This window comes from Dendropsophus ebraccatus, chromosome 14 (assembly GCF_027789765.1).
Source record: "Dendropsophus ebraccatus isolate aDenEbr1 chromosome 14, aDenEbr1.pat, whole genome shotgun sequence".
In the NCBI taxonomy this organism is placed as follows: domain Eukaryota; kingdom Metazoa; phylum Chordata; class Amphibia; order Anura; family Hylidae; genus Dendropsophus; species Dendropsophus ebraccatus.
The window spans coordinates 3163288-3307466 of NC_091467.1; positions in this window are offsets into that span (position 1 = coordinate 3163288).

Sequence of the window (144179 nt, forward strand, 5' to 3'; positions counted from 1 at the left end):
AGAGTGGGATACGGGGAAGAGAGTGGGATACGGGGAAGAGAGTGGGATACGGGGAAGAGAGTGGGATACGGGGCAGAGAATCGGATACAGGGCAGAGAGTGGGATACGGGGCAAAGAGTGGGATACGGGGAAGAGAGTGGGATACGGGGAAGAGAGTGGGATACGGGGAAGAGAGTGGGATACGGGGCAGAGAATCGGATACAGGGCAGAGAATCAGATACAGGGCAGAGAGTGGGATACGGGGAAGAGAGTGGGATACGGGGCAGAGAGTGGGATACGGGGCAGAGAGTGGGATACAGGGCAGAGAGTGGGATACAGGGCAGAGAGTGGGATACGGGGCAGAGAGTGGGATACGGGGCAGAGAGTGGGATACGGGGCAGAGAGTGGGATACGGGGCAGAGAGTGGAATACGGGGCAGAGAGTGGGATACGGGGAAGAGAGTGGGATACGGGGAAGAGAGTGGGATACGGGGCAGAGAGTGGGATACGGGGAAGAGAGTGGGATACGGGGAAGAAAATCGGATACGGGGAAGAGAGTGGGATACGGGGCAGAGAGTGGGATACGGGGAAGAGAGTGGGATACGGGGCAGAGAGTGGGATACGGGGCAGAGAGTGGGATACGGGGCAGAGAGTGGGATACGGGGAAGAGAGTGGGATCTGGGGCAGAGAATCGGATACAGGGCAGAGAGTGGGATACGGGGAAGAGAGTGGGATACAGGGCAGAGAATCGGATACAGGGCAGAGAATCAGATACGGGGCAGAGAGTGGGATACGGGGCACAGAGTGGGATACGGGGAAGAAAATCGGATACGGGGAAGAGAGTGGGATACGGGGCAGAGAGTGGGATACGGGGAAGAAAATCGGATACGGGGATGAGAGTGGGATACCGGGCAGAGAGTGGGATACGGGGCAGAGAGTAAGATACGGGGAAGAGAGTGGGATACGGGGCAGAGAGTAAGATACGGGGAAGAGAGTGGGATACGGGGCAGAGAGTGGGATACGGGGCAGAGAGTGGGATACGGGGCAGAGAGTGGGATACGGGGAAGAGAGTGGGATACGGGGCAGAGAGTGGGATACGGGGCAGAGAGTGGGATACGGGGCAGAGAGTGGGATACGGAGCAGAGAGTGGGATACGGGGCAGAGAGTGGGATACGGGGCAGAGAGTGGGATACGGGGCAGAGAGTGGGATACGGGGCAGAGAGTGGGATACGGGGCAGAGAGTGGGATACGGGGAAGAGAGTGGGATCTGGGGCAGAGAGTGGGATACGGAGCAGAGAATCAGATACGGGGCAGAGAGTGGGATACAGGGCAGAGAGTGGGATACGGGGCAGAGAGTGGGATACGGGGAAGAAAATCGGATACGGGGCAGAGAGTGGGATACGGGGAAGAAAATCGGATACGGGGAAGAGAGTGGGATACGGGGCAGAGAGTGGGATACGGGGAAGAAAATCGGATACGGGGAAGAAAATCGGATACGGGGCAGAAAGTGGGATACAGGGCAGAGAGTGGGATACGGGGAAGAGAGTGGGATACAGGGCAGAGAGTGGGATACGGGGAAGAGAGTGGGATACGGGGCAGAGAGTGGGATACGGGGCAGAGAATCGGATACAGGGCAGAGAGTGGGATACGGAGCAGAGAGTGGGATACGGGGCAGAGAGTGGGATACGGGGCAGAGAGTGGGATACGGGGCAGAGAATCGGATACGGGGCAGAGAGTGGGATACGGGGCAGAGAATCGGATACGGGGCAGAGAGTGGGATACGGGGCAGAGAATCGGATACGGGGAAGAGAGTGGGATACAGGGCAGCAGCGTAACCATAACCACAGTTGTTACATGTTACAGGAGGAAGAAGGGAAAGGGAGCACATGATGGAAACCTTTATATATGTTACAGGAGGAAGAATGGAAAGGGAGGACATGATGGAAGCCTTTATATATGTTACAGGAGGAAGAAGGGAAAGGGAGCACATGATGGAAACCTTTATATATGTTACAGGAGGAAGAAGGGAAAGGGAGGACATGATGGAAACCTTTATATATGCTACAGGAGGAAGAAGGGAAAGGAGGGACATGATGGAAACCTTTATATATGTTACAGGAGGAAGAAGGGAAAGGGGCGACATGATGGAAACCTTTATATATGTTACAGGAGGAAGAAGGGAAAGGGGGGACATGATGGAAACCTTTATATATGTTACAGGAGGAAGAAGGGAAAGGGGCGACATGATGGAAACCTTTATATATGCTACAGGAGGAAGAAGGGAAAGGGAGGACATGATGGAAACCTTTATATATGCTACAGGAGGAAGAAGGGAAAGGAGGGACATGATGGAAACCTTTATATATGTTACAGGAGGAAGAAGGGAAAGGGGCGACATGATGGAAACCTTTATATATGTTACAGGAGGAAGAAGGGAAAGGGGGGACATGATGGAAACCTTTATATATGTTACAGGAGGAAGAAGGGAAGGGGGGACATGATGGAAACCGATATATGTGTTACAGGAGGAAGAAGGGAAAGGGAGGACATGATGGAAACTTTTATATATGTTCCAGGAGGAAGAAGGGAAAGGGGGGACATGATGGAAACCTTTATATATGTTACTGGAGGAAGAAGGAAAAGGGGCGACATGATGGAAACCTTTATATATGTTACAGGAGGAAGAAGGGAAAGGGAGGGACATGATGGAAACCTTTATATATGTTACAGGAGGAAGAAGGGAAAGGGGCGACATGATGGAAACCTTTATATATGTTACAGGAGGAAGAAGGGAAAGGGGGGACATGATGGAAACCTTTATATATGTTACAGGAGGGAAGAAGGGAAAGGGGGGACATGATGGAAACCTTTATATATGTTACAGGAGTAAGAAGGGAAAGGGAGGACATGATGGAAACCTTTATATATGTTACAGGAGGAAGAAGGGAAAGGGAGGACATGATGGAAACCTTTATATATGTTACAGGAGGAAGAAGGGAAAGGGAGGACATGATAGAAACCGTTATATATGTTACAGGAGGAAGAAGGGAAAGGAGGACACGATAGAAACCTTTATATATGTTACAGGAGGAAGAAGGGAAAGGGAGGACATGATGGAAACCTTTATATATGTTACAGGAGGGAAGAAGGGAAAGAGAGGACATGATGGAAACCTTTATATATGTTACAGGAGTAAGAAGGGAAAGGGAGCACATGATGGAAACCTTTATATATGTTACAGGAGGGAAGAAGGGAAAGGGAGGACATGATGGAAACCTTTATATATGTTACAGGAGGAAGAAGGGAAAGGCGGGACATGATGGAAACCTTTATATATGTTACAGGAGGAAGAAGGGAAAGGGGCGACATGATGGAAACCTTTATATATGTTACAGGAGGAAGAAGGGAAAGGGGGGACATGATGGAAACCGATATATATGTTACAGGAGGAAGAAGGGAAAGGGAGGACATGATGGAAACTTTTATATATGTTCCAGGAGGAAGAAGGGAAAGGGAGGACATGATGGAAACCTTTATATATGTTACTGGAGGAAGAAGGAAAAGGGGCGACATGATGGAAACCTTTATATATGTTACAGGAGGAAGAAGGGAAAGGGAGGGACATGATGGAAACCTTTATATATGTTACAGGAGGAAGAAGGGAAAGGGGCGACATGATGGAAACCTTTATATATGTTACAGGAGGAAGAAGGGAAAGGGGGGACATGATGGAAACCTTTATATATGTTACAGGAGGGAAGAAGGGAAAGGGGGGACATGATGGAAACCTTTATATATGTTACAGGAGTAAGAAGGGAAAGGGAGGACATGATGGAAACCTTTATATATGTTACAGGAGGAAGAAGGGAAAGGGAGGACATGATGGAAACCTTTATATATGTTACAGGAGGAAGAAGGGAAAGGGAGGACATGATAGAAACCGTTATATATGTTACAGGAGGAAGAAGGGAAAGGAGGACACGATAGAAACCTTTATATATGTTACAGGAGGAAGAAGGGAAAGGGAGGACATGATGGAAACCTTTATATATGTTACAGGAGGGAAGAAGGGAAAGAGAGGACATGATGGAAACCTTTATATATGTTACAGGAGTAAGAAGGGAAAGGAGGGACATGATGGAAACTTTTATATATGTTACAGGAGGAAGAAGGGAAAGGGAGGACATGATGGAAACCTTTATATATGTTACAGGAGGAAGAAGGGAAAGGGAGCACATGATGGAAACCTTTATATATGTTACAGGAGGGAAGAAGGGAAAGGGAGGACATGATGGAAACCTTTATATATGTTACAGGAGGAAGAAGGGAAAGGAGGGACATGATGGAAACCTTTATATATGTTACAGGAGGAAGAAGGGAAAGGGAGGACATGATGGAAACCTTTATATATGTTACAGGAGGGAAGAAGGGAAAGGGAGGACATGATGGAAACCTTTATATATGTTACAGGAGGGAAGAAGGGCTGCCCATTGAAGTCAGCCAACGCACTGCCAACCATCTCTGATTTTTCAACATGGCGGCAGACCAGGATCAGTCGGCATTGTACATGTTGGCTGATCGTTGCCTTTCAACATGCGCTAGTTCACTGAATGATTATCGTCCTGAACAGTCGGCTGTCAGCCATGTTAGGCTGCATTCACACGCTCCGTGAAATTGTCCGCGGTTGCCAGTTTGCGACCATGGACAACTTTAGAGGCCGTTGCATCCTATCAGTCTATTGAGATGATTTGAGCTGCGATCCGTCGGACACGTCATAACTCAGACGTCATCACAGCACAGATTCACCCATAGAAGTCTACAGGATCCGTGTTTTTCACAATCGACACGGATATCATTGGTTAAACGACACCTGACAATAATCCTACAAAATTCAAATTTGTTCAAGTGTACCGAAAAGAAGCCAATGCTGGTCACATGACAGATTGATCGGATTTAGACTTACGGTATCTTCTGGTCGGCCTTTTTTTTCCTAAAGATATTGTAACCTGCACTTACCTCCCCGGCTCCAGCGCTGGGGTCCGCTGTGCTCCGCTCCTGTTTCTGGTGCCCTGGCCGCTTCCTGATCTGAGTAAAGACCTGGGTGTGACGGGTTGGGCCTCCGCTATGGCCGCTGACAGGCTGAGCGGGGCTAACACATCACAACCCAGTTCTCCGCTTCAACCAGGACCCCAGCGCTGGAGCCAGGGAGGTAAGTGCAGGTTGTGATGGTCAGCCACCTCCTCCCAGGCTCTTTTGAAAAATGACCCCAGAGTTCTCCTTTAACAGTTCTACTTGTGAACGCTTCTCGCTCCACATCACTGTGTATAGCAGCTAGAGCAGCCAACCTGCCCTGAGTGAAGGACAGCCTATGTACGGCCTATGGAGGGTTGTCCGGTGCGATCGGTAAGACTCTTTGTGATACGAGGGATAGCAGACACCGCATGGCGGGGACAGGCGCAGGCCGAGTTACTATTCAGGCAGGTTTTTGGGCATGTTCACTTTGTTTGGGCGCCATGTCATCTCTTCAGCTGCTAAAACCGGAGCCTATAATGAGGATCGGCACGGGGGGAAAGCTTGGCATTCAGATTCCTCAGTATATCCTAAAGTGAAATCCTAGAGGGGGGCGCGCCATTCCTGGGGAATCACCAGCGCTCCAGGTAAACAGCTAATGAGCGAGCTGCCAGACTCATTCTTATCAAGAGACCTCAGAGACTCTTCCAGCCCTTCCATAAAATATGCAGATGATTGTGGAAGGAGGATGGCAGCGGCTTTGAAAGTGATTCACACAACCTGAAAATGATGTTGAAAAGGATGGAATTAAATATTCACAAAGTGAGAGAAATTACGGCTTGTTAGCTGCCGGGCTGTGGTGATGTGCCGAGCTGATGGCCAGGAAGGATAACGGGGGCGCATGGAGGCATGGACACGGCCGCGCAGGATCACAGCCGCTGCCAGGGAGTCGCTGTTCTGATTACCCCCGGCCCGCACCCAGCTGGAGAGGTGAACGCAGGTTTCATTACTAATGTTACACCAAGCAGCTGAAGCTTCAGAAAATGGAGGGTAATTCCTGGGTGCAGGCGGCAGCGGCGAGGAGGCAGCGATTACCCGGAGCCGTCCCTTATACTCATCTGTCTGGGATGAAGAAGAATCGGCAGAACTGTTGTCCGGAACCATCTAACCCATTGTGGACAATCCTGAAATCGTTCACCAATTTACACGGAAGGATAATCGTTACTTATGATCGTTCTTGCAGTCGTCTTGTAGTCGCTATTGGGTTCGTAGCTACTGCCAACGACATCTTATTCCATGCGGACGATTTGCAATGATAAAAATAGGTCCAGGTCTTATTAAGCAATCAACAATTTCTCGTTCTTCGTTTAATTATTAACTGCTATTCAACCGAACGATTATCACTTCAATCCAAACGATTTAACGATGATCGTCTTGTGGAATAGGGCCCTAATTATGTGACCGTCTATACAGACCGCAACTACAGGTCACCAGGGGGCCACACAGTACAGAGATAATACACCACACAGTGCTGAGATAATACACCACACAGTGCTGAGATAATACCGCCAAACACAGTGCTGAGATAATACACCACACAGTGCTGAGATAATACCGCCACACAGTACAGAGATAATACCGCCACACAGTGCTGAGATACCACCACACAGTGCTGAGATAATACCGCCACACAGTACAGAGATAATACCGCCACACAGTGCTGAGATACCACCACACAGTGCTGAGATAATACACCACACAGTACAGAAATAATACTGCCATACAGTGCTGAGATAATACACCACACAGTACTGAGATAATACCGCCAAACACAGTGCTGAGATAATACACCACACAGTGCTGAGATAATACCGCCACACAGTACAGAAATAATACTGCCACACACTGCTGATATACCACCACACAGTGCTGAGATAATACAGCACACAGTACAGAGATAATACCGCCACACAGTGCTGAGATACCACCACACAGTGCTGAGATAATACACCACACAGTACAGAGATAATACCGCCACACAGTGCGGGAGAAAGCCAGGCCAACATCCAGGAATGGGATTAAGAGCCAGTTCACACGGAGTAAAACTGGCCGGATTCCGAGCGGAGAGAGGAGGCACGGGAGCCTCCCATAGACTACCAGTATGCCACGGAGGCTGGCTGGATTCTGCTGTGGAAAGTTCCACTGCGCGATTTCGCCAGTTTTACTCCGTATGAACTGGTGCTAAGGGTAAGAACCTAGAGAGTACAATATAGGCTTAAATAAACATATGGGTCTCATACCAACATATAGGTGTCAGGCTGGGGAGACACGGACATGACAGTGAGCCCTGAACTTGCCCCAACCAATGACCTTGCCTACTTGCCACGGACGACCCTAAACGGTCGCGGACAACCACGGAGTTGGTCCCTACACTGAGTAGGTGAACACACAAACGTAGACAGACAAACAAAACACAATGGAGGATAGTCAGCTAACCGAGTCAAAACCAATCGGACAACGCAGTACAAAATCAGAAAGAGAGCGGATAGTCAGATGTCAAGCAAGAGGTCAGAACACGGGCAGAGCAATAGCAAGGGTATAAGGACAGGGAACGCTGGGAAAGGAGCAGGGGAGCTGGGACTAGTAACAACTAATAGCCGGCAGGGAACTGAGGAGCTGGCTGCTTTTTATCCAGGATCAGAGACTAGGTCCAGCAGCTGATTGGACCAGCTCTGATCCCAGCACCAAGCTCAGCTGAACAGTAACCCCTGCACCGCCAAAGTCTGACAGGCAAGGCAGGTGTGGCTGGAAGGTAAGACACAATTCAGACAATATTAGTCCAAACAACAGACAAACTCAGCGCTTCCTCGGCTGCCCGGCACGAACCAAGGAGCGCAAAGTCATATTCCTAACAGTACCCCCCCTCTTATGAGGGGCCTCAGGACCCTTACCCAAAAGACTTGGCTTAGAGGGATTGCGAGCATGGAACTGGCGTATGAGACGAGGAGCGTGAATATCTTTGCTCGCCACCCAAGTTCGCTCCTCTGGGCCGAACCCCTTCCAATGGATGAGGTATTGGACAGAGTTCTGCACCCGGCGAGAATCCAGAATTTTTTCTACCTCAAACTCAAGATCCCCCTGAACGACCAGAGGAGCAGGGGGAGTAGATGGCAACACCGGACTAACGTACCCCTTCAATAGGGATTTGTCAAACACATTGTGAATGCGCATGGTTCTTGGCAGTTGTAACCTGAAAGAAACAGGGTTAATGGTCTCAGTGATGAAATATGGACCAATATATTTAGGTGCTAGCTTTCCGGACAGAACCCTAAGCTTCAAGTTTTTGGTGGAAAGCCGCACCTTGTCACCCACACAATACTCTGGGCCAGATATGCGTCTTTTGTTGGCTTGTTTTTTGGAAGATTCTGGGCTTTAGCCAAGCTCTCAAGAGCTCGAGCCCAGACTGTGCACAGTCTACTATAGGTATTTTCAGCTGACGGGTTAACAGATTCAGACGCATGCGCAGATGAATACCTTGGATGAAAACCATAGTTACAAAAAAAGGTGACATTTTGATAGATTGATTTTCCCTTTTATTGAGGGCGAATTCTGCCAAGGACAAATATTCTTTCCATTTGTCCTGGGCACTAGAAACGAAGCATCTAAGGAATTGCTCCAATGACTGGTTCACTCTTTCAGTCTGCCCATTGCTCTGAGGATGAAAGGCAGATGAAAATGATAATGAAGTTCCCAATCGACCACAGAACTCCCTCCAGAACTTAGACACAAACTGCACCCCTCTGTCAGACACAATGTTTTCAGGCACCCCATGTAGCCGTAGAATAGGATTAATAAACAAAGACGCTAAAGTACGTGCATTAGGGAGTTTCTTGAGGGGAATGAGATGGCACATTTTGGAGAACCTATCAACAACAACCCAGATGGCAGTTTTTCCTTTTGATGGGGGCAAGTCAGTAATGAAGTCCATTGATATATGGGTCGAGGGACCTTGGACCTGGCACAAACTTCACAGGCTTCAACAAATAATTTTACATCTCGGGCCCAAGACGACCACCAATAGTGACGTGAAAGCAGGTATTTTGTGCCAGCAATGCCTGGATGACCTGCTAAAACAGTGCAATGGGTCTCTTCAAGCACCCTGAGTTGAAGATTAGGAGGTACGAAGAGTTTCCCTTCTGGGGTGTTTCTGGGTGCTAAGGACTGAGAATCTACCACCTGAGCCGCAAGGTCAGGTTGGATAGTGGCTACGACCACTCCAGGGGCTATAATTTCCTCAGGTTCATCTCTGGGGGCACTGCTGGCATCAAAACTGTGAGATAGGGCATCTGCCTTAACATTCTTAGAGCCGGGACGGAAGGTAATTTCAAAATTAAACCTGGTAAAGAATAATGCCCACCTGGCTTGTCGAGGAGTAAGGCGCTTAGCACTATCGAGGTACAGCAGATTTTTATGATCCGTTAACACCTTGACCTTATGCTTTGCCTCCATTCATCAAAGGCCCACTTGTGGCCAACAGTTCTCTATTACCAATATCATAATTACACTCAGTACAAGAAAACTTCCTGGAAAAGTAGGCTACCGGTCTGAGATTTGTGAGAGTCTCGGACCCTTGAGAAAGAACTGCTCCAACTCCAACCTCAGAAGCATCAACCTCAATGACAAATGGCTGTTCAGTATCAGGTTGAATAAGTACGGGAGCCTCAGAAAAACACCTCTTCAACTGTTCAAATGCCTGTATAGCTTCGGGACTCCAATTAGTCATATCAGCCCCCTTTCTGGTCATATCGGTTTGGCAATGAGGGAGAACCCCTTAATGAATTTTCTGTAATAATTGGCAAACCCTAAGAATCTTTGTAAGGCTTTGAGATTAGCAGGGCGCTCCCATTTCTCAATAGCGGCCACCGTAAGGGGATCCATACAGAAAGAATTTGGGGTGATAATGTATCCCAGAAAGGAGACTTTCTGGATCCCGAACTGGCACTTGGACAGTTTTGTATACAGATGATTGTGTCGGAGCAGTTCCATCACCTTACGGACATGATATATGTGAGAGGACCAATCGGGGGGAAAGATCAAAATATCATCACGGTATACCACTAAAAACCGTCCAAGATATTCACGAAACACATCATTAACAAAATGCTGAAAAACCGCAGGTGCATTACTTAATCCAAATGGCATAACTAAATACTCAAAGTGTCCTTCTGGTGTATTGAAAGCGGTTTTCCATTCATCTCCTTCCCTTATTCTTATCAGGTTGTATGCCCCATGTAGGTCAATTTTAGAAAACCATTGGGCTCCCACAATCTGATTGAATAAGTCAGGGATAAGAGGAAGAGGATGTTGATTCTTTATGGTAATCTTATTTAATTCACGGTAATCGATACAGGGTCCGAGACCACCATCCTTCTTCCCCACGAAAAAGAATCCAGCACCTAGGGGAGAACATTTAATGCAATACAGTGAGAAGAACACTTAGGACTCCATTTAATCAACTCCCTAGTGGACCAATCGAACACAGGATTATGTTGTTCCAACCAGGGCAAACCCAAAATTATGTCAGAAGACAAGTTATCCATGACCAGAAAATCAAGAATCTCCTTGTGTACTGACCCAACCTGCGTCTCCATAGAAGGAGTAATGTACTTGACTTTACCCTGGGCCAGAGGTGTAAAATCAGCACCAGTAATAGTCAACGGACATCTAAGCTGAAGCGGGCATATTCCCAGAGCTGACCAGAATGCAGAGTTAATGAAGTTGGCCGAGGCCCCCAAATCCACATGAGCATAACCGGAAAGACATTTGTCTCCCAAAAACAAAGAAACAGGCAACATTAATTTGTTTTTCTTTTCAAGAGGTACCTGGGCACCTGAGTGACCCCCTCGATAGTCACTCAGGCGCTGGAGTTTTTCCGGGGGTTGTTCTGGTCTGGAGGTACATTCCCTTACCCGGTGCCTGGCCTGTCCACAGTACAAGCAGAGATTATGTTGTAGGCAGTAGGCCCGTCTAATCTTGGTATCCGCAGACCCAAGTTGCATGGGTTCATCTTGCAATAGAGGAACAGAAGGACTTAACTTAGAAGTAGAAACAGCAGAGGACAGGGTTTTAGAAGATTCAGGGGTGTCTTTCTCTCTGTGTCTGTCTCTGAGTCGTCTGTCCACCCGTATGGCTAATGTCATGGTCTCCTCTTAAGTATCAGGGGTAGGGTACACTACCAATAGATCTTTAAGCTGATCCGACAACCCCATCCGGAACTGGCACCGCAGAGCTGGATCGTTCCAGCCGGATGGTACACACCACTGCCGGAACTTTATTCTTCTACAGGTCTCTTACCCTGTCTCAGAGAAGTAAGCTGATGCTCTGCTACTGCTGCCTGGTCAGGGTCATCATATAATAGCCCTAGGGCAGCAAAAAATTGATTCACGGAGGTCAACTCCATGGATCCAGGGGACAATGAAAAAGCCCACTCCTGAGGAGGACCCTGCAAGAGGGACATAATAATGCCCACCTTTTGGTCCTCGCCTCCAGAGGAGCGGGGGCGCAAACGAAAAAACAACTTGCACCCCTCTCTAAATGTTCGGAAACTCTTCCTGTCTCCCTTAAACTTTTCAGGGAGCTGCACAGGAGGTTCTGGAGGTAGAGGGGTGGTCATGGTCACCTGTCGGGGTGCAGTCTCTTGCTCCTGGACGCACTCAGCAAGGTTCTGAACCAGAGTGTTCAGACCTTGCATCTGGTTTACCAGAGCCTTCATGGCGTCCATGATGCAAGGTGATGGCAAAATTTTTATTTATTTATTTTTTTTTCTAGGCTGGCTATTCTGTCAGGCTGGGGAGACACGGACAAGACAGTAAGCCCTGAACTTGCCCCAACCAATGTCCTTGCCTACTTGCCACGGACGACCCTAAACAGTCACGGACAACCACGGAGTCGGTCACTACACTGAGTAGGTGAACACACAAACGTAGACAGACAAACAAAACACAATGGAGGATAGTCAGCTAACAGAGTCAAAACCAATCGGACAACGCAGTACAAAATCAGAAAGAGAGCGGATAGTCAGATGTCAAGCAAGAGGTCAGAACACGGGCAGAGCAATAGCAAGGGGATTAGGACAGGGAACGCTGGGAAAGGAGCAGGGGAGCTGGGACTAGTAACAACTAATAGCCAGCAGGGAACTGAGGAGCTGGCTGCTTTTTAACCAGAATCAGAGACTAGGTCCAGCAGCTGTGTGGAGCAGCCCTGATCCTAGCACCAAGCTCAGCTGAACAGATCTAGCAGTGCAGTAACCCCTAAAGTCTGACAGGCAAGGCAGGTGTGGCTGGAAGGTAAGACACAATTCAGACAATATTACTGCAAACAACAGACAAACTCAGCGCTTCCTCGGCTGTCCGGCACGAACCGAGAAGCGCAAAGTCATATTCCTAACAATAGGGCTCATATTATACCAACATATAGGGCTCATATTATACCAACCTATACAGCTCATATTATACCAACATATAGGACTCATACCAACATTTACCGCTCATATAATACCAACATATAGAGCTCAGATTATACCAACATATAGGACTCATATTATACCAACATATACCGCTCATATAATTCCAACATGTACGGCTCATATTATACCAACATATGCCGCTCATATTATACCAACATTTAGGGCTTATATTATACCAACATATACCGCTCATGTAATACCAATATATAGGGCTCATGTTATACCAACATATAGAGCTTATATTATACCAACATATACCGCTCATATTATACCAACATATACGGCTCATGTTATACCAACATATAGGGCTTATATTATACCAACATACACCGCTTATATTATACCAATATATACCGCTCATATAATACCAATATATAGGGCTCATGTTATACCAACATATAGGGCTCATATTATACCAACCTATACCGATCATATTATACCAACATATACCGCTCATGTAATACCAATATATAGGGCTCATGTTATACCAACCTATACCGATCATATTATACCAACATATACCGCTCATGTAATACCAATATATAGGGCTCATGTTATACCAACATATAGGGCTCATATTATACCAAACTATACCGTTCATATTATACCAACATATACCGCTCATATTATACCAACATATACCGCTCATATTATACCAACATATATAGGACTCATATTATACCAACATATAGGGCTCATATTATACCAACATATACCGCTCATATTATACCAACATATACCGCTCATATAATACCAACATGTAGGACTCATATTATACCAACATATATAGGGCTCATATTATACCAACATATAGGGCTCATATTATACCAACATATAGGGCTCATATTATACCAACATATAGGGCAGCAAGTCTGAAAAGAGTGAAAGAGACATAATATAGGAGGTGAGGGGCAGAACATGATCGGCCTGACCCTCGCTGTAACACCTGATATGACCTCCTGCCAGTCACTCCTTTTAATTGCAGCCCAGCTGGCAGGGGGTGAGCCCCCCCCGCCGGTGACCTACGGCCCCCCAGGTATCCATGACGTCACCCGTTCGGGACAGCAGAACAGGACAGCCGGTGTCGCTCCTGCAGTGCGGTTATTGTGTGTGGACACGGCTGGAGCACGGCCAGGTAAGTATCTGACACTGATCACACAATATCAGCATTGCATTGGTGTTACCCAACCAAGAGGAGGTGCCGACCAACACAGCACGCAGGACAGCCGCAGACATGGGGGGGCTGCAGGGTCTGGATGAGGAGACCGCCCTGTGCTGAGAAGGTTATTAGGGGCCTGTCAGACAAAGCGATTCTTAATGACTAACGATAAACAGTCACAAACGAGATCATTTATCGTTAACGTGAAATCGTTCCCTATATTAGGCCGGGTTCACACTACGGTTTTTATCTGCATCCATTTTGATCGGTTTTTCCATTGACTTCCATAATAAAAAAGAAACGGCCCAAAATGCATTTTTGTGTACAGTAATAAAGAACAGCGAGCAATTTCATCCTCTTTTTAATAATGGAAGTCAGTGGAAAAAGAGATAGAAAACGATCAAAAAAACGTAGTGTGAAGTTGGCCGTACGCAGAGCGATAGTCGTTAGTTACTGAGATGGTTTCCTCCATCTGATCCCAACAAATGGTGGAACGATGCGGAATTACAGCGAACAAGTGATTGCGGTACCAGGGGCAAAGAGTTTGTATGTTCCCTCCGTGTTTGCCTGGGTTTCCTCTGGGTACTGCGCTTTCCTCCCACACCCAAAGACATACAGATAGGGGAATTTAGATTGTGAGCCCTAATGGGGACAGGGAGCAATAATTGGAAAAACCTATGTAACGTGCTGCGGAATCTGTGTGCGCTATGTAACGTGCTGCGGAATCTGTGTGCGCTATGTAACGTGCTGCGCAATCTGTGTGCGCTATGTAACGTGCTGCGGAATCTGTGTGTGCGCTATGTAACGCGCTGCGGAATCTGTGTGCGCTATGTAACGCGCTGCGCAATCTGTGTGCGCTATGTAACGTGCTGCGGAATATGTGTGCGCTATGTAACGTGCTGCGGAATATGTGTGCGCTATGTAACATGCTGCGGAATCTGTGTGTGCGCTATCTAACGTGCTGCGGAATCTGTGTGCGCTATGTAACGTGCTGCGGAATCTGTGTGCGCTATGTATTGTGCTGCGGAATCTGTGTGCGCTATGTATTGTGCTGCGGAATCTGTGTGCGCTATGTATTGTGCTGCGGAATCTGTGTGCGCTATGGAACGTGCTGCGCAATCTGTGTGCACTATGTAACGTGCTGCGCAATCTGTGTGTGCGCTATGTAACGTGCTGCGGAATCTGTGTGTGCGCTATGTATTGTGCTGCGGAATCTGTGTGCGCTATGTAACGTGCTGCGGAATCTGTGTGCTGCGGAATCTGTGTGCGCTATGTATTGTGCTGCGGAATCTGTGTGCGCTATGTAACGTGCTGCGGAATCTGTGTGCGCTATGCAACGTGCTGCGGAATCTGTGTGCGCTATGTAACGTGCTGCGGAATCTGTGTGCGCTATGTAACGTGCTGCGCAATCTGTGTGCGCTATGTAACGTGCTGCGGAATCTGTGTGCGCTATGTAACGTGCTGCGGAATATGTGTGCGCTATGTAACGTGCTGCGGAATCTGTGTGCGCTATGTAACGTGCTGCGGAATATGTGTGCGCTATGTAACGTGCTGCGGAATCTGTGTGCGCTATGTAACGTGCTGCGGAATCTGTGTGCGCTATGTAACGTGCTGCGGAATCTGTGTGCGCTATGTAACGTGCTGCGGAATATGTGTGCGCTATGTAACCTGCTGCGGAATCTGTGTGCGCTATGTAACGTGCTGCGGAATCTGTGTGCGCTATGTAACGTGCTGCGGAATCTGTGTGCGCTATGTGACGTGCTGCGCAATCTGTGTGCGCTATCTAACGTGCTGCGGAATCTGTGTGCGCTATGTAACGTGCTGCGGAATCTGTGTGCGCTATGTGACGTGCTGCGCAATCTGTGTGCGCTATGTAACGTGCTGCGGAATCTGTGTGCGCTATGTAACGTGCTGCGGAATATGTGTGCGCTATGTAACGTGCTGCGGAATCTGTGTGCGCTATGTAACGTGCTGCGGAATATGTGTGCGCTATGTAACGTGCTGCGGAATCTGTGTGCGCTATGTAACGTGCTGCGGAATATGTGTGCGCTATGTAACCTGCTGCGGAATCTGTGTGCGCTATGTAACGTGCTGCGGAATCTGTGTGCGCTATGTAACGTGCTGCGGAATCTGTGTGCGCTATGTGACGTGCTGCGCAATCTGTGTGCGCTATGTAACGTGCTGCGGAATCTGTGCGCACTATGTAACGTGCTGCGGAATCTGTGCGCGCTATGTAACGTGCTGCGGAATCTGTGCGCGCTATGTAACGTGCTGCGGAATCTGTGCGCGCTATGTAACGTGCTGCAGAATCTGTGTGCGCTATGTAACGTGCTGCGGAATATGTGTGCGCTATGTAACGTGCTGCGCAATCTGTGTGCGCTATCTAACGTGCTGCGGAATCTGTGTGCGCTATGTAACGTGCTGCGGAATCTGTGTGCGCTATGTGACGTGCTGCGCAATCTGTGTGCGCTATGTAACGTGCTGCGGAATATGTGTGCGCTATGTAACGTGCTGCGGTATCTGTGTGCGCTATGTAACGTGCTGCGGAATATGTGTGCGCTATGTAACGTGCTGCGGTATCTGTGTGCGCTATGTAACGTGCTGTGCAATCTGTGTGCGCTATGTAACGTGCTGCAGAATCTGTGTGCGCTATGTAACGTGCTGCGCAATCTGTGTGCGCTATACAAATAATAGCATTATTATTATCTGCACCAGACAGACAATGGAGGATTTCTTGCTGGTCGTTTAATCGTTGCTGCACAAAACGATTATCATACAATATAATTCATACAATAATCGACTCGTGTAAAAAGGTCCTTTACCCCCCTGAGATCAGCAGACATGTGAGGGGGATCCCCTGTGATCAGCAGACATGTGAGGGGGATCCCCTGTGATCAGCAGACATGTGAGGGAGACCCCCTGAGATCAGCAGACATGTGAGGGGGGATCCCCTGTGATGAGCAGACATGTGAGGGGGATCCCCTGTGATCAGCGGACATGTGCGGGGGATCCCCTGTGGTCAGCAGACATATGAGGGGGATCCCCTGTGATCAGCAGAGATGTGTGTGGGATATCCCCTGTGATCAGCAGACATGTGAGGGGGATCCCCTGTGATCAGCAGACATGTGCGGGGGATCCCCTGTGATCAGCAGACATGTGAGGGGGATCCCCTGTGATCAGCAGAGATGTGTGTGTGGGGGATCCCCTGACAACAGTAGACATGTGAGGGGGATCCCCTGAGATCAGCAGACATGTGAGGGGGGATCCCCTGTAATCAGCAGACATGTGAGGGGGATCCCCTGTGATCAGCAGACATGTGAGCGGGGATCCCCTGTGATCAGCAGACATGTGAGGGGGGATCCCCTGTGATCAGCAGACATGTGAGTGGGATCGCCTGTGATCAGCAGACATGTGAGGGGGGATCCCCTGTGATCAGCAGACATGTGAGGGGGGATCCCCTGTGATCAGCAGACATGTGAGTGGGATCCCCTGTGATCAGCAGACGTGTGAGTGGGATCCCCTGTGATCAGCAGACATGTGAGGGGGAATCCCCTGTGATCAGCAGACATGTGAGGGGGATCCCCTGTGATCAGTAGACATGTGAGGGGAGGATCCCCTGTGATCAGCAGAGATGTGGGGGGGGGGGATCCCCTGTGATCAGCAGAGATGTGAGGGGGGATCCCGTCATTGGAAGGTGCGCACATGTCTCCCTATCCCCAGCGGTTGCCACATTCCCCCATCGTCAGCGGCTTTGTGACCTGGTGTTAATCTGAGCTGTTACTAACAGGCTAACATGTTCCTATCCCGGCAGCAGCTCTAATCCCCGGATAGATTACTACATTGTAGGGATGAGACAGAAAGCCAAATCCAGCCTGAAATGACATGCAATTATTGTGCGCTCGGTAATTACAGAAGTGAATGGTAGATGCCGGCACTGGGCTCACATCATTGGGAAATGGCATAAATTATAAGAGCAGAATTAATCTTCTCTCGTCTCTACCAGGCAGCTAAATGGAGTCGTCTGATTGAGCTCCAGTCTGACAAAGTCATCAGGCCGGGAAGGAAAGTGGTCTCTGCAAGATTGCAGGCGGTGTCGGAGATGAAAGCAGGTAGAGAGGTGGGATGGTTCCATGGACCTTGTCTTTCAATGGGTGGGAAAAGTCATAAAGAAGAGGGAGGAGAAACACAGTCCTTAGGATATGTAGGGACTTCTAGAAAGGTCCCAACACTGATGAAATAATGCAACATAGTTGTAACAACTAAAGTCATGGATACACTGTACCACCACTAGCGATGACTATACCGCGCCTGGAGCGGAATCCTAGGGGCCTGAGTGCCCACCGCAAGGTGGGATGGTCTTGCTGCAGCAGGTGACCCCAGGTCGCTAACCCTGGCCTGGCTTGCTAGCGGCATTGATCAAGGTGCAGCTGGAGACAGGTAGGCAGGCTGGAACTCAGCAGAACTCACAGCTAAAACGGGGATTGCAGTCACAGACTGGAACCAGAGGCAGCAGAAACCAGGAACAGCAGACACAGGGCAGGAACCACGCAAAAATCACGGGAAAACTAGGACCACACACTTATGGGAAGCATGCAAAGGCTCCAACACTAGGGCCAGGATGTAGCAGGACTTAAGAAGGGAGGTGTTCTGGTGCATTACCAATTAGAGGCACACTAAATCCCAGGGGGGGAGAGTGCGAGCCGACAGCAGGGACGCCAAGGACAGCGAGCAGGTGTCCTGCAGGGCTGAAGAAGTAGCGGTGTTGAGCTCTTGCACATGGGGTCCAGCACCTGCCGGGGAATTGGCAGCGGCAACAGCCACGAGCACAGACCGCAGCCGCAACAGTACCCCCCTTTGACCTCCCGCTCCTTCTTGCCTGTAAGAACTTCTTGATAAGTTCTTGATCCAGGATGTTGGCCTCTGGCTCCCAGGACTTCTCCTCAGGATAAAAAACTTTCCAGTCCACCAGGGGGTACCGTCTCCCTCTAACCGTCTATACGGCCAGGACGTCTTTGACGGCATAGATGTCTGAAGAGACTGTTTGTGGGAGAGGAGAGATGGACTTCCTTGAGAAAACGTTGAGGACATGTAAGGAAGAAGTGTAAGGAGTTTGGGATTCACATAGTTGGAGGCAGATGGAGTTTATAAGCGACTGGGTTAATGCACATTAGTACAAGGAATGGCCCAACTTGTAGCAGGCCTCCTCTTCTTGTCCGCCTGGGAGTTTCCAAATGTCCTTGAAGTCTCTGACCAATTCGTCCATGGCTGGAACCTCGGAGGATGTAGACAGAGGCAGCGAAGGAAGAGGATGCCGCCTGTAGACTACAAAGAATTGAGATGTGCCATTGAGACTTGAGTCCAGATAATTATAGAAAAACTCTGCCTACAGAAGCAGCTTCACCAGTCATCCTGACGAGCAGAGACAAAGTGCCAAAGATAGTTTCCCAGGATCTGAATAACTCTCTCAAATAGCTGTTGGTTTCAGGGTGATAGACGGTGGAAGGTTGGTGACAAAGTCGATGGCATTATGGGTCCCAGGGTAGTCTGGAAAGGGCAGCGCCTTAAGCACACTGGCCGGTGTCAGAGGGTAGGCCTTGTTCTGGATACAGATGATGCAAGAAGCCACATAGTCCTTGATATCTTTGGATAGGCTTAGTCACCAATAGTGACAGGAGATCTGCTGCCCAGTCTTACGGACTCCTGGATGACCGGGGACCATGGAAGAATGACTCTACTTCAGTACCCTCCTATGAAGCACAGGACATACATAATTCATGCCAGGAGGGACACACTGCAGTATAGAGGAGGCCACAGCAACCAGGTGCTCAGGTTGAATGATGTGACAAGGTGCGTTTTCTTTCCCCAAGACATCAGATACCCGTGAGAGGGCGTCGGCTTTTATATTCTTAGATTTAGATCAGTGCTGCACACCTCTCGCTGGTTGGTGCTCAGTGGGTTGTGGTTCTTCAACCATGGCTTTTATATTCTTGTCTGAGGGACAGAAATAAATGACTAAGTTCAACCTGAAGAAGAGCGAACACCTGGTTTGTCTGGGATGGAGGCGTTGCGCTGTCTGGACGCGAAGAAGGTTTGTGTAGATGGTAACCGGATGATTAGCCCCTTCCAAGATATGGCGCCATTCTTCTAGAGCCAAGTTTATGGCTAAAAGCTCTCGATCCCCAATGATGTAGTTATGCTCTGCAGGGAAGAAAGTCTTGTAAAAGAAGCCACAGGTTCTAGTCTTCCCTGAGAAATCCTTCTCGGTGAGCACAGCCCCAGCGCCTACCGAGGAAGCGTCCACCTCTAAAAGAATGGCTTGCCACGATGTCTGAATTTCAAACTGGAAAAAGCTTGCTCAGCTTCGGGTGGCCATCAATTGGGGTCTGCGTTCTTCCTAGAAAGAGCCACAAGTGGCACCTCCAGAATGGAAAATTGGGGAATGAATTGCCAATAGTAGTTGGCAAACCCCAAGAACCACCAAATAGCTCAGACTCCAGTGGGACGTGGCCACTGAAGAACCGCAGAGAGCTTTGCTGGATCCATCTGCAAACGTCAGTCTGAGACAATGTAAAAGGGAAGGCTAGACTGGTGGAACACGCATTTCTCTAACTTGGGATACAGGCAACATTCAACTGATGCAGTACTTGCCGAACATGTCTCAGATGGGTCTGCAAGTCCAGAGAATAGATCAGGATGTCGTCCAGGTACACGATGACACAGGTGTAAAGAAGGTCCCTGAAGATGGCATTGACAAATTCTTGGAAGACTGCCAGGGCGTTGCATAACCAAAAGGGCATGTCTAGGTACTTGAAATGCCCATCCCTGATATTAAAGGTGGTCTTCCATTCATCGCCTTCACGAAACCTGATCAAATTGTACGTGCTGAGGTTGAGGTTGAACTTCGTGAAGATCCAGGCTCCTCGAAGACGATCAAAGAGCTCCGAGATCAAGGGCAGAGGATACCAGTTCTTTACTGTGACCTTGTTAAGGCCCCGGTAATCGATGCAGGGATGGAGAGACCTTTCTTTCTTCTGAAAAAAAAAAAAAAAAAAAGAAGCCAGCGCCGGCAGATTAAGAGGACTTTTGGAATGAAGCCCTTCTGAAGATTTTCCTTGATGTAGGCGGACATGGGTTCAGTTTCTTGTACCGAAAGTGGATACACCCTACCACGAGGGGGCATAGCCCCAGGCAGAAGGTCTATGGGGCAACCATATGGCCGATGAGTGTCAGGCTCCTTCTCAGAAAACACATCTGCCAGATTTTGGTATTCAGGCAGGAGACCAGGCACCAGCTTGGAGGGGTCTGTTGGTGGCAAAGTCCTAACCAGCAAGGACTGCAAACAGCGATGGAAGCAATCAGGTCTCCAATGTAAGATCTCTCTGGTCTTCCAAACAAGGTTGGGGGCGTGGAGCAGCAGCCAAGGAAGACCCAACAGTATAGCTGAGGAGGGACAGGTCAAGATGTAGAAGGCAAACTTCTCAATATGTAGCGCCCCCACCTGAAGGATCACCAGATCAGTCTGCAACTGAGTTGGTCAACGGTTTGGCTAGCCAGAACATAGGGAGCTGCCACTTCTGGACCAGGGATGCCGTGATGAAATCAGAGTCCAGGAAGGCAAAGGACTGGAAATTCTGTCCAGAAGGAGTTGAGACCGTGACCAGGGACAAATGTGAAGAGGTCACATTCACACCTAGGGCAGGGCAATTTAGGCAAAAGGGATCTAGGCTGGCACATTAGAGGCATATATTTTTTTCTCCCGATGGCGAGTTCTCTCCTCAGACGTTAGGCAAACTCTCTCCACCTTCCTGGGCTCCTCAGATGTTGGCAGAGACAGCCAGAACATGCAACGAGGATGGTACAGTTTGCATTCTTGTTGGACTTCATCCTTTCTCTCGAAGAGCCGGTTATCAATTCAAGTGGCCAAATGGATCAGGTAATTTAGGGAGGTTCGGGAGGTCTCGGCTGGAAAGCATGTCCTTCATGCAACTGGTAAGGCCCTTCTGGTGACTAGGGCAGCATTATTCCAGTCTAGTTTGTCAGCCAGCGTGTGGAACTTGGACTGCTCTGTGGTGAATTGATTGGCCATGAGCTCAATGTGCAAGAAGGACTGAGTTACAAACCCCTGCACATTTTCAGGTCACCACCATACTTAGACGGTAACGCCAGGCGAAGCTGTGGCTCAAGAGGAGATGTTACTAGCACCGACATGCTGGAACATGGCGGACAAGTGCTGGAGCTGCTGGGACTGCTGGGTGATCTGTTGAGTTTGCTGGGCAACCACTCTGGTGATCTCACAGACTTCTGGCACCTTGCTGGGATCCATGGTCAGAGCCTATTTTAACGACTGGAGCAGGACTCACGGCTGGAACCGAGATAGCAGTCACAGGCTGGAACCACAGGCAGCAGGAACCAAGAACAACAGACACAGGGCAGGATACACGGGCAGGAACCACTGGCAGGAATCGTGGGAGAGCTGGGACCACACACTTACGGGAAGCCAGCAGAGGCTCCAACAATAGGGTCAGGGCGAAGCAGAATTTATAGGAAGGTGTTCTGGTGCATCAACCAATTAGAGGCGCCCTGACCCTTTACAACGCAGAAGTGCGGACATGTGAGACGCCCTGCAGGGCTCCTGCATGTGGGGTCTGGCGTCCGCCCTTGACTGAGAGCGGGGGGAGAGCCAGCGACAGTGACCGGGATCCTGACCCCTGTATCCTGATCCCTACAGGTATATACTATATTATATATGATGGGAATCCCCCTCTATCCTGATCCCTACAGGTATATACTATATTACATATGATGGGATTACCCCTGTATCCTGATCCCTACAGGTATATACTATATTATATATGATGGGGTTACCCCTGTATCCTGATCCCTACAGGTATACTATGGCTGGGTTCACACTACGTATATTTCAGTCAGTATTGTGGTCCTCATATTGCAACCAAAACCAGGAGTGGATTAAAAACACAGAAAGGCTCTGTCCACACAATGGTGAAATTGAGTGGATGGCCGCCATATAACAGTAAATAACTGCTATTATTTTAATATAACAGCCGTTGTTTTAAAATAACAGCAAATATTTGCCATTAAATGGCGGCCATCCACTTAATTTCAACATTGTGTGAACAGATCCTTTCTGTGTTTTCAATCCACTCCTGGTTTTGGTTGCAATATGAGGACCACAATACTGACTGAAATATACGTAGTGTGAACCCAGCCATATACTATATTATATATGATGGGGTTACCCCTGTATCCTGATCCCTACAGGTATATACTATATTATATATGATGGGAATCCCCCTCTATCCTGATCCCTACAGGTATATACTATATTAAATATGATGGGATTACCCCTGTATCCTGATCCCTACAGGTATATACTATATTATATATGATGGGAATCACCCTGTATCCTGATCCCTACAGTTATATACTCTATTATATATGATGGGGTTACCCCTGTATCCTGAGCCCTACAGGTATATAATATATTATACAATGCTGTATAACTCCATAATACTGTTACTAGTGGCCTCTGGTCACCTGTAGCGCCCCCTTCAGCAGAAGAAGCTGATGAACACCATGAAATAACAAGTCAGAAACAGGGCTGTAAAATAAACCTGTCCACGCTAGGCGGTAAGTCACCACAGACCTTTCATGCATCACATAACACGTCGCTGATTATACATATCTGGACTATATGACAAACCCTGAAGCAGTGGACTCTATAAAACCCAAGGACCCAAGTTCCACCCACTTAAACTGAGCAACTAAGTGACTTAAAAATGCTACAAAAACAAAGCCACGTCAAAAAAGATGTAAAAACAACAGGAAAAGCGAATACATTAATAAATTATATCCAATACGCCCACACATGGTTATTACGGGGTTAACGACTGGTTAGATTTATGACTAGGAACATAAAAGAAGGGAACATCAAAGATATCGCTTAGATTTATATAGGGGGGAAGCGGCATTGGAGGAGACGTTTTCAGAAGCTTCGGAGTCCGGATGTATCTGAGCGCCACCCCATTAGCCGCCATGTCACATGTCACTGTGTACAATCCTTTCATTGTAGGATCTACCCATACTGCAAATAGTCAAGTGTCCCTTTGTTTTATTGAAGGAGTCATCATATCATACAACGGACATGACAGAGATTTCAGCAGAACATTGTCCATCACACTGCCCCCATCATCCTATCCTCTTCCTATAGTCCATCCTGGTGCCATCTCTTCCCCAGGTAACCCGGCCAACCACGTGATAGAAAACGGGACCCATCACATCAGAAGCCTTCTTCTATTGCTCCATGTTTCCCTTTTGATGCTTGCATCCCCATTGTAGACTCTTTCATTGGTGGACACCGGTCACATGGGCACTCTGAATGATCTGTGGGGCTCCCTACATGTCCTGTGTGATTGGACTTCTTTCTTTTGTAGTCAGTGAGACGCTTTCCATCAGCTTTGGGTCCCATGAAGCTGTTCCTGGTCACCAGTTGTCCTTCCTTGGCCCCCATAACCCCCAGTTGTCCTTCCTTGGCCCCCATAATCCCCCAGTTGTGCTTCCTTGGCCCCCATAACCCCCAAATGTCCTTCCTTGGCCCCCTAACCCCCAGATGTCCTTCCTTGGCCCGCATAACCCCCAGATGTCCTTCCATAACCCCCAGTTGTCCTTCCTTGGCCCCCATAATCCCCCAGTTGTCCTTCCTTGGCCCCCATAATCCCCCAGTTGTGCTTCCTTGGCCCCCATAACCCCCAGATGTCCTTCCATAACCCCCAGATGTCCTTCCTTGGCCCCCATAACCCCCAGATGTCTTTCCTTGGCCCCCATAACCCCCAGATGTCCTTCCTTGGCCCCCATAACCCCCAGATGTCCTTCCTTGGCCCCCATAACCCCCAGTTGTCCTTCCTTGGCCCCCATAACCCCTAGATGTCCTTCCTTGGCCCCCATAACCCCCAGATGTCCTTCCTTGGCCCCCATAATCCCCCAGTTGTGCTTCCTTTCTATTGCCGTCACCTAGTTTCTAGAGATGGAGCTGTGGGGGGGGGGGGGGTAAACCAGGACGCTGGATTCCACGCCGTCTCTCCCAGAAAAGAAAGTCTCGACATAATCTGTAGGAGCGATTCTGCTCACTCTGCAGTTCTGCGCGGCGCCGGCGTACGTTTACTTCTATATGAACCTCTTCTTTTTTTTTTTTTTTGCTCGCAGACATAAACTCTCAACATTTCCCATTTTTTTTCAGAACATTTTTTTTAAAAGCGCAGCAGAAGCTATTATAAGAGCCATGCAAATAGGTGTAATCTCCACTTTCCTAAACAATCTATCAGGAGGCCATGGTCTCGGAGGAATGATGCTGCTCGCCCAGATTCCCCGGAACAGATGCTCGCCGGGGTCTGATTCGTATTAACAAGGCGCAGACTGGATGTTCGGACCAATTTCAGGCACAGCTTTATCATACTGGGAGAGGCTGAGTCGGCCCAATTCTACATTGTCATCTCCTCAGAACAGTCTGGAACAATCTGTATTTCCAATGTCTCCTCTGTTCTTTGTCTCAGGTCGATGAATGCGGCAGATCTGCCGGTCTCAGCCATTTCATGAGATCATATAAGGAGATGGCCCAACGCAAAGCTCCCTGGCCTCCCTGCACCATCTGTAATACGGCCAACACCGACCACCTGCCATGTCCTATACTACTGGTTAATATGGGATTTAAGGAGTCTTAAACTGAACAAACACTTAAGATTCTCTACATGTTGGCAGAAAGGCTGCACAGGCCAATCATCTAATATGTATGGCGGCCTCCACTTATTGGATTTAGATTTTTATCCCCAAGGAGACAGGTTGCCATCAGAGGATTCTGGGGGAGGGCAGAGGATTCTAGGTGAGGGAACAGAGGAGTCCCGATAGGGGCCCGATAATACCTGTAAACGAGCGCCGATCTGCTAGATCAGCGCTCGTTTACTGGGCCTATTACACGGCCCGATAACCGTTTAACAAGGGCTGCAGGGACATTGTTACCAATGTCCTTGCAGCCCTTGTTTAAACTGTATACATTACCTATACAGGCTGCAGGGCTCTTCCTCCTCTGTGCTTCACAGTGGCCTGTCTCAGCTGACAGGCCGCTCAGCCAATCGCTGGCCGCAGTTGTCCCGGCCTGTGATTGGCCGAGCGGGCTGCCAGCTGAGACAGGCCACTGTGAAGCTGGAGCACGCGAGACCCGGGAAGAAGAAGACTGCAAGAGGAGCCCTGCAGCCTGGATAGGTAATGTATTCTTCTTTGCATATCATCAGCGCCGGCAGCCTATGCGCGGTCGGCGCCCGACGATTATAGGCCAGAACCTATATCAACGATCAGCCGATGACAACGATCATTGGCTGATTGTTGTCTTTATTATACAGAACGATAATCGGCCGGATAGGGCTGATTCGGCCGATTATCGTTCCGTGTAATAGTACCCTTAGTCTAGAGGGGAGAAAAGGGTCTGGATGAGGGGACAGAAGAGTTTGGCCACCCTGGGCAGTTTTAAACACTAAAATATTTTTCCAGCTTAAAGGGACAGTGTCATCAGACAATGACTTATTGTATAAATAATGTTTTTATGTTAAACATATTTTTTAAACAATTTTTGGTGACGTTTTTTCTAATTTTTTCTATTTATATTATAAAATATTCCTGATATCTTGCAGTTCTCATTCTCACCACTGGGGGTATTACTAAGCTGAGACTTCCTGTTGTGTCTGTGGGTATAAGGAGGAGGCTGCTGTAAAGTGATCTGTACAGCATTGCAGCATCATGTGACCCCAGTAGATAGAGGAAACAATAGCAGCTCCCTGTGGAATGACCTCTTCGCAGGTCACAGAGCGCGCTCAGTAATGTCCCACATTCATCTCAAGGGGACAGTCTGTCTATTGTCATCTATGTCCATGAGTCTGGCTGTAAAGCATGTCACTAAATGCTGTTAAAAACAGCTCAGGCAGAAAACAGATTAGAATAAAAGAACAAGTTTTTGTATCTGATTCTCTCTAACTTTTCCTGCAGAGAGCCGTTCTTCTTTAACATTATGATATTTGCACTAGCATGAAAGCCATTATGGTATCTCAGTGGTCATCACTACACGGCCCGACATTACACTGTAAGCGAGCGCTGATCTGCTAGAACAGCACGTGCTCACCGAGGATATTACACAGCTTAGTTATTATTGTGCAGCCATTATTGGCAAAGTCTGTGCAGTCCTTACCTGTCCAGGCTCCCCCTGTGTCCTCCAGCCTTGTCTCTGTGTTTTCTGCTCACTGCAGCCCCCCTCAAAGACTTCTGATCCCGTCTCTAAAGTGACAGGCCACTCAGCCAATCGCTGTCCAAGATGGGACAGCACTACGGGCAGTGATTGGCTTATCGGCCTGTCATTTCACAGATGGGATCAGAAGAACCAGAGACCGCTGCTGTGATTGGGGAACACAGGAATAAGGCCCTGGGGGAGCCGGGACAGGTAAGTATCATCTTTATTTTTTCTTTACCCTAGCATAAGCTGCACATTACTATTGAATGTAGTAATGCAGGGCCGGGGGCCAATGATTTTTAAACATAGTAACAGACAACAATCTTTTTTTTCCCTGATCATTGTTTTTATTCCATAAAGCGATAATATGCCAAATCAGTCTGATTCGGCTGATTATTGTTCCTTGTAATAAGGTTCTAGGTCCCACTGAGTGTCTGAGGAAAACTTGACTTTGAGACATTGAGGACCAGGACTAATGGGCGGCATTCTACCTTCTAAGCTATGTTACGGCCTGCGCGCTGCTCTCAGGGCTATCTTTAACGCCCTACATTGCAACGTTCCTGACCTTTTAATCGGAGCCTGATGGTTTAATTGGTGGCACCGCCGCCTGGTCACCACCACCAGTCACGTTCTACCACAGAAACCCTATAAACTCCTTCAAGGAGCACAAAGCGGCTGATAAGACTCAGGACAGTCACTCGTCTCCCACATATCTGTTCTATACAAAAAAAACAACAAATCAATGGTGGCGAGTCCTGGCACCTGAATGCAGAGCGACGGCTGATGTACCAGAGATTGTCTTCATTAAACTCATTAATATTCATGGCGAGTAGCAGATCTGACACCAGCGAGGACTCACTAACCTTTTCTCATATTAGATTTTTACTTCTTAACACAATTACAGTCCGGCAATGACTTAATTAATGCTGCTTTTCGTCAGCTGCTTTAAAGAGCTGTCAATTTGGTCGTGCCGAGGCTGTCATTGAAAGAGAAAGACAGTCATCCGGGCCGAGGAAGGAACAGGAAGGAATTCAAACACTTAATAAGATTCAAAGTGCCATGAAACCACATATCAGCTCGCATTATCCGCCCCTCCCCCGCCCGCCGCCTCCTCTTCTTCATACACACAATCCTGCAGGGATACAAATGTTTACTACACCGGCAGCCGAAACTATCATTAGGTATTTAGCGGGGTCCAAAAATCATCCCTGGGGGGGATCCATCATGGTAGATCAGACAGATTGGGCTAATCTTGGTTACGTGGCATCGATGGGATCTGGAAGAGGGAAAAAGGCTTGACACTAATATGAAGGTTCTGGCCCCAGTGCCATGTCCATGGTGTGACCGTCCTCCATCCTTCTGTCAGGGATCACTACCATTCACACTTGCTGGTTTTTTAAATTATGGAAACAATAATTTAGCCCTGGATCAATCACATCAGTAAATGATATCATTATATGTTGGATTCTGTTAAGGATCATGGCGGCACTGTGATTAGCGGTTCTGTACACCACTAGTATCCATGCAGATGTCAGGGCGAAGGGACAGCAAGGCACTGGATGGTGGAAAGGTAAGTTCTAGAAGCTTTCTATAAGACATAGGTCATCCATTTGGCTATTGGCACCCTCGAGACCCTTCAGCCCATATGGACGGGTGCGATAGGATAAACCAGCTGGGGGTACATGTTTGGTCCATGCTTTCCCTGTGCATATAGGGCGATGGACGCTGCAGGCATAGGACCCATCCACTCCTTGTCTCATCTTCCCGACGTGTTTTTATAAAACCTTCTCCCCAGTCCCTAACAATAGCCGGAGGTGTAATGTCTTTACTGGAGGGGTGTAAAAAACAAGACAGGATAAAAAGAGACGCCGGAAAAAGAGAGAAGAGAGGGGAAAAAATGACACTGGGTCAAAAAGTGAGCGAGTAAGGAGGGGGGGGGGCGCGGAGCCCGGAGACGATCCGGACAATGAGCTCCTGACTGGTGAACAATAAAAAAAAGAGATTGTGACAAGTTTATAATGTGAACCTGGGAAGCGTGTGACGCCAGCGCCGCCGCCGCCGCCGCACAATTGTCATCCTCTCCTGAGCTTCTATTTTTCCATTAAAAGCAAATGTTCATCAGTCTACTAAACAAAATCAATGCGGGAAAACAGGCCGCCAGCAAACGCCGGTGTTTTATGTGGCTTGGATGGAGTTACACAATTAAAGTCAACTTGCCTCATTAAGGTGAAGGGAACAAATCCTTCTAATCTCAGCACTGCGACCGAGAGAAGACATTCCACCGGCGGCCATTTTTACTTCTCTGGAAACTTTGTAAACAGCTGCAAAATATGGCGCTTTCTGTGCAGATATGTACCGGCAGCTCCAGCCTGTTATACCCCGGCAACAGTGGAAACTTCTGGGGGCCCCGCTGCCCCCCCCCTCCCGCACTATATAGCTCTCATACGTGATGGCTTATTGTAGATGGGGCGCCAATCGTGTAATGCCATCATATAGGTGTCGCCTGTTCAGGGGAAATGACATCATGGTTTTGTCTGTATGCCGCAGGTATACGCCTGGATCCTAGTAAGTTTTTCTGTCTGTATACTGTAAACGTATAGCAGCATAAAGCAGAGACTGACAGGCACAAGTAGACTACACCAGGGCTGGTAATGGCTACCGTCAGGACTTTGTATTGGTAGGAATATGGCATATAGGTAAATTGTGATGGTAATGCCACCTTAGATGATGGGCACAAGGAAAACATTTACACAAGGACTTGTGCTTACAAATACAAGTGTAAGGGTTCTATCACATGGGCCGATGGCCGCCTGATCAATACTGTAAATGAGTGCTGATCTGCTAGATCGCCACTCGTTTACTGGGCCTATTACACTGCTCAATGGTCGTTTATCAAAGGCTGCATGGACATTGTTAGCGATGTCCGTGCGGTCTTTGCCTAAACAGTTTTTACATTTGCTGTCCACGCTCTCGGTCTTCTCCTGTGCTCGCTTCCTTCCCGTTCCCGCATGCTGCAGCTTCAGAGCGGTCCCTCAGAGCTGACAGGCCGCTCAGCCAATCACTGGCTGGGACCACCACGGTCAGTGATTGGCTGAGTGGCCCGTCAGCCGAGACAGGGCACTTTGATGGTGCAGCACGCGGTACTAGGGAGGAAGAATGCAGAGCGCAGGGCCGATTATCGCTCTGTGTAATAGGGTCCTAACACTAACCTACAAGCTTAATACTAAGACAGTAAAATACTAATCAATCCAGGGTTTAATGAGGAACTGTATTGGGGTGGTAAGCAGGGCCATACAGGTATAGATGTGACTGTGCCTGTATAACACCCCCTTCACACTTCCGGGCTGTCTTTATAATTAGGGAGCCATTCAGGAGGCTCCATGAAACCATAAGTGATTATAAAAATGGAAAAAAAACATACTTACCTGTTGCAGCGGTGGCCTCCTCTGTCTTCTCCCTCTGTCTTTGAGATTTCCAGAAGTGATGTCACTTAAACAGCGCAGTGCTGGTGGGGAAAGAGCGGCCTCTTGTGGCCGGAGGCATAATGCCGCTTCTGGCCAGGAGAGTGATTGACAAGGTTGGAATCCAATGGCTCCTGGCCCTGGCAAACACATTGCTGCATTTAACTGTAGGCATTCCTGATTAGGGCCATGTGCACACACTGTAAGAGACCGACCGTTCCGTGACCCGGCCAGTGTCTGAAAAGATCATCCTGGCTGATGATCTTTAGCCCCGCAGGATGATCTTTAGCCCCGCAGAGTTCTGATGCGGGAGCATCCCTGCACACCCGCATCAGAACTCTCCACTGCACGCATAGTGTGCACTGACAACTGACATCTCAGTTGTTTGCGCCACCGTGAGAAATCCCGGCCGGAGCGCATACTATGTGTATACGCTCCAGACGGGATCCCATACACGGCAAGATAACGGCCGTGGTTTTACGAAAAGATACGTTGTCTGAACATAGACTAGGAGTGTCTACAGTTAAAGGGCCAGTGTCAGCACCTGATGGTACTTGCTCGGGTCCTGGCCCAGGCTGGCCAGGAAAGCATTTGGAATTTCAGACAGTTTCCGGATGGCCATCCAGAGCTGTGCTTTATTCCAGAATTTCGGACAATTCTAGGCCAGGCCTATTTTCCTCCATGGACAGGAAATGGGTCAGGAAATCTATTCGAATGATCAACATGGAGCAAACCCTCTATCATAGACAGATGATCTATCCCAAGGTCATTGATTATGTGTTCACATTGTAGTCAAAGGTTTTGTTAGGATCCGCCAAAACAAATTCACCTGAAAACCTCTGAAAATAGTGCAGCCCACTGTTATGTCGGCTAATATGGCGGTCATCATGACGGAAACATGGCGGACCCCATTAAAGCCGATACGAACCATTGGGCGCCCTTAGTGTCTAGCGGATCCAGTGCTGCTTATTTTTTTTTTATTGTTTTCTGAGACAGTACACAATACGCAACATATTCTGCATCAGATTCATCGATGGAAAGATACATAATGGAAATGTGGCCGGACACAGAGGGAAGTATTAGCCCTTGGATTGATGTGAAAAGTATAAGCGCCGTTACCTACCCATAACCCCCTAGTGAAGCCTGGTAGCTCCCTAGCATCTCTAAATCCAGACTCTTCTCCAATAAAGCAGATTCGGTGTCTAAAGAAGGAAGCCGGGAGATTTCCCCCCATCACACGGGCGGAGGGCTCGGATGGTAAAATGATGGCGGGACCGTAGACAAAGGAGCCGCCATAAGGAGAATTAGCCTCCTATAGACGGGACTCATATTTATTTACCTAATAACGTCGCGGAAGGAGCAGCAATTAGTAAATAAATACACTTGTCGCTGCTCTCATCAATTAATTTCCCCCATCGGTCGGGAAGTGGTGAATTACGCTCCAGATGTTAATGAGTCCCCGCCGAGGCGATAAGTCACACTCCCGTTTTGTGGTGGGATTTTGGCTGTTCACTTTTGTGTGTGTTAAACCATATTTATTAGCTGAAACCCATTATTATTTTGAACAAGGTATAATTCAGTTGTCAAGCTCCAGCAATGGAAAGACGAGATTTAATCAGCGAGTGCGACTTTGCTGCTGAGCATAAAACAATGCCGGTTTCATGAAGCAATCACGCCAGGCCGGAAAAAATGGGATTAATTAGTATTGTACAGGAACAGGCGGCACGCTCATTATAAGCCTGCGAGTCGCCTCCTGATAAACGGCTGCTTGACGGGGCCGCATTAATGTGACAGGCCCGGGGCTCCACGCCCCAGCTCTCCCCACAGCTTCAGTAACAGGGCTGACCCTCTCGGGCTTCCGTCTGTGCACTGGGCCAGAAATGATGTGTTCTCAGCTCAGGAGTCGTTAAGTCGGTTGCTATTTCAGGCCTCTGGAACAGGATAATAGATATTCCAGAATCAGTCATCGCTGATGACGAGTACAAATGGTTCAGTCCATGGATACTCTTCAGTGTTGTTGATCCAGAAGTAGCCCCTCCCTCACTGCATGATCCAATCTGCTGCTCACAATACACTGGGAACATTAAACCTATTTTCATCTATCTAATAAATTAACTTTTACTGCCTTTCTGTGGTCTTCGCGCTTTTCTTCTGCTTCTGATCTTGTCTGCTCTGTTGTCTTTAGTAGCCCAACTTCCTGTTTAGTGTAACACACTTCCTGTTCCTGCTGCTCACTCAAGCTAGGGATTTACCCAGCTCTCTTTATCTCCTTCCTACTAAACATAGCCAATCCCCACTGAATTCCCAGCTAGAGTGTCCAGAAGGAACAGGAAGTCTGTTACCACCAGTGAGGAAGTAGGGCCTATGAAGACAACAGAGCAGTCAGTGTGCATCTACTACAGGCTGCAATAGACAATGCAACAAATTGATGGTCAAGCCACCAAGATGGGGGTCTAACCTCTGGGTACACAACCGATTATCACACTGATGCTGCTCAATCCATATAATTGATCAGACTCAACCTATGTCTACGCCATTGTAAAAGTATTGTACAAGATGTACCTGGAGTTTCAGTAGTATTGTCAAGAAGAATAGTAAGAAAGGTGCGGTGTGTGACACTATACTTGCTGCAAAAGCCCTGGAACCTGGAGGAAGGTAATGGTGGATGTATCAGGATTGGGGTTAATCATACTTATAAAGAGTAGCTATGATGCTAATGTGGATTCGGCCTTAGTCTACCCCCCCCCCCCAGCAGTCAATTAAGGCAGTGCTATCCCAGACGAGGATGGAGAGAAGTAGTTAACATTGTCAGTAAGTGTAACAAGTGTCGGGGCCAAGCCGCTTCCAGTCAGCCTCATGTATTCTCCATAATAAAAGCTCTTCCCTTATCCCTCTGCCCTTCATCTTTAAACCATGAGCGTTACGTCTTGACTTCTGCCGTATGATTCTCTATTATTTTGATGGTGCAAGTTAACACCAGAGCTCAGATGGCCTCGGAATGGGCCTCGGCAGCCGCCTCGGATGGCTCGCTCCGGCGCAGTCATTTATGGAGAAATCAATAGCTGCAAATGAAATTACTCCAAAGGTGGTGGATTTGCATATGTTCCCGGCAGTCGGGTGAGCAGCTTCTGATTTGACAATTGGCAGAAACATTTGAGAATGCCACTAAACACTTTCCTTCTGAGTTTGTTTACTGAATGTTTCCATATGTTTTCTATGTAGATGTGAAAATCTTGAAACGCTCTCCTACCTCTGAATATTCATTTAGGTGTGGGAATTGGGAGGTAATGCGTACGGCAGAACTCCATCCAATTGCTTCCTCGATGTGGGACCGCTGGGAGTCGGGGGCCTGAGATGTGTCCTCAGATGTATGAGGGGGCCCGAGATGTGTCCTCAGATGTATGAGGGGGCCCGAGATGTGTCCTCAGATGTATGAGGGTGTATGAGATGTGTCCTCAGATGTATGAGGGGGCCTGAGATGTGTCCTCAGATGTATGAGGGTGTATGAGATGTGTCCTCAGATGTATAAGGGTGTATGAGATGTGTCCTCAGATGTATGAGGGTGTATGAGATGTGTCCTCAGATGTATGAGGGTGCTGGAGATGTGTCCTCAGATGTATGAGGGTGTATGAGATGTGTCCTCAGATGTATGAGGGTGTATGAGATGTGTCCTCAGATGTATGAGGGGGCCCGAGATGTGTCCTCAGATGTATGAGGGGGCCCGAGATGTGTCCTCAGATGTATGAGGGTGTATGAGATGTGTCCTCAGATGTATGAGGGGGCCTGAGATGTGTCCTCAGATGTATGAGGGTACTGGAGATGTGTCCTCAGATGTATGAGGGTGTATGAGATGTGTCCTCAGATGTATGAGGGTGTATGAGATGTGTCCTCAGATGTATGAGGGGGCCTGAGATGTGTCCTCAGATGTATGAGGGTGCTGGAGATGTGTCCTCAGATGTATGAGGGTGTATGAGATGTGTCCTCAGATGTATGAGGGTGTATGAGATGTGTCCTCAGATGTATGAGGGTGTATGAGATGTGTCCACAGATGTATGAGGGTGTATGAGATGTGTCCTCAGATGTATGAGGGGACCTGAGATGTGTCCTCAGATGTATGAGGGGGCCTGAGATGTGTCCTCAGATGTATGAGGGTGTATGAGATGTGTCCTCAGATGTATGAGGGGACCTGAGATGTGTCCTCAGATGTATGAGGGGGCCTGAGATGTGTCCTCAGATGTATGAGGGTGCTGGAGATGTGTCCTCAGATGTATGAGGGGGCCTGAGATGTGTCCTCAGATGTATGAGGGGGCCTGAGATGTGTCCTGAGATGTATGAGGGGGCCTGAAATGTGTCCTCAGATGTATGAGGGGGCCTGAGATGTGTCCTCAGATGTATGAGGGTGCTGGAGATGTGTCCTCAGATGTATAAGGGGGCCTGAGATGTGTCCTCAGATGTATGAGGGTGTATGAGATGTGTCCTCAGATGTATGAGGGGACCTGAGATGTGTCCTCAGATGTATGAGGGTGCTGGAGATGTGTCCTCAGATGTATGAGGGGGCCTGAGATGTGTCCTCAGATGTATGAGGGTGCTGGAGATGTGTCCTCAGATGTATAAGGGGGCCTGAGATGTGTCCTCAGATGTATGAGGGTGTATGAGATGTGTCCTCAGATGTATAAGGGGGCCTGAGATGTGTCCTCAGATGTATAAGGGGGCCTGAGATGTGTCCTCAGATGTATGAGGGTACTGGAGATGTGTCCTCAGATGTATGAGGGTGCCTGAGATGTGTCCTCAGATGTATGAGGGGGACTGAGATGTGTCCTCAGATGTATGAGGGGGCCTGAGATGTGTCCTCAGATGTATGAGGGGGCCCGAGATGTGTCCTCAGATGTATGAGGGGGCCCGAGATGTGTCCTCAGATGTATGAGGGTGTATGAGATGTGTCCTCAGATGTATGAGGGGGCCTGAGATGTGTCCTCAGATGTATGAGGGTGTATGAGATGTGTCCTCAGATGTATGAGGGTGTATGAGATGTGTCCTCAGATGTATGAGGGTGTATGAGATGTGTCCTCAGATGTATGAGGGTGCTGGAGATGTGTCCTCAGATGTATGAGGGGGCCTGAGATGTGTCCTCAGATGTATGAGGGTGCTGGAGATGTGTCCTCAGATGTATGAGGGTGTATGAGATGTGTCCTCAGATGTATCAGGGTGTATGAGATGTGTCCTCAGATGTATGAGGGGGCCTGAGATGTGTCCTCAGATGTATGAGGGTGCTGGAGATGTGTCCTCAGATGTATGAGGGTGTATGAGATGTGTCCTCAGATGTATGAGGGTGTATGAGATGTGTCCTCAGATGTATGAGGGTGTATGAGATGTGTCCACAGATGTATGAGGGTGTATGAGATGTGTCCTCAGATGTATGAGGGGACCTGAGATGTGTCCTCAGATGTATGAGGGGGCCTGAGATGTGTCCTCAGATGTATGAGGGTGTATGAGATGTGTCCTCAGATGTATGAGGGGACCTGAGATGTGTCCTCAGATGTATGAGGGGGCCTGAGATGTGTCCTCAGATGTATGAGGGTGCTGGAGATGTGTCCTCAGATGTATGAGGGGGCCTGAGATGTGTCCTGAGATGTATGAGGGGGCCTGAGATGTGTCCTGAGATGTATGAGGGGGCCTGAAATGTGTCCTCAGATGTATGAGGGGGCCTGAGATGTGTCCTCAGATGTATGAGGGTGCTGGAGATGTGTCCTCAGATGTATAAGGGGGCCTGAGATGTGTCCTCAGATGTATGAGGGTGTATGAGATGTGTCCTCAGATGTATGAGGGGACCTGAGATGTGTCCTCAGATGTATGAGGGTGCTGGAGATGTGTCCTCAGATGTATGAGGGGGCCTGAGATGTGTCCTCAGATGTATGAGGGTGCTGGAGATGTGTCCTCAGATGTATAAGGGGGCCTGAGATGTGTCCTCAGATGTATGAGGGTGTATGAGATGTGTCCTCAGATGTATGAGGGGGCCTGAGATGTGTCCTCAGATGTATGAGGGGGCCTGAGATGTGTCCTCAGATGTATGAGGGTGTATGAGATGTGTCCTCAGATGTATGAGGGTACTGGAGATGTGTCCTCAGATGTATGAGGGTGCCTGAGATGTGTCCTCAGATGTATGAGGGGGACTGAGATGTGTCCTCAGATGTATGAGGGGGCCTGAGATGTGTCCTCAGATGTATGAGGGGGTATGAGATGTGTCCTCAGATGTATGAGGGGGTATGAGATGTGTCCTCAGATGTATGAGGGTGCTTGAGATGTGTCCTCAGATGTATGAGGGGGCCCGAGATGTGTCCTCAGATGTATGAGGGGGCCTGAGATGTGTCCTGAGATGTATGAGGGTGTATGAGATGTGTCCTCAGATGTATGAGGGTGTATGAGATGTGTCCTCAGATGTATGAGGGTGTATGAGATGTGTCCTCAGATGTATGAGGGGGCCCGAGATGTGTCCTCAGATGTATGAGGGGGCCTGAGATGTGTCCTCAGATGTATGAGGGGACCTGAGATGTGTCCTCAGATGTATGAGGGTGGTGGAGATGTGTCCTCAGATGTATGAGGGTGTACGAGATGTGTCCTCAGATGTATGAGGGTGTATGAGATGTGTCCTGAGATGTATGAGGGTGTATGAGATGTGTCCTCAGATGTATGAGGGTGCTGGAGATGTGTCCTCAGATGTATGAGGGGGCCTGAGATGTGTCCTCAGATGTATGAGGGTGCTGGAGATGTGTCCTCAGATGTATGAGGGTGCTGGAGATGTGTCCTCAGATGTATGAGGGGGCCTGAGATGTGTCCTCAGATGTATGAGGGGGCCCGAGATGTGTCCTCAGATGTATGAGGGGGCCTGACTTTTTCCCAACAGCAAATGTGTGAAAAGAGATAGATTAGCCTGGTTTGATTTCAGCTTTTTGTTCTTTGGGAGATAAGTTGTTGTCCAGGTTTGGCCGCAGTTTTCTTCCCTCTTCTTCTTTAGGATACAGCCAGGCCGGTTGTTCATGTGGGTATCAGAGAGATAGCGGTCAGCCATGATAGATCCCTCACATCCTGGACTCCTCATGTCTGATCTCATTTACATTACTGTGAAGAAGGTGATGGAGAAAGTTTAATAACTTCACCTTATATGTAAACTTATTATTATACTTATATGTAGACTATTATACTTATATGTAGGCTTATTATTATACTTATATGTAGGCTTATTATTATACTTATATGTAAGCTTATTATTATACTTATATGTAAGCTTATTATTATACTTATATGTAGGCTTATTATTATACTTATATGTAGGCTTATTATTATACTTATATGTAGGCTTATTATTATACTTATATGTAAACTTATTATTATACTTATATGTAGACTTATTATTATACTTATATGTAGACTATTATACTTATATGTAGGCTTATTATTATACTTATATGTAGGCTTATTATACTTATATGTAGGCTTATTATTATACTTATATGTAGGCTTATTATTATACTTATATGTAGGCTTATTATACTTATATGTAGGCTTATTATTATACTTATATGTAGGCTTATTATACTTATATGTAGGCTTATTATTATACTTATATGTAGGCTTATTATTATACTTATATGTAGGCTTATTATTATACTTATATGTAGGCTTATTATTATACTTATATGTAGGCTTATTATACTTATATGTAGGCTTATTATTATACTTATATGTAGGCTTATTATTATACTTATATGTAGGCTTATTATTATACTTATATGTAGGCTTATTATACTTATATGTAGACTTATTATTATACTTATATGTAGGCTTATTATACTTATATGTAGGCTTATTATTATACTTATATGTATATGTAGGCTTATTATTATACTTATATGTAGGCTTATTATTATACTTATATGTAGGCTTATTATTATACTTATATGTAGACTATTATACTTATATGTAGGCTTATTATTATACTTATATGTAGGCTTATTATTATACTTATATGTAGGCTTATTATTATACTTATATGTAGGCTTATTATTATACTTATATGTAGGCTTATTATTATACTTATATGTAGACTTATTATTATACTTATATGTAGGCTTATTATACTTATATGTAGGCTTATTATTATACTTATATGTAGGCTTATTATTATACTTATATGTAGGCTTATTATTATACTTATATGTAGGCTTATTATTATACTTATATGTAGGCTTATTATTATACTTATATGTATATGTAGGCTTATTATTATACTTATATGTAGGCTTATTATACTTATATGTAGACTTATTATTATACTTATATGTAGGCTTATTATACTTATATGTAGACTTATTATTATACTTATATGTAGGCTTATTATACTTATATGTAGACTTATTATTATACTTATATGTAGGCTTATTATACTTATATGTAGACTTATTATTATACTTATATGTAGGCTTATTATTATACTTATATGTAAGCTTATTATTATACTTATATGTAGGCTTATTATTATACTTATATGTAGGCTTATTATTATACTTATATGTAGACTTATTATTATACTTATATGTAGGCTTATTATACTTATATGTAGGCTTATTATTATACTTATATGTATATGTAGGCTTATTATTATACCTATATGTAGGCTTATTATTATACTTATATGTAGGCTTATTATTATACTTATATGTATATGTAGGCTTATTATTATACTTATATGTAGGCTTATTATACTTATATGTAGGCTTATTATTATACTTATATGTAGGCTTATTATTATACTTATATGTAGGCTTATTATTATACTTATATGTAGGCTTATTATTATACTTATATGTAGGCTTATTATTATACTTATATGTATATGTAGGCTTATTATTATACCTATATGTAGGCTTATTATTATACTTATATGTAGGCTTATTATACTTATATGTAGGCTTATTATTATACTTATATGTAGGCTTATTATTATACTTATATGTAAGCTTATTATACTTATATGTAGGCTTATTATTATACTTATATGTAGGCTTATTATACTTATATGTAGACTTATTATTATACTTATATGTAGGCTATTATACTTATATGTAGACTTATTATTATACTTATATGTAGACTTATTATTATACTTATATGTAGGCTATTATACTTATATGTAGGCTTATTATTATACTTATATGTATATGTAGGCTTATTATTATACCTATATGTAGGCTTATTATTATACTTATATGTAGGCTTATTATACTTATATGTAGGCTTATTATTATACTTATATGTAGGCTTATTATTATACTTATATGTAAGCTTATTATACTTATATGTAGGCTTATTATTATACTTATATGTAGGCTTATTATACTTATATGTAGACTTATTATTATACTTATATGTAGGCTATTATACTTATATGTAGACTTATTATTATACTTATATGTAGACTTATTATTATACTTATATGTAGGCTATTATACTTATATGTAGGCTTATTATTATACCTATATGTAGGCTTATTATTATACTTATATGTAGGCTTATTATACTTATATGTAGGCTTATTATTATACTTATATGTAGGCTTATTATTAGACTTATATATAGGCTTATTATTATACTTATATGTAGACTATTATACTTATATGTAGACTATTATACTTATATGAAGACTGTTGGGGAGCCATATGTGGACTGACTAATGTTCACTTTCAAATCTGTGACATGAAGTAGAAATCAGATGAAAATCCTCCAAAAATATTTCCATACTCTTCATACCAGTATGAAGAGTATGGAGCCACAATATGCACTACAAGATTTTCCTGGTTCCTTAAAGGGGTACTCCGGCAAATAAATTTTTTTTTTTTTTCAAATCAACTGGTGTCAGAAAGTTATAAAAAAATTTGTAATTTATAAACAAAAACTCCAGCCTTCCAGTACTTATCAGCTGCTGTATGTCCTGCAGGAAGTGGTGTATTCTCTTCAGTCTTCATGTACTTATCAGCTGCTGTATGTCCTGCAGGAAGGGGTGCATTCTCTCCAGTCTTCATGTACTTATCAGCTGCTGTATATCCTACATAAAAGGAATTTTTTTTGCTGGAATTGTCCTTTAAATCTAATCCACTTACTGCACCTACGTACCTGTGCAAAATGTAGGTAAAATCAGCATCTTGTATGTTCCATGTGAACTCACCCTCAAAGTCTGAGATTCTGCACCTCCTTATAAGCAAACGTGGCGGCTTGCAGAGAGCGGCTGCTCGGCGCTCCCCGGTGGGATGATAAATCTCCGGCAATGAAAATCTCCTGCTGTGACTTTCTGGCGGATAACCTCCTGTACTCGGCTTGGTATTGATTGCCACAGAAGCACTCAAGGGCAGAAAAATATTAGTGCGATAAATACTTTTCTATCCAGATGTAATGTCAGCTGTAACGCTGCAGATCCACCCCCCGCGTTCTCTGCCACACGGCCGCCGTCCGCACGCTTCCTGACGCTTCCTGACAGTATTCAGGAATCTCCCTCCCTCCATCTTAGACGGAGGAGACAGTAAATAAGCGGGGGGTGGCGGGGCGGGGGGGGGGGGGGGGGGGGTGTCTGGGCTCGTCCCCGTCCTGGAGCTCGATGTGTCCGTGTAGATGGAGCTCACCGCTCGGCAGGGGCACTGGGCTCCTCTCCTCGATGTGTCCGTGTAGATGGAGCTCACCGCTCGGCAAGGGCACTGGGCTCCTCTCCTCGATGTGTCCGTGTAGATGGAGCTCACCGCTCGGCAAGGGCACTGGGCTCCTCTCCTCGATGTGTCCGTGTAGATGGAGCTCACCGCTCGGCAGGGGCACTGGGCTCCTCTCCTCGATGTGTCCGTGTAGATGGAGCTTACCGCTCGGCAGGGGCACTGGGCTCCTCTCCTCGATGTGTCCGTGTAGATGGAGCTCACCGCTCGGCAGGGGCACTGGGCTCCTCTCCTCGATGTGTCCGTGTAGATGGAGCCCACCGCTCGGCAGGGGCACTGGGCTCCTCTCCTCGATGTGTCCGTGTAGATGGAGCTCACCGCTCGGCAAGGGCACTGGGCTCCTCTCCTCGATGTGTCCGTGTAGATGGAGCTCATCGCTCGGCAGGGGCACTGGGCTCCTCTCCTCGATGTGTCCGTGTAGATGGAGCCCACCGCTCGGCAGGGGCACTGGGCTCCTCTCCTCGATGTGTCCGTGTAGATGAAGCTCACCGCTCGGCAGGGGCACTGGGCTCCTCTCCTCGATGTGTCCGTGTAGATGGAGCTCACCGCTCGGCAGGGGCACTGGGCTCCTCTCCTCGATGTGTCCGTGTAGATGGAGCTCACCGCTCGTCAGGGGCACTGGGCTCCTCTCCTCGATGTGTCCGTGTAGATGGAGCTCACCGCTCGGCAGGGGCACTGGGCTCCTCTCCTCGATGTGTCCGTGTAGATGGAGCTCACCGCTCGGCAGGGGCACTGGGCTCCTCTCCTCGATGTGTCCGTGTAGATGGAGCTCACCGCTCGGCAGGTGCACTGGGCTCCTCTCCTCGATGTGTCCGTGTAGATGGAGCTTACCGCTCGGCAGGGGCACTGGGCTCCTCTCCTCGATGTGTCCGTGTAGATGAAGCTCACCGCTCGGCAGGGGCACTGGGCTCCTCTCCTCGATGTGTCCGTGTAGATGGAGCTCACCGCTCGGCAGGGGCACTGGGCTCCTCTCCTCGATGTGTCCGTGTAGATGGAGCTCATCGCTCGGCAGGGGCACTGGGCTCCTCTCCTCAATGTGTCCGTGTAGATGAAGCTCACCGCTCGGCAGGGGCACTGGGCTCCTCTCCTCGATGTGTCCGTGTAGATGGAGCTCACCGCTCGGCAGGGGCACTGGGCTCCTCTCCTCGATGTGTCCGTGTAGATGGAGCTCACCGCTCGTCACGAGGCGTTAGTCACACCTCACAGATCTGTTGCAGAATCCACAAGAAACATTTTCAATGATACAATGTGAGCGAATTACCGTATTTTTCGCTTTATAGGACGCGCCTTTTGATAAGACGCACCCCTGATTTTAGGGGAGAAAAATAGAAAAAAAAAAGCCAATGTAGCCAATGCCCCATATAGTAGCTAATGCCCCCATACAGTGCCCCCATATAGTAGCCAATGCCCCATACAGTAGCCAATGCCCCCATACAATGCCCCCATATAGTAGCCAATGCCCCCATACAGTGCCCCCATACAGTGCCCCCATATAGTAGCCAATGCCCCCATACAATGCCCCCCATGGTAGCCAATGCCCCCATGCAATGCCTCCATGGTAGCCAATCATCCCTGTGACCAGAAAAACAACAAACAGGTTACTCACCTGTCCGCCGGCCCCAGCAGCTCCTCTCCCGACACTCCGGTCTCCCATCATCCTCCGGCACAGGCAGCGGGGGACAGAGAGACTGCCGCTGCAGAACACTTCCGGGACACAGGCAGCGTCTCTGTACCCCGCTGCCTGTGTCGGAGGATGGCTGGAGACCCGAGTGTCGGGAGAAGAGCTGCTGGGGCCGGCGGACAGGTGAGTAGGACAGCGATCAACTCCGCCCGCCCCCTCCATCGCCGCTTAGCCTATCAGGAGCCCAGGAAAGTGCTGCTCATTGCACTTTCCCGGACTTCTGATCGGTTTAGCTGAGCGGCGATAGAAGGGGCGGGCTCGGCGGGCGCAGGGGCATATGCATAGTGAGCGGCAATACAGGGAGCGGACAGGACGGCTTCCATGCGAGGCTCAGCACTGCTTGGGAGCCGTCTTCGCTTTATAGGACGCACTTGGTTTTTCCTCCCACTTTGGGAGGAAAAAAAGTGCGTCTTATAAAGCGAAAAATACGGTATTGGTGAAAATCTTTCTCTTTCAAATCACCCGATGTCAGAAAGTTATAGAGATTTGTAATTTACTTCTGTTCAAAAATCTCAATTTTTTTGCACCAAAGTAAACACCGGGATATTTGGGCTCGGGGTCATGGGGTCACCTTTATGCTGTGAATCGGCCTAAACCGGACCAAAAGCTTGTACAGTTTCTTCTGCCATGTATAAATATATATAGTACAAGGTATATATACTACCACAGAGGAGAGGAGGGTGATCAGTGACCAGTAGGTGAGTGGCAGCTGGAGGCACATTATAGCGGTATATTAAAGAGGTATATTATAGCGGTATATTATAGCGGTATATTATAGAGGTATGGTTCAGGGAAGAAACAGAGTGCTGCACCTCACACCTATGGCTGATACTAGTACCTCTCGGCTGCATAAAAAACATCAGAATTCTGTATGTGAATTGATCAAGCCACACTGCCCCATGTACCACGTGCAGGTATCTGATACACATGGGTCCCTACACTAAGTCCACACTGTGCCAGTCAGCGACCACCACCCCCGCAGGCGTGCACAGTCAGGGAAGGGAGGCCATGGAACGGCCCTGCAACCCCCATGCCACAGGACCAGAGAGGTATAGAGGTATATTATAGCGGTATATTATAGAGGCACATTATAGCGGTATATTATAGAGGTACATTATAGCGGTATATTATAGAGGCACATTATATCGGTATATTATAGCGGTATATTATAGCGGTATATTATAGAGGCACATTATAGTGGTATATTATAGTGGTATATTATAGCGGTATATTAAAGCGGTATATTATAGCGGTATATTATAGTGGTATATTTTAGAGGTATATTATAGAGGCACATTATAGCGGTATATTATAGAGGTATATTATAGAGGCACATTATAGCGGTATATTATAGAGGCAAATTATAGCGGTATATTATAGAGGCACATTATAGCGGTATATTATAGAGGCATATTATAGAGGTATATTATAGAGGCACATTATAGCGGTATATTATAGCTGTATATTATAGAGGCATATTATAGAGGCATATTATAGAGGCATATTATAGAGGTATATTATAGCGGTATATTATAGCGGTATATTATAGAGGTATATTATAGCGGTATATTATAGAGGCATATTATAGAGGTATATTATAGCGGTATATTATAGCAGTATATTATAGCAGTATATTATAGAGGTATATTATAGAGGTATATTATAGCTGTAAATTATAGAGGTATATTATGGAGATATATTATAGCAGTATATTATAGAGGTATTTTAAAGCGGTATATTATAGAGGTATATTATAGAGGCCTATTATAGCGGTATATTATAGAGGTATAATATAGCGGTATATTATAGCGGTATATTATAGAGGCACATTATAGTGGTATATAATAGAGGTATGACATGGAGAGAAATGAACGGCTGCACATCCCATCTATGGCTGATACTAATGCCGCTAGGCCTATTATAAAATTCAACACCAGGGTGTCTGTATATAATTTGATCAAACCATAATAGCCCAGTGTACCACGTGCAGGTCTCCTGGTTCACACGGGTCCCTACGCTGACTCCACACCGTGTCGGTCAGTGACCGCCAACCCCGCAAAGCGTGCACATGCAGGGAAGGGAGGCCATGGAACGGCCCTGCAACCCCAATGTCACAGGACCAGACCCAAAATGCCCCACCAGAACCCGGCCAGCACCACCGGAGTGAGGTGCAGTCCTTCTTTCTCTCCTGGACCATATAATAGAGGTATATTATAGCGGTATATTATAGCAGTATATTATAGAGGTATATTATAGAGTTATATTATAGAGGTATATTATAGAGGCACATTATAGCTGGAATTTGGGCAGTATATGAGAGTATATTGTGGCTATAGGACCGTACAGTGACTGCAAATCTCAGGTGACCGCAGGTGATAGAAAACAAAAAAATATGGTGACAGTATATGACGCCACTACAGTACAGCAGGGGTGTCACGGCTGCCGCCCTCCGGCTGTTGGAAAACTACAGTTCCCACTGAAATGGCTGCAGCTAAGGAGAGCTGCGAGAGAGCTGTCACCCTGTGTAATGGCTGGAGTACTGGATCCACTGGACCGTCACTAGCCATGGTGTATGCAAAAGGACGCTGGTTGACCTCAGGGATGGTGTCTCTGCGGTGCTTTGGTTGATCTCCCTGAGGTCAACCAGCGTCCTTTTGCATGCACTTACTAGTCATTGCTCCCACTAGCCAGAAACCTACTCCACACTGATGAGGGGCAAAAACCCCAAAACAGCTGTCTGTGGATGGATACCTTGCTGAGGTGGTTTCCTTGACTGGAGAACGCTTTGGCTTGGTTGTTCCTTCCCGGAGGGAAGGTCTGGCTAGTTCACTGACGTCGAGACATGTGATGGTGTCTCTGCAGTGTTCTTTTGCATATTTGATTTCCCAAGGGGCAATGTTCTAGAATACACTGACGTTGAGACATGTGATGGTGTCTTTGCAGTGTTATTTTGCATACTAGCCATGGTGTAAGCCGCACCAGGGATCTGAGTCTAAGGGGCTGCTGGTCCTTACCAGAGCCCGCCGCAAGGCGGGATGGACTTGCTGCGGCAGACGACCCCCAGGTCGCTACCCCTGGATTGGCTTGCTACTGACGGGGGACGAGGTGTAGCAGGAACAGAGAGGCAACAGGCAGGCAGCGGCACACACGGACACAGTCATGAGCAGGAACCGCAAGTGGCAGGAACAACGGGCAGGAACAATGGACAGGAACAACAGAGGAGGATGGATGCCTTGGGGCACAGAGGAGGACGGAGGCCCGGGGGACACAGAGGAGGATGGAGGCCCGGGGGGCACAGAGGAGGATGGAGGCCCAGGGGGCACAGAGGAGGATGGAGGCCCGGGGGACACAGAGAATGGATGCCTTGGGGCACAGAGGAGGATGGAGGCCCAGGGGACACAGAGGAGGATGGAGGCCGGGGGGACACAGAGGAGGATGGAGGCCCGGGGGACACAGAGGAGGATGGAGGCCCGGGGGACACAGAGGAGGATGGATGCCTTGGGACACAGAAGAGGATGGAGGCCCGGGGGACACAGAGGAGGATGGAGGCCCGGGGGACACAGAGGAGGATGGATGTCGGGGGGACAAAGAGGAGGATGGAGGCCCGGGGGACACAGAGGAGGATGGAGGCCCGGGGACACAGAGGAGGATGGATGCCTTGGGGCACATAGGAGGATGGAGGCCCGGGGGACACAGAGGAGGATGGAGGCCCGGGGGACACAGAGGAGGATGGCGGCCCGGGGGACACAGAGGAGGATGGAGGCCCGGGGGGCACAGAGGTGAAAAAAGGTTAGAGGAAACAACTGAGGGAAAGGGACAGATTACAAATTTTTCCCTTTTCCAAGAAGAAAAAAATGTTGGAAAATCTCTTAAAGGATTACAGTTCACAAAAATAATGTACAAAAAATAATGCTACACATGGCTCCAATAATACTGTTATACTGTGCCAAATAATATTGCTATACAGTGCTCACATAATACTGCTATACTGTGCATAAATACTGCTCCACAGCGCTCACATAATACTGTGCCAAATAATACTGCTATACAGTGTTCACATAAAACTGTTATTCTGTGCCAAGTAATACAATGATTTATATAAAACAATGTATAGTTTACATAAATCACGGCCGTTGTGTCAATTTGCGTGATTTATGCAAAACATGTCGCATTTGAATGAATGGAATCCCGGCCAGAGCGTATTCACATAGTATAGAGGCCGCTGTCCGGTGATGGGACGTGTCGCTGTGGAGGGGGCCGCTGTCCGGTGATGGGGATGTGTCGCTGTGGAGGGGGCCGCTGTCCGGTGATTGGACGTGCCGCTGTGAAGGGGGGCGCTGTCCGGTGATGGGACGTGTCGCTGTGGAGGGGGCCGCTGTCCGGTGATTGGACGTGTCGCTGTGGAGGGGGCCGCTGTCTGGTGATTGGACGTGTCGCTGTGGAGGGGGCCGCTGTCCGGTGATTGGATGTGTTACTGTTGAGGGGGCCGCTGTCCGGTGATTGGATGTGTCGCTGTGGAGATGGCCGCTGTCCGGTGATTGGACGTGTCGCTGTGGAGGGGGCCGCTGTCCGGTGATGAGATGTGTCGCTGTGGAGGGGGCCGCTGTCCGGTGATGGGAGGTGTCGCTGTGGAGGGGGGCGCTGTCCGGTGATGGGACGTGTCGCTGTGGAGGGGGCCGCTGTCCGGTGATGGGACGTGTCGCTGTGGAGGGGGCCGCTGTCCGGTGATGGGATGTGTCGCTGTGGAGGGGGGCGCTGTCCGGTGATGGGATGTGTTACTGTTAAGGGGGCCGCTGTCCGGTGATGGGACGTGTCGCTGTGGAGGGGGCCGCTGTCCGGTGATGGGATGTGTCGCTGTGGAGGGGGGCACTGTCCGGTGATGGGATGTGTCACTGTGGAGGGGGGCGCTGTCCGGTGATGGGAGGTGTCACTGTGGAGGGGGCCGCTGTCCGGTGATGGGATGTGTCGCTGTGGAGGGGGCCGCTGTCCGGTGATGGGACGTGTCTTTGTGGAGGGGACCGCTGTCCGGTGATGGGATGTGTCGCTGTGGAGGGGGGCACTGTCCGGTGATGGGATGTGTCACTGTGGAGGGGGGCGCTGTCCGGTGATTGGACGTGTCACTGTGGAGGGGGCCGCTGTCCGATGATTGGACGTGTCGCTGTGGAGGGGGCCGCTGTCCGGTGATTGGACGTGTCGCTGTGGAGGGGGCCGCTGTCCGCTGATGGGATGTGTCGCTGTGGAGGGGGCCGCTGTCCGGTGATGGGACGTGTCGCTGTGGAGGGGGCCGCTGTCCGGTGATGGGACGTGTCGCTGTGGAGGGGGGCACTGTCCGGTGATGGGATGTGTCACTGTGGAGGGGGGCGCTGTCCGGTGATGGGAGGTGTCACTGTGGAGGGGGCCGCTGTCCGGTGATGGGATGTGTCGCTGTGGAGGGGGGCACTGTGTGGTGATTGGACGTGTCGCTGTTGAGGGGGGCGCTGTCCGGTGATGGGATGTGTCGCTGTGGAGGGGGGCGCTGTCCGGTGATGGGACGTGTCACTGTGGAGGGGCCGCTGTCCGGTGATGGGATGTGTCACTGTGGAGGGGCCGCTGTCCGGTGATGGGATGTGTCACTGTGGAGGGGGCCGCTGTCCGGTGCACTCCATCGTGGCGCAGTCCTAATATTTGCGGCCTGGTCATTTGCTGCAGTCCTGATAGGGACCGGTGTCCCCGGCCAGTGATTGCGGTGATCCCCTACATATTCCCAGGGATTGGCCGTTTCCATGCAGCTTTATGGGCCGTCGTCTGGAAACTTCCTTAAATCTCTCAGTAAATGGGGCTGAGTTTGTTCTATTGATTTGCCATCTGGGTGAGGCCTCTAATGTCTGAATACAGATGATGCTGCTACAAGGAGGCCGATAAAACAGCCCAGCGTACAGCACGGCGCCATAAAGCAGAACAATCTGCAGAGACGGAGGAAAGCTTCAGCACACAATGCAAATCAAAGGGTTTATATGGTAATCGTCATGGTGCCTCCTCGCTGAATTATAGATGTGTTATAGGACTGGCAGAGAGCGAGCCCCCGGGCCCAGAGGATGGCCTGACTAACACTGGGGAGACAGGCGGGGGGCACTCAAGGGCACTGCCAGCTCAGCTGCCATCTCCTCTCTAGTGTATCTATAAACAGTATGTATGTATAATGTACTAACACCCCGAGCAGCATCTATATACAGTATATATAATGTACTGACACCCCGGAGCGGCATCTATATATGTATGTATAATGTACCGACACCCCGGAGCAGCATCTATATACAGTATGTATAATGTACTGACACCCCGGGGCGGCATCTATATATAATGTACTGACACCCCGGAGCGGTATCTATATGTGTATATATAATGTACTTGTGGTGAGGAGCAGGGAGTGTTTGTTTTGGATGAACCCCGTGTGGGTCAGCTGGTACGGTGGTGTGGTAGCTGAGTGGGTCTAGGGTCACTTGAACACTTGTCACGGGAGCCTGGAGTGGTGTAGAACCCACCCCGGATAGTCTTGGCACCTTCCCAGCACTCAAAAGAGAATTAACTTAAGTTTAGTGATGTGTGCGCGGGTGCAGAAGTACTCTGCCTGAACAGTAGAAGTGTGTAGTAGAGGAGAATAAATGAAACACTGGGATACGTAGACGTTTTGCACCTTTGTTCCACTGGGGTCAGTTCCTATTGGTTGTTAAGGTAACTGCCCTGCATGGTTTAGAGAGGTTGACGGTTTAGGGCAAGATGATCCCTGTTAGGCTTCTCTCCCCTTGTGAATGCTTAGCACTGCACAGCCGTCCTAGTGCTCATAGAAGAAAAACGCTAACTATTGCGTCCCTGTTAGCGGACTGGCCACCTGTCTTTTGGTAGGTTTTCTGGAAATCATTGCTTGTGCTTGCTTGCTAGTCTTGCTTTCAGGCAGATGCTGGGGGTGTGGCTTGGCTATAGTAAAGATTTTTTTCAATAAATATTTACAACTTAAAAAAAATATATATTTTGCACAAACTCAATAGATCGACAAACAAAGGGTAAAAAACGGAATTAGGGGCAACAATGGATACACTTACAGATCACGACCAAACAACGTCTCTTTTTCTTTTTTTTTTACACCCAAATAATGCCTTTTAGTTAAAAACAATGTCCGTTATTCCACCAATAACAGTTGTTATTTGGGTTGCGAAATGACCGCCCCCCCAAAAAGTTGTGATAAATGTGATGATAAACGCTCCTTGATGCTATATTTCCTCTAGGACTAGTTTACGCCTGTATGGTTTATTAACATGGAAACGCGCCAATTTCTGCATCTCCCATTTATCTCAATAGCAGAACTGGTGAAAAATGAAAACCACGCAGAAAAACCCACACGGTGGATTCTACCGATTTTCACGATGGTTTGAGCAGTTGATAGAACTTTATTAGAAATAATTTACAACAGTATGAATAATTATTGTATCAGATCCTGGACCCAGAATTCACCGCTGCCGCGGCCCTTGTCCGTAGAGCCCACAGATGTCTGTACAATGGCGCAGAAGAAGCGCGAGCCTCCCGGCGTGTACTCAGAAGTGATGGAACAAGATGATCTCTCCCATTCCGCCTACAACAGATCTTCTATTTCTCTTCCCTGTAATTCTATTTTGTTTGCTCTTTGTAAAAATTATATTTAGCTGCTGACAAATTACAGGCATTTTCGTGCACCAAAAACACAGCGCACACAATATACACCCTGAAATATCAGTAAGGCAACACTTTACTTGTAACAACACCATCATCTTTTCAAAGACTTTTCCTGAGGCATGTAATTGCTGTTTTCTGCTTCTTACAATAATGTTCCGCGGCTCCCAAGGGTGATATTGTATATACCAACCTGCAGCACGTACGTTATATACATCTCATGAATACAGAGTACCGGCAAATTGTTCTATTATGCTTCCTGCTCAATAGGAAAAAAATACAAGAGAAAACTTTCGGTGAAGTGCGGGTGACAGGATGTGGCGGGTGATAGGAGGACATGATATGCGGGATTATAATCCTGTAGCCATGTTTATTTGTCTCTCGGTTCCATTGACTGAATCCTGGGGGTAACAGAGTGCGGAGGATGGTGCAGAGCAAGTTACTAAGTGCTGTAATAACATGTGGTATATTGGCAAAAAGTGTGAGAGGAGATGGCTGGATCAGACTACAGAGGGTGTGCTTGTAGTCTGTAACCATGGTGACACATAACACAGGAGATGTAAACACAAATATATAGACTGATTGCACTGTACATTATAAAGCTCTGAAATGTTCTAGACATCGGAGGAGATTTATCAAACCTTGTGGAGACAAGCAGCGAAGCCGTCATTTATAGCAACCAATCAGATCGCAGCTGTTTTGGTATTTAGCGATAAAATCTGATTGGTTGCAATGGAGGGCGGCGTCACTGCTCATCTGCACAAGGTTTGAGAAATCTCCAGATTTTTTTGTGACCTTTTTCAAGATGTTAGAAAAGGGATCAAAGACGATAATGAAAATCTCCCTGTATCTGCCATAAATCTCTCTCTATAATTCTACAAAAACATCAGAAAAATACTTTAAAACATGTTGGGAAACAATGATCAGCTGATCGGCTCCTCATTGTCTTTATTGTACGGAACCATCCAGAGTGGAGCTGATTGGTCAGATGATCGCTCCGTGTAATAGGGTCCTTACACATCAGATGATCTTCGTATCTTACTGTAATCGTCAGGTTTAGGTTACACATCTAACGTTACTAGATGGCAATGAATTAACGCAACGTCCCTGGCTCCCATGGCCGTTTATATTTCCTGTGGCAGAGGAGCCTTTGAGGCCACTTGAAGGTCCATGTGCCCCCCTATAGTTCGGCTTCTGTGTTCACCTATGATTACATCACTTCAGTTGGATATGACATGGGGGGGGCAGTATATAACCCCCCCCCCCCAACCACACTGGCTGCAACTTTCCCGACCCCTCTGCCGGACGTGACTGGGTCTTTGTCTCCTCATACGTGGCAGTGACGGGGGTGGGGTGCGTCCGCCTGCAGCTTTGTCTCTCCTGTATTTTCCCCTCTCCGCGTTCATACTACTGGTGCGGACCGGAATAAATTAAATCTATTTTTTTCCCTGATTGCTTTGTCTTTTTTCCTCGCTCTCCTCGCGCTTTGTATTCCTTTCTGTTCAATACTTTTCAAAGTCCTGAGACTTTAAAGAGGTCCAATAAATCGCGGCTCAGCTTTAATGACGGTGGTAAGCCTGCTTGTAATATGTCAGTAAGCTGAGCCTAGAAGCCAACCGGGAATTGGCCATTTCTGCCTTAGTAATTGCCTCCACCGAAAGATTTATAATGTCATTATCCCGATCTCCGAGAAATAACTCACACCAGAAAGACCCGAAACCCCCCGTCTTACCCGGCTGGTACGGCCCCGCCACTCACAGCGCCCCACCAAGCTTCACATATCACAATGGGAAACATCTGAGTGGAACGGCGCTCTTAAAGGGGGAAATAATCACGCCATTCCTTCTCAATGTGAGAACAGATAATGGAGCCGATGCTGAGTACACAAAACGAGGCCGGCAGATAGAGAGAGGAAACCTTAGCCGAGCGTGACCTCAGCGCTCATGAGTCACTCACACCTAGGTGTCTGGCCTCCTCACAATGGCTAGTCACATTATTACGCTCTGTGATAAACTCGTATAACCCTGTGGGGGAGGGGGATCCAGCTCTTACTCCACTTCTCAAGCTGGCACCAAGATAAAACTCGACAAACTTACCATATTATTGCAGGACGTCTGATGAATTGTTTTTCTGGTGGATTTCTGCACCGCCCACTGAGAAAAAACGGAAAAATATTGGAACCGTTGAGAAAATTCCTGTATTTTTTGCTCATACATTGCTTTATATTACATTGTGGTATAATAACATTACTAAATAAATGTATTGTTTTTTATGCACATATTATGCACTTCTGTTGGCTGGTAGAAGTAGGGGGCGACATGACCCCTGCCCTCTGCTGCCACCACTGTTTATGTCGGGGACTGCAGGGCTCTACAGACCGGTCTCCTGCTTCCTCCCTGTATGATATATTCTTATATATTCTTATAGTCAGACAGTGTCGGACTGGGGCACCTCGGGCCCACCAGGGAATTTGATTCTAGGACCCCCCCTACATACACCTGATATAACCAGCACCTTTCCCATTACTATAGTGACTTTGCACTTGTTAGTCAATCTATGCAAACAGCTCAGCTGCCAATTAAGTTTAAAGGAGAAGTCCCATGAAACTGACAAATCGCAGGCAGGCGGGGTGCGGGGATATAATAAAGAAAGAATACTTACCAGTCCCTGTGCCCCTGTAGCTCTTCCTTAATGATATCTGACAGCCACCGGCCTCCTCCAGCTACAACGTCACGGACCGGCTGATTGGACCCCGCTGCAGTCACTGACTGGCTGATGTACCGCGCTGCAGTCACTGACTGGCTGATGGACACCCCTGCAGTCACTGACTGGCTGATGGACACCCCTGCAGTCACTGACTGGCTGATGGACACCCCTGCAGTCACTGACTGGCTGATGGACACCCCTGCAGTCACTGACTGGCTGATGGACACCCCTGCAGTCACTGACTGGCTGATGGACACCCCTGCAGTCACTGACTGGCTGATGGACACCCCTGCAGTCACTGACTGGCTGATGGACACCCCTGCAGTCACTGACTGGCTGATGGACCCCGCTGCAGTCACTGACTGGCTGATGCACACCCCTGCAGTCACTGACTGGCTGATGGACACCCCTGCAGTCACTGACTGGCTGATGGACCCCGCTGCAGTCACTGACTGGCTGATGCACACCCCTGCAGTCACTGACTGGCTGATGGACACCCCTGCAGTCACTGACTGGCTGATGGACAACCCTGCAGTCACTGACTGGCTGATGGACACCCCTGCAGTCACTGACTGGCTGATGGACACCCCTGCAGTCACTGACTGGCTGATGGACACCCCTGCAGTCACTGACTGGCTGATGGACACCGCTGCAGTTACTGACTGGCCCAGCAGGCGATCCATCAGCCGCTCTGTGACATTGCAGCTGGAGGAGCCGGGGCCGTCACATACATGAAACCCAGTTGAAAATGACTTCCAGCAGCTGTGGGAGAGACCTGAGAGTGGAGCTACAGGGACAGGTAAGTATACTTTCTTTATTATCTTCCCGCACTTCCGGCTGCCTAAGATTTGTTCGTTTCATGAGACTTCTCCTTTAAAAGGGAATATGTCAGCTGTAATTCATCTTCCAAACTGCTGAGACTGTTAGAGGCTGTTAGGTTAAGAAGACACATGATGCCTGTCATATATCTGTCTGTGCTTCCATAGCATAGAAAATGCTCCAGAGTACCCCTTAAAATAATTAATAAATAAATTTAAAAAACTTTGTATCGGTGGACCGATCATCCTTTGACTTTAATTGACAAGTCTGTTGAATTTAATAGTAAGGACGGTGGAAAAAAAACCTGTGCGTGACAAATGAAAAAGTGTCCAAAAATAATTATGATCGTTATTTCACGTCCACCTCAAAAGACGTCCATCATTTAATACACTGTGTGCAAATGACGTCCATTATTCTATAGACTTCAATACAATACATTGAAGTCAATTAAAATGATGCAACAAACAAAACAACGGACTTATTTTTAAAAACTAAAAGCGGCCGGCTTTTCCTTTTTTTTACTTGGTGTGAACATGGTCTTGGCGTTATTCAAATAGAATTCTCTGACTCCGGATAACCCCTTCAAGGTGAAGATTAGTAGAATGTAGAAGGAATAAAGGGGGATTCCTATGAATAGCATTGCAGATGGTCAGCGTCTGATCAGTGGGGTCCATGTTATAACAGGATAGGAGGGTCCCGTATCCGCCATCTGCCAGTCAGTAATGTGCTTGGCTGCTTATATATATTCTTGGCTTGTACAGCAGTCCCGTAGAGGCAGCACACATAGAGCAGTACCGAGGGCCGCATCCTCATACAGCTACATTATTATAACTAGTCTGTATATCAGGCCTCCATTGCTATATCTCCGGCTGGGACTCTCACCCACACAAGTCTTCTGGATGGATCTTGGTCATATGTATGGTAGCGTTGGTGTTAACATTAAACAACCTTGGGGGCTTCCGGTTCCGGCGCCATGGTGTGAGGCAGCACAGGAGAGCAGCTCCGTGCCCCTCTGGTGTAAACCTTCCCTAACCACCCGCAATATCATACCGGTGGTGGCCCGATCCACACAGCAGCAACCCCGTCGGTGTATGGACCGGTTTGTGCAAAAGATGGGGGTAAAATCCAACAAGAAAACGCCCGGCAAGCAGGCAAAGACCGGACCGCACAGATCCAAGATGGCGGGCGCAAACGGCTCACAGGACACAGGGCTGTCTGAAAGGAAGCATCAGAGCTGGAGGATGAGCAGCCCCTCACCCAGGTGGACTATAAGCAGATTGCCAGAGAGGTAGCCCGACAGATTGAGACGCTGGCTAAGACCGTTGCCACTACTCTGCAGCAGCTACAGGCTGATGTGGCTAAGCATGGTGAGCGGCTGGAGGAAGCTGAGTCCCGGCTGCAGACCGTGGAGGACGCCATGGAGAACAATGATTCTCAAATAGCCACTCTGGTGAGTGACAATAAGAGACTGTGGGAGAAACTGCAAGATTTGGAAGACCGTTCCCGCAGGAACGATTTGAGGGTGCTAGGGGTGCCTGAAAGTGTGGCTGCAAAAGACCTGCTGCGCCTATGTGAAATAGACATCCGCGGCTACTATATTTGCCTCATGATTGCCGTGCTGAGCGGCCACATCGCCTAGGCCCAGATATGAGACCGGCATCAGCTGCAGGAACTGCCCCAGGATTGGCTCATAGAGACAGGCCCCGCCAGGTCATAGTGCGTTATCTAAACTATGCTGACAAGATGGCGGTGTTACAAGCTTTTAGGCGCCGTAAAGAGGACCTCCGTCTGCAGGGACATAAGCTACTCATATTTAATGACTTCTCAGCGGAGACTACCCGTAAAAGGAGGTCCTTCTCCAATATATGTTCTGACCTTCATAATCGTCAGATGAAGTTTGCCCTTATGTACCCAAGCTACATTGAGGGTATTTCATGACGATGGATCATTCTCCACCTTCCGGTCTCCGGAGGAAGCCGTGGACAAACTGACTCCCCTGTTTCATACCTGCCCTCCAAGACGCCAGGAGCTCATGCCGCCACCCCGACGACATTCATCTAGTTTAAGTCCTAGAGGCTCGCAAGGGCTGGAATGGGGGCCAGTGGAATCTAGACGCCCGTTTCCAGGACGAAGCCCTCCTAAAGAACAAAGACGTCGCCGGTCCTCCTTGCCATCGACATGAAGCTTCGGGATTGTTGACGCATTTCTACAGTGACAAACTGTGGGCGCTATCATACCTGAGCTGGAGATAATGGTTGTGGGCCACCGGGCAACCACTGCGAAGAAAGTTTGTTTCTATCCTTGAATAGGGATTGGATTAGTTGATTGCTATTGCTTGTTTAGTTTAACTCTTTACCACCAGGGGGCGGACGGTCTGCCTAGAGGGGGTGCATGTGATGGTGGCAGGGATGTTGGTTTATCTGTTGGTTCACATTTCTGCTTGGTCCTTACAACATGGGAAGAAGGGAGTCTTGAGGCGATGTCTCTCCCCCCTGTGGTGGCAACAGGGTTTTTTGTACAGGGAGAGTGCCTTCTCTATACGTTCTTGCTTTATGTCTGTATCGTGTGTCAACCTGTTAGTCTTGTTTGTCTTGGGTAGGGGGAGGGATCCAGGGAGGGGTGGGAGGGAAGTAATCCTGCGAGAGGGACCCTTGAGAACCGCCAGATTATGTCTTTTTCATCCTGTCAAACTATGCGATTAATATCATGGAATGTAAAGGGGTTGCGTTCGCCCCATAAACGAATGTTGGTGCTAAAACACCTTAAGAAATTGCGCCCTGATGTGGCCCTTCTACAGGAGACCCATTTGGACACGGACGATTTTGACAGGATGAGGAAGATGTGGGTGGGAAAGGTGCTAGGGTCACCGGCGGTGAACCGGAAGGCGGGGGTACTTGTGTTAGTCCATATGCATTATGAGGGGGATGTGCAACTGATCTCACATGACAATGAAGGGAGACGCTGCTCAGTCCTGTCTACTTACATGTCTGATCAGATCGCAATTCATAATATATATGGGCCTAATGATAATAATAAGCAGTTTTTCCAAACCCTCTCTTCTTTTCTTATGACCAGTTCTCATCGACTACAACTGATTGCTGGAGATTTCTACTCTGTGCCACGGGCACGGGAAGACAGGAAGAGAAAGGGCGTGGAGAGGGAACATCCTACAGCCAATGACACTGTTTATGGTAATTTCCTCACAAATACACAACTGATAGATACGTGGCGACATCTACACCCGGATGACAGGGGTTATTCACACTACTCACACGTCCACGACTCGTGGTCCCGAATAGATGGTGTCTTGGCCTCGGGATCCCTACTGTCCAGAGTCCTATGTAATGAAATAGGGGATATGGTCATCTCCGATCACTCACCCTTATGTGTGACCTTATCGGATTTGATTGTCAGAGGCACAGACTTTCAATGGAAGTTCCCCATGTATCTGGCGAATAGTGAATCCTTCAGGGATATTATGCGAGGGTGGTGGCTAGAATATAAAACAACAAACGCGGAACATGTCAATTGTCCACAGTTATTTTGGGATGCGGGGAAAGCTGTCCTTAGGGGACGTATTATGACCTATGCCTCGTCCCAGAAGAAATTGATCCATAAGAAAATACTGCAGTTTAGCCAATCCTTGCGTGAAGCATATACCAATTTTATTTCCGACCCTTCTGCCTCTAATAAGCGGGGGTGGGTCGAGGCTAAAAGGGAATACGATACATGGCTAGAGAGGAAGGAACAGATACATCGTTCCTACTATGATGCTCGTCTCTTTCGCCATGGAAACAAGGCGGGGAGACTCTTGGCACGGTTTGCCAGGGGCGCGCGTCCCCCGGTGCATATTTCTAATCTTAAAGACAGCAACGGAGCGTCTCAGACGCACACGGCAGCTATCAATAAGGTACTGGCAGATTACTACTCGACCCTATACTTGGCCGCCCCCCCTCCCCCTCAGGGGTCCCTGGACTGGCTAAATCTCCTACCATCCTTAACAGAAGAGGAGGTGGCTATGCTTAATGCACCTGTTTCCTTGGAGGAGCTGACCGGGGTTATGTCACACCTTAAATCATCAAAGGCCCCGGGTCCAGATGGTTTCCCAGGGGAATTCTATAAGCTTCTGGTGGAGGATCTGGCCCCGGTGCTACTTCCTTTATACAATTCTTACCTGTCCGGTGAGGTAGTGCCCTCCCAGAGCAATACATCCCATATCATTGTGCTCCCCAAGCCGGGGAAAGGCCTGTCACTGCCGGGCTCATACCGCCCAATTTCACTAATTAACGTGGATCTCAAAATCATTGCAAAACTCATGGCAGATAGGTTGGCGGTGTGTCTCCCCCGTTTGGTCTCTCCGGTACAGGTGGGGTTCGTGAGGGGGAGGGCCGCTGTGGCTAATATTAGGAAAGTTCTGGCAGTACTGGATGAAATTCAAATGAGACCAGACGCGCATCCATCCCCAGCCATGTTGTCCTTGGATGCTGAAAAAGCTTTTGACAACGTGAGCTGGGGATGGTTGTATCAGGTGCTGGGGGCTATGCGGTTACCTGACGCATTTTGCAATCTGATTAGGGCCATGTACTCTCATCCGAAAGCACGGGTAACTACTCCGGGGTTTCTGTCAGCCCCTTTCCCACTAGATAAGGGCACCCGTCAAGGCTGCCTGTTGTCGCCATTGTTATTTAATTTGGCTATAGAACCCCTTTCCCGATTTCTAGTATCTACAGCGACTATCAGGGGGCTTACTGTGGGAGGGGGAGAGGTCAAAGTAGGCCTTTTTGCTGATGACCTTTTATTATTTTTAGAACATCCGGAGCAGGATTTGCCAGCAGTGTTTCAAGTATTGGAGACCTTTGGTAAACACTCCGGATATAAGGTCAATGTTTCCAAGAGCGTTCTACTTGACTTGTCCCCCCACAAGACCCTTTCTACAGCGTGTCTATCTGTACCGGTACCAGTCACGCACTCATCTATACGATACTTAGGGATTAGCATAGGGAGGTCACCCTACTCCATATATTCCCTAAACTTCCCACCACTAATTCAAAAAGTGATTGGCGAACTACATCATTGGTCTCATTTACCCTTACCTCTCTTAGCGAGATGCCATTTACTCAAAATGATGTCCTTCGCCAAGATGTTATATCCCCTGCAAACAATCCCGTTATTACTCTAACATTTAGATGTCTTTAAACTGCAAAAAGTGTTCTCAGACTTTATATGGGCGGGCAAGAGGCTACGTATAGCTTACAGAAAATTAGTTTTAGCAAAGGACCAAGGGGGGCTCAATATGCCGGATATTTGGCTATACAACTTGGCATGCTTAATGCGACATGGGATTGACTGGCTTAGGGGGTCAGAGGGGTTTTCTAATGTAGCTATTGAGAGCAATTTGGCCTATCCGTGGTCTGTAAACTCACTATTACACACTACTTTCTCAGCTCTCCCTAGTTATATAAAAAAGAGTGTTCTGTTTAGAGACACAGTGGCAGCTTGGAAAACAGTTAGGACTAAAATGATGCTACCCCACAAAGTGAGCAAGTTTTTGACCCTGTGGAACCATATAGAATTCCCAGCAGGCAGGGACAACAAACTATTTCGAGTATGGCGATCTAAGGGGATTCAGAGGATTAGGGACATAATACACAATAATGACCCAAGGTTACTTACCTGGGATGAGCTCTTAGCCGACAAAGGGCTCCCACTAGGCCATTTCTTAGCATACATACAGGTTATGTCCTTTCTATCCTCAAGATTGCGAGACTGGTCGAGGGAATGTGAGAGAGGGGTCTTGGATGGCTATGTGGACTGTGAAAGTACAGGCCACTCATTATCTCTCCTTTATAGCGACTTGAAAGACATGGACATGGTGTCAATATCCCGCTCAGTATTCCAATACTGGGAGGGGAAGTTGGGAAAATCCGACCTATTAAAGCCTATTCTGTCTGGGTGGGAGGCGGTGAGAAAGTCAGTAATTAATGAAAGATGGCGTGAAACACAGTTTAAAATCATGCATCATGCTACTTATGGATTTTCCTTGCCTAAAACGCCTGCTCACCCAGACAGAATTACGGCCTGCCCGAATTGCTCCTCCCCAGGCACGGACCTGAAACATGGTCTGTTAGACTGCCCTGGAGAGTTCCAATACTGGAGTAACCTAGCCGATCTCCTGCACCGCAAACTAAACATAACCTTGACCCTTGATCCTCTACCTTTGCTCTTACATATCTCTCCTGAGAATCAGCCGATGTCTAATTTAACGCATATCTTTATCTTAGTGGCTAAAAGATGTTTATTAGCAAAATGGTTGACACCCGAACTGCCCGCCATGTCTGAAGTCATAGCTCAGGTCAAACATTACTTGAGAATGGACCAACTGGAAACTGAACAGCGTAAAGAAAAACTGACAAAATCTTTCTTTAAAAAATGGAAAACTTTATTTGTGCCTTTCTCACATCTCAGGAAATGAAACAAGTGGTCTCTCCATTTAAGTTGACAGAGTGGTATCTAAAGGCGGCATTGGCGGGCTCTCTGGGAAGGCTGCAGATATAACTTAGAAAGTCACTCTTTGATATAGTGTTTGTATGACATGACTGTGTGCTGGGTCAGGGGTTTCTCTCGCAGGATATGGGGGGGGGGAGTTTTGGAAGTTGGGGAGGGAGGGTATATGTTGTTTAAGGTTATGGGTTTATCAGAACATGAGATGAGATGCAATAGAAGAAGAATGGACGCTCGTCCTGGTTATCCATTGGGGGTATTTTTACTTACCAATAACTGTATCTCGTGGAACTCTCAGGGTATCTCATCTCTTATGTGACACAACGATGATGTTTAATGGCAGCATGTAACTGCGCTTTATGTCTCTTGTGATGTTATATAAAATTTGTGTTGGAAAAACAATAAAAATATATTTAAAAAAAACAAAACATTAAACAACCTTAGTGTTTTTGACCTTGTTTTGGTGATAATTGTGAAAGTTACAGGCAAGGTTTCTCATGACCTATATGGACCATCACAGAAGAGAATACGGAAGGAGAGCCGGACGTCTGATCCTGGCGGCTTCTGGGAAGGAGATGGTTAAGGCAGAATTATACAGAGCCGCATTAGCAGCAGAGGAGGAAAATAAACCTGACTCGCTCTTTGTTTAAATCTAATTTTATGTTTCCAAAAATAAAAAGCGTTTGCATATTAAGACTCCGTCTTACCCGGTGCCAAAGGAAGCTCCTTCAATTTGTGATGCTGTGATAATTACAGCTCCCGAGTCTCCTGATGAGAATCCTCAAGACGCAGCAACCTTCCACAAAGAACTAATAAAAACACAATTAGTGGCTGCCGCATTTCACCGGTGCTGACGTGAGACGCAGGAAGTGCGTTGGTGGCAGTGTGCGCTCACACACAGATCAGGCCGCTGGGCACATCCACTAAGCAGCGCTCCAGCCAGGGACACCTCTCCACCGGGTGCCCGGAATCAGGGAGGGTGCTGCAGCCGACCCCCCCATCCATCACATCATAGAAACAGAGAGGAAGACCCCCTGCTCCATCACATCATAGACAGAAAGAGGAAGACCCCCTGCTCCATCACATCATAGATACAGAGAGGAAGACCCCCTGCTCCATCACATCATAGATACAGAGAGGAAGACCCCCTGCTCCATCACATCATAGATACAGAGAGGAAGACCCCCTGCTCCATCACATCATAGACAGAGAGAGGAAGACCCCCTGCTCCATCACATCATAGACAGAGAGGAAGACCCCCTGCTCCATCACATCATAGACAGAGAGGAAGACCCCCTGCTCCATCACATCATAGACAGAAAGAGGAAGACCCCCTGCTCCATCACATCATAGATACAGAGAGGACCCCCTGCTCCATCACATCATAGATACAGAGAGGAAGACCCCCTGCTCCATCACATCATAGACAGAGAGGAAGACCCCCTGCTCCATCACATCATAGACAGAGAGGAAGACCCCCTGCTCCATCACATCATAGACAGAGAGGAAGACCCCCTGCTCCATCACATCATAGATACAGAGAGGAAGACCCCCTGCTCCATCACATCATAGATACAGAGAGGAAGACCCCTGCTCCATCACATCATAGACAGAGAGGAAGACCCCCTGCTCCATCACATCATAGATACAGAGAGGAAGACCCCCTGCTCCATCACATCATAGACAGAGAGGAAGACCCCCTGCTCCATCACATCATAGATACAGAGAGGAAGACCCCCTGCTCCATCACATCATAGACAGAGAGGAAGACCCCCTGCTCCATCACATCATAGATACAGAGAGGAAGACCCCCTGCTCCATCACATCATAGATACAGAGAGGAAGACCCCTGCTCCATCACATCATAGATACAGAGAGGAAGACCCCCTGCTCCATCACATCATAGATACAGAGAGGAAGACCCCCTGCTCCATCCAGTCTGCCCCTATATAAGCAGCATCACGGATCATATTGATTACTGACATTACAGCTTAGCTGAGCTCCTCTACTGTAGTGTACAGACACTGAACAAACAGGGAATGACGGCAGATGGGAGCTCTAAGGGCTAGAGAAGAGTGAGTGCAGCTCTGGAGTATAACACAAGATGTAACTCAGGATCGGTAATGTAATGTACACAGTGACCCCACCGGCAGAATAGTGAGTGCAGCTCTGCAGTATAATACAGGATGTAACTCAGGATCAGTAATGTAATGTATGTACACAGTGACCCCACCAGCAGAATAGTGAGTGCAGCTCTGGGGTATAATACAGGATGTAACTCAGGATCAGTAATGTAATGTATGTACACAGTGACCCCACCAGCAGAATAGTGAGTGCAGCTCTGCAGTATATAACTCAGGATCAGTAATGTAATGTAATGTATGTACACAGTGACCTCACCAGCAGCAGAATAGTGAGTGCAGCTCTGGGGTATAATACAGGGATTCAACCATTTTTGGAGAATCTATGTAAATTTGGCTTCAGGGATCAATATAAAACCTGTAGTAATTTGCTGTGTGTGTAGTCACCAATAATATCCCATCAGGTTGTGCAGGGAATATTTGCCCACGTCCCTCATCCCCTGCGTCCCTGATCTGCAGGTCTCTCACTAGGATTTGCACTTGGTTCCTGTAAATCAGTGTAATTCTATGGTAAAACTTTCTGATGCACCAGATAAGACGGCGGCGGCTGCGGTGGCGTCTCTAATTACCAGGTAGGCTGCCGGCTGATACGTATGCAGATTTCTTCATTATATCTTTTCATTATTTACAGAAATATTTCATAAAACAAAATTGCAGAAATCATTGACAATAGTAATTATGTCAGATCGTCTGACAGGTTGAGTGGAGAACACACACACAGCTCCACGCAGGATCCGCAGAGACATTCAGGTGCTTGCTGAGGAACACAAACTACTCGGGGAAAACAATTGTCTCTGATGAATGCCTCTCCTGCTGCCAGCGCCGACTCAAGAGGCAAACACTTCCCCAACCGCTCGGCTCACTTACACACGCAGAATACAGCCATGACAATACGCAGAGAAACCTGGCTGGTTGCTATGGGCAGCTCACCCCTATATCCCTCCTATCGGTTACTACACGGGTAAGGAAATCACACAGACACCAGCAGAGCCAAAAGCACTAACACTGCAAAACACAAGTATACATGACATGAGGACTAAAGGATAACCGGGCACCCCTGCGTCATGCTGCACCCCCTCCATCCAAACCTTCTGTCCAGAAAACTTCTTATATAATATAGGAGAAAAGTATTAAAGTGCTGGGCAGAGAATTAAAGGGGTTATGCAGTGTTTAAAGCGAATGTGTCATCAGATACATGGCTTTAAGTCTATTCATATAAAAAACGTAAAGCGCGCTGTACCTTTGTAGTGTCCCAGCACAGGTGTGCCACTAAGTCTTATTGCACCTGGGTAAAGTAACTCTCTCAGGAGGGGATGAAGGAGAGTGTATTGTGTGTTTTCCCCACTAGATGTCGCTGTATTTATGTGTATATTGTACAGAGCACAGCTGAAGGAAGGAATGGGTTAAACTGTTGTTGTCACATGTTTTGTTTTATCCACTTACAGGCGCAGGCTCTTTTCCCTCACTTCTCTTGCTATCTAATTTATTCTCTAATGCTGGGTTTACACGGAGCGATAATTCGCCCAATCGAACAATTAACGATTTCTAAGTAACGATTTTTCTTTTATAACGATCAGCATTTAGATGGAACGATATATCGTACAGAAAATTCATTTTCCGATCGTTTTGCAATCGCTTAATCCTATCTCGCACGTAGGTAAAATCAGTGAACGACTGTTTACACGGAACGATCGGCAAATTTTTTGCGAAAGACGAACGACGATTTAAGAACAAGTTAAAAGATCAAAATAAACGATTTCTCGCTCGTCGTGCGATCGTTCGCTGTGTTTACACGTACGATTATCATTCGAATTCTATCGTTATCGTGCAAATTCGCACGATAATCGTTCTGTGTAAACCCAGCATTACCCACAGACAGCCCCACCAATCACACACTAGCTAAGTTGCCCCTATAAAAAAGGAGCTAGTTCCTGGTGAGAGAACTTTTTGGTTTCAGCAGCCGTGGGGGAAACACAGAGAGCACAGTTCCTGCTGCAGTGAAGCCAGGGCCTGGCTTAGGCCAGGACCCTTGTCAGGGACCAAAAGAGGCCTATTTTTTTCTTTATGTTGGAGACTACAGCCATGATGCAGTGTTAGAAAAGCTTAGGAGGAAGTGACATCCTCTGAGGAAACCTTGTCCACATCAGGGATCGCTTCTACGAGACACAGGGCAGTAACCACAGCTAGGTACTGACCAAAGTAGGACAAATAGCATTAAGGAAGCTGACATTACCTACTGAAATGCACAGCTATTCTGAGAAGTTTGGGAAAGTCTGCTCAACCCGAGGCAGGGACCTGGGACCTCGTACTACCCTACCAGGACGGGTAACCAGACACTATAGGGCAAAAGGCAGTCAGATTAGAGCATCTATATTTGAGTATGAGTATCTTTTTCTCCTTATGTTCTCCACTATGGTATCCCGGCAGAGTACACTGCTACATTGGACAGGGTCCCTTAAGACTTTCCTCTACGCTACCCTGCCGGCTGTTAAAACTCTTACTACTACCTCTAACCTACACCTGCAGTTACCAAAGTGTACCCAACGTGTATTGCACTGTTATTACCAGTAAACCAAGTTATCCTGGTTAAGCTATTGGACTCTGGTCTCTTAAGGCCCTATTCCACGGAACGATTATCAGCCGTATCCGGCCAATATCGGCCAAGGCAACGATCAGCCGTTGTCGTTCAATATGTTGAAAGACAAATGACTTAAATAGCAACAATCTGCTGCCGTCGCTTCGTGTAATAGGAGCGCAGACCGCCGCTATACCCTATGGGCTGCCCGGACGATCAGCGATCACCTGGGCAGCCTCCCTGCGCCCCCTCCCCCACCCCAGCCACACTCGCTCGCTGCTGCCGCTAATAGCGCTCGTTTGCTCCTCACTGTCGGACCGTGTAATACTTTACTGTTGCACCTGCACCTACACACCTGTTCACACTTGGGTTATCCTAAATCTCGAGCTCAGTGCCCTTTTGTCCAGGGGTGCCCAAGTGACCCTACACCCACGAAGCAGCCACAATACCGCACAGCTACCCTGGCATACGGCACTGGAACACTGGAGATTTTTAAATAGAAGTTAATTACGGATCTATATAACTTTCTGACCCCGATGGATCTGAAAGAAGAAACAAATCACCGGATTCCTCTGTCATGCATTTATACCCTGAATAGCACAGCTGTGGTAAAATAGCAACATTTTTTAGATTTTAGTTTAGTATCATAAATTAATATATCATAAGTTTTAGTCTATGGTCTGAGTTGCTAAAGTAGCCACGCCCCTCGCACAGGCCACACCCCCCACACTGGCCATCACTTATTGTAGCTGTGTGATGTTCCCGGTTAGCTGTTGCTGCAGCAATGACTGTAAGGACGGGATTGAATCCTGACTCTTTAGTCTTGATGTAATTGCACACATCAAAGTAAATTTACTAGTTTCTTGACTGTCGGCCCATAATACCCGAGAGGGCCTCATGTGACTGAACCACCAAACTCTACAAGGACCCCCCCTCCCCCTTTACTGTAAGGTTCTGGGGAGCGGAAGAAGCAAATAACGTAAAGAATGATCCATCCGAGCAGGAAATGCAGGATGCAATGCGACCAAGGCTGGCTCCCAGCCCGGGAGAGATGATTTATTAATTGCTAGGGAGGGAAATGTATGCACTGATTCATGGACAGGATTATTTTAACAATTCTTGGCTAACCTGATCTCTGGTTAGTAACATGGGAGAGTGCGCTTAGTAGAGTCTATCCAGAGAACAAGCCAAGTTGTTCAACATCTAAAAACTCCAAAGGCCCCCAAGTCTCTCATGATCCCGAACACTTAGTAAGAACTCGACCTTCCCCCACCGTCTTATGGGTTAAGATAGTCCGAAGCGTCTTGAAGTGGCAGCACTTGGTTCTTTAAGGGTTACTGAGCTGTCGTTCACCGAGAGGAGGAATTTTATATTGTTTACAGCTGGGGAAACTTTGATGATGTGTGAAGAGGTCAGGATAAATCTTGGTTTGCCATCAGCTCGCTCCAGGGTGGAAATAGAAAACTGAGAGGAAGGTTTGGCAGCGGGGAATACGCAGGGCGAAGTGGATGATGTTATCTGATGAGTTTAGCACATGGACACTTTTCGGCTCTTGGAGCTGGGAATATCCATCAGTTATTGCAGTTAACTCACCCAAGGGTCCGAAATGTGAATCCTCCCATTACACCTTTCTTCCCAGTGATGGACTCTACGTGGTGACAGGCCAGATGGGCCGCCAATGGAGACTATAGGGCAGCAAGAATTAGTAGCTGTCGGCACAGGTGAGAAGTCCTCCTATTACACCGGAGGGCCAGAGGTTATCCTGTCAGAGCTCCGTATACTACACAACCGACCCCATCAACACCCGCGCACAATCCTGAAATCACCAGAGTCAAAACTGTCGTCCAACATTCCTCATACCTTGTGTCAATCGCATTGACATTGTTACATGTATATTACCACAATTAATGGTGGTTTTACACGGAACGATTTATCATTCGAATTTGCACGATAACGATTGAATTTGAACTATAATTGTACGTGTAAACGTGTTGAACAATCAAGAGACAAGCGAGAAATCGTTTATTTTGATCTTTCAACATGTTCTCAAATCGTCGTTGATCGTTTGCAAAAAATTTGCAGATCGTTCCGTGTAAACATTCTTTCAATGATTTCACCTATGTGTGAGATAGGCTTAAGCGATAGCATAACGATTTTTCCGTACGATGTATCGTTCCGTCTAAACGCTGATAGTTATAAAAAAAAAACATTGTTCATTCAAAATCGTTAATCGTGTGATCGGGAGAATTATCGCTCCGTGTAAAACCACCATAATCTTTACAGGTTACTTAGAGACAATGACAAACACTTGGGTCGTAAGTCCACCACTCTCACAAATAGAAATTAAGTCTACACTAACTGGCCCCTTTATCGGAGCCTGCAGACCCCTCATTATTGGATGTCCCCCGTAATCCAGGGATCAGTTTTCTGTAGATCAATCTCAGGGTGGATCACCTACATTAGAAAAGAAAATCTAGTAAATGAGTGACCTGGGGTGACACCTGATCATAGGTGATAGATGAGTTGCTGCCAACCTTGTGGAGTTTTCTCATTTAACAATGAGGAGTGTATACCGGGAATGGTGTGACTAAGAAAAACAAGGGATTTAAAGGGAAAAAAGGGATTTTGCAAGGATGGGCTATTATAACAGACAACCAGCTCCATTACCATTGTTTCTAAGGGAAACAGAGATATAAGTTTCAAAAAAGAGCAAATATTGTATCACTGAGCATCCAATAATATGGCCGGTCAGATGGATCCAGATCTCTGTGGAGAAACATGGCCCAGTCAGGTGGATCCAGATCTCTGTGAAGATTCATAGCTAGTCAGATGGATCCAGATGTCTGTGGAGAAACATGGCGGCTCAGATGGATCCAGATCTCTGTGGAGAAACATGGCCGGTCAGATGGATCCAGATCTCTGTGGGGAAATATAGCCATTTAGATGGATCCAGATCTCTGTGGGAAAACATGGCCCAGTCAGGTGGATCCAGATCTCTGTGAAGATTCATAGCTAGTCAGATGGATCCAGATGTCTGTGGAGAAACATGGCGGCTCAGATGGATCCAGATCTCTGTGGAGAAACATGGCCGGTCAGATGGATCCAGATCTCTGTGGGGAAATATAGCCATTTAGATGGATCCAGATCTCTGTGGGAAAACATGGCCCAGTCAGGTGGATCCAGATCTCTGTGAAGATTCATAGCTAGTCAGATGGATCCAGATGTCTGTGGAGAAACATGGCGGCTCAGATGGATCCAGATCTCTGTGGAGAAACATGGCCGGTCAGATGGATCCAGATCTCGGTGGAGAAACATGGCCGGTCAGATGGATCCAGATCTCTGTGGAGAAACATGGCCGGTCAGATGGATCCAGATCTCTGTGGGGAAATATAGCCATTTAGATGGATCCAGATCTCTGTGGGAAAACATGGCTCAGTCAGGTGGATCCAGATCTCTGTGAAGATTCATAGCTAGTCAGATGGATCCAGATGTCTGTGGAGAAACATGGCGGCTCAGATGGATCCAGATCTCTGTGGAGAAACATGGCCGGTCAGATGGATCCAGATCTCTGTGGAGAAACATGGCGGCTCAGATGGATCCAGATCTCTGTGGAGAAACATGGCCGGTCAGATGGATCCAGATCTCTGTGGAGAAACATGGCGGCTCAGATGGATCCAGATCTCTGTGGGAAAACATGGCCCAGTCAGGTGGATCCAGATCTCTGTGAAGATTCATAGCTAGTCAGATGGATCCAGATGTCTGTGGAGAAACATGGCGGCTCAGATGGATCCAGATCTCTGTGGAGAAACATGGCCGGTCAGATGGACCTAGATCTCTTTGGAGAAATATGGCCGGTCAGATGGATCCAGATCTCTGAGGAGAAACATGGCCCGGTCAGATGGATCCAGATCTCTGAGGAGAAATATGGCAGGTCAGATGGATCCAGATGTCTGTGAAGAAACATGGCGGCTCAGATGGATCCAGATCTCGGTGGAGAAACATGGCCGGTCAGATGGATCCAGATCTCGGTGGAGAAACATGGACGGTCAGATGGATGCAGATCTCTGAGGAGAAATATGGCAGGTCAGATGGATCCAGATGTCTGTGAAGAAACATGGCGGCTCAGATGGATCCAGATCTCGGTGGAGAAACATGGCCGGTCAGATGGATCCAGATCTCGGTGGAGAAACATGGCCAGTCAGATGGATCCAGATCTCTGTGGAGAAACATGGCCGGTCAGATGGACCTAGATCTCTTTGGAGAAATATGGCCGGTCAGATGGATCCAGATCTCTGAGGAGAAACATGGCCGGTCAGATGGATCCAGATCTCTGAGGAGAAATATGGCAGGTCAGATGGATCCAGATGTCTCTGAAGAAACATGGCGGCTCAGATGGATCCAGATCTCGGTGGAGAAACATGGCCGGTCAGATGGATCCAGATCTCGATGGAGAAACATGGCCGGTCAGATGGATGCAGAAACTACAGAAGAGCCGCAGGTTGGAAATGGGCTTCCTAGAAGATGCTCCCTTTATGAAAATGGAATTTAGTGCATTCGCATGTATATCTCTTCATGGCAACCAGAACAGATTTATGTCTCATCATTAGGGTTTCATGAGACATAATTTTGCGACCTCGGTAAAGCGTTTGTCCTTCGCTTTGCCATCATTTTAAAGGGGAAGGAATGTTCCTAGCAGAGTAGATACGCCTGGTTTGATACAAGGTCAGAAAGAGTCCAATCAATAAGCAAACTGTACAGTAAAGAAAATTACAGCCAGCAATCAGCGCGAACGGGAGGATAAGCGGCCTGCGGCTACTCCGAGTACGCAATATTCACTGACGAGTGGCGTTTCCTGACATCATGATCCCGAGGCTGCGAGGACACAGGAACGTACAGATTACAGGACACAGAGGGGCACAGAAAGACGAAACAGATCACAATGATCCATGATTAACTTTCCTAATGTGATACAAGCCTCGCATGTAACGTCTACTGAAAACGGACAGGCAGCAAAACTTCAGACTGCATGGAACAACCACAAAACCCAATACTGATCCGGTAACACATGGAGCGTCATCAAGTATAATGTGCAAACCTTCGCATCATCCTCCCATTTGTGGACAATCCTCTCTGAGGTGAATACATCAGCAGCTCAGGTCACTTTCTTCCGTGACACTTATTGTGCATCTATCACTAACCTTGGCCAATGGACGTTTTTAGCACTGTGCCTGCAAAAGAACTCTAAATTTCTTCTTCTGTCCGATGAATATTCATTAGGCGCCATTGGTGGGAAGTGAAAGGTTGAACTGGGGGCGCTTGGCCGCATTTAGTGCGCCAGACATAAATATAAATTCAGGCAAATCTCAGGAACAGAGCGGCGGATTTGAAAAAAAGAACAGTTAGATTAAGCGTGGAAGTACAGAATACTAAGAAACATTGCCCAAGGTTAGTAATAGATTGACTTTTATTCATTGTGGGCCTCTGGCTGGAGTTAGTGCCTTCCTTGTCGCCTCTTTCTTTAGCGTACACCATACACAAGGGGATCGCGTGGCAGCTAACCGGGAGTAAAGTCTTTTGAAATATCCATAACGCAGAAGACAGTGACCTAACTGGACTGCATATATCTCTACTAACAACACTAAGGCAGTATATAGGTATCTCTACTAGTAACACTAAGACAGTATGTAGGTATCTCTACTAACAACACTAAGACTGTATGTAGGTATCTCTACTAGTAACACTAAGACTGTATGTAGGTATCTCTACTAGTAACACTAAGACTGTATATAGTTATCTCTACTAGTAACACTAAGACTGTATGTAGGTATCTCTACTAGTAACACTAAGACTGTATGTAGGTATCTCCACTAGTAACACTAAGACTGTAAGTAGGTATCTCTACTAGTAACACTAAGACTGTATGTAGGTATCTCCACTAGTAACACTAAGACAGTATGTAGGTATCTCTACTAGTAACACTAAGACAGTATGTAGGTATCTCTACTAGTAACACTAAGACTGTATATAGGTATCTCTACTAGTAACACTAAGACTGTATATAGGTATCTCTACTAGTAACACTAAGACTGTATGTAGGTATCTCTACTAGTAACACTATGACTGTATGTAGGTATCTCTACTAGTAACACTAAGACTGTATGTAGGTATCTCTACTAGTAACACTAAGACTGTATGTAGGTATCTCCACTAGTAACACTAAGGCTAGGTTCACACTACGTATATTTCAGTCAGTATTGTGGTCCTCATATTTCAACCAAAACCAGGAGTGGATTGAAAACACAGAAAGGCTCTGTTCACACAATGGTGTAATTGAGTGGATGGCCGCCATATAACAGTAAATAACGGCCATTATTACAATATAACAGCCGTTGTTTTAAAATAACAGCAAATATTTGCCATTAAATTGCGGCCATCCACTCAAATTCAACATTGTGTGAACAGAGCCTTTCTGTGTTTTCAATCCACTCCTGGTTTTGGTTGAAATATGAGGACTACAATACTGACTGAAATATACGTAGTGTGAACCTAGCCTAAGACTGTATGTAGGTATCTCTACTAACAACGCTAAGACTGTATATAGGTATCTCTACTAGTTACACTAAGACAGTATGTAGGTATCTCTACTAGTAACACTAAGACAGTATGTAGGTATCTCTACTAGTAACACTAAGACAGTATGTAGGTATCTCTACTAGTAACACTAAGACTGTATGTAGGTATCTCTACTAGTAACGCTAAGACTGTATGTAGGTATCTCTACTAGTAACACTAACACAGTATGTAGGTATCTCTACTAGTAACACTAACACAGTATGTAGGTATCTCTACTAGTAACACTAAGACTGTATGTAGGTATCTCTACTAGTAACACTAAGACTGTATATAGGTATCTCCACTAGTAACACTAAGACAGTATGTAGGTATCTCTACTAGTAACACTAAGACAGTATGTAGGTATCTCTACTAGTAACACTAAGACTGTATGTAGGTATCTCCACTAGTAACACTAAGACAGTATGTAGGTATCTCCACTAGTAACACTAAGACTGTATGTAGGTATCTCTACTAGTAACACTAAGACAGTATGTAGGTATCTCTACTAGTAACGCTAAGACAGTATGTAGGTATCTCCACTAGTAACACTAAGACTGTATATAGGTATCTCTACTAGTAACACTAAGACAGTATGTAGGTATCTCTACTAGTAACACTAAGACTGTATGTAGGTATCTCTACTAGTAACACTAAGACAGTATGTAGGTATCTCTACTAGTAACACTAAGACAGTATGTAGGTATCTCTACTAGTAACACTAAGACAGTATGTAGGTATCTCTACTAGTAACACTAAGACAGTATGTAGGTATCTCTACTAGTAACACTAAGACTGTATGTAGGTATCTCTACTAGTAACACTAAGACAGTATGTAGGTATCTCTACTAGTAACACTAAGACTGTATGTAGGTATCTCTACTAGTAACACTAAGACTGAATGTAGGTATCTCTACTAACAACGCTAAGACAGTATGTAGGTATCTCTACTAGTAACACTAAGACTGTATATAGGTATCTCTACTAGTAACACTAAGACAGTATGTAGGTATCTCTACTAACAACGCTAAGACTGTATATAGGTATCTCTACTAGTAACGCTAAGACTGTATATAGGTATCTCTACTAGTAACACTAAGACTGTATGTAGGTATCTCCACTAGTAACACTAAGACTGTATGTAGGTATCTCTACTAGTAACACTAAGACTGTATGTAGGTATCTCCACTAGTAACACTAAGACTGTATGTAGGTATCTCTACTAGTAACACTAAGACTGTATGTAGGTATCTCTACTAGTAACACTAAGACAGTATGTAGGTATCTCTACTAGTAACACTAAGACTGTATGTAGGTATCTCTACTAGTAACACTAAGACTGTATGTAGGTATCTCTACTAGTAACACTATGACAGTATGTAGGTATCTCTACTAGTAACACTAAGACAGTATGTAGGTATCTCTACTAGTAACACTAAGACTGTATATAGGTATCTCTACTAGTAACACTATGACTGTATGTAGGTATCTCTACTAGTAACACTAAAGTGTGCAGAAGCTTATTCAGAGACTTTGGTGCTGAGGAGGATGGCATGTTTCTTACCTTCCTCCTCGGCGCTGTTCCTGTGCTGTTAGCTGTGTTATCCTTGGTCCGCTCTACTGATTATCATTAGAAGGCAGCGCGATGCAGGAGAGGCAGTGCTCCTAATGGGGCCACGGATTCAATCACTGACTGCACAGGAACGGCGCCAAAGAGGAAGGTAAGAGACATCCCCTCATCCTCAGTGTCAGGTGCGCATTAGGGGGCTATCAGCAGGTTGAACCTGTACCTTTCTAACCCCTAAAGGACGGCGCCAATGGTCACTTTTGCGGTTTCGTTTTTTCCTCCTCGCCTTCTAAGACCCATAACTCTTTCATCTTTCCATCTACAGGGCCATGTGAGGGCTCGTTTTTTTCAGGAGCAGGTGTACTTTGTAATGGCGTCTTTCAATGCCATAAAATGACTGACGGAATCAACAAAATATCATTTATGGGGTGAACTTGGGTCAAAAAATGCAATTTCACAAATTGTTGGGGGAGTTTCCATGTTTGCCCCTTCCAGTAAAACTGGCATATTTCCTTTATTCTATAGGTCAGTCTGAAAATAGCGATATGCAGGTTTCCTAACGTTTTACCATCTTATTAGCAGTAAAACTTTTTTTTGCTAATAGGTATATTTAAAATGGCCGCATTGTGACTCCTAAAGCGCATTTATTTTTTCACCTACGGGATCGTATGAGGCGTCATTTTTTGCATCATGATCTCTGCGTTTTTTACCACTTTTTGTTCACGCCGTTCACTGTGCGGCAATAGTATTGTTTTATTTTAATAGATCGGACGATTACGCAAACTAGGGTATGTTATATGTTGATTAACTTTAATATTTTTATGTGTTTTATGTATAAAATGGGAAGGGGGTGATTTTCACTTTTATTGGGGGAGGGGCTTTGGGGCATTTTTTTAAATTTTTATAATTTTCTTTTTATTTTTACACTTTTTAAGTCTCCATAGGGGACTTTTACATTATTACATTAGATTACATACACTGATCTCTGCTATGTCATAGCAGTCAGGCCATGCAATTGGGACCCCCGCAGATACGCTGCGGGGGTCCCGATCGCTAAGTGACCAGAGATGCTCCGGTCACATATACTTAAACGCCAGAGAGAATGAGGGCCTGGGTGCAGATAGCAGCCGGTCCTCACCCGCTACGGGGCGAGCTCAGCTCGTAAGCCCACTCCATAGTCTGGGACCCCGACAGGGCGTACATTTATGCCCTCCTGTGTTAAAGGAGAAGTCCAGTGAAAATTGTTATTAAAGTGTCACTGTCGTGAATTTTTTTTTTTGCAGAAATCAATAGTCCAGGCGATTTTAAGAAACTTTGTAATTAGGATTATTATCCGAAAAATGCATTTTTATCATGAAAAAGCAGTTTGAAGCTCTCCCCCCTGTCTTCATTGTTCTCCTATGGAGAGAGCTAAAGAAAAGACCAAAACAGGACAACAAAGAGTTAATCTACAAATCCCTCATGGGATATCTCTTGTGACAGTCACCAGTGACCTGTCTGAGCTGGGATTACAGCTGTCACCCAGCTCCGTGCCTGTAATCCTCTGTTATCTGCTTTCTGCTGCCGGCTAACTCCCTCCTTCCTCCTCCCCCCTCCCCTCTCCCTAGAGCAGACAGGGGACGTCTCCTGCAACAAGTCACAATTTTCAGATTTTTCAGAGTGGATGAAAAAGAGGAAGGAGGGGGGGGACCTGGGAAAAGGCTTTTTACATGCAGATAATGGCAGATTTGGCTAATAAACCCAATTACAAAGTTTCTTAAAATCGCCTGGACTATTGATTTCTGCAAAAAAAAAAAATACGACAGTGACTCTTTAAAGTATTGTATTACCCCCCAAAAGTTATATGTGAGGAGTGGGGGGGGGGAGGGGTTACTACCAGGAGACAATGGCTATATGTGTGTGGGGGAGGGGGGGTTACTACCAGGAGACAATGGCTATATGTGTGTGGGGGAGGGGGGGTTACTACCAGGAGACAATGGCTATATGTGAGGGGGGGGTGTTAATACCAGGAGACAATGGCTATATATGTGTGTGTGTGTGTGGGGGGGGGGGGGGTTACTACCAGGAGACAATGGCTATATGTGTGTGCGGGGGGGGGGGGGGGGGGGGGGGGGGGGGGGGGGGGGGGGGGGGTACTACCAGGAGACAATGGCTATATGTGAGGGGGGGGGGGTTACTGCTAGGAGACAATGGCTATATGTGTGTGGGGGAGGGGGGGGGGTACTACCAGGAGACAATGGCTATATGTGGGGGGGTTACTACCAGGAGACAATGGCTATATGTGAGGAGGGGGTACTACCAGGAGACAATGGCTATATGTGAGGGGGGGGGGGGGTGTTACTACCAGGAGACAATGGCTATATGTGAGGGGGGGGGGGGGTTACTGCTAGGAGACAATGGCTATATGTGAGGGGGGGAGGGGGGGGTTACTACCAGGAGACAATGGCTATATGTGAGGGGGGGGGGGGGGTTACTGCTAGGAGACAATGGCTATATGTGAGGGGGGGGGGGGGTTACTGCTAGGAGACAATGGCTATATGTGAGGGGGGGTACTACCAGGAGACAATGGCTATATGTGAGGGGGAGGGGGTACTACCAGGAGACAATGGCTATATGTGAGGAGGGGGTACTACCAGGAGACAATGGCTATATGTGAGGGGGGGGGGGGGGGGTGTTACTACCAGGAGACAATGGCTATATGTGAGGGGGGGGGGGGGGGGTTACTGCTAGGAGACAATGGCTGCTAGGAGACAATGGCTATATGTGAGGGGGGGGGGGGGGTTACTGCTAGGAGACAATGGCTATATGTGAGGGGGGGGGTATTACTGCTAGGAGACAATGGCTATATGTGAGGGGGGGGGTTACTGCTAGGAGACAATGGCTATATGTGAGGGGGGGGGGTTACTACCAGGAGACAATGGCTATATGTGAGGGGGGGGGTTACTGCTAGGAGACAATGGCTATATGTGAGGGGGGGGGGGGGTTACTGCTAGGAGACAATGGCTATATGTGTGTGGGGGAGGGGTTACTACCAGGAGACAATGGCTATATGTGAGGGGGGGGGGGGTTACTACCAGGAGACAATGGCTATATGTGAGGGGGGGGTTACTACCAGGAGACAATGGCTATATGTGAGGGGGGGGGTTACTACCAGGAGACAATGGCTATATGTGAGGGGGGGGTTACTACCAGGAGACAATGGCTATATGTGAGGGGGGGGGGGTTACTACCAGGAGACAATGGCTATATGTGAGGGGGGGGGGGGTTACTACCAGGAGACAATGGCTATATGTGTGTGTGTGGGGGGGGGGTTACTACCAGGAGACAATGGCTATATGTGTGTGTGGGGGGGGGGGGTTACTACCAGGAGACAATGGCTATATGTGTGTGTGTGTGTGTGGGGGGGTTACTACCAGGAGACAATGGCTATATGTGAGGGGGGGGGGGGGGGTACTACCAGGAGACAATGGCTATATGTGAGGGGGGGGGGGGGGTACTACCAGGAGACAATGGCTATATGTGAGGGGGGGGGGTTACTACCAGGAGACAATGGCTATATGTGAGGGGGGGAGGGGGGGTTACTACCAGGAGACAATGGCTATATGTGAGGGGGGGAGGGGGGGTTACTACCAGGAGACAATGGCTATATGTGAGGGGGGAGGGGGGGTTACTACCAGGAGACAATGGCTATATGTGAGGGGGGGGGGGGGGTACTACCAGGAGACAATGGCTATATGTGAGGGGGGGGGGGGGTTACTACCAGGAGACAATGGCTATATGTGAGGGGGAGGGGTTACTACCAGGAGACAATGGCTATATGTGAGGGGGAGGGGGTACTACCAGGAGACAATGGCTATATGTGAGGGGGGGTACTACCAGGAGATAATGGCTATATGTGAGGGGGGGGTTACTACCAGGAGACAATGGCTATATGTGAGGGGGGGGTTACTACCAGGAGACAATGGCTATATGTGAGGGGGGGGGTACTACCAGGAGACAATGGCTATATGTGAGGGGGGGAGGGGGGGTTACTACCAGGAGACAATGGCTATATGTGAGGGGGAGGGGTTACTACCAGGAGACAATGGCTATATGTGAGGGGGAGGGGGGTACTACCAGGAGACAATGGCTATATGTGAGGGGGGGTACTACCAGGAGACAATGGCTATATGTGAGGGGGGGGTTACTACCAGGAGACAATGGCTATATGTGAGGGGGGGGTTACTACCAGGAGACAATGGCTATATGTGAGGGGGGGGGGGTACTACCAGGAGACAATGGCTATATGTGAGGGGGGGGGGGGTTACTACCAGGAGACAATGGCTATATGTGAGGGGGGGGGTACTACCAGGAGACAATGGCTATATGTGAGGGGGGGGGGGGGTACTACTAGGAGACAATGGCTATATGTGAGGGGGGGGGGGGTACTACCAGGAGACAATGGCTATATGTGAGGGGGGGGGGGGTACTACCAGGAGACAATGGCTATATGTGGGGGGGGGGGGTGTTACTACCAGGAGACAATGGCTATATGTGAGGGGGGGGGGGGTACTACCAGGAGACAATGGCTATATGTGAGGGGGGGGGGGGGTACTACCAGGAGACAATGGCTATATGTGTGTGTGTGTGGGGGGGGGTTACTACCAGGAGACAATGGCTATATGTGTGTGTGTGTGGGGGGGGGGGGGTTACTACCAGGAGACAATGGCTATATGTGAGGGGGGGGGGGCAGCCTCCAGCCATATCTATAGGCCCTGTCAGGCTGTTATATCCCCTAATATGTCTGGGGGTGAATATTACAGACCTGCAGCAATGTAATCAGTCTGCAGTTATACTGATCACCATTATATATGTATGTATACGCTCTAGCTGTAAGACTGTCTCTGCTGCACATAGCAACCAATCAGAGCTCAGCTTTCATTTCATATAGGACACTGAAAAAATAAAAGCTGAGCTCTGATTGGTTGCTATGTGCAGCAGAGACAGTCGTACTGCTAGAGCGTATACACACATAACAATTAGAATAAAAAGTCATGTAAATGAGGCTGTTATTACAGTATGGGACCAATACAAAGACGGCGCAACACAGACTGGCTTCTTATTGAGCAAACGGAACACACAGGGCCCGGGCCCCGGATGGATTAGTACCCTAGCAACGGCCCTGACCCTTAGATACATACCGGTATCACACATGACTCACATACAGAGGCTGAGGGGGTAATACACATAACAGGCTTAGATACATGACCTCAGCAATCAGTATCACACACAGCACAGTTGTGGCTCAGTTACACATCTCAGCTGCTTTGCATGACTTTGGTATTGCAGAGTACGGCCTCCATACACCACAATACCAAATTCAATACCCTTTAGTTTCCAACCCTCCGTCCCCCTCCCCCAAAAAATTGACACCACCACCGTTTGGCTAATAATGGCCACAGCAGCCAATGTTTATTGACATAACTCAAAACATAGAAAACAATGATAATGCAAAAAACATAATTAACTCACTACTGAATGCTATACTAGCATAACCCTCGAGGGTGGTCCTTGTAGCTACATAGGTCTGACGCCCACACAAACCAACGGTTAACTTTACTTTGCCCCCAGCCGCCTGCCCGACTCAGGAACACCAAGCCAAATATGGCTCCCATGCCAACCACCAACTCTCCGGTGATACACCTTCCTTGAGAGTCCAACTGCGCCAGACCGCCCTTTTATTAAACTTCAGAAATGAGGAGGAGGGTCATACCCAGGCTGATCCCCCCATCCCCCCACCAATTTACCTCCAACTACAAGGACCCCCCCCGCCACAGCGAGCAGGCCTTGACCCCCTCAAGCATGCGAGTTACCCCAAACCCCCAAGGCCCTCTCCACACCTTCTTGCAAAGCCAACGCCCACAGATCCATACCCACTGCATTGAGATGCACACCATCACGTATCCAATACTCCTCACCTCTCGCCTCCAGATCAACATGCCGCACAGCCACCCCCCCGTTCCGGATAACAAAACCAGACACCGCCCTGTTCACCTTTATCCTGCCCTTATTAAGCCTCTCCACCGATCTCGCTGTGCGCCACGTTGACCGAGGTACAATATCGGACCAGACTGTGATCAGGCCCGGGTATTGGGTCCAGATCCTAAAAAGGTCATTCTTAATATCAATATCACGAACCAACTCTCGCATAGGCCGCACTCCCAGATCATTGCCCCCAACGTGGAGCACCAACACATTGGGAACTCTATCTAACCCCACAAAGCGCTGCAACTCGGGCAAAACTCTGCTCCAAACCATACTACCAAAACCCAGCCACCGCAGTACCGCAACATCTCTCGAGAACCCGAGTTGCCTCCCGTTCGGACGCACATCCGCACGCCGGGCCCCTCTGGCCACATATGAATGGCCAAATATCCACACCAGGCAAGGAGCTCTAACTGCAACGAGAGAAAGAAAAACATGACAAAAAACCCCTTAGACCCCCACAAACCATACAATTCCCACTCTCAAACTAAGTGCGGCCGCACATAAGACTTAAACCGCTCAGATTCCCAACGCCCAATCCTCTTAACTACATCAACTCCCAGACCCCATCCGGCGGCCTCAGTAGCCGCCCCAATTCTAAAAGAATGAGGGGCAAACCCGACACCTCCAGCCCCAATTCCACCAAGCAACGTCTAAAAACCACCGTGAACTGGTAGCGGGACAAGTATGCCCCATCCGCATGGCATAACAATGGGGGCACCCCCGCCGGACGCAACCCCACGAACGCCCTCAAGCACCGCAACGGACACATATCCGAACCCAATATCTCGCCCAACCAAACCCGACGACCCGTGCCACCCTGATCAGTTTTAGATTTACGGATCCAGAATTCCACCCCATGCGGATGCAACACCACGTCCTCTCTCAGCAGACCCCCAACCCGCTTTCCACTCGGAGCCACCAGCTCACCAATCCGTAAAGCCCCGAAAAAAGCCAACGAGAAGGCCAATCTAAATAGCACCCCTTCATAAACAGAACTACAGACCCGTCCAGTCTGCTCCCCCAACCGCTCCAACAACGGAAAACAAACCGGCCGTGCATCCCGAGACACTCTCCCCTTCCGAAAACCCTTAGCCGCCTGCACCACCAGGAAATCCTTCGTCACATCCTTGTAACCCCGCAGCTTAAAACCAAAAGCCAACCCTGACAACACCCTATTCATTCTAGCCACTGACCACCCCGAAACAGACATATCCCCCAACCAACACAGCAGAGCCAGCCCCCTATCCTCATCAGACTTCACCTCCCCAAAAGCCGCACACCAACCTTCCCACACCTCCCATGTTGACGTGTAGGACGTCCACGTACCCGTAGCCAGGGAAGCCTGAATCAAGTGCCCTGCCGCTCGAAGCCCAGCTCCCATAGATGTCCCGGACATTCCAGCCCCTGGGTCTCTGCCTCCGGCGCCAGCTCCCGAAATCTGACAAACTGTGAGCGGGAAAGAGAATCGGCAATTGAATTAAGGACTCCCGGCACGTGTACCGCAACCACCCAAGCATTCAACTTCAAGCATTCCAACACCAAACAACGAATCAGCCGAACCACTGGAGGAGATGACGCAGTCAAATTATTAATGGCTGCCACTACTGCCATGTTATCGCAATGAAACCTAACCTTCCTATTCCTAAACTTCTCCCCCCAGAGGAACACTGAGACCACAATGGGGAATAGTTCTAGGAAGGCCAGGTTCCGCCCTAAAGCTGAGCCGACCCATCCGGGTGGCCATTGTGCGGCGCACCACTGCCCTTGGCAGTAGGCACCAAAACCTCCGCTCCCCGCCGCATCAGTAAAGAGGTCGAAGTCAGCACTATCCATGACCTCCGACATTACCAGGGATCTCCCATTGTACTGCTCTAAAAAGGAAGACCACACCCCCAAATCATCCCTATGCTCCCTAGTAAGGCGAACATAATGATGAGGAGCCGTTATACCGGACGTGGCGGCCGCCATCCTCCGGCAAAACACCCTCCCCATAGGGATAATTCTGCAGGCAAAGTTCAACTTCCCTAAGAGGGACTGCAATTCCCTCAACTGTACCTTCCTCCGACCGGACATCTGTCCAATCTCCTGCCGCAAGGCCTGGAGCTTGTCCTCCGGCAGCCTGCATTCCAATGCTGCGGAATCAATCGTGATTCCCAAAAAAGACAGCTCAGTTGAGGGGCCCTCCGTCTTGTCCGGCGCTAAAGGGACACCAAAAGAACTGGCTACCCATTCCACAGTACCCAACAATGACCGGCAGATGGGGGAGCCAGAAGGACCGATGCATAAGAAATCATCCAAGTAGTGGATAAGGGACGCGACCCCGGCCACGTCCCTCACCACCCACTCCAGAAATGTACTGAAGGCCTCGAAATACGCACATGAGATGGAACATCCCATGGGCAGGCATCGATCCACAAAGTACGCACCGTCCCAATGGCATCCCAGCAGCCGGACACTCTCAGGATGCACCGGTAAAAGCCGGAAGGCCGACTCAACATCTGTCTTTGCCAGCAATGCTCCCCTCCCGTAAACCCTGACCCATTTCAACGCTGCATCAAACGAGGTATAGACCACGGAGCACAAGTCCGGGTCTATACCGTCATTAACCGAACATCCCCTAGGGTGTGACAGGTGATGAATGAGCCGGAATTTGTTAGGTTCCCTCTTGGGCACCACTCCCAAGGGGGAAACTATCAAACCTATCATAGGAGGAGAAGCATACGGGCCAGCCATTCTCCCCAGGGCCACCTCCTTTGCTAACTTCTCACTGACCACCCAGGGATACTGGTACGCCGACTTAAGGTTTTTCAATGAAGACGGGACATGATGGGATGGAGGGGGGATAACAAAACCATCACGAAAACCCGTAATTAACAACTCCGCCTTCTGCCTGTCGGGAAATCTATTTAGATGGGGGAGCATCGCGGGTAGGTTCACCGGCGTCACCCCCTTGGGTATTACCTGGCCCTGACCCCCTACCCCGCCCCCTTTTAAAACACTTTGCGGACCCATGAGTGGTCCCGTTGCAAATGGAACAGGCATGTTTAAAACGGCAGCTGTAACCCCATTTACACTGCCCTTCATTAAACTGCCAGCACACCCCTGACTTCTGCCCCCCCTGCTGTCCGGGCTGGGAGGACGACCCAGAGCCACCCGTCTGGCCGGCCGCGCCGGCCCCACCCTGAAAGGGGTTCCCATACCGTGTCGGGGCCATAACCCGGAGCCAAAGGCCTATATCCTTGTGGTCCCATCTAATACTCGGCCTGATTGCCTTTCGCTGTCTGAATTGCTCATCGTAGCGGAGCCAAGCCTGGCCGCTGTACGTACGATGAGCCTCCCCAATGGCCTCCAAATAACAGAAAAGGGCAGAACAATGTTCCGGCGCCTTTTCCCCTATGACGCTCGCCAAAATGGCGAACGCCTGCAGCCAATTACTAAATATCTGGGGAATCAATCGCCACCTCCTCTTCTCCTCCTCTTCCTTCTTGCTATCCTCCTTTTTGCCCTTGTCTAAGTTAAATTTCTCAAGAGGAAGGAGCGAAAATATTTCCACATATTCGTCCTTCCATATCTTTTCACGAATATCCTTCTTCAAGTGAGACCCCAACGGTCCCTCGAAGCAGACGTAAACCTTCCCTTTAGCTCTATCATCCAACCGTACCTGCTCCTCCTTCTCCTGCTCAGTCTGCACCGACACCGTCACCCCGCTACTGCTAGGGACCACCCCGCTCCGACTCTCTCCCACCGTACCGGCCCCTACGTCACTCTGTTCCCGGACCCATGCCGATACTGGAGACACCCCCCTACCCTGCCCCGCTCCCGACCCACAGCGGGACAACAGCTCACGAACGCTACCCAACAGCTCACTAATACTGTCCCCATGTCTGCCAACCCCCTCCCCCAACCCACTAGCAGAGGGGGCCGGGGAACCCACTGGGGACCTAACCTCTACACCCTGCGACATTAATATCGGTGGAAAGGGATAGGACAAAGACACACACTCACCAGGCTGCGTAGGTGCTGTGGGCCCACCAGCCGGCTGTGAAGCATCCAACCGCTGGTCACTCCGTCCTGGAACCCCCAAGGAGGCCGACTGTCTGGATTCCCCACACCCCCGGCACGAGGAGCAGCTAGAGTCAGGCCGACCAGCTGCCGCAGCAAGGTCCGCCTGGGAACCGCGAGCCACCGACTGTGGCCGTTGTTGGGTGGCTGCCTGGCCTGGCACCCCGCTCACATCCACCACCATGCTGGAGACCCGGGACCGGGGCCCGCCTGGACGACCACTGCCAGGCGGAGATCTATGTGGGAAAGCCGGCGGCCCGACCGGAGCATCGCCGGGGCGCGCCGCCGTGGGGATGCTGGGTACTGAAGAAGAAGCAGGCCCAGGCCCCGCCCCCCTACCGGGGGGAGACCTGCGCCGTGCCGTGGACCCAGGCCGCCTCTGCGGATTCCTCACGGACCGGGCCCGCCTGCCGGAGGCTGTAGGCCGCAGGACCCGGCCCGGAGGGTCCCTGGAGGGGCTCCGCTGGCGCCGCCTGGATCTAAGGGCCTCCTGCTCCGGACTCAGACGAGCAGGAGGTCGCGTGCGGCGGGAGCCGCGCCGCGCTGCCTGGGCGGGAGGGGGGGATGGTGGAGAGGAGGAAGGAGGGGGAGGGGAGTGAGGGAGAGGGCTGGGGGGGAGAGCGGTGGAGGTGAAGAGGACAGGGGACCGGGACCCGGACGGAACCTCATCCAGGAGCTCCCGCAATCTCTCCTGCAGCCAGGCCGCATCGGTGTTGCCAGCAGCAGCCCTGAGCCGCTCCAGGAGGTCTGTGACGTCGGCCATCGCAGGAGAGGTAAGCGCAGGAGGTCCTACTGCTCTGGATCCTTCCAGCCGACTGACTTGCCGCCCAAACCCCCCCTCCTTTATCAACTAAGCTCCGCCCCCCCCTAACGTCCCTTGCGTGCCTCCTACAAACCCCAGTCATGCGGGCCTCCACGTACTCCTGCGGCCCTGCTCCGGCCCTCCTGGATATATCTCACCTTGAGATTAGATACGGTGGCTGAGTAGACTGTATCACACATGACCGGTTCAAATACATAATTAGTATCACCAATGACAGGCTTAGGTACATAGGGCCACATGTATCATCCGGCGGACGGATGATTTTTGGCGGAAAGTGCCGATTTGCGTATTATTTTATACGCAAATGGCCGATTTGCGAATAAAATAATCGCAAATCAGCACTTTCCGCCGAGTACGCCAGGGGGCGGAAAGGGGGCGGAAAGTAGGCGGGAAGTGGGCGGAACGGAGGGCGCGGACTCAGAGTCCGCGTGATTTATCATCCGTTCCGCCCAAATGTACGCCGAAAACCTACTCCAGTCCTCAGCTGGCGTAGGTTTTCGGCGGTGCGCACAGGATTTATGTACAGGCAGTCCGCCTCTACATAAATCCCCGTACCGCCGGAGCTGCGGGGGCATTTTTAAGTCCGGCGTAAAAAACGCCGGACTTAATAAATGCCTCCCATAGAGTGTATCCCACTAGGTTGAGACTATGAATCCTGTCTTTGTGTGGTGAGTCAGTGGAGGACCTGTTGGCGGTGCGGGCCCGGCACACGTGCTGACCTTTTGCGGGTGTGCGAGCTGTTAGTGTGCGAGCTGTGTAATAAGTACGTGTGTCCCCTGTAATGTGCAGCCAGCGGAGCAGTAACACCAGCCATTCCCTCCGAGCGGTTCTGTTCTTTTGTTCCTTTCGGTGGAGCCCAATAATTACTGCCAAACAGAAAGATGTTTTCAGCTGAAGACGAAAATAAAGCAGAGTCGCTGAACCCGGCGTGCGGACGGCTGGAGCGCCATCTGCGCCACTCACCATTACATAAGCTGGTTAACAACATCATGAAAAAAAAAAAAAAACGCTCCATGTTCATCATCTCCGCCATTGTTTATTGGTGTCTAAGGGGTTAAACGCTTGCCGTCAGGCGCAGGTAATGATCACAGGCTGCGGCGTTCTCCGCGTTCCGTGTCGCTCTACTCGGGGGGGCATTGTACACACATTAATAATGTGGATGCAAATATGGAACAAATGGAGGAAACGTTCCAGCCGTACAATTATAGAAAATAAGAGGTCAGATAAAGAGTGACAGCGAAGTCACCATGGCTGGGCTCTGCTAGACGGAGCAGCCGCACAGGGTAAAGGGTCCTGGGTGAGGAGATGACAGCCGCCAAGGGGAAGAGTGACAACCACTTCATGTCTTCATGGCTGCCATTGCCTCTTCTCACCCGACTGACCGTTCCTGCGCTGCAGGATCTCTGCTTGCTGCCAGTGAACAGAAACCTTTTTTATTTACATCTAGAGATGAGTGATGCGGAATCTGTTGCTGCTATACAAGTACAGCAGTACCTCGGTTTAAGAGTAACTTGGATTGAGAGCGTTTTGCAAGAAGAGATCAGTTTGTTAAAATTGTAACTTGGATTAAAAGCATTGCTTTGGTGTAAGAGCTCCCTGTACTGGGTGGGAGGGGGAGTGGGGGAGGGGCATGGTCTGCATAGCAGGGTCTACACCCCTATACTCTGACCCAGGAAGTCTCTCTCACCTTCCAAATCATAGCAGATCCACTTCAGGCTGGGGCTTACATCAGGGGACAGGACTGTGGAGGTAATCTCTCCATAGCTGTAACCCCTCTTTCCCCAGACAGAGAGTGCTGCATGTATGGGCCCACATCTGTCCTGCTTATTCCTTCATGCTCCCTGCAGTCTCTGTCAGTCCTTGTGTTTCCCATCCTCTCCATTCCTGCTATAATGTACCTGCACTTACACTCAGCTATACACACTGCTGCTATAATCTGCCTGCACTCACACTCAGCTATACACACTGCTGCTATAATGTGCCTGCACTCACACTCAGCTATACACACTGCTGCTATAATGTGCCTGCACTTACACTCAGCTATACACACTGCTGCTATAACGTGCCTGCACTTACAGTCAGCCACTTACACTGCTGTATAGAAAGGTTTCTGTCACTGTTCTCCTGCACAGCTCTGTGACTCTCACTTCCTGATTGGTCCATGCTGAACCCCCCAACCCCCCGCTGTGCTGTGTCTCCAGCTCCTGTAAAACATGACATAATTTCATTGCAGAGGAGCTGACTGTAACCAACTACCAAAAGGCATCACTGGAGGTTAAAGAGTCACTGTTGTATTTTTTTTTTTTTGCAGAAATCAATAGTCCAGGCGATTTTAAGAAACTTTAAGTAATTGGGTTTATTAGCCAAATATGGCATTATCTGCATTTAAAAAGCCTTTTCCCAGGTCCCCCCCTCCTTCCTCTTTTCCATCCACTCCTCAGAATCAGGAAATTGTGACTTGATGCATCAGACGTCTCTAGTCTGTTCTAGGGAGAGGGGAGGGGGGAGGAGGAAGGAGGGAGTTAGCCGACAGCAGAAAGCAGATAACAGAGGATTACAGGCACGGAGCTGGGTGACAGCTGTAATCAGAGCTCAGAGAGGTCACTGGTGACTGTCACAGGAGATAAAGGGTGAGGGATTTGTAGATTACCTCTTTGTTGTCCTGTTTTGGTCTTTTCTTTAGCTCTCCCCTTAGGAGAACAATGAAGACAGGGGGGAGAGCTTCAAACTGCTTTTCATGATAAAAATGCATTTTTCGGCTAATAAACCCAATTACAAAGTTTCTTAAAATCGCCTGTATTTTTTCACAACAGTGACACTTTAACTGTGGCTACCAAGGGCATCACCAGGGGTTAGAAACAACTACCATGGGCATTGCTGGGGTTAAATACGGCTACCAGGGGCATCACAGGTGGGGTAATTAAAATACTAGGGACTTGGGGGGAATAACTACAATAGCAGGGGCATGATTGAGGGATACCTACAATACTAGGGGGGATCTTGGGGGATCTGCAGGTGCAAAAAAGAAAAAAAAAATCAGCAACTGCACAATTTGCTGCGGCAGCCGCCTTAGAGCCGGCAGGTCCCTCCAGATCCGACTCCTTTAACCCCTTCAGTAAGCTGGAGTCTCCTTTTGCAGCAGTTGACTCCCATTCAGTTGAATCAGCCGACGTCTCTCTGTTCTAGGGACCTCGTTCGATGACTCCTTTAGGGGCCACACAGCTTAGGACCATCGCTCTGGATCAGCTGAGACATCACAGCACATAGCGACATTCAGATGGCGATAATCACTGATGCGTCACCGACTTAATTACCAAAAACGATATTGTAAATGGACATCATCTCCCCGACCTTCAAAGGGCAATGAGTGACCTTCTATGTAATCAAATTATAGGAGCCATGTCGGTGGTGGGCAGAGGTGAGCGCGGGCGGCCGTGACCCCCGCCCCTCACTGCCCCGAGGACATTGGCCTCTTAGAGATGCTGAATATTTTCCTTACTGAGATGTTTCATTGGCTCCGACACCAAATGATCTGTTAATATTAAACCGTTTGTGTGGACGTTCTCCAACATGTTACTCATGGCGAAAAATCACAACTGAACCGAAATGACATCAGAAATCAGAAGGGCTCAAGGCACAAGAGAAGCAAGTAGAATTCCTGCCGCGTTCCCGGCCCAATAGTGACGCGTCTCCCAGGAATCAATACGACGGGATTACGGCCCCCAGTATAGGAGCCGCCAGTGGATTTCTCTCCTACTATGGAACTTGGAAGCGGTCATGTAAAGCCTCAATGTGAGGGGAGTGTATGGAATAGCCATCAGATGTACCGAGAGGTCGACCCAAATAGAGCTGCCTCCCGATTAACCCTTATTATTGCATAGCCTGGGCCCCTGACAGATCAATACTAAAGGGAAGTACACAAACATAAGGGCCGGTCCCAGCAGGGAAGAGTATCTCACTATTTTGACATCAGTGTCTGCAGATATTTTTTATACACAGAGGTATGGGGGGGCCTACATGGGGATGGGGGGGTAACCATCGAGGGAATGCCTACATGGGGGGAGGTGGAGCTAATTTACAGGGAAGGTGACTACATGGGGAGGGGGGCTAACTACCAGGGGAGATGACTACATGGGGGGGGGGATTGGTACCTAAACAGGGTGATACTATATACTGGGGGGGGGGCTAACTACCAGGGGAGATGACTACATGGGGGGGGGGGGGGAGATTGGTAACTAAACAGGGTGATACTATATACTGGGGGGGGGGGCTAACTACCAGGGGAGATGACTACATGGGGGGGAGATTGGTACCTGAACAGGGTGATACTATATACTGGGGGGGGCTAACTACCAGGGGAGATGACTACATGGGGGGGGGGGGAGATTGGTACCTAAACAGGGTGATACTATATACTGGGGGGGGGGGGGGCTAACTACCAGGGGAGATGACTACATGGGGGGGAGATTGGTACCTAAACAGGGTGATACTATATACTGGGGGGGGGGGGGGCTAACTACCAGGGGAGATGACTACATGGGGGGGGGGGAGATTGGTACCTAAACAGGGTGATACTATATACTGGGGGGGGGGGGGGCTAACTACCAGGGGAGATGACTACATGGGGGGGGGGAGATTGGTAACTAAACAGGGTGATACTATATACTGGGGGGGGGGGGGGGGGGGCTAACTACCAGGGGAGATGACTACATGGGGGGGGGGGGAGATTGGTACCTAAACAGGGTGATACTATATACTGGGGGGGGCTAACTACCAGGGGAGATGACTACATGGGGGGGGGGGGGGAGATTGGTCCCTAAACGGGGTGATAATATATACTGGGGGGGGGGGCTAACTACCAGGGGAGATGACTACATAGGGCGGGGGGGGAGATTGGTACCTAAACAGGGTGATAATATATACTGGGGGGGGGGGTAACTACCGGGGGAGATGACTACATGGGGGAGATTGGTACCTAAACAGGGTGATACTATATACTGGGGGTGGGGGGGTGGGGGGGGAGGGGGTGTTAACTACCAGGGGAATTACCTACAGGAGGAAGAGTCAAACTGTCAGGAGGGATTACCTACAGGGGGAAGCCTACACAGGGAATACTACATACTGGCAGGTTTACTATTTGGAGGGTTACCTTACAGGGGGATTCCTACCTACCAGGAAGACTACCTACTGCGAGGTTGGCTATATAGGCTATTACCTGCACAGGGAGGCCTAACTACTATATCGATGCCCAGAGGCCTGACTACTATATGGGGGCACAGGGTGCGTCTATAATATATAGTGGCACAGAGGGGCCAACCACTATACGGGAGCACACAGAGGCCTAACTACTACATGGGTAAGGTAGAGGGGTCTAAATGCTATACGGGACACAGAGGGGCCTAATACCTAAATGGGGGGCACAGAGGGACCTAACAACTAAATGGGGGCACATAGAAGGCCTAACTACTACATGAAGATACATAGGGGCCTAACTAGTATATGTGGCACAGAGGAGCCTATCTTCTATATGGAGGCACATAGGAGGCTTATCTTTTATATGAAGGCACAGCTGGGGTCTTTCTACTATGTGGGGGCATAGAGGGGGCTCTGTTACAGTATTCAGCAATACAGAGGAGAGGATGGTCCTGGAGCAAAGAGCCTAAACTGTGTGTCTGGCAGATTCTGCAGAGACAAATGTGAGAAGTGTTTGGGTGTGGCCATGAGGTTTGGGATGGGCGTGGCTATGAGGTATGCGATGCGGTGTGGGTATGAGGTATGCGATGCGGTGTGGCTATGAGATGCAGTGTGGCTATGAGGTATGCAATGCGGTGTGGGTATGAGGTATGCGATGCGGTGTGGCTATGAGATGCGGTGTGGCTATGAGGTTTGCGATGGTGCGTGGCTATGAGGTATGCAATGCGGTGTCGCTATGAAGTATGCGATGCGGTGTGGCTATGAGGTATGAGATGCGGTGTGGCTATGAGGTATGCGATGCGGCTATGAGGTATGAGATGCGGTGTGGCTATGAGATATGAGATGGGGTGTGGCTATGAGGTATGCAATGCGATGCGGCTATGAAGTATGAAATGGGGTGTGGCTATGAGGTTTGCGATGCGGCTATGAGGTATGCGATGCGGTGTGGCTATGAGGTTTGCGGTGTGGCTATGAGGTATGCAATGCGGTGTGGCTATGAGGTATGCGATGCGGTGTAGCTATGAAGTTTGCGATGCGGTGTGGCTATGAGGTATGCGATGCGGTGTAGCTATGAAGTATGCGATGCGGTGTGGCTATGAGCTTTGCAATGCGGTGTGGCTATGAAGTATGCGATGCAGTGTTGCTATGAGGTTTGCGATGCGGTGTGGCTATGAGGTTTACGATGCGGTGTGGCTATGAGGTTTGCGATGGGGTGTGGCTATGAGGTTTGCGATGGGGTGTGGCTATGAGGTTTACGATGCGGTGTGGCTATGAGGTTTGCGATGCGGTGTGGCTATGAGGTATGAGATGCGGTGTGGCTATGAGGTATGAGATGCGGTGTGGCTATGAGGTTTGCAATGGCATAACTATGAGCTTTGCGATGCGGTGTGGCTATGAAGTATGCGATGCGGTGTTGCTATGAGGTTTGCGATGGCATAGCTATGAGTTTTGCGATGCGGTGTGGCTATGAAGTATGCGATGCGGTGTGGCTATGAGGTTTGCGATGTGGTGTGGCTATGAGGTTTGCGATGCGGTGTGGCTATGAAGTATGCGATGCGGTGTGGCTATGAGGTTTGCGATGCGGTGTGGCTATGAGGTTTGCGATGGGGTGTGGCTATGAGGTTTGCGATGGGGTGTGGCGTGGCTATGAGGTTTGCGATGCGGTGGGGCTATGAGGTATGCGATGCGGCTATGAGGTATGAGATGCGGTGTGGCTATGAGATATGAGATGGGGTGTGGCTATGAGGTATGCAATGCGATGCGGCTATGAAGTATGAAATGGGGTGTGGCAATGAGGTTTGCGATGCGGCTATGAGGTATGCGATGCGGTGTGGCTATGAGGTTTGCGGTGTGGCTATGAGGTATGCAATGCGGTGTGGCTATGAGGTATGCGATGCGGTGTAGCTATGAAGTTTGCGATGCGGTGTGGCTATGAGGTATGCGATGCGGTGTAGCTATGAAGTATGCGATGCGGTGTGGCTATGAGCTTTGCAATGCAGTGTGGCTATGAAGTATGCGATGCGGTGTGGCTATGAGGTTTGCGATGGGGTGTGGCTATGAGGTTTGCGATGGGGTGTGGCTATGAGGTTTACGATGCGGTGTGGCTATGAGGTTTGCGATGCGGTGTGGCTATGAGGTATGAGATGCGGTGTGGCTATGAGGTTTGCAATGGCATAACTATGAGCTTTGCAATGCGGTGTGGCTATGAGGTTTGCGATGTGGCTATGAGGTTTACGATGGGGTGTGGCTATGAGGTTTGCGATGCGATGTGGCTATGAGGTTTGCGATGCGATGTGGCTATGAGGTTTGCGATGCTGTGTGGCTATGAGGTGTGCGATGCGATGTGGCTATGAGGTTTGCGGTGTGGCTATGAGGTTTGCGATGTGGCTATGAGGTTTGCGATGGGGTGTGGCTATGAGTTATGCGATGCGGTGTGGCTATGAGGTTTGCGATGCTGTGTGGCTATGAGGTGTGCGATGCGATGTGGCTATGAGGTTTGCGGTGTGGCTATGAGGTTTGCGATGTGGCTATGAGGTTTGCGATGGGGTGTGGCTATGAGTTATGCGATGCGGTGTGGCTATGAGGTTTGCGATGCTGTGTGGCTATGAGGTTTGCAATGCGGTGTGGCTATGAGGTTTACGATGCGGTGTGGCTATGAGGTGTGCGATGCGATGTGGCTATGAGGATTGCGATGGGGTGTGGCTATGAGGTATGTGATGCTGTGTGGCTATGAGGTTTGCGATGCGGTGTGGCTATGAGGTTTGCGATGCGGCTATGAGGTATGCGATGCGGTGTGGCTATGAGGTTTGCGATGCGGCTATAAGGTATGCGATGCGGTGTGGCTATGAGGTTTGCGATGCGGCTATGAGGTATGCGATGCGGCTATGAGGTATGCGATGCGGTGTGGCTATGAGGTATGCGATGCTGTGTGGCTATGCGGTTTGCGATGTGGCTATGAGTTTTGCGATGGGGTGTGGCTATGAGGTTTGCGATGCTGTGTGGCTATGAGGTTTGCGATGCGGCTATGAGGTATGCGATGCGGTGTGGCTATGAGGTTTGCGATGCGGCTATGAGGTATGGGATGCGGCTATGAGGTTTGCGATGCTGTGTGGCTATGAGGTTTGCGATGCGGCTATGAGGTATGCGATGGGGTGTGGCTATGAGGTTTGCGGTGCGGTGTGGCTATGAGGTATGAGATGCGATGCGGCTATGAGGTATGCGATGCGGCTATGAGGTATGCGATGCGGTGTGGCTATGAGGTATGCGATGCGGTGTGGCTATGAGGTGGTGGTGTAGGTGTAGTGCAGGTGTAGGTAGTGCAGGTGTAGTACAGGTGTAGTGCAGGTGTAGGTGTAGTACCGGTGTGTGTGTGTAGTGCAGGTGTAGGTAGTGCAGGTGTAGTGCAGGTGTAAGTAGTGCAGGTGTAGTACAGGTGTAGTGCAGGTGTAAGTAGTGCAGGTGTAATGCAGGTGTAGTGTAGGTAGTACAGGTGTAGTGTAGGTGTAGCACCGGTGTAGGTAGTAAAGGTGTAATGCAGGTGTAGGTAGTGCAGGTGTAGGTAGTACAGATGTGTGTGTAGTGCAGGTGTAGGTAGTGCAGGTGTAGTACAGGTGTAGTGCAGGTGTAGTACAGGTGTAGTGCAGGTGTAGGTAGTGCAGGTGTAGGTGTAGTACCAGTGTAGGTAGTAAAGGTGTAATGCAGGTGTAGGTAGTGCAGGTGTAGGTAGTGCAGGTGTAGTACAGGTGTAGTGCAAGTGTAGATGTAGTACCGATGTAGGTAGTGCAGGTGGTGCAGGTGTAGGTAGTGCAGGTGTAATGCAGGTGTAGGTAGTGCAGGTGTAGTACAGGTGTAGTGCAAGTGTAGATGTAGTACCGGTGTAGGTAGTACAGGTGTAGAGCACGTGTAGTGCAGGTGTAGGTGTAGTACAGGTGTAGGTAGTAAAGGTGTAATGCAGGTGTAGGTAGTGCAGGTTTAGGTAGTACGGGTGTAATGCAGGTGTAGGTAGTGCAGGTTTAGGTAGTACGGGTGTAATGCAGGTGTAGGTAGTCTCTGAATACTCTGACTTGACTCTGGTCACTCTGTTATACTTTGGTTGGTGACAGTGCACTGCCAGAGAGAGGTGTGGGGCCCTATCCAGACCCCAGGGTTCTCAGCTGGGTGGCTTTACTTGAAGAAAGAGGACCAAACAAATGGACATCCTCCTACGGTATGTTGTTGGCACTGAGTGACCCAGGATCAGGAACATAGGCCCACCTAGTGGGAGAAGCTAGCCGTTGGGGTGACCCCTAAGGAATCCTAGCAGCTTGCAGTAAAATTTTCAGATATAAGCACTTACTTAACTACTGACTTGTTATCCTGGCATGACCTTCAGGAACTTTAGAGAATTGCTGCTCAGCGTGTCTTGCTCCTTGTACCACAGCCGGCAATATCAGACAGACGATACAATGGCACCTGGTGGTGGGAGCAGCATACTACAGGCTTCAGCCCCAGAGCATATAAACACTTAGTACCGACCTCTACCTGCTAGATAGAAGCTGTGGGCACCGGCTCTGGGATATCACACAATCATAACAGATCCATGTCCTGAATTTACTGCTAAAGGTGGTCCTGGCAAAGTGGGTCCTATCCCATGCCAAGTTTTGCTGTAGGGCCCCATTGTTACACCCCTGAGAACAATAAATATATTACATTGAGTCTGCCAGTGCCTGTCCCCTCCATGGAGCGCAGTTACTGCTTACAATATATATATATATATATATATATATATATATATATATATATATATATATACACTGACCGGCCACTTTATTAGGTACATCATGCTAGTAACAGGTGGTCTTCTGCTGCTGTAGCCCATCTGCCTCAGAGTTGGCCGTACTGTGCGCTCAGAGATGCTCTTCGGCCTACCTTGGGTGTAACGGTTGGCTATTTGAGTCACTGTTGCCTTTCTATCAGCTGGAACCAGTCTGCCCATTCTCCTCTGACCTCTGGCATCAACAAGGCATTTCCGCCCACAGAACGGCCGCTCACTGGATGTTTTTTCTTTTTCGGACCATTCTCTGTAAACCCTAGAGATGGTTGTGCGTGAAAATCCCAGTAGATCAGCAGTTTCTGAAATACTCAGACCAGCCCTTCTGGCACCAACAACCATGCCACGTTCAAAGGCACCAAATCACCTTTCTTCCCCATACTGATGCTCGGTTTGAACTGCAGGAGATTGTCTTGACCATGTCTACATGCCTAAATGCACTGAGTTGCCGCCATGTGATTGGCTGATTAGAAATTAAGTGGTAACGTGCAGCTGGACAGGTGTACCTAATAAAGTGGCCCGTGAGTGTATATATAGTCTGCCAGTGCCTGTACTGGTGCTCAGCCCCCCCCCCCCCATGGAGCGCAGTTACTGCTTACATTATATATATATATATATATATATATATATATATATATATAGTCTGTCAGTGCCTGTACTGGGGCTCAGCCCCCCCCCCCTCCATGGAGCGCAGTTACTACTTACATTATATATATATATATATATATATATATATATATATATATATATATAGTCTGTCACTGCCTGCACTGGAGCTCAGCCCCCCCCCATGGAGCGCAGTTACTGCTTACATTATATATATATATAGTCTGTCAGTGCCTGTACTGGGGCTCAGCCCCCCTCCCCCTCCATGGAGCGCAGTTACTGCTTACATTATATATATATATAGTCTGTCAGTGCCTGTACTGGGGCTCAGCCCCCCTCCCCCCTCCATGGAGCGCAGTTACTGCTTACATTATATATATATATATATATAGTCTGCCAGTGCCTGTACTGGGGCTCAGCCCCCCTCCCCCCCTCCATGGAGCGCAGTTACTGCTTACATTATATATATATATATATATATATATATAGTCTGTCAGTGCCTGTACTGGGGCTCAGCCCCCCTCCCCCCCTCCATGGAGCGCAGTTACTGCTTACATTATATATATATATATATATATATAGTCTGTCAGTGCCTGTACTGGGGCTCAGCCCCCCTCCCCCCCCTCCATGGAGCGCAGTTACTGCTTACATTATATATATATATATATATATATAGTCTGTCAGTGCCTGTACTGGTGCTCAGCCCCCCTCCCCCCCTCCATGGAGCGCAGTTACTGCTTACATTATATATATGTATAGTCTGTCAGTGCCTGTACTGGGGCTCAGCCCCCCTCCCCCCCTCCATGGAGCGCAGTTACTGCTTACAACAAGGCGTTAAGTGCAGCTACTGAAAAATCTCATTTACTTTGTATTAAAAAAAAGTAAAGCGTCTGTATCTGGGCGATGTCCATTAAATTCTATTGATCTGCCATGCATGTGGTTACGGTTTTTTATTCTTTTATACTATGCATTACCCTCGTTGTTGCTGCATTCACAAAAACAATTTATAGTTCACAGAATACAACAAATCAATGCAATAAAATCACCAGTAATTCTCCAGCCCCTTCTCACATGAGAGCAACAGACTCTTCAGTGACAACACGGTATTAAATGCATTGGTAATGAAGAGGGGTCAGAAAGTTATACAGATTTGTAATTTACTTCTATATAAAAATATACAGTCTTCCAGTACTTATCAGCTGCTGTATGTCCTGCAGGAAGTGGTGTACTCTCTCCAGTCTGACACAGTGCTCTCTGCTGCCACCTCTGTCCATGTCAGGAACTCTCCAGAGCAGCAGCAAATCCCCATAGAAAGCCTCTTCTGCTCTGGACAGTTCCTGACAGTGGCAGTGTGGTGACCGGGGGATGCTGGGTGGATCTTGCCAAAGGGCAACTTGTCACATGGTCTAACACAGGGCCGTAGCTCGGTTTTATGGGGCCCCTCTTCCCCCACGCCTATAATCCCAGGAGAGCGGAAAGTGATTAAATGTTCACAGGAGTTTCCTGATACAGAGTTTAATGATATTATACACATATTAGAGGGCTGAAATATTATAATAGCCTTATGCCCCTCTAATATAAAGTGTCTGAATAACACCCATGCAGGTCCGATAAGCACAGCAGGCAGTGGGATGTATCCAGGTCCAGTCTCCTGAAGGCAGCTATATATCAGCTATACTTACTGTATCCAGGTCCAGTGTCCTGAAGGCAGCTATATAACAGCTATACTTACTGTATACAGGTCCAGTCTCCTGAAGGCTGCTATATACCAGCTATACTTACTGTATCCAGGTCCAGTCTCCTGAAGGCAGCTATATAACAGCTATACTTACTGTATACAGGTCCAGTCTCCTGAAGGCTGCTATATAACATCTACACTTACTGTATCCAGGTCCAGTCTCCTGAAGGCAGCTAAATAACAGCTATACTTACTGTATCCATGTCCAGTCTGCTGAAGGCCGCTATATAACAGCTATACTTACTGTATCCAGGTCCAATCTCCTGAAGGCAGCTATATACCAGCTATACTTACTGTATCCAGGTCCAGTCTCCTGAAGGCAGCTATATAACAGTTATACTTACTGTATCCAGGTCCAGTCCCCTGAAGGCTGCTATATAACAGCTATACTTACTGTATCCCGGTCCAGTCTCCTGAAGGCTGCTATATAACAGCTATACTTACTGTATCCAGGTCCAGTCTCCTGAAGGCAGCTATATAACTGCTATACTTACTGTATCCAGGTCCAGTCTCCTGAAGGCAGCTATATAACAGCTATACTTACTGTATACAGGTCCAGTCTCCTGAAGGCAGCTATATACCAGCTATACTTACTGTATCCAGGTCCAGTCTCCTGAAGGCTGCTATATAACAGTTATACTTACTGTATCCAGGTCCAGTCCCCTGAAGGCAGCTATATAACAGCTATACTTACTGTATCCCGGTCCAGTCTCCTGAAGGCAGCTATATAACAGCTATACTTACTGTATCCAGGTCCAGTCTCCTGAAGGCAGCTATATAACAGCTATACTTACTGTATCCAGGTCCAGTCCCCTGAAGGCAGCTATATATCAGCTATACTTACTGTATCCAGGTCCAGTCTCCTGAAGGCAGCTATATAACAGCTATACTTACTGTATCCAGGTCCAGTCTCCTGAAGGCTGCTATATACCACCTATACTTACTGTATCCAGGTCCAGTATCCTGAAGGCAGCTATATAACAGCTATACTTACTGTATCCAGGTCCAGTCCCCTGAAGGCAGCTATATAACAGCTATACTTACTGTATCCAGGTCCAGTCCCCTGAAGGCAGCTATATAACAGCTATACTTACTGTATCCAGGTCCAGTCCCCTGAAGGCAGTTGTATAACAGCTATACTTACTGTATCCAGGTCCAGAAATATGGAGCTAATCCCTTGAGATTACCCAAGACAGTCAAGCAGTGGTCAGTGGGGTACTTCTGCTTTAGTGTGACCGTTCCTCTAATACCGACTCCATAGTGTGACCGCTCTTACAGTATATACCCCATAGTGTGACCGCTCTTACAGTATATACACCACAGTGTGACCGCTCTTACAGTATATACCCCATAGTGTGACCGCTCTTACAGTATATACACCACAGTGTGACCGCTCTTACAGTATATACACCATAGTGTGACCGCTCTTACAGTATATACCCCATAGTGTGACCGCTCTTACAGTATATACACCATAGTGTGACCGCTCTTACAGTATATACACCATAGTGTGACCCAGGGGCGTAGCTAATGTCTCCTGGGCCCTGGTGCGAGAGGCCAACTTGGGCCCCCCCCCCCTCCTTTCACGACCAAGTGATGCTATTGGTGTGTATATATATATATATATATATATATACACACACACCAAGACAGATATTACCAATAACACCAGCATATTGGAAGAAGAGTATTATCACCGTACATATTACCGCCATACTGTTACTGACCAAATCCTGTATACTGAGACCAATATTACCAGTAATACCAGTATATAGGGAGGAAACATTACCGCCACACCACAACCACTACCATCACCACCATATTGTTACTGACCAAATCCAGTATACTAAATCACCTCATCCAGTCATATAGAGGTGGCCCCAGCTCTACACAGGCTCTATACACCATATACATTACAGTGCAGTTATATCAGGTGACTCACAGGAGACGTCTTCTCTGATCGGAGTTCTTCCCTTTTCATCTTCTCCATCCGTCCTGGGCCGTTATGAGAACTTCTCCGAGCCACGAATCCACAGAATCTGCCAGACAGACATATTAGTCTCCTCACTCTGGCACCATCCTCATCTATATACATACTGCACATTTGTATTGGCCCCTGTACGCCCTCATTTAGTGTGACCCCCTAATAATATATGCCCCCCTCTGTGTATTCCCTCTCCCCCTATGTTGCCCCCCCCAAATAGATGGCCCTTCTCCCCCCATGTTGCCCTCCTTATAGATGGCCCCCTCTCCCCCCACCCTCCCTTATAGATGGCCCCCTCTCCCCCCACCCTCCCTTATAGATGGCCCCCTCTCCCCCCACCCTCCCTTATAGATGGCCTCCTCTCCCCCCTCCATATAGATGGCCCCCTCTACCCCCTCCCTTATAGATGGCCCCCTCTCTCCTCACCCTCCCTTATGGATGGCCCCCTCCTTGATAAATGGCCCCCTCTCCCCCCCACCCTCCCTTATAGATGGCCCCCTCTCCCCCCTCCCTTATAGATGGTCCCCTTCCTCCCCCCTCCCTTATAGATGGCCCCCTCTCCCCCCTCCCTTATAGATGGTCCCTCTCCCCCCTCCCTTATAGATGGTCCCCTTCCTCCCCCCTCCCTTATAGATGGTCCCCTTCCTCCCCCCTCCCTTATAGATGGTCCCCTTCTCCCCCCCTCCCTTATAGATGGTCCCCTTCACCCCCCCTCCCTTATAGATGGTCCCCTTTCCCCCCACCCTGCAGGCTGATAAAAAACAAAACAAAACTTAACTCACCTGACAACGCGCTCCCACGTTGATCCTCACTCCTTGGGTCTGTCCCCGGCTGCTGCGCAGCTGTCGGGGGTGTCGCGTCTTATCCCCGGCAGCGCGCGCATCCCAGAGCTCCCTGCGCGCCGGAACCGGAAGTCAGGGCCCAAGGCGCGCAGGGAGCTCTGGGATGCGTGCGCTGCCGGGGGTAAGACGCGACATCCCCGGCAGCCGCGCAGCAGCCGGGGGAAGACGGAGTCGGACTCTTGTGACCGCAAGCAAAACAATGCTTGCGGTCACAAGAGTGATTGATCGGGAGGGCCTTGCGGGGCCCTGAGGGCCCCGCGGGCCCCCCTTTGTGGCGGGCCCGGTCGCGGCGGCGACCCCCGCGACCACGGTAGTTACGCCACTGGTGTGACCGCTCTTACAGTATATACCCCATAGTGTGACCGCTCTTACAGTATATACTCCATAGTGTGACCGCTCTTACAGTATAGACTCCATAGTGTGACCGCTCTTACAGTATATACCCCATAGTGTGACCGCTCTTACAGTATATACACCATAGTGTGACCGCTCTTACAGTATAGACTTCATAGGGTGACCGCTCTTACAGTATATACACCATAGTGTGACCGCTCTTACAGTATATACCCCATAGTGTGACCGCTCTTACAGTATATACACCATAGTGTGACCACTCTTACAGTATATACACCATAGTGTAACCGCTCTTACAGGCACATGGTATGGTCACATGATCTCCGCTCTGTACGTGTATTGCCGTGTTGGTTCCGTAGGATGGTATGGCCACTGTATATAGTCAGGATGCAGTAAATTGATGATTCGCCCCTTTCTCCACATTAGGTGTCACATGTCTGATCTTTCTCTGGCGTCTCTGGTGCTGAGTGACCAAACAGCGAGGGGAATGGGTGACGACCCATCTGACTGAGTCCGAGAAGCTGATCCTCACAACAACAGGCGGTAGATCCGCGCTGCTGCTGCCGCTCTCTGCAGTGTGGGCCGGTGCTGGCAGCTCCGCTCTCCCTGGCACTCGCTGCATCCCAGACTGGTGCCCATTTTCCCGTCTTACTGGATGGTGTAGGGGTGGAGGAGGCTGTTTTCTTCTTCCTTCCATGTGGGGGCCGCAGTACATCACGTGAAGCTGCTGAATGTATTTCTGGATCTTGTTTTCCTGAGTGACGCAGCACAAGCCCTGACATCAACGCGGAGCTGGAAATCTCTATCTATCTACACCTACGAGACGCTACCAGCGCACTACTCCAGCGTAGCAGAGGAAGCAACGGGCCAGCACCCAGGTGGCAGATAGCATACATTCTAGGCTCCTCAGGTATAAACTATTACACAAAGCAACAGCAGGCCCAAAAGTTTTAGGCAGCAAAAACGTCATAATGCTGGAGGTGTGGTGAACCCCTGGGGGTGTTGGTCGGAGGAGCGGCCGGTCAATTGCTAGGCGGTCAGGTGTGACTCCACTCTGGTGGTGGTTCTAGGCCGAGATACAGCCGGACCTTGGAGTGTTATGTTGTGACGCCAGCGCCAGGTGGGCACACAGGTTTGATGGCACGCCTGCTTTTAGTTGACAAGGTCGGTTCTACCTTTTCCCCTGTGATCAGTGTCCTACCAGGTTGCTACCGGCTCCCTTGGGTTAGAGTGATCATGGATGGCCAGAGCGGTGTATTGACCCTCCCTGAGAGTAGGACCCGCCACCCACAGAAAGGGAAGTGTCCCAAGGTTGCGGTGTGTGCTGTGTCGGTGGATTGCGATAAATCACAGAGTCTCTTTAGCGTAGATAAACCGGTTTACTATTTGCAAATGTGCAGCAGGTCATACAGAATCAGTAGCATGAGGTTTCTCTGGATAAAGCGCTGGATAACAGACTTGATAATAGTTCCCAATGAATACTTGACAATACAGCAAAATGATCTGTAGTATACGTGCAGTGTAGGATATAGTCGTGCTGACTGAGTTGTGCTGAGTGATACAAAGAAGCAGAGTAGCAGAGAGGATGGTGCCGCGAGAGTCTCAACCCATGTAGTACAGTGCTCTGCCGGGATGTTGGAGGATGAGGTATAATACTTAGAAGAAGGAGAACACCTGTGCCCGTGTATTGACCTTGAGTTTGTCTTCACACCACCTTATGCCCACTAGACTCGGCTGAACCTTCCTAGAGGGTGACACAGGCCCCAGACCTTGTTACCTGTGATGAGCGGAATGCTGAGGGTTCCCTGCTGACTCCCGCGAGATAGAGGTCATAGGCTTACTGCATTTTGTAACGCCTGGAGTAGTGGATCCACTGGACCGTCACTAGCGATGGCACTAACCTCACCAGGGAGCGGAGTCTAAGGGGCCGCTGGTTTTCACCAGAGCCCGCCGCAAGGCGGGACGGACTTGCTGCGGCAGGCGACCCCCAGGTCGCTACCCCTGGCTTGGTTGCTAGTGACGGCAGGCGAGGCGTGGCAGGAGCAGTAGGCAGGAGATGGTGCTGGCAGAGGTCTGTAGGCGTAACCGCAGGTGACAGGCTGAACACAGGAGCAATAGTGTAACAGAGGAGCAGGAACCAGGAACGAGGACTAGGGACCAGGTAGAGGACTAGGGACCAGGTAGCGGACAGGAACCAGGAACAACAGGGAGCTGGGCCAAACGCTATGGGAAGCATATAGAGGCTCCAACACCTGGAAGGGGGCAGGGCTGAAAATTATAGGGGAGTGATTGACATACAAGCCAATTAGGAGCGCATTGCCCCTTTAAATCTGAGACAGCCGGCGCGCGCGCGCCCTAGGTGGCGGGGACGCGCGCGCCAGCCGGCACAGCGACGGACAGGAGCACGGTGAGGTGAGGCGCCCCCCGGGGCCGAAGCAACAGCAGCGCCGGGTCCCTGCATATGGACACCGGCTGCTGCAGAAGTGGGAGAGAGGGTGCGGCGACGGTCTGGAGCACGGGACGCCGCCATGGCCCTAACAGTACCCCCCCCCCCTTTGGCCTCCCCCTCTTTCTGGTCTACAAGAATTCCTTGATGAGATCCCGATCCAGGATATTAGATTCGGGTTCCCAGGATCTCTCCTCAGGACCAAAACCTCTCCAGTCCACTAGGAAGAAACGTCTTCCTCTGACAGTTTTCATCGCTAGGATGTCTTCAACAATGTATACGTCGTCAGAGACGGCTTGTGGAGTGGAGGACGAAGCTTTACTGGAGAATCGGTTGAGGACCACTGGCTTCAAGAGGGAGACATGGAAGGAGTTCGGGATTCGCATAGTAGGGGGTAGACGGAGTTTGTAGGTGACTGGGTTAATGCGTTTTAGCACTGAGAAAGGACCAAGAAATCGAGGACCCAACTTGTAGCTGGGAATCTTGAGACGGACATACTTGGCCGAGAGCCAGACTTTGTCACCTGGGAACGTGTTTGTGGCAGGTTTCCTCTTCTTATCAGCCTGGTCCTTCATGCGTTCAGAGGCTTTGAGTAAGGACTGTCGAGTCTGTTCCCAGATCGACTGAAGGTCAGAGATCAATTCCTCCACGGCAGGAACCTCAGATGATGGAGAGAGAGGCAGAGGAGGACGAGGGTGATGCCCGTAGACCACATAGAAAGGAGACTTGCCTGTGGAACTCGAGTCCAGATGGTTATAAGAAAACTCTGCCCATGGAAGTAGATAGGACCAGTTGTCTTGGCGGCTGGAAACAAAATGATGTCGGTAGTTACCCAGGATCTGATTGACTCTCTCCACTTGCCCGTTGGTCTGGGGATGATAGGCAGATGAGAAGTCCAGCTTCACTTGGAGCTGCGAGCAGAGGGCACGCCAAAACTTGGAGACAAATTGAGAGCCTCGGTCGGACACAATGTGAAGAGGAAGTCCATGCAGGCGGAAGATGTGTCGGAAGAACAACTGAGCCAGACGGGGAGCAGAGGGTAGTCCTGGAAGGGCCACGAAGTGAGCCATTTTAGAGAAGCGGTCAGTCACCACCCAAATGACTGTATTGCCCACGGATGGAGGTAGGTCCGTGATGAAGTCCATCCCTATGTGGTGCCAGGGACGGTCCGGGACTGGCAAGGGCAAAAGTAGGCCGGCAGGTCTTTGACGGAGTGACTTGTTCCTGGCACAGACTGCGCAGGAAGCCACAAAGTCCTTGACATCCTGAAGGAGATTGGGCCACCAGTAGTGACGGGAGATCAATTGCCCGGTCTTTTGAGCTCCTGGATGCCCGGCCACCAAAGAGGAATGACCCCACTTCAAGATGCGTTTTACTGAGTGCGGGGCGCACATAAGTCTTACCGGGAGGCAGTCTCTGCAGAGTAGAAGTGGCAACTGGTACTAGGCGATCAGGAGGTATTATGTGACGAGGGGATTCCTCTTGCCCCATGACATCGGATGCTCGGGATAATGCATCGGCTTTTATATTCTTCTCGGCTGGACAGAAATGAATAGTAAAAATGAACCGAGAGAAGAAGAGGGACCACCTGGCCTGCCGGGGATTGAGGTGTTGAGCCGATTGGAGGTAGAGGAGGTTCTTGTGGTCCTTGTAGATGTTAACGGGATGTCTAGCCCCCTCTAGGAGATGACGCCACTCCTCCAGTGCCAACTTAATAGCCAGGAGTTCACGGTCTCCAATCGTATAGTTCCTCTCGGCAGGGGAGAAAGTCTTAGAAAAGAACCCGCAGGTTCTGGTCTTGCCTGATGTGTCCCTTTGCGAGAGGATGGCTCCTGCGCCCACAGAATATGCATCGACTTCAAGAGAAAACGGCTTAAAGACATCCGGACAGACTAGAGCAGAAGCAGAGGCAAAGGCAGACTTTAGGCTATTGAAGGCTTGTTTGGCCTCTGGAGGCCAACGTCTGGGATCCGCCTTCTTCTTGGTGAGAGCCACTATGGGTGCGACCAGGGTAGAGAAGTGAGGGATGAACTGCCGATAGTAGTTGGCAAATCCAAGGAAACGTTGGATAGCTCTAAGTCCCACAGGACGTGGCCACTGGAGAACAGCTGAGAGCTTGGCTGGATCCATCTGTAGGCCCTGGTCGGAGACAATGTATCCAAGAAACGGCAGGCTGCGCTGATGGAAAACGCACTTCTCCAGCTTGGCATACAAATGGTTGGCCTGTAGTCTTCGTAGAACCTGCCGTACATGGGACACGTGGGTCTGCTGGTCGTGGGAGAAGACCAGGATGTCGTCAAGATAGACAATGGTAGATGAAGTGTCGGATCCTCGGGGTAGGCGGGGACCACAGGAGCCAGAATGACGGCGCTTCACGGCTTCAGGTTTAATGAAGTAAAACAATGAATTTTAATGGTCTCATAAACAACGCGATTCGAGGCATAAATTGCCCCTTTGTCAAGTAGGAGAGAAGTCGAGAAGCGCCGTCATTCTGGCTCCTGTGGTCCCCGCCTACCCCGAGGATCCAACACTTCATTTACCATTCTCCATTCCCTGATCTCCTGGCTTGGGATCTCGGCATCTACCCTCGGAGCCTGGCTGCTACGGCAACTACCTCTCTATTCACTGATGCATACAGTGCATACAGGTGTTGTGTTCTTAGCACAACCTCATCAGGTGAGCAGTTTTATTATCAGCTTGTTCGACCTACAATCTGTTGTTTACGTTATCACCCTATGGCGCCCTTCCACTTTTTTAGCCCTAGTCAAGATAGACAATGACGCAGACATAGATTGCAGAATATATCATTCACGAATTCCTGGAAGACCGCTGGAGCGTTGCATAGGCCGAATGGCGTGACCAGATATTCGTAGTGCCCATCTCTGGTGTTGAAAGCGGTCTTCCACTCGTCTCCTTCACGAATACGGATCAAGTTATACGCTCCCCTGAGATCCAGCTTGGAGAAGATCCTAGCTCCACGGAGACGGTCGAATAGTTCGGGGATTAGCGGAAGAGGATAGCGGTTCTTAACAGTCACCTTATTTAAGCCCCGGTAGTCTATGCATGGGCGGAGGGAACCGTCCTTCTTCTGCACAAAGAAAAATCCAGCGCCAGCGGGAGACTTGGATTTACGGATGAAGCCCTTCTGTAAGTTCTCCCGGATGTAGGAGGACATGGCTTCAGTCTCGGGCACAGAGAGAGGGTATACTCGACCACGTGGAGGAGAAGTTCCTGGAAGAAGGTCTATAGGGCAATCATAGGCCCGATGAGGTGGTAGAGAGTCCGCCTTCTTGGCCGAGAAGACATCAACGAAGTCTTGGTATTCCTCCGGCAGTCCGAATAGAGGCTTGGCATAAGCAGGTGACCTCGTAGAGCACTTGGGTTGAGGAGACCTCAGACACCAATTTGGACAGTCCTGACCCCAGCTGAGAACCTCCCCAGTTCTCCAGTCCAGCTTAGGGGTATGTAATTGCAGCCAAGGGAGACCCAGCAGGATGTTGGAAGAGGAATGGCGCAAGACGTAGAAGGAGATCCTCTCCTGATGTAAGGCGCCCACCTGGAGGACTAGAGGTGCAGTCTGGCAGTGCACAGCTTCGGTAAGAATCTCGCCCGTGACCGAAGAGATAGACCGGGGTTGGGCTAGCTGGATCACGGGTAGCCGCCATCTTTGGACTAACGAAGCAGAAATGAAACTGCCAGCAGCGCCAGAGTCAATGAGGGCAGTAGTCTGGAAAACTTGCCCTGAGGGTGTCTGGTTGGAGACTGGCATAGTCAACCTTGGAGAGGTGGCATTCACACCTAGGGAGGCCTCTCCCACCGGACCTAGGTGCAAGCGAATCCCGGACGTTGGGGACATCTCTGCCGATAGCGATCAGCGCCACCGCAATAGAGGCAGAGATTCAGCTCCAGTCGACGGGCCCTCTCATCAGTCGTCAGCCGAGCTCGTTCCACCTGCATAGGAACTTCTGGAGATGACTGGGGCATAGGAGCAACGGGATTCTGAAACACCGGTGCCAGCCGGGGATGGCGACGGGGCAGACTCAAACGCCGTTCCTGCCGGACCTCCTCCTTTCTCTCGGAAAACCTGGTGTGTAGACTCTGGTAGCCAGTAAAATGAGTTCGTTCAAGGAGGTAGGAAGGTCTCGGGCAGCGAGCACATCTTTCACTCGACTGGACAGGCCCTTTTTAAAGGTGGCAATTAGGGCGGCCTCATTCCAGTCTAGTTCTGCAGCCAGGGTGCGGAACTGGATGGCGTAATCACCAACGGAGGATGTTCCTTGAGATAGATTGAGGAGAGCAGTCTCAGCCGAAGACGCACGGGCAGGTTCCTCAAAGACAGAGCGGAACTCGGCCAGGAAGATTCGGAGATTAGCAGCAGCAGGGTCATCACGGTCCCACAGCGGTGTGGCCCAGGCCAGAGCTCTACCTTCCAATAGGCTGATGATGAAAGCCACTTTAGAGCGCTCGGTGGCAAACTGACTGCATAGAAGTTCAATATGCATAGTGCATTGAGTCAGGAATCCTCTGCACAACTTGGGGTCACCTCCATATTTACTTGGGAGAGCCAGTCGTAGTTTTGAAGAGGCTGCAGGAGGTGATGACTGCTGAGCTGTGGTATGCTGCTGTACGGCTGCAGTCAGTTGTTGGATCAGCTGTGACTGTTGCTGGATCTGTTGAGCCTGTAGGGCGACCACTCGGGCTACTTCACGGATATCAGGCACCTCGCCGGGATCCATGGTTGGAGCCTACTGTAACGCCTGGAGTAGTGGATCCACTGGACCGTCACTAGCGATGGCACTAACCTCACCAGGGAGCGGAGTCTAAGGGGCCGCTGGTTTTCACCAGAGCCCGCCGCAAGGCGGGATGGACTTGCTACGGCAGGAGACCCCCAGGTCGCTACCCCTGGCTTGGTTGCTAGTGACGGCAGGCGAGGCGTGGCAGGAGCAGTAGGCAGGAGAAGGTGCTGGCAGAGGTCTGTAGGCGTAACCGCAGGTGACAGGCTGAACACAGGAGCAATAGTGTAACAGAGGAGCAGGAACCAGGAACTAGGGACCAGGTAGCGGACAGGAATCAGGAACAAGGACTAGGGACCAGGTAGCGGACAGGAATCAGGAACAAGGAATAGGGACTAGGTAGCGGACAGGAATCAGGAACAACAGGGAGCTGGGCCAAACGCTATGGGAAGCATGTAGAGGCTCCAACACCTGGAAGGGGGCAGGACTGGAACTTATAGGGGAGTGATTGACATACAAGCCAATTAGGAGCGCACTGCCCCTTTAAATCTGAGACAGCCGACGCGCGCGCCCTAGGAGGCGGGGACACGCGCGCCGGCCGGCACAGCGACTGACAGGAGCGCGGTGAGGTGAGGCGCCCCCCGGGGCCGAAGCAACAGCAGCGCCGGGTCCCTGCATATGGACATCGGCTGTGCAGAAGTGGGAGAGAGGGTGCGGCGGCGGTCCGGAGCACGGGACGCCGCCGTGGCCCTAACACATCTTTGCTCTATCTAGATCAGTTCCTGGCTCTTTGGCTTTTGTTATGGATACTGTCCTGCACTGTGACACTCCTTGTCCTCGGCGTTGGTTGAGGTTGTCTCGGGCTTGTCCTCTCCTAAGAGGGGTCTAACAGTGCATAGTGCTGTGTAGCGGTAAAAGTTGTGAGCAGTGTTCTGTCTTGTGTCTCTCACATGCGGGGTTCTGACTAAGACTGACCTAGGATATGGAAACCTGGCAGAGGGCCAGGGCCCAGATAGGACCACTGTGGAGGGCAACTGGCTTGTGTCCTTCCTCCACAATGTCCAGGACAAAAGACCTTTGCTCCTCCGACGCACATGTGACTTACTTCCTCCCAGCGTTTAAGTTGCGCTGTGAGTGGATGAAGAGTGCAACAGAAGGAGGGAGAGGATAGGAAAGGACTCCTACTGGTCTACAGACTCAGGTGACACATAGAAAAACAATAACCCTTTACATCCTTCAGCTGTGCGGCTTCCAAGTACATATACAGTACATAACACAGTGACATCTAGTGGCAGACTTTGGTATTACTTTCATCACCACACAAGTACAATAAGTACAGACTTTTGCAAAGGGTGTATCCAACTATAACACCCGTATTAGGACACCACAGAGGCACTCTCTATTCTGCTGGTGAGGTCACTGTGTACATACATTACATTACTGATCCTGAGTTCCATCCTGTATTATACTCCAGAGCTGCACTCACTATTCTGCTGGTGGGGTCACTGTGTACATACATTACTGATCCTGAGTTACATCCTGTATTATACTCCAGAGCTGCCCTCACTATTCAGCTGGTGAGGTCACTGTGTACATACATTATATTACTGATCCTGAGTTATATCCTGTATTATACTCCAGAGCTGCACTCACTATTCTGCTGGTGGGGTCACTGTGTACATACATTACATTACTGATCCTGAGTTACATCCTGTATTCTATGGATAAATCCCCCTATGAGTGAGGAGAATGAGGTGAATGCTCTGTAGGGGGGGGGGGGATATACTCGTAATACCAGGGGCCCCTCCCTCACATTATAATACTCTCCCCTCGGGCTCGGATACATTCCCTGTATATTATACAATAAAATCCTGATATTAAAGCTTACGCAGACGCCGAGGCCTCGCATCGGAATACAAAGTATCAGGAATTTGATGTGAACATAATAAGTACAAAAAAGACGGAGTAAAAAAAGCTTCAAAAGCCAAAAGATGGAGGAAAGTGTATAGATATATATATCCCCTCCCCCGTCACTCAGAAATGATACTTTGTCATGATGTATGGATGGCGGAATCTCCATTCATTTCGGGATGATGAAGTGCCAACATGTCTTAGCTTGTGAGGAGGCAGAGGAGTCTGGCTAATGTAAGATTTCTGATTTGCTAAGCACTTTCTATACACATTGCAAAAACATGTCATTTCTCATTAGCCTCAGTGACTGCATTACATCTGCTTTACCATACATCAAGCCCCATGATATATCAGACGGGAACCTAATGTGATGTGCTCAGGAGGGGCCCCATCCCTCTGTCACCAGACGCCTTATTTCCACAGACGGGGCCCCGACCGGACTCCCAATTACCCCCCTATTACATGCAAATGGACAGAGTGTACCGCGGTATCTAAACAGAAGTGACATGTACGAATTATCCCCAACAAGACTGGAAATGTCAGCAAACGGCTCGACGCACAGAGTGGGCGGAGCTACTGGGCGACAAAGCTGTACACGAAGGAGCTGTAATTCCTCAGGCCGATGGTGTGGGGAACACGCCGGGCTCCACTAAGACCTGGAGATGATTCCTGCTTAAAGTGATCCTGTCCCCCCCCCCAGTTACTCTATGTGGGTTCTCCGCAGCATCCATAAGCTTAGACGCTGCACATGGGATATATACCTGTATAACACCTGTCTTCTATCTGCTCTAAAACCCTTTCATTTCATCGGTGGACAGTGGCAGTCTGTTAGTGGCAGTCTGTTAGTGGCGGTTTGTTAGTGGCGGTCTATTAGTGGCAGTCTGTTAGTGACAGTCTATTAGTGGCAGTCTGTTAGTGGCAGTCTGTTAGTGTACAAAGCCCATAGGGATGTACCTGGTGGTACATTCTCTCTAAGGTACAAATACATCTCAAGACTGTGGCCGGAGGTGACTGTACATGGACCCGCATCTACCACTGACTCCTCCATAACAGAAACCAGTCGGGATGCAGATACCCTGAGAAAGCTGACGAACAGGAACAGCCAGAACATGAAGACGCCCGCTGTCACTTCAATAGTAGTTTCTTACTTTCTATTGGAATAGATTCGCTGTATTCCGTGACTATTACATAGAGCGATTATCTGCGAATCATAACGATACAAGAGAACGAACCGCCAAGCAGCCGAGTATCGGCAAATCGTTGTCTTACAGCAGGTTTAATAATCATTGGTAACCGACTGTGCATCATCTATTAGAGGGAGCGATGCGGATGGCTGATGAAAGTATATAGACAGCACTAAGCATCTAATCCCTATCACCGGCATCACTACCTATACATACAACTAAATCCACCGCCATTTCCTGTGATTCCGCAGTTCATACTGTAAACTCATTCACCTCTAGTTCAGAATGAAGTGATTATTAATCCCAGAGTCTCCTGATGATACAGAGAGAGGAGGAGATTATTAATCCTAGAGGCCTCTAAAAGGAAGGAAGAAAGAAAGGAGGTTATTACTCCGGGAGGCTCTGAATAAGGAGAGAGGAGATTATTACTCCGGGAGGCCTCTAATAATAAGAAAGAGAGGAGATTATTACTACGGGAGGCCTCTAATAATAAGAAAGAGAGGAGATTATTACTTTGGGAGGCCTCTAATAAGAAGAAAGAAAGGAGGTTATTACTCTGGGAGGCTCTGAATAAGGAGAGAGGAGATTATTACTCCGGGAGGCCTCTAATAATAAGAAAGAGAGGAGATTATTACTCCGGGAGGCCTCTAATAATAAGAAAGAGAGGAGATTATTACTTCGGGAGGCCTCTAAAAGGAAGGAAGAAAGAAAGGAGGTTATTACTCTGGGAGGCCTCTAATAAGAAGAAAGAGAGGAGATTATTAATCCTAGAGGCCTCTAATAAGAAGAAAGAGAGGAGGTTATTACTCCATGAGGCTCTGAATAAGGAGAGAGGAGATTATTACTCTAAGAGGCTCTGAATAGGCAGAGAGGAGATTATTACTACTCAAAGCCCCTTAGAAAAATAAATGACTAATTTGGGAGGCTATAAATCCTGGAAGCTCCTTATAAACTGGGAGGAGATTATTAATCCTGGAGTCTCCTAATAAGGAAATGGGGGAGATTATTAATCCTGGAGCTCCCCTTATAAAGGAAAGGGGAGGAAGTTATCACTCCTGGATGCTCCTGATAAGGAGAGGGGAGAAGATTATTACTTCTAGATACTCCATATAAGGAGAGGGGAGGATATTATTCCTTCTAGATACTCCATATAAGGAGAGGGGAGGGGATTATTACTTCTAGATACTCCATATAAAGAGAGGGGAGAGGATTATTACTTCTAGATACTCCTTACAAGGAGAGAGGAGGTGGTTATTATTTTTAGATACACCTAACAAGGAGAGGGGAGGAGATTATTATTTTTGGATACATTTTAAAAGGAAAGGGGACGGGAGTATTAATCCTAAATATTCCATATAAAGAGAGGGGAGGAGATTATTGATCCCGGAAGCTCCTGGTAACAGGGAAGACGGAAAGAGATGAATAATTCTGCATTCTAGACGGCACATAGCCAAACCCTAGTTATTGATATGTGTAATCTGTACTCGTTCTTATAGCGTTGGCCCCAAGCTATGTGTTATTTCTTGCATTCATAATCAGGTGCGGCACCGTAGGTCGTCCATGTCTTCTGCTTCCTCTGCACGTCTTGTTACAGGATCTGGAAGGAGGATGCAGATGAATAATAACAGGCACCTTCTCCATTTTTGCACCTGTGAAGTCCAAGGAAATCTTGTTTGCCTGTTATATTAAGTCTCCATTACTAATTTATGTGGATTTTTTTTCCTCTCAGCTCTCGCGCCTGATTCTTCCCTTTATTAATAGCATCAACAACTATGATCTAACCACAATGCCTAATCCATCAGTGACACTCAGGGGTTAACCTTTTTGTGCCCTATATAATTCCGGTTGATCATACGCCGGCTGCGCTGGCTGTCTCGGCTCTTTACTTGTTGGTGAGATCAGTCTTCAGCCGCAGCTGATAGATAGGGAGATTGGCCACTGTGCCCTAGACATTAGAATTACCTTGTAAAATCAATACGCCAGGATATTGTTGCACATTAGTGTTCCAGACCATGTAAATCACACCAGGAAAAAACTCTCCTCTCAGTATATTACATTCAGCGGATGGCAATAGATTACGTCTTTCTGCTGCCGTGCTGAATTCAAGAAACATTTGAAAACCATTCAATTCCATGCGCATGCAGCAGTCCAAATAAAACTAGGCTGTAACGGCAGCCGCGCAGTCATTGGTTCCGCTAAATGAGTCGTCGGTAACTCACGGCACTCCGTCATCCATCCTACATTTGCTGGGATGACTCCAGTCTGTAATTTACTATTGTTCCTTTCCTAGATATAAGATAAGATGGAATACAAGCAGAAAGAAAAAAACAAGACAGGAAACACAGAAAATTACTATCCCCCCCCCCCCCAAATGGACTGATCCAGACAGGACAAAAGAACAGGAAGGCCTGATAATGTTTATTTGGCTTAAAGTGTCCCTGTCGTTATAACTTTCAAAATCTAAACCAGCAGGATATGATACAAAGCAAGTTCACAATTTACATTTAGTATTTTTTTTAGTTATGAAAAACATGGAACTTCTTGGGTTTAGACTCTTTTTTTTCCCCAAAGAAACTAAGCACAGGAAGTCATTTGCGCTCACACAGAAGGCAGTCATGTGATTGATGGACACATTGAGCTATGACTCTCTGTACTGGCCGGGGCTTCAACCAGCACAAGACTAAAAAGCTTCACGAGACTGGAGCTGGATACAGTAAGTATAGCTGGTATATAGCTGCCTTCAGGAGACTGGACCTGGATACAGTAAGTATAGCTGGTATATAGCTGCCTTCAGGAGACAGGACCTGGATACAGTAAGTATAGCTGGTATATAGCTGCCTTCAGGAGACTGGACCTGGATACAGTAAGTATAGCTGTTATATAGCTGCCATCAGGAGACTGCACCTGGATACAGTAAGTATAGCTGTTATTTAGCAGCCTTCAGGAGACTGGACCTGGATACAGTAAGTATAGCTGTTATATAGCTGCCTTCAGGAGACTGGACCTGGATACAGTAAGTATAGCTGTTATATAGCTGCCTTCAGGAGACTGGGCCTGGATACAGTAAGTATAGCTGTTATATAGCAGCCTTCAGGAGACTGGACCTGGATACAGTAAGTATAGCTGTTATATAGCTGCCATCAGGAGACTGCACCTGGATACAGTAAGTATAGCTGTTATATAGCTGCCATCAGGAGACTGCACCTGGATACAGTAAGTATAGCTGTTATATAGCTGCCTACCGAAGACTGGACCTGGATACAGTAAGTATAGCTGTTATATAGCTGCCATCAGGAGACTGCACCTGGAGACAGTAAGTATAGCTGTTATATAGCTGCCTTCAGGAGACTGGACCTGGAGACAGTAAGTATAGCTGTTATATAGCTGCCATAAGGAGACTGGACCTAGATACAGTAAGTATAGTTGTTATATAGCTGTCATAAGGAGACTGGACCTGGATACAGTAAGTATAGCTGTTATACAGCTGCCATAAGGAGACTGGACCTAGATACAGTAAGTATAGCTGTTATATAGCAGCCTTCAGGAGACTGGACATGGATACAGTAAGTATAGCTGGTATATAGCTGCCTTCAGGAGACTGGACCTGGATACAGTAAGTATAGCTGTTATATAGCTGCCTTCAGGAGACTGGACCTGGATACAGTAAGTATAGCTGGTATATACCTGCCTTCAGCAGACTGGACCTGGATACAGTAAGTATAGCTGATATATAGCTGCCTTCAGGAGACTGGACCTGGATACAGTAAGTATAGCTGCTATATAAATGCCTTAGGGAGACTGGACCTGGATACAGTAAGTATAGCTGTTATATAGCTGCCTTTGGGTGACTAGACCTGGATACAGTAAGTATAGCTATTATATAGCTGCCTTCAGCAGACTGGACCTGGATACAGTAAGTATAGCTGTTAAATAGCAGCCTTCAGGAGACAACCTGGATACAGTAAGTATAGCTGCTATATAGCTGCCTTCAGGAGACTGGACCTGGATACAGTAAGTATAGCTGTTATATAGCAGCCTTCAGAAGACTGGACCTGGATATAGTAAGTATAGCTGTTATATAGCTGCCTTCAGGAGACTGGACCTGGATACAGTAAGTATAGCTGTTATATAGCTGCCTTCATAAGACTGGACGTGGATACAGTAAGTATAGCTGTTATATAGCTGCCTTCAGGAGACTGGACATGGATACAGTAAGTATAGCTGTTATATAGCTGCCTTCAGGAGACTGGACCTGGATACAGTAAGTATAGCTGTTATATAGCTGCCTTCAGGAGACAGGGCCTGGATACAGTAAGTATAGCTGTTATATAGCTGTCTTAATGACACTGGACCTGGATACAGTAAGTATAGATGTTACCCTCCGCACCTGTTCTTGTCCTCCGCTCCTGTTCTTGCCCTCCGCACCTGTTCCTGTCCTCCGCTCCTGTTCCTGTCCTCCGCTCCTGTTCCTGTCCTCCGCTCCTGTTCTTGCCCTCCGCTCCTGTTCTTGCCCTCCGCACCTGTTCTTGTCCTCCGCTCCTGTTCCTGTCCTCCGCTCCTGTTCCTGTCCTCCGCTCCTGTTCTTGCCCTCCGCACCTGTTCTTGTCCTCCACTCCTGTTCCTGTCCTCCGCTCCTGTTCTTGCCCTCCGCTCCTGTTCTTGCCCTCCGCACCTGTTCTTGTCCTCCGCTCCTGTTCCTGTCCTCCGCTCCTGTTCCTGTCCTCCGCTCCTGTTCTTGCCCTCCGCACCTGTTCTTGTCCTCCACTCCTGTTCCTGTCCTCCGCTCCTGTTCTTGCCCTCCGCTCCTGTTCTTGCCCTCCGCTCCTGTTCTTGCCCTCCGCTCCTGTTCCTGTCCTCCGCTCCTGTTCCGTGTCTTCGGCAGCTCCATAGGCTTTGTTGTAAATATCTGGTGTTTTTTCCCAGTCAGTTGTGACTGCATCCGTCTCACGTCTGCGCTTTTATTGCTGTCAATACATTTAAAGAGCGCACTGTTAATTCTGCTAATTAACAAGCTGATTGTTCGAGCTTGCCGGCGCCCCCCCTCCCCCCATTTGTCTGGTTCGCTTGGTAAAATATTATTGTTGTAAATCTATATGAAGAACGGAGTAATTGTGCTTCCCCTTTATAGAAAACAATATTTTTACTCCGGTTGTTTAAATTAAATGTCTGCAGGGGTAGAAAATAAAAATAAAAGTAGTGATTGTGGAGGAAATTAAAAGTGTAAAATTTAATTGCAATTCCTAAAACAACCTTGAAATGAGCTGTATGGGAAACCACATTGGTTTTATGATGCTTCGTCTTAAAGGTGCAGCGTCCTCCGCTCTGTGCACGCAGCCTGCGCTATTCTCGTTTAGCATTCTGTTGATGGAAAACGTATACAGTGCTCCCCAGCCTATGCATCTCCAGCTATTAGAGAACTACAACTCCTATCATGCCCTGTTATTATTAATCCCCTGACAGCATCCCATTGAGAACAATCTTCAGCATCATAGTGCGTCCTGCTGGAACCAATTGGTTGTCCATTGATCTCGATGAATATGCTGGCTTCTGAGAGCAGTGCTCCCCAACCTCTCTACATGTTATAAAACGATACCCCCTATCACGCCCTGAGGCTATGCTTACACAATGTATGAACAACGGACGTTGTTGCACTGAAAACTGTATTGATTTACATGCGCAACGGCCGGAAATAATTGACTTGTCAATTATTTCCACGGCCATGCCAAACAATGGCTGTTATTTAATAGACTGTGCGAACATTTCTCTATGACATGAATGGCCATTGTTTTAATTGCAAACAACGGCCGTTCTTTTCTTTAAAAAAATGTAAGGTGAACATAACCGGACAGGGAAAGGCATGGTTTTGGAATCAATTAGGCGTTTACTAATTTCCTGTGTTCTCCAGAGCAGTGTCCCCCAACCTAGGGCTCTTAGGGCATGATGGGAATTGTAGTTTTGGAAGCCGGAGTACGGTGTGATTATTGCTGTAAATGCAGCTTTATGGGAACATTGCCCTAAACAGAACTGACCCTGGATTAGCCGACATGGCTGTGAACATATATGTAAAATCAAGAAGGAAACTGGATTACAGTAAAGCATTGTGGGTGAGAATTGGTAGGGCCACAACATGAAATAAGGGTGGGAGGCCCAGCCGTATGTTATGCAGAGCCGAGAGAGGCCTAACAACGGATCCAAGAGAAATAGCGTATGCCAAGTCTAGCTCCCAGCTAGCTAAGTCTAAATCCCAGCTCGCCAAGTTTAGATCCCAGCTTGCCAAGTCTAAATCCCAGCTCGCCAAGTCTAGATCCCAGCTCGCCAAGTCTAGATCCCAGCTCGCCAAGTCTAACTCCCGGCTCGTCAAGTCTAGATCCTGGCTCGCCAAGTCTAGATCCCGGCTCGCCAAGTCTAGCTCCCGGCTAGCCAAGTCCAGCCCCCAGCTCGCCAAGTCTAGCCCCCAGCTCGCCAAGTCTAGATCTCAGCTAGGACGAAGAGGAAGATGGAGCTGTTACGCCAAGAGCTGACGGAGATGATGAACATAATGTATAAGGCCACACACTCAATGACCAGGACAAAGATCTTCATACAATCTTGCAGATCTGATATGGCCATACTTGCACACATCTGCCATTTCCAGTAGGATAACCTACTATCTAATGTGAATCATGGCCTCCCATCAACGACATTGGCAGATGTCAGAGAAGGGTTGGGCATGACGGATTTCAACTGCCTGATCTTTTTGTTTCTCAAGGCGATAGGCTACCAATGAAGCATCTAACAGGGACAAGGGAATCAGGAGACAGAGGGGGTCTGTGAATGCATCTTCGTGTGGGGATAGGGAGAGATGGGAGGAGGTCAACAGCTAATGTGTTTGTCTGGGCCTCACGGACACTGCCATGCTTAAAGGAGAAGTCTGGGTTAAAAAATTTTATGAAAGTATTGCATTGCCCCCGAAAATTTATACAAATCCCCACTATACACTTATTACGGGAAATGCACATAAATTGCTTTTTTCCCTTCACTTACTACTGCATCAAGGCTTCACTTCCTGGATAACATGGTGATGTCACTTCCTGGATAACATGGTGATGTCACTTTCTGGATAACATGGTGATGTCACTTTCTGGATAACATGGTGATGTCACTTCCTAGATAACACGGTGATGTCACTTCCTGGATAACAGTGTGATGTTACTTCCTGGATAACATGGTGATGTCACTTCCTGGATAACATGGTGATGTCACGACCCGACTCTCAGAGCTGTGCGGGCTGTGGCTGCTGGAGAGGATGATGGCAGGAGGACACTGAGGGACACAGGGCACTGGAGGGATACTGAGCATCTCCTTGTCATCATCCCCTCCAGCAGCCACATCCCGCACAGCTCTGAGATTCAAGTTGTGACATCACCATGCTATCCAGGAAGTGACATCACCATGCTATCCAGGAAGTGACATCACCATGTTATCCAGGAAGTAATACAGTTATCCAGGAAGCAATACAGCCACATGGCTTGCTGTAGTGACATCATCATGTTATCCTGGAAGTGACATCACCATGTTATCCAGGAAGTGACATCACCATGTTATGTAGGAAGTGACATCACCATGTTATCCAGGAAGTGACATCACCATGTTATGTAGGAAGTGACATCACCATGTTATCCAGGAAGTGACATCACCACGTTATCCAGGAAGTAATACAGTTATCCGGGAAGTAATACAGCCACATGGCTTGCTGTAGGTCGATATAATATCACCATGTATGTATGCAGGTATTACAGGGGTGCGCTCCACTGAAAGTAATAATTAGGGGCCCCAAATAATATATGTAATATGGACCCATAGGGACTCCATGAGGGGTTGAATGAGACTAGACCAAGCCCTAGCCATATGAACACCAGACACAGCCTATGTATAAGAGCCCTATTAAATGGGGTGACTGTTGGCTGAAAACGCTGGCATTGGCCGTGTTACTGGGCTCGCCCAGCCAACAAACAAGCTGGTGAGGTCATCTGCCATCCTAAATAGTCACCAGCTATCTGGTGTAAGGGTGGGTTCAGACTAGGGTATTCTCGCGGATAAATTCTGCGGAATTCCGTCGCCTGTACGTGCTCACTGCCGCGTGCCTTTCCGCCGGCTCCATAGACACCATTCTTTGGGCCTGCTGATTCCACGTTCCACTATCGGAATACAAGGGAGGTGCAGCTCTCCGATTATCAGACCCATAAATCATTGGACCCATCCGTCTACATTATAAGTGCTTTATACAACGTGCGATTGTTATCGTCCTCGACATGTCTTTCCATTGATTTGTGCGGCTCCGGGCGGCTTATTCACAACCTGCCGTCACTTTATAAATAGTAAAATAAGAGAAACACATGGGAAATTGTGCGCTGCCTTGTAATAAAAAGAAAACGTATTTCTCAAAATAATAGTCCACAATTCAAAGGCGATGAGCGAGTTTCTGAGGGAAATGAAATTCAAATAATCAGTTGATTTTATTGGCTAAGTGCACCTTAGAAGGGAGAAATACAGCCACCGAATCTAATTCTTATAATGTGAAGGGCTCCATGGGGAAATTTACTCCTCGCTCTCTCCCGAGGACGCCGAGAATCCGGTGAGCGCTCCAGCTCCTAACATCTCCCTTAGAACCGGTATCTTAGGAATCGTTGTATAATGAAATGAATAAAATTCACGAGCATTAAGTGTCGGTAAATGATGGGCTCCCGGGAAGCAATGCATCAATCAATAAATCAATAGACTTCTGTTTCTTTAGCAGCAGTAAAATGGCTCATCTAGAATCTCTGTGTTGCTGGAAAGCCGGAGACCTCCTGATCCGGAGAGATGATGCATTATACAGTCTACACCACCCAGACATGAATATCTCTGTATATCCGCAGATTCCTCCACCATCTACAGAGGGCAGGAAAATCCCCTCCATCAGTCCATGTATATATTCTGATGTATCATGGCACACCCATCAAGTTAAATAGACCAAATGTAGCTACTACTGACCACGTTCTGTCTGTTTCCCAACCATAAAGGTTTTGCAGGACACAGAGGGACGGGTATCCACAGGTATCAGTAAAGAAGCCCCAAAACATGGTGGGAATTGGACCTTAGAGGTTCTGGTCTACAACAGTGGCACACTAGGGATTCTTATTCATATATTCCATCAGATGCCAGAGATGCTCTATTGGGTTGAGATCTAGTGGTGGCACACTCACTAAGGACACTGAGCTCATTGTCCTGGACGCAGCTTGAGACGTGAGCTGTATAATATTGTACCATAAGGAGTCATTAGAAGATAGTTTGGATAGTGATGTTAGTGAATAACCATGGGAACATATGACAAAGCTTGGTATGGCGCCCCAGTGGTTGGCTGAGCCGGCTGTCTCTGCCCTATGAGTCCAGCCCAGAAGTGGAGGCGGGATTGTTCAGCCAGTATGGATTCACGCTTCATATGGTTTGGGTTTTATTTTTCCTTGCAACTGTCTGCTTAGCATATAATACCACCCTACTGTAAGTCCTGGGGGTATTTAAGTACTGGGAGCCTCTGTAAAGAGCCAGGAAAGGGGACGGCTATAGGTGAAGTCCTGTTCCAGCCAGCATCATTACAGTGACACATGCCCTGTGTTTTTTGGGGGTCCTACCATTGTAACCCCCCCATTGGTGCACCAGTCTGTTTCTTTCTTCTGTTTGCAGGATACGTGTAAAGCGCTGTCCTGTGTTGTTGGGGGGTCCTACCATTGTTATCCCCCATTTGTGCACCAGTCTGTTGCTCTCTTCTGTTTGCAGGATACCAGTACAGCGCTGTCCTGTGTTGTTGGGGGGTCCTACCATTGTTACCCCCCATTGGTGCACCAGTCTGTTGCTCTCTTCTGTTTGCAGGATACCAGTACAGCGCTGTCCTGTGTTGTTGGGGGGTCCTACCATTGTTAACCCCCATTTGTGCACCAGTCTGTTGCTCTCTTCTGTTTGCAGGATACCAGTACAGCGCTGTCCTGTGTTGTTGGGGGGGTCCTACCATTGTTACCCCCCATTTGTGCACCAGTCTGTTGCTCTCTTCTGTTTGCAGGATACCAGTACAGCGCTGTCCTGTGTTGTTGGGGGGTCCTATAATTGTAATCCCCCATTGGTGCACCAGTCTGTTGCTGTATTCTGATTGCAGTATACCAGTACAGCGCTGTCCTGTGTTGTTGGGGGGTCCTATCATTGTAACCCCCCCTAGTGGTGCACCAGTCTGTTGCTGTATTCTGTTTGCAGGATACAAGTAATATGCTGTCCTGTGTTTGTCCACTGTCTATTAATTATGATGTCACCATTAGCTCAAACAGAGAAACATAATGAGGCGATACGCTCTGATTCAGCGGCATAAAAATTATCTCGTTCATTTAAGAGCAATTAGAAGAGACTAATTAATGGCAGGAGTTGTTTCATATATTTTCTGACCCGCTGAGAGGGAGGAGGGGGATGCGGCCGCTTCCTGTTTCTATCATGTCTATTAGCTGCTACTTACAAGTTGAACTTTCTGAGCGCGGTTGGTTTATATATCACATCCGAGCACAACAGGAAGGGTCTGTCAGTGATGGCAGCGAATCCAGATGAAGGCTCCGTGAATGAGATCATCCCCCTCCGATCGGCCGGCTCCTCACAGAGGGGGAGAGCAGACATCTTGCTCCTGGCTGCCCCTGAAGTGTGAAGCTGAGCTGCCAGCAATTGGCCACAGTGGAGTCTGGTCGCATGGATCACCTGAGACTGCTTATCATTAAAATGAAGATCACGCCCGAGGTGAATGGAACGAAAATGTAAACGTCTGCAAAGCAAAGTCTAAGAATTCACTGAATTCTGGTTCAACGGTTAAAAGCGAGGCGGCCAGGCACGTGCCCAGCCGCTCTATCCAACTCTATAGGACGGAGGGAGGCAGCCAGGTCTGCACGCCACTCTTTTCCTCAATCCCATAGAGCAGCGTGTGTGCCGACCATTGCTTCAGTCACACAGGGAACAGAGCGGCCTGTCAGAGCTGACCGACGACTCAGCCAATCACTGGCCGGAACCACCGCGGACACTTTATTTAATCGTTAGCCATCTACTATGTACAATCGGTGGTCGATGATTTTAAGTCTGGATCTAAAGACAAACAGCCGATGATCGATGAGTCGGTCAGATGTGGCCGATTATAGGTTTGTGTAATAGGGCTCTAAGACAAGACCCCAGAAGCACAGGAAGAGTCACAATATACACATGAAAACCGAATGATGGAAACAGAAGATTGACGTCAGAAAAAGACCACCTGGGCCCATCTAGTCTGCCCCCAAAGTAATATTTTCTCACGCTGCTTCTGTAACGTTACTATAGATTGTCACCAGACACTATAAGGTTACGGCTGGTTACCAGGACTGACGCACCAGAGTGCCCCCACAAAATACCGTCTAATGGCAGATGACCCCCTTCTGGATCCGAGGCCACTTGGCTCTTATGTCTTATTGACCCATTATATTGTGATTATTGACCCATTATAACCCATTATAACACAATGATAACATGTCCAACAAACATCACCCTGTAGTTAATAGTGGACAGTTTTATAGAAGTGAAACCTCAGAATAATTTCCTCTCGTGGCTTCTTGTGGACATAGTATGACACTGCCGAGGCACAAGGCATAAATTAGGGAGCCATACAAGTTTAGACGTGTGACAGGTCACCCATCTTTAAAGGGGTTCTCCAAGGAAAATGGACTGGGAAAGATACAAGATATGTGTAACTGCAGGTCAGGTCCCGTTGAAGTGAATAGGAGCTAAGCTGTAATTACAGGTCACCAACGCTGCACAGTGAAAGAAGACTGATGGGACTGATGGGAAAGAAGCTAACCTCTGTGCCCCTCACAGCATGGCTAACCTCTGTGCCCCTGACAGCATGGCTAACCTCTGTGCCCCTCACAGCATGGCTAACCTCTGTGCCCCCCACAACATGGCTAACCTCTGTGCCCCTCACAGCATGGCTAACCTCTGTGCCCCCCACAACATGGCTAACCTCTGTGCCCCTCACAGCATGGCTAACCTCTGTGCCCCTGACAGCATGGCTAACCTCTGTGCCCCTCACAGCATGGCTAACCTCTGTGCCCCTGACAGCATGGCTAACCTCTGTGCCCCTCACAGCATGGCTAACCTCTGTGCCCCTCACAGCATGGCTAACCTCTGTGCCCCTCACAGCATGGCTAACCTCTGTGCCCCCCACAGCATGGCTAACCCCTGTGCCCCTCACAGCATGGCTAACCTCTGTGCCCCTCACAGCATGGCTAACCTCTGTGCCCCTCACAGCATGGCTAACCTCTGTGCCCCTCACAGCATGGCTAACCTCTGTGCCCCTCACAGCATGGCTAACCTCTGTGCCCCTCACAGCATGGCTAACCTCTGTGCCCCTCACAGCATGGCTAACCTCTGTGCCCCTCACAGCATGGCTAACCTCTGTGCCCCCCACAGCATGGCTAACCCCTGTGCCCCTCACAGCATGGCTAGTAGCTCCTGGTCTCCTCCATGTCATGCTGACCTTACTGCTGCAGTTTCTGCTTGGCTCAGATGTTAGCTCCTCCTACATGGGTGGGGCACAGTCAATTAGGATACATGGCCAACCCACCTGATGTCTCACTGTTCATTCACTGGCAGCAACAGGAAACAGACAGGGAGTATGACATCACAGGAAGTACAGAAAACACAGGCAGAGTGGTCATGTGACATCACAGGAAGTACAGAAAACACAGGCAGAGTGGTCATGTGACATCACAGGAAGTACAGAAACAGGCAGAGTGGTTATGTGACATCACAGGAAGTACAGAAAACAGGCAGAGTGGTCATGTGACATCACAGGAAGTACAGAAAACAGGCATAGTGGTCATGTGACATCACAGGAAGTACAGAAAACAGGCAGAGCGGTCATGTGACATCACAGGAAGTACAGAAACAGGCAGAGTGGTTATGTGACATCACAGGAAGTACAGAAAACAGGCAGAGTGGTCATGTGACATCACAGGAAGTACAGAAAACGCAGGCAGAGTGGTCATGTGACATCACAGGAAGTACAGAAAACACAGGCAGAGTGGTCATGTGACATCACAGGAAGTACAGAAAACAGGCAGAGTGGTCATGTGACATCACAGGAAGTACAGAAAACACAGGCAGAGTGGTCATGTGACATTACAGGAAGTACAGAAAACAGGCAGAGCGGTCATGTGACATTTAAGGAAGTACAGAATTATATCTCCCAACATTTGCTGGGAGGAAAGAGGGACAGTCACGGCAATGCACCACGCCCCCTATAGCCACGCCCTCCACATAACCACTCCCCCATAGCCACACACTCATATCCACATCACCTATTACCATTCTATAAAAAACAAATATTATCACCACATTGTGACTTATACCCCCATACCATTACTACATAACATCCACTATACAAAGACCTGTATCTCCACTACACTGACCCATATGGAGGTGGATACAAATGGTGCACAGGCTCTTTACACCATATTCTTTACACCACATACATGATTACAGTACAGCTACATTCAGTGACTCACAGGGGGTGTCTTCTTTGATAGGAATTTCTCACTTTTTCTTTTCTTCTCCATCTGGTACAGTCCATCAGGAAAACCACTTCTGGCAATGCCTTGTCCCTGAAGAATCTGCCAGACAAATATTTTGTAGAGCAGTATGCAGCTGTCAGGACATGCTGGGGGTTGTAGTTGTGGAGCAGTATGCAGCTGTCAGGACATGCTGGGGGTTGTAGTTGTGCAGCATTATGCAGCTGTCAGGACATGCTGGGGGTTGTAGTTGTGGAGCAGTATGCAGCTGTCAGGACATGTTGGGGGTTGTAACTGTGGAGCAGTATGCAGCTGTCAGGACATGCTGGGGGTTGTAGTTGTGGAGCAGTATGCAGCTGTCAGGACATGTTGGGGGTTGTAGTTGTGCAGCATTATGCAGCTGTCAGGGCATGTTGGGGGTTGTAGCTGTGGAGCAGTATGCAGCTGTCAGGACATGCTGGGGGTTGTAGTTGTGGAGCAGTATGCAGCTGTCAGGATATGCTGGGGGTTGTAGTTGGGGAGCAGTATGCAGCTGTCAGGACATGCTGGGGGTTGTAGCTGTGGAGCAGTATGCAGCTGTCAGGACATGCTGGGGGTTGTAGCTGTGGAGCAGTATGCAGCTGTCAGGACATGCTGGGGGTTGTAGTTGTGGAGCAGTATGCAGCTGTCAGGACATGCTGGGGGTTGTAGTTGTGGAGCAGTATGCAGCTGCCATTGTCCCCTGGTATTAAGCCCCCCCTCAGGTAGCCATTGCCCCCTGGTAGTCAGCCCCCCTCAGGTAGCCATTGCCCCTGGTAGTAAGCCCCCACTGAGGTAGCCATTGCCCCCTGGTAGTAAGCTGGACACATAGGGGCTGTCCCGGGGGGATGACCCGTTTTTCCATTGAGTTCCATTATACGGATCCATTTTTAAAGGACACAAAAGTGGTGTTGACAAAATTTTTCTGTCTGTTAAATATAACCAATAAAAACGGATACGCTGAACGGATTGCAAAAACGCAGTGTGAAACCAGCCTTACTTTATAAAAAAATCCTGGACAACCCCTTTAAGGCCAAAATCCACTTCTATTCACCCTCTGTCCATCTGTATATAGTAACCCGAGGCCCTGAGATTAGGACGGGGGACTTACCTTACCTTAGAACGGAGGACTTACCTTACCTTAGGACGGGGGACTTACCTTAGGACAGGGGACTTACCTTACCTTAGGACGGGGGACTTACCTTACCTGAGGAGGGGGACTTACCTTACCTTAGGACGGGGGACTTACCTTACCTGAGGACGGGGGACTTACCTTACCTTAGGACGGGGGACTTACCTTACCTTAGGACGGGGGACTTACCTTTGGGAGTTTTCAGCATTCTTTGTTGGTTGTGGTGCCTTTTTTCGGTCTTAGTTTTTGATACTTGCGCTCAGTCCCATCATGTATAGGAAAAGGACGCTGGTTGACCTCAGGGAGATCAACCAAAACACCGCAGAGACACCATCACGTGTCTCAACGTCAGTGTATTCTAGAACATTGCCCCCTGGGAAATCAAATATACAAAAGAACACTGCAGAGACACCATCACATGTCTCGACATCAGTGAACTAGCCAGACCTTCCTCCGGGAAAGAACAACCAAGCTAAAGGCGTTCTCCAGTCAAGGAAACCACCTCAGCAAGGTATCCATCCACATGTGATGGTGTCTCTGCAGTGTTCTTTTGTATATTTGATTTCCCAGGGGGCAATGTTCTAGAATACACTGATGTTGAGACACGTGATGGTGTCTCTGCGGTGCTTTGGTTGATCTAACTGAGGTCAACCAGCGTCCTTTTGCATGCACTTACTAGTCATTGTTCCCACTAGCCAGAAACCTACTCCACACTGATGAGGGGCAAAAACCCCGAAACAGCTGTCTGTGGATGGATACCTTGCTGAGGTGGTTTCCTTGACTGGAGAACGCCTTTGGCTTGGTTGTTCCTTCCCGGAGGAAGGTCTGGCTAGTTCACTGACGTCGAGACATGTGATGGTGTCTCTGCAGTGTTCTTTTGCATATTTGATTTCCCAGGGGGCAATGTTCTAGAATACACTGATGTTGAGACACTTGATGGTGTCTCTGCGGTGCTTTGGTTGATCTCCCTGAGGTCAACCAGCGTCCTTTTGCATGCACATACTAGTGATTGCTCCCACTAGCCAGAAACCTACTCCACACTGATGAGGGGCAAAAACCCCGAAACAGCTGTCTGTGGATGGATACCTTGCTGAGGTGGTTTCCTTGACTGGAGAACACCTTTGGCTTGGTTGTTCCTTCCCGGAGGGCGGTCTGGCTAGTTCTCTGACGTTGAGGCATGTGATGGTGTCTCTGCAGTGTTCTTTTGTATATTCCATCATGTATAGGGTCACCTTATACTTCTTGTATCCGGCTCAGGGACGGAGCCCACAGTGCAGACACAATGATGCCTCCTGGCTCTACGTCTCTGGGTGGATAATGCTCTCCTGCTTGAATTGGAAATGTATCCTTCTTTATTCAGGTCACTAAGAATACTCTAGTCACATACTGTAGCAGATAAGATCGAGTCCATCAAGTTCAATCTATAACCGTACTGAGTTTATCCAGACCCTTATGAAGTAAACGCTATCTGCCCCACACAGAACTTGCCATGAAGATGTAGCGTGCCAGACACATGCTCTGGGCAAGAAATTTTAGGTCCACCCCTATCCAGGTTAACAAAGGAGCTGGACCAGGGACTTCTCTTACTGATTAAATGTGACCAATGCATCTTACTTTCATACATGTGACCACTGGGTGTGGTAAAGACACAGCAATGATAAAATACCTCAGTACATACTGTCATAAATAAAGCAGTGGTACATACAAAGAACATAAGATACCGCAGCGGCGGGGTCTATAAGGAGATGTATTACAGAGCGTGTGTGATCAGCATCTGGTCAGGTGCGTATAACCTGTGTGCGGGAACGCAGCGGCGGGGTCTATAAGGAGATGTATTACAGAGCGTGTGTGATCAGCATCTGGTCAGGTGCGTATAACCTGTGTACAGGGACGCAGCGGCAGGGGCCTATAAGGAGATGTTTTCTGTATGACATTACAGACTGTGTGTGATCAGCGTCTGGTCAGGTGCGTATAACCTGTGTACAGGGACGCAGCGGCGGGGGCCTATAAGGAGATGTATTACAGACCATGTGTGATCAGCGTCTGGTCAGGTGCGTATAACCTGTGTACAGGGACGCAGCGGCGGGGGCCTATAAGGAGATGTATTACAGAGCGTGTGTGATCAGCGCCTGGTCAGGTGCGTATAACCTGTGTGCGGGGACGCAGCGGCGGGGGTCTATAAGGAGATGTATTGCAGACTGTGTGTGATCAGCGTCTATCAGGTGCGTATAACCTGTGTACAGGGACGCAGCGGCGGGGCCTATAAGGAGATGTATTACAGAGTGTGTGATCAGCGTCTGGTCAGGTGCGTATAACCTGTGTACAGGGACGCAGCACCGGGGGCCTATAAGGAGATGTATTACAGAGCGTGTGATCAGCGTCTATCAGGTGTGTATAACCTGTGTACAGGGACGCAGCGGCGGGGGCCTATAAGGAGATCTATTACAGAGTGTGTGATCAGTGTCTGGACAGGTGCGTATAACCTGTGTACAGGGACGCAGCGGCGGGGTCTATAAGGAGATGTATTACAGAGCGTGTGATCAGCGTCTGGACAGGTGTGTATAACCTGTGTACTGGGACGCAGCGGCGGGGTCTATAAGGAGATGTATTACAGAGCGTGTGATCAGCGTCTGGTCAGGTGCGTATTACCTGTGTACAGGGACGCAGCGGCGGGGGTCTATAAGGAGATGTATTACAGAGCGTGTGATCAGCGGCTGATCCGGTGCGTATAACCTGTGTGTGGGGAGGCAGCGGCGGGGGCCTATAAGGAGATGTATTACAGAGTGTGTGTGATCAGCGTCTGATCCGGTGTGTATAACCTGTGTACAGGGACGCAGCGGCGCGGTCTATAAGGAGATGTATTGCAGACTGTGTGTGATCAGCGTCTATCAGGTGTGTATAACCTGTGTACAGGGACGCAGCGGCGGGGCCTATAAGGAGATGTATTACAGAGCGTGTGATCAGCGTCTGGTCAGGTGCGTATAACCTGTGTACAGGGACGCAGCGGCGGGGGCCTATAAGGAGATGTATTACAGAGCGTGTGATCAGCGGCTGATCCGGTGCGTATAACCTGTGTACAGGGACGCAGCGGCCGGGCCTATAAGGAGATGTATTACAGACTGTGTGTGATCAGCGTCTGATCCGGTGCGTATAACCTGTGTGTGGGGAGGCAGCGGCGGGCCGGGGGCTGCAGTGGTGGCGCTCTCTTTATTCTGCTGGCAGTCTCCCTGTACTATCATTTATTAATGGCCGTCTGTCTGCCGTCCTCACGATTCATGGTAATGCTTCAGAATTTCCTGATCTGCAGGAGAAACTTGATCAACTTCCTGCTATTTACAAGTAATTATCATCCCCAGAATCAGGAATTCACCAGAAATCTCTCCTGAGTGTTGCCTTTATGATTGTACTCCATCATCCGGGCTTTACAGAAAGCTTTTCCAACTAATAGTCTGTCTGGATTTGACGTAATAAAAAGAAGCAGACGGAGCTCTTCCCCCATGTTGGTGGCATTTCTGTGATGGAGGGGCCTGTTAAAAGCTTCCTCAGCTCCATCATTCAGACAGGCCGATTCCAGTAAATCTTTTCCAATAATCAGGGGGAGAAGGAGGGCGACGTTCTGATACACGAGATAGGATGCGGCTTAGGTCTCTGGTGATGGAGGAGGTGTGATGGCAGCCATAGGGGACGGGGGCTCCGCAGGTCACATGGGATGAGACTTTTCTGTCCAGCGATGATGATGTCACTACCTCCCTCTGCTTACCGTGTTCGGCTCTGGGGCATATAGAGAATATTCCAGACTATATAGTTGTTTCACTGGTAGCGGACAGAGGGGTAACTATAGGGATACCAGCTGCCCCCAGGCCCCCTGTAGTGTCCCGGCACAGGTGTGCCACTAAGTCTTTTATGCACCTGGGCAAAGTTACTCACTCAGGTTCCCACAGAGGGATATAGTTTGAGTGTTTTCTGTATTTTCCCCACTAGGGGTCACTACTGTGTGTTCTTTTTGCCTTATGTTATGCACGGCTGAAGGAAGCAATGGGTTAACTGTGTTTTGTCACATGTTTGTTTTCCTCCTATCACAGGTGCAGGCCTATTTTCCCTTACTTTTCTACCTATCCTCTTTCATCTCTCTTTGCACCACACAGCCCCACCAATCACAAGTAAGCTAGTTTGCCCCTATAAAAGGGAGGTGAGCTCCTAGTAGAGTCCTTTCAGTTTAGTCACTAGAGAGAGCAATAGTTCCTGCTGCAGTGAAGTCAGGGCCTTCCTCAGGCCAGGACCTATGTCAGAGACCAAGAGATTGAAACGTATATCTTATGCAAGTCACTACCGCTTGCATGCAGTGCTAGACCCCTCAGGAGGAAAGGACGTCTTTTGAGGATCACCTTGTCCATGCCAGGGATATTCTTAACAAGGTACAGGGCAGTATACTTGAGTTTGGTACTGACCCCAGCAGGACAAAGCTGCAGATTATGCCTACGTATCCTGCTGTAACGCACGGCTGTTCTCAAAAGTTTGGGGAAGTCTGCTCAACCCAGCACAGGGGCCTGGGACCTCATATTACCCTAATAGGACGGGTATCCCAACACTGTAGGGCATAAGGCAGTCAGATACGTAAGTACGAGTATCTTCTACTCCTCTCAACTGCACTATCCCGACAGAGTACACAGCTACCTTGGACAGGGCCCTCATGACGCTCCTCTACTCTCAGTTCAGCAGTTACTACTTCTACCTCTTGCCTGTGCCTGCAGTTACTGAAGCCTTATTTTTGTGTATTGCACTGAAGAACTTAAGTAAACAGACATTATTCTGGTTACGCTACTGGACTATCATTCTGCACCTACACACCAGGTTACATTTGAGTTATCCAACCCTGCAGAAGCAGTGCCTGTCTGACTGGGGGTGGACACCAATGCCACTCAAGGCTACCGTGACAAGTGCCCAAGTGACACTACACCCACCTAGCAGCAACAACACCACCAAAGCTACCCTGGCCGACGACACCCTGACTGCTTCGCCGCAAGTGGCGTCACGAACAGGATTCAAATCATGTTGTTGCCTGTCACTGTCCTTGTTTTTTCACTTCTATGGTGTGGTGCCACAAAGCTGCTGTTCGCCCAACAAGCGGTTAACACACCGCCCACAGAAGTGTGGGAAAAGAGCCAGCGTTCCCGCCAAAGTCAGAGCCAACAGCACCACCCACTGGCGGAGCCAGAGTCTAGACGTGTGTTCAGGGGGACCCCTAAGTTTGATGCACAAGTCACACGTCCACTGATGTCACCGGAGCAGCCCAGTGTGACGATCTCCCCCCCCCCCCCCCCCTTTTGTGACGCGGCTCCATTGATTCTAATGGAACTGCCTCACAGAGCGGGGGGATGGGGGGGCGGTTAGTCACACTGGGGGCTGGCAGGCTCACCCCCAGTGCTTCATGTCGGGCAAGTGCTCAGGAATAGACTGCCACCATGCACAGGAATTGGGCTGCGGTTCGTAAAAAGGACAGCGGCACCAGCATCCCCGCACTGGCGTCAGTCTGTTCATGTACTAAACACAAAGCGATGTACCTAGTGCTACATTCACTTTAAGGTAAAATTGGCGTTACGTGGCAAAAAGTCACAAACCAGCCACACTGCTTAAACGTGTGGCTGAAAAGGCTCGCAATTCTTTCCTTTGTATATTTTCTCTGTTCCTGTATATAATACTGTATTCAGTGTGTATATTGAACATATTGCTTTGTATGCACCTGGGGTTAGAGTTTAGTGTTAAGGTCCTGTTACACCAAATGATTATTGGCCGTGCTTGGCCGTTCCTGCTGATAATCGCTTGGTCTAATAGGATCAGCCCACATGCACAATGTGCCCGAGGCCATATAGATTGCCTGGTAGCATAATGCAATTTTTTATATATAGAATAAAAGGTAAAAGGTCAATAAAGACAAAACTGGGATTTTTTACATCCCCCCCCCCCCCACACACACACGTCATCAGTAAGGCTTGGTTCACACTGCGTTTCTGCATTCATTTCACTGTATCCACTGTATTCTAACTAACAGAAAGACGTGGTCGGCCACATTTACGTGTACACTGGGAGGAACATGACACATCCTTTCAAACAGATCCTGACGGATGACATACGGTACAACAGCATCTGTTTTACTGCATACAAAAACGTACTCAATTCAAACCTTACGCTGTGTGAACATGGCCTAGAAGTGCACTGCACACTGAAGGATTTGCTCCACCTGATAACACTGAAGCTCGCTATCTCTCTAGTGCCAGCAGTGAGGGTCCCGTGTATTACACCGCCCCCAGCTGTCCACAACATCGGCACGGACGCCACTGATCTCCTGCAGTTTTTTGCCGCCAGTGACAGGACTGAGAGCAGGGAAAGTGCATAGGAACTCGCTAAACAGTGTGTCAGGGACCAAATTAAAATAATCAATGAAAGTAGTGTTGCAGGTTACTAAGTGTCACCAATGTTAATTTACTTCCTTCTCTCGGGACGTGATTAGAGATTTCAGCCTCTCGTTGCATATTCTCTTTAGGTCCAGAAATCCGCCCTTTATTCTTCTATTGAGCTGATTAGCCACATAGCGATCGATACCCCATCTGCCTCCCCGGGGGGTGGAGAAGCGGCATCGCTCCACGCCGTCTCACAGCTCGGCCAAACCCTTACAATACAGCCGAGCACACTACAAACCTTCTGGTCTGGCACTAACCCTCAGAGGTGGCATACATTATAAACTGGCCTATACTATAAATACTATGTGGACTGGAGACCTGGCTGTACGACAGCACAGCCGGGCGGGTGTAAGGAGTCACTCTGGACCCTCTCAGACACTTACCATGCCACGCACAGTGCTCCCACATCTACAAAGCTCTCAGGGATTGCTCCTCAGCACACGTTGTTATTATAATGGACGCCAGGTTCTACTATATCAGAGTCTGTAGGATGTGACGTCCATATAACACCTAGGAGTTAAACAGAGGAGGATCAGCAGAGCGGAAGCTTCCAGTCCTGGCTGGGTGTGCAGACTTATAGCAGGACATAATGGGGTTCCTTCCTGACGGTGACCTGACTGCCACCTAGTGTGCAAACCTCCCGCACAACTGTGCAAAAAGGTGACAATAATCTCAGGTGTGACGCACCATATAAGATGGCGGATAACACCCAATGTCAGCAGCTGTCACCCGTCACCATCCCAGTTATCTGCATAGAAATATCCTATTATAACATAGTTAGCGATATCACAACCTCTATATACCACTGCTGTGGTGCTCGTCAGGTCAGGTTTCATTGCCTTTGGCTACTGACAGCACTACAGATGTGTCTCTACTCGGACGGAGCCATTCAGCTATCGGCCACACTATGGCTCACGGCCCCAACGCAGATCTGTAACACCTATAACAGGTGTGTATGGGGATATAGAATGGGTCTTTACTCTGTCCGGATTTACATGTCCATAAATGCAGACAGGATACACAGATGAGGGGGCCTGAGGGGTGTGAAGGGACCGGGCACTTGGGATATTGGGCCTTTCCAACAGCCGGGCCTCTATCTCCGCTTATCTGGTGAATATAACGCCTTCTGTGGTGGGTGTTACCGCATAGGTGCTGCCCTGCCGGTGAGCAGTGACAGGCGGCTAGTGCACAGGTTAGCTGGTGCAGCGTGACTCCACAGGTGTAGTGGTTGGCCGAGGTATAACCCTGCCCTGTGTTCTGTCGTGATGCCAGTGCCGGTTGGGCACACAGGTATGGTGGCACACGCTTTTATTTTTAGTGGGCTGGTTATACCCTTTCCCCGTGGTCAGTGACCTGCCTGGCTGTGAGAGGGTCCCTTGGGCAATTATCACGGTGGTCCGGAGGTGTATAGTGACCCACCCAGACTATTGGCAGTGCCACCCACAGAAAGGGGAGACGACCCAAGGAAGTGTGATTACTGTGTTGGTGCTTAGTGAAAAACCACAGCGTCCAGGTAAAATAAATATACTCTTGTTTACTGTGAAGATACTTGATACAGGAGAATACAGTATACTTTCATCTTGATAAGTTACATAATACTTTAGAGTCCAGATCTTTACTGAGAGTAGAAGGATTGGAGAGTAGAGAGGAGGGTGTCAAGAGAGTCCCAACCCAAGTAGTGCTGTGCTCTGATGAAACTTCAGAGGTAGAATAAGGATAATACTTGAAAGTAGAGAGAGAATACTTGTGCCTGTGTTTTGACTCTTTGGTCTTTGCACCACCTATTGTCCATCAGTGTCGGGTGACCCGTCCTAGAGGGTGACACAAGCCCCAGACCTTGTTACCTGGGATGAGCAGAGTGGTCAGAGTACTCTGATGACACCCACGCTGCGAGATAGATTGCATAGGCTTCTAGCAACTTTGCTCTATCCGGATCAGTTCCTTACTTCTTGTGGATACTGTCCTGCACTGTGTTCCTCTTTGTCCACTGCGTGGGTTAGGATGATCCCTGACTTGCCCTCTCTAGTAGTAGCTTAACACTGCATAGTGCAGAATAAGGTTACTTGAAGAGAAACTGTGTCTAGGTACATGTTCTGTACGTCTAGACCACAACTTAGACTGGGGACCTGGCAGGAGCCAGAGTCCAACTTGACTACAGTAGGGAGCGTTCTAGCTTGTGTCCTTCCTCTACAGAATCCAAGGCAAAAGACACTACACTTTCTCTACCGATGTGACTTCCTTCCTACAGCATGTGTAAACTGTGCTGTGAGTGGGTGAGAAGTGCGTGTGTAAGAAGTAAAGAGAGAGATGATAGGTTAAGAGAAGTAAGAACTCTCATTGACGCACAGATCCATGTGACACACAAACAATAACCCTTTCATTACTACAGCTGTGCAATATCTAGATATACATACTTATAACAATGACATCTAGTGGCAAAACTCTGGTACTACTACATTACCACTTACACATAAAAGTACAGGCTTTTGCGAAGGGTGTAACCAATAGCAACACCCGTGGTGGGACACCACAGTTTCAATAGAAAAGCCACTTTTAGCTCACTATCCAATGGATCAGATGCAGATGGTGTATCCTAGCAATGTGTTTATGTGAGGCAGCTCCTTTAAGGGATAATGCTCCTTCCTCAGATCCCTGAAAGACAAGAGTCTCTGATGAGATGCAATTAGAGATGAACCTGAACCTTAAATAAACCTTACACAAACCGCACTAAAATAGCCATAAAATTGCTGTTAGCTGTTAGCTCATCCCTTACCCATCCACCATCCCCCGCTGTCCTCCACAGGTCCCCTGCTCCTCCCCGCTCAGCCAATCACTGACTGACTGAGATGGAGCAAAGCCGTTGTCAGTGATTGGCTGAGCAGGCTGTCACTCAGCCAACCAATCACTGGCTGCTGTGCTGTCCCGTCTCAGTCAGTAATTGGCTGAGCGGGCTGGAGGTGGAGACAACGGAGACCCGTAGGAGGACACTGGGGGAGTGCGGACAGGTGAGCATACTATTTTACTGCTTTTTTATGTGTATTATGGCGGCATTAGATGGCGTTCACCGTACAGGATAAATTATGCTATATGTAACCTCTTCCTGGGAGCGATGACTATCGGGCAGCATGGTGCATAATGCTCGATTTTCCATATTTCTTCTCCATTTTAAATTTGGCATCTACATATCTTCAGGGAGATGTCAATGTCGCCACTTCAAGTAACCGTGCATCAGAAGACCTAGGACCCGATGTAATATTGTTCTGTGGCGATGGGGCTTGTACTGAAGGTCGAAGCTGTGGAGACGGAGCAGAGAGCGGGATGTACAGTTAGGCGCAGGGACAACGACGCCTCCAATTTCTTTCAAATAAACTGGTGTCGGCAGGACATACAGCAGCTGATAAGTACTGGGAGACAGGAGATTTTTTAATGGAAGTAAATTACAAATCTCTGGCACTTTCTGGCACCAGTTGATTTGAAATTTTTTGTTTTTTCCGGTGAACGACCCCCTTTAAGATATTCATGTGTGACATTGTAAGTGTGTTGACCTTGATCAGCGACCTCTGACATCGGGCACATCATGCGTCGGCTGCTCTAAGCTCCTGCGCCGGCTCATCTCCCGGAGAAGTTTCTCTTGACTTTTAAGAATTGTATGCGGGTTAGAAATATGGCTTTGACATTGTGTGAACGCTCGGCTAGAGATGAGCGTGTTATGATTTGTGCCACATATTTGTCAGTGACCGCGTGAACAAGAGGAGCTGAATCTTCAAAAAATCTCAAATTTGTGTTTCTGAAAACATTAGTCAGAAGTCTGACAACCTCTTAAGAGGCCGACCACTGTATTAAAACGCTGATCTGTGAGCTGAGGACGGGCGAAGCTGGGGGTGCGGGGAATGGCTGCCCCATCATGCCTCAGGATCCTGGCACCACCGCGCACTTGTCACGATCTGTCTCTTTTTATATACTCGGGAAGCCTTGACTTTCAGGGACTTGGGCTAATGGTTTATAGTCTTCCTCCACACTTTATAGCAGTCATTTGTGACAAAAGTAGAATGACATAAGCTGCCATAAAGAAAAGCAATGCAATCACACAAATGACCATAAATCAAGGCGCCAACGCAAAAGAGAAAACTACATAAAAGTCAAGACAAAAAATGTGTGGGAATCAGCTGCACGGAAAGACGGAGGCTCAGCGCACCATTTCTGCCGCTCGTCTTAAAGGAACAGTAACTGGAATCGATCGTAAGAGGGAACCGGACTCGGGAATCGATTGGAGGAACTTTCACAGATGAGACCTCAGGTTAGAAGAACTTGGACAAAGACAGAAGAAAAATCCATAAAGCTTCATGGCAGGAAGTGGAAATGTAGAAATAGTGGAGGTCGGGACAGGAGGAACATTCATCACACTCATATATTAATATTCCAGCCGCTGCCACCTACAGACTGCATTAGCGTAACACATGGTGCCCCCTCTCACCTTGCTCCACTTATCTAGACCCAGCAGGATCCGACATGCCAGTAAGAAGGATCAGACATCTAAAATGTCACCAATAAGTTACAGGAATGAAGTCACAGCCGTCAGTAGTGGTTATACCTGCAGAGACTGGGGGTGCAGAACTGTGGGGTGCAAAGACGGAGAAGCTCAGAACAGCAATAGCCCTGCCCTCTAAGGGGTAACATTATAAAGGGGTGCCCAGGGCTCGATACAACATGGCTGCTGTCCTCTAAGGGGTAACATTATAAAGGGGTGCCCAGGGCTCAATACAACATGTCTGCTGTCCTCTAAGGGGTAACATTATAAAGGGGTGCCCAGGGCTCGATACAACATGTCTGCTGTCCTCTAAGGGGTAACCTACCGTATTAAAGCAGTGCCCAGGGCTCGATACAACATGTCTGCTGTCCTCTAAGGGGTAACATTATAAAGGGGTGCCCAGGGCTCGATACAACATGTCTGCTGTCCTCTAAGGGGTAACATTATAAAGGGGTGCCCAGGGCTCGATACAACATGGCAGCTGTCCTCTAAGGGGTAACCTACCGTATTAAAGCAGTGCCCAGGGCTCGATACAACATGGCTGCTGTCCTCTAAGGGGTAACATTATAAAGGGGTGCCCAGGGCTCGATACAACATGGCAGCTGTCCTCTAAGGGGTAACCTACCGTATTAAAGCAGTGCCCAGGGCTCGATACAACATGGCTGCTGTCCTCTAAGGGGTAACATTATAAAGGGGTGCCCAGGGCTCGATACAACATGGCAGCTGTCCTCTAAGGGGTAACCTACCGTATTAAAGCAGTGCCCAGGGCTCGATACAACATGGCTGCTGTCCTCTAAGGGGTAACATTATAAAGGGGTGCCCAGGGCTCGATACAACATGGCTGCTGTCCTCTAAGGGGTAACATTATAAAGGGGTGCCCAGGGCTCGATACAACATGTCTGCTGTACTCTAAGGGGTAACATTATAAAGGAGTGCCCAGGGCTCAATACAACATGTCTGCTGTCCTCTAAGGGGTAACATTATAAAGGAGTGCCCAGGGCTCAATACAACATGGCTGCTGTCCTCTAAGGGGTAACATTATAAAGGGGTGCCCAGGGCTCGATACAACATGGCTGCTGTCCTCTAAGGGGTAACATACTAAAGGAGTGCCCAGGGCTCGATACAACATGGCCACTGTCCTCTAAGACAGTGATTTTCAACCTTTTTTGAGCTGCGGCACACTTTTTATACTTAAAACATCCGGGGGCACACCACCAACCAAAATGGCACAAAATTACACTAAAACAGTACATATTATACATATAGTTAATAATATAGATTCTAAATGTATTTATACTCACTCAGTGTGAAACCTGGGCCTGTTTTCTTCTCCCCCCTGTGCTTCTTTCCTGTGCTTCTCTCCACCATACTTCTCCCCCCTGCTTCTCTCCTGTGCTTCTCTCCCCCATGCTTCTCTCCACCATACTTCTCTCCCCCCTGCTTCTCTCCGTTGTTTCTCTCCCCCATCCCCATGTTTCTCTCCCCCCTGGTTCTCTCCCCTGTTTCTCCCCCATCCCCAGGTTTCTCTCCCCCATTGTTTTCTCCTGTTTCACAGGGGCACCATAGTTTGGGGAACTTTCCCCGCGGCACACCCGACCATGTGTCGCGGCACACTAGTGTGCCACGGCACACTGGTTGAAAATCACTGCTCTAAGACATAACATACTAAAGGAGTGCCCAGGGCTCGATACAACATGGCTGCTGTCCTCTAAGAGGTAACATACTAAAGGAGTCCCCAGGGCTCGATACAACATGGCTGCTGTCCTCTAAGAGGTAACATACTAAAGGAGTCCCCAGGGCTCGATACAACATGGCTGCTGTCCTCTAAGAGGTAACATACTAAAGGAGTCCCCAGGGCTCGATACAACATGGCTGCTGTCCTCTAAGAGGTAACATACTAAAGGAGTCCCCAGGGCTCGATAAAACATGGCTGTTGTCTTTCAGTAACAGTGCCACTCCTGGCCACAGACTGGATGTGGTACTACAACCCGGCCCTATCCTCAATAAGCTGCAGTATCAGACATGGCAGTGGACACGTGGGGCGCTATTTATAGAAGAAAGCAGCCATGGTTTTATACGTTTTTAGGCACTAAAGTTCGAATCAGAGGTAGAAAATGTCAATAATTAAGTGTAATTTTAAGTTGTAGATTTCCTGAAGAGTTTAGAAGGTGGGAGAGTCAGCTAAATCCGGAGTATAGGAACAGGGGCGCATGTGGGAACACCTGCTGTCCGGACATTCATAATAAGTGCGTGTGATGTGTCGCTGTGATTGGCAGAGCGAGCAGCCATTGGCTCCCCACCCTACCAATCACTTGTGGCCTCAGGCAGCAGTATACCTGCAGCCACATGAGGCCGCTTCCTCCCCCAGCTCCCCGGCCGACAAGTGACTTGGAGAACAAGGAAAGGAGGCGTTGGGGTCTATGGTTTTTGACTATGTGACTATGACTGGGGGATTACCTACAAGGAGATGCCTACATGGGGAGGGGGGGGGGCTACCAATAGGGCAAAAACCTACATTGGAAATATTATTTACTGGTGGAGCCCGCTACCATAGGAGGCCCACTACCACAGCAGGGATACTATGTACTGGGGGAGATGGCTTTGTGTGAGATGAAGCTTAGATGATGACGTCATTGTTCTCTATGTTGCGTTTTAGAAAGAGAATATAGACAACGGACATCGGAGAGGTAAATTTATGCATAGCAGATTAATATGCCGTATTTGAAAAACTTTCACATTTTTCAATGCATTTCGTTGACAACACAAAAATTGTAAATTTTTGCATATTTAGGTTGTATATTATAAATGTGTCTAAAAGTTCAGTAAACCAACTCCCTGTCATACAGAAGCCACACCTGTCATTGGAAGGAGACGCAACAGTGGCTAAAACACAAAAAAGTCCTCCCCCCCCCAGTATGATTAAGACATTTCCATTCATTGGTGACTCCACAGCAATAATATGTGTCATGGCTGTGAAGATGGAGGAGGCGTACAGCTCATGGGGTGACACTGACCTGCACCCCACATGGCTATATCATGTTCCTACCATTGTCTTTTAATCTATTCCTCTGGGAGATCCTCACAAGGTGATCAAGGAGGAGGATTTCTCTCTCGATGGGACCATGGCGCCCATCTGTATGATAAAGACTGAAGAGCCCTCGTCCGGCAGGTACATTCCATCAAAAGGGCAAATCCAAGTCTCCGATCACTCAAAGTCATGAAGCTGAAGGGGGCTGTCAGCACGGGTGTAATATATTGACGGCTTCTCACCACATCCGGGACCCTCGTGCCATAATCCTCCAATTAATCTAACGCTCATTAATTGCTCGCATCTGAAATCATTAAAACCTGATTGAGCACGGAAAGCGTCCGACCCCAGAGAAGCTCGGGAGTGCTTAGCCAGCAAATGGCTTCACTGCTAAGGAATGTCAGTGTTTATAGCTAACGCAACCCAAAGCGACGGCCATACATTGACATCCCCGCCATCTGTATACAACACTTCAGACATCTATCAGTTGGGGAGAGGATGATTTATCCCCTGCTATATCCTGCAGCTGACAAGCCAAAGATTACAGCTTAACCTACATGAAAGCCGAGGCAGCGTGGAACCATCCAATAAATATTTGTAGCCGCCGAGGTCTGGCTAATATTAATGGTGATGGGAGCCAGTCGGCCGACCCTGACTATAGGTGCTGCTGGAGCAAGGTTATGGCATTAGATTCAGGAAAGTTGTTGTTCAGTACAAATGTCTTATTGCGACATCTTCACGGCCGCCTTCTATGTTTCTACGAGATGGACAAGGAAGGAAACCAAGAAGGACGGCTGTTAGAGGAACACTTTACTTATTGTCGAATTGCTGAATACATTCTACTACGCCCCATAGCCACGGTTATAGATGCGGCATTCACCGACCTTTACTGCCAATACCAACAAACAGCCTCAGCAAGACTTGGCGGCACGAGGGCCATATACCGGACAGGACACCTGATACATGGAGGACTCTGTCAAGGTCTCTGATGGAGTCTCTACCCAGGTGGACGGACACACTGGAAAATGTTTTTAGATCTAATCGAAAGTCAAAGGAAGAAAACAGACGACAATACGGTAATGAATTACAAATACATCTGAACTGACGGCTGTATAAAGCGACCCACTGGTGGGGGATCCAATGCAATAACCAAGAACCAAGTCACCTTCCAAAGAGGTTTTAGCTCACAGATATGAATGTTAATGGCTCGGTCATAGACTTGGCCGGATCTACAGTCTTGCTCATGTCTATGGTAGGGTTGTGAAGATTAGTGTGGAGGTGAAGGATGGGTCATCATTCGGACAATTGGTGGATTTACCAGGGTGTGGACCTTGACTAATACAAATCTCTAATGCTACGTTTACACGGAACGATAATTCGCCCGATCGTATGATTAACGATGTCGGAGTAACGTGTTTTTTTTCATAACGATCAGCGTTTAGACGGTACGATATATCGTACGGAAATTCGTTTTGCGATCGTTTTGGGATCGCTTACAGCCTATCTCAAACATTGGTTAAATCGGCAAACGACTGTTCACACGGAACGATCTGCAAATTTTTTGCGAACGATCAACGATGATTTATGAACCTGTTGAAAGATCAATCATTGATCGTTCGCTGCATTTACACTACGATTATCGTTCGAATTTGACTGTTATTGTGCGAATTTGCATGATAATCGTTCCGTGTAAACGCATCATTAGACATAGGTCTCCAAACTGCGGTCTTCCAGCTGTCGCAAAAACACAATTCCCATTATGCCCAGACAGCTAAAGCTGATTTGGCTGTCCAGACATGATGGGGAATGTAGTATTGCAGTTTGGAGACCCATGCTCTAAGACATCTCAGGATTTTTTTATAAAATGGCGGGTCACTTCTTTGCAGCGGATCTACTCAAAGACGACCCAAGAAGATCAGCTGGTTCAAAAGTAAAAATAAGGCAACGGCAAGGAGTGGAAGATGCTGTATGGTATAGAGTTCTCCCTGGCATTGTGCAGCGATCCCACCCAGACCACATCACCAAGGTCAACCATGTGCTACAACTCACCCCGCCACAGGTACAGATACAGAGCTCCTGCACAGGATATCATGGCTGTTTCTAGGTGAAACCTGCCATCTGCAGTCACAGGAGCGTCAGGTCTCCGTACAGACGGCGCTGCTATATTATACCTAGATGGCTGCCCCAGTTGACGTGTGCATGCATTGCTGTAAATGATCCTCTGCGAATGTTGGAGCTAATCACCATTGCAATGTTTGAGCTGAATGAATCCATCTACCCGGCTACAAGACACTTTAATTCCAGAGATGTCTGGCTGTCGTTCCTAAGAGCTGAGCGAGTTAAGTTTCACATGAATGATGCCATTTGGTATGCATGTCACTGCAATCAGCATGAAATGCCCTGATAATGAAGAAGAAAAGGGCAGCCCGCTCCCCAGTGCCCCAAGGCAGGGGAAATTCAAGGAGACACTAGAGGAAGTGTCAGAAAATGTTTTGTGATTTGTTTTAGTGGCACTGACAAATTACAATAGGACGGAGCGAGCCTAGCATTCGCTTGTCAAAGTCTCCATCCATTCTCATGGCAAGCGGCAAAGCCAGTCTGGGCTCCTCGCGAACATCATCTGCGGCAGCAATACGTCTCCTGTTAGATGAGTCTAATGGTACGTGATGTGCGGTCGCTGCACTGGCGTGCGTGGCGTTTCCAATGCTCTGCATCTTGAAGAATGGCAATGTGCCCCGGAGGACTGCATTAGATGTTATGGTTAATTAACTCATTTATTCAATCAAGTTTAACAGTGTTTTTACTTTAATGGGCCCATTATATTTTAATATGAACGTAACAGCCTGAGCTTCCAGCAGTCACAACAATTGTCTTGTCAATTCTCCGCTCTCTCTGCTTCACAAACTTCTTATCATCTGAGAAGTTTCTGGACCCAAGTACTCCAGTTCTCCACTGCCCGAGGTGCGTAGGCGTCACATGCTTGGGAACTGGGTGCTAAGGATACCACCCACCTCCTTAGACCTAACCTAGACCCCAATACAGAGTCTGTAACAGGACCCCATGTAGGATGGGTCATTTATATCACCGATCTATAGATATGGCCTGATCACAATGCTGAGGACATGGCTGTACCTATAGGCCTGGAGGCTGAAGGTCACCCCTCTATGGCAGGTTACAGGTTACAGTTCCCCTGGATTAATGGTGGTCAGAGTTGGGTAAAACAACAGAGATGGGAAACATCACATGTTCTGAAGTCCTGACTTGGCTAGGACGTGGCTAGTTAGGGTGTGTTGCCAGGAGGAGATGGTGAAGCTTTCTGCCAGACACCTACCAGCTGTGGTTTTCATAATGGGCCTGCTCTACTGTACATTGGTCATGACATCCATGGATATATAAAAATATATGGAAGGGACTAAAGATGGTGATATAACGTAGACCACCATGGGCCAGACCGGCAGATTTGGGCAGGACCAGACAACTGTCTGATGTATATTAGGAGTTTGTACATTTGTCAGAGCCCATGATCTGCTGCCAGAGGTGTCAGGAAGGGAAACCGGGAGGTCTGGAGAGGAAACCAGGAGGTCTGGAGAGGAAACCGGGAGTCTGGAGAGGAAACCGGGAGGTCTGGAGAGGAAACCAGGAGGTCTGGAGAGGAAACCGGGAGTCTGGAGAGGAAACCGGGAGTCTGGAGAGGAAACCGGGAGGTCTGGAGAGGAAACCAGGAGGTCTGGAGAGGAAACCGGGAGTCTGGAGAGGAAACCGGGAGGTCTGAAGAGGAAACCAGGAGGTCTGGAGAGGAAACCGGGAGTCTGGAGAGGAAACCGGGAGGTCTGGAGAGGAAACCGGGAGTCTGGAGAGGAAACCGGGAGGTCTGGAGAGGAAACCGGGAGTCTGGAGAGGAAACCGGGAGGTCTGAAGAGGAAACCAGGAGGTCTGGAGAGGAAACTGGGAGTCTGGAGAGGAAACCGGGAGGTCTGGAGAGGAAACCGGGAGTCTGGAGAGGAAACCGGGAGTCTGGAGAGGAAACCGGGAGGTCTGGAGAGGAAACCGGGAGGTCTGGAGAGGAAACCGGGAGGTCTGGAGAGGAAACCGGGTGGTCTGGAGAGGAAATCGGGATGCCTGGAGAGGAAACCGGGAGGTCTGGAGAGGAAACTGGGAGGTCTAGGGAGGGGACAGTGGGGTCTGGAGAGGAAACCGGGAGGTCTGGACAGGAAACCGGGAGGTCTGGACAGGAAACCGGGAGGTCTGGAGAGGAAACCGGGAGTCTGGAGAGGAAATCAGGAGGTCTGGAGAGGAAACCGGGAGGTCTGGAGAGGAAACCGGGAGGTCTGGAGAGGAAACCGGGAGGTCTGGAGAGGAAACCGGGAGACTGGAGAGGAACCCGGGAGTCTGGAGAGGAAACCGGGAGGTCTAGGGAGGGGACAGTGGGGTCTAGGGAGGGGACAGTGGGGTCTGGCAGTAGCTTATTGTCTCCAAACAGAATACATGAAGGCCAGGTGTACTTGGGTATGGATAGGCTGTAAAGAATGGCAGTGTCCGAAAACTATAGGGGGTGTTTGTTTACCCAGCTATGAAGCTATCGTATGCTACGTATTTGGGATTGGAAATGTATGTACTTTATTAATCAGATACCTGGTAATAATAATTGCATTCTGTCCTCGTGGGTAACGTTATGTCAGTGGAGCGGATATCCGGAGAGGTTTGGCAGGAACATAGAAGAAGACCAGGTCCAGCTAGTCTGCCCTTATGTTATTTCCGTTACAATGAGGTCAAGACTTTTTCCCAATTTCAGAAACACACATAGAATAGGGGCCCCACGGCTACAACAATAATGGGCCCATACCTGGGGTATCCTCTCACTGTCACATACAGCTCCATCATAGCCCTTGGACAAGTGATGGGACGTGCAGCCATTGGGCCTGGTCCTCCTACTGTGCGGGTCCGTACTCACCATCCTTCCATCCTTTTTATCCATCATCTTCCATGAGTCCCCAAGGTTGTTACCGTCTTCTGCACGATACGGATTCCGGAGGTAAGTGTCATTCTGCCCGGCCAGGCGTCTTTGGATGCAGCAGACGGAATCTTTGCTTACACACATGGCTACAACCCACATAGGACACGTAGTCGTGAACGTCCCTCGGAAATTAGGAGTGGGCGGTGAACGGCAAAACAGAAGATGGTGACCATCTCCGGACGGAGAGGCGACTTGTTGCAGATGTCGGCTCTTCTGGCACTCAAGGGCTTAAAGTAGAAGAAAGTAAAAGA